General features: G+C 35.3%; 3 protein-coding genes and 1 pseudogene across 8 annotated transcripts; 2 read left to right on the forward strand and 2 right to left on the reverse strand.

The window, feature by feature from the left end:
* Positions 1 to 20,901: 20,901 nt before the first annotated feature.
* On the forward strand, positions 20,902 to 53,840 carry LOC125855457 (uncharacterized). 3 transcript variants are annotated; one of them, XM_049535181.1, is made up of 13 exons: positions 20,902 to 21,018; positions 21,104 to 21,159; positions 21,261 to 21,294; positions 21,747 to 21,845; positions 21,947 to 22,095; positions 23,090 to 23,128; positions 26,326 to 26,418; positions 26,973 to 27,071; positions 34,203 to 34,283; positions 45,255 to 45,338; positions 49,198 to 49,263; positions 49,623 to 49,711; positions 53,460 to 53,840. In XM_049535181.1, the coding sequence occupies exons 1-12, from the start codon at positions 20,952 to 20,954 to the stop codon at positions 49,707 to 49,709; spliced, it is 954 nt and encodes a 317-aa protein (XP_049391138.1). In that variant the 5' UTR covers positions 20,902 to 20,951; the 3' UTR covers positions 49,710 to 49,711; positions 53,460 to 53,840. The 3 variants fall into 3 exon arrangements, with proteins under 3 accessions (XP_049391138.1, XP_049391137.1, XP_049391136.1); XM_049535180.1 differs by lacking the exon at positions 53,460 to 53,840 and adding an exon at positions 50,718 to 50,864; XM_049535179.1 differs by lacking the exon at positions 53,460 to 53,840 and having other exon boundaries at positions 20,904 to 21,018; positions 49,623 to 49,826.
* A 4,487-nt stretch (positions 53,841 to 58,327) lies between these two features.
* On the reverse strand, positions 58,328 to 74,027 carry LOC125856318 (OVARIAN TUMOR DOMAIN-containing deubiquitinating enzyme 9-like). 4 transcript variants are annotated; one of them, XM_049535830.1, is made up of 11 exons: positions 73,910 to 74,027; positions 73,444 to 73,780; positions 73,225 to 73,373; positions 71,239 to 71,312; positions 65,808 to 65,862; positions 64,624 to 64,698; positions 64,260 to 64,333; positions 64,135 to 64,183; positions 59,998 to 60,082; positions 59,080 to 59,136; positions 58,328 to 58,584 (listed from the first exon to the last, which is right to left on the reverse strand). In XM_049535830.1, the coding sequence occupies exons 2-11, from the start codon at positions 73,772 to 73,774 to the stop codon at positions 58,532 to 58,534; spliced, it is 1,002 nt and encodes a 333-aa protein (XP_049391787.1). In that variant the 5' UTR covers positions 73,775 to 73,780; positions 73,910 to 74,027; the 3' UTR covers positions 58,328 to 58,531. The 4 variants fall into 4 exon arrangements, with proteins under 4 accessions (XP_049391787.1, XP_049391788.1, XP_049391786.1 ...); XM_049535831.1 differs by having other exon boundaries at positions 73,225 to 73,370; positions 73,861 to 74,024; XM_049535829.1 differs by having other exon boundaries at positions 73,861 to 74,023.
* Positions 74,028 to 91,301: 17,274 nt separating this feature from the next.
* LOC125855884 (B3 domain-containing protein At2g33720-like) lies at positions 91,302 to 92,100 on the reverse strand (annotated as a pseudogene).
* A 40,454-nt stretch (positions 92,101 to 132,554) lies between these two features.
* On the forward strand, positions 132,555 to 133,894 carry LOC125855885 (uncharacterized). The gene is made up of 4 exons (XM_049535540.1): positions 132,555 to 132,892; positions 132,982 to 133,156; positions 133,367 to 133,541; positions 133,725 to 133,894. The coding sequence occupies exons 1-4, from the start codon at positions 132,555 to 132,557 to the stop codon at positions 133,892 to 133,894; spliced, it is 858 nt and encodes a 285-aa protein (XP_049391497.1).
* The last annotated feature ends 10,285 nt before the right edge of the window (positions 133,895 to 144,179 follow it).

Raw genomic sequence — 144,179 nt, forward strand, 5'->3', positions numbered from 1 at the left:
TGGTTTCATGTGTCTTAGATATTTCCCATGATTCCACATTTATGCATGTTCATGAAAAAAAACACTTGATGTTTGAGGAAATGAGTTGACTTGATAGATTTACTTATGTTTATGTGCATTTGAGTATGATTTGCATATAGACCTTATGAAATGATGTTTTGAACATGCTTTAGCTTGGAGTTGAAGTTTCTTCCTCTGATATGTGCATTTATGTGATTGCATTCATGTTGGGTTGTTAGGTCTAGTTCCTACCCTCTTTTGATGTCTTGAATCTCATTCGTAGACGAATGTTCCCAAGGGGGAGATATTGTAACACCTCGGATTTGAAAAGGGGCTAAAAAGGGTCAAATCGGCTAGTCACGAACCCAAAATGGGCCATAGACCCTTCACGGCACCCTAGACGGGCCGTGTAGGGGTCCGTGGCCCGTTAAAGTCCTCGTGAAAACTATCCAAGACCTTCCCTAGGCAGGGGTTACCTGGACGGTGCCCCAAACGGCTTGTGGTGATTTGGATAGCCCGTCTAGGGGTCTGTACAAGTCACCCAGTCAGTAAGGTCTCACCCCAGGTCACTGTTAAGGACCATAGATGCCTAAACGGTTCGTGAAGCTTCAAACGGACCGTGAAGTCGTCAGTGAATGAGATTTATCAGACTTCGAATTTTGAGTCAACTTCAAACGATCATATCTTTCGGCACAAAATGAATTAGGTGGACCATGACCAATCAAATTAAAGATCTTTGAGTATTCTTTCCAACACCACCAAGTTTGCCTAATTCCAAGTCTGTAATAAAAATTTGTGCATGTGTTTGTGAAGCCCTTTCGGGCAGGACATCTTCACGACCCACTAGACGGGCCATCATACTCTAGACAGCCCGTGAAGCCCCTCTTGAGAGGCACTTCGGCAGTTTTAAGTCATGGTCATCTTGGTCTTTTCCCAATTGTTTTAACTCAATGCTACATCGTTTTACCTTCTACCCAAAGCCATATATAATGATTTTTAACCTCCAAATTACCCAATTCAATTTATTTTCCTAAAATCTCAAAAGTTGATCAAGTTCATCCTCTCAAATATTTCTCTCTCTAAGGAAGAAGAAGAGGAAGTCTAGGGTTTCAAGATCAAGTCTCCAAATTCACCATTAATTGCAAGCTTTTGGCATCAAAGTATGATAGTATTCACCCATGGAGTCCTTTCCTCCATAGAGTTACTAAATTCTCCAATTGCGCAAGTTAGAATCTCCTATAGAAGTTAGGGTTTTTAGTCAATCTAATGGGTTCTTTTCAATTACGATCTAGTTGTTTTATGTCTTTTGTATGCATAAATTGAGATAATTGCATGTTTTTAAGTTGAATTTGCATGAACCCATGCATGATCCATGATTTATAGAATTAATCTTATGATGAATCCTTTGAAAGACGAAAGATGAATTTATGAACATATGCATGTTCTTAATGAAATTTATCAAAATGTTTTAAGGATGCTTTGAGAGTGAAGTATCAATGTTGTTGTGTTGTGAAATAATTTCTCACTTAGTACTCGGACATTAATGTGAAAGGGTTTTCTCACATAAATAATTCACAAGATTGAAAGGTTTTCTCACCTAAGATGAATCAAGATTAAGGAGCTATTCTAATAATAAGACAAGTGGCGATTACCCATGTCTCATAATGATAAAATGAGTTAAGATTAATCACTATTTCGTGGGATTTATGCTTAGTACCGAGATGATATTGAGATGGAAGCTCTTCTATAACTTGAGATCAGGTTCCTAGTAGCAATCTCCTTATTCCATACCTATGTGCCACCATAGGATGTTGTCTTAGATAGACAATAGCTAGTGGATCCACGTAAGCTAAAAGTTCATGGTTCTTACCTTGGTAAGTGAGGACACCCCTTTTCGGTGTGTGGTAGACACTAGATTTCATGTTATAGCTCACATAGACTTTATGTTGGTTAAAGGTAAATCTCCCACAATAATGAACTAAGGTTACTTAGAGAAGTATCAAAACAAGTGTTTTAAAGATGTTTATCTTGTATTGACCATGTTTATGATTTATGTTTTCTAACCCTTTTAGCTCGTGATTTTAGCATGGTCATTGCATACCATGTAAAGTCCCTTTTTAGCATGATTTCGTATATTATATGCATTACTATCATGGTACATTCTTTGTGCTAACACATACTCTTGCCTACATTATTTCACTAATGTAGGGTCCGACGCTCCTATTCTGCATCCCCATGGCTAGTGATCACATTAGTAGCTTTTGAAGATTAGTGAGTCCTCATGTTTCGAGGACCGAACCCTTGATTGGTTATTGTCTTTACTTTTTCAGATTGTATATGATGTATGGATTACGTCTCAATCACCCTTGATGTACTCGATGACTTTGAGACTATGTTAGACTTCTGCTACGTTTTTGACAAACTCTTTATGATTTAAACTGTATTTTAAACTCTTAAACTCTATTATCTTGTATGATGTATGCTGAGTGGCTTGTGTATGACCTTTTGAGGTCCTATGCGCCATGTCACGTCTAGGGGATACTTTCGGTCGTGACAGGGCCATCATGACTCAAAATCAGGTCATGACATTAAGTCATAATAATAAGCAACTTAAAAATTTAAAAGTGTTATAAATAATTGATGGATGTGGATGTCCTATGGCCCACACTCATTTAAGACCTATCTCCACTTGCCAATTAGCCTACTTCTTGGTGACCAAGAAAGCCATGCACTGTAGCTATTTCCTTTTCTCAAGTATGTTCATTTTCCTTGGCTATAAATAGCTATTCAAGTATACAATGCAATACATAGAAAAGAGAAGAAAAGTAAAGAAGACTAAATATTCTTCCTCTCAATTTCTTATATCAAAGAATATAGAAATATCTTCTCTCTTCTTCTTTTGTTATTTTAGTTTAATAGTTTCCTCTTATTTTATAATACGTTATCAGCATGAGTCTCTAACCAATTGAGATAACTTCTAATCTTTTACTAAAAGGATTTGAACTAATTTTCTTTTTCATTGAACATATAAAGAAAGCAAAAGGTATATGTTACTAGTTATCTAGTCTTTGTCCATACATCTCATTTATGGAAAGGTATAAATTTTATTTTCTCAACTTTAAACAATTCTTCACTAATGATTGTTTATTGGCCTTGTCAACTGTCAAGATTCAAGATTATCATGTATGAGATGATTACCTTCTATACTTCACATTAGAAGATGTTATGAAAATAAATGATTTAACTGTGCTAAGTCCAAAAAAAAAAAAAAAATATATATATATATATATATATATATATATGTTTGATTTTTTGCATCAACAATTAAGAATTAAGGAATTCTAAAACTCAAGTTCACCTTACAATATTAATATTACCACGATATGGAAACATCTTTCGATAATTTTGTTACTCATTAGTTGCTTATAGCTTCTTCATCTTAATTATTTTTTTGCCTTAATTTATTGAACTAACCATGGATGTAAGAAGGAAAATATAAATTTAAATTTGCCTTCCTAATTTTGTGCTTGTTAAAATTTGATAGACTATCATATGGAATATGAAATTTTATTACTTATTTTGTCGGAAATTTGGGATTTCTAGAACAAGTTATTTAGATGTAAATGTTTGTTTCTCATTTGAATGGATCATGAACTACTAATTATATTAGTGATGAATCTATTAATTTATCGTGAAGTCATCTTATGATCTTTTGTCTTGTTAATTTAATTGATGATTTTGATGTAAATTAATTTCTAGAACATATAGTATCTATAAGAAGTTGGGTTTATCTACAAAATGTAATTTTGTATATTTCCAGATAGTAAGATAGTATTTTTAAGGAGAAGCACATGTTAGTAGTGATGGAATTTGGAGCAATTTTTACCTACTATAATGTTTAAGTTGAAATATATATTTCTACATCTTAACTTTTTTATTTGTCATCATGATGTGGGTTTAATACCCAATTTCTCATGGATAACAAAAATCATAAATGATTTGGAAGTTTCAATTGCTCATTTTTCTTGAAATTTTTTGATAATGATAACTACATATTTTCTAAGATAAACAACGTTTTTTGTTGTAGATAAATTCAATATTTATGTGTATAATTATAAAGTAGTAACAATGTTAAAGGGTCTAGGGTATTCCAATTGCATTTTGGCTTATTATGTCAATGGTTAAAGGTAAGACGATGAATTCAATTTCATTGCACCAAAAGGGTAAGACATCAATTAAAGTTTTGATGCACTATGATGATAAGATATTGGATTCAAGTCCCACTAAATATGGCCTACAAGCCTTCTTATATTAAAAAAAAATCTTCATTTCAAATTCTAATGCAATATACTGATGAGATAATGACGACTGAGCAAATAGATGCGCTCTTGATGAAAAATTATGAAATACTTAATTTTGCTCCATTGTCTAAAATGAATGTGGTAGCAGTACATGATAAGTCTGAAAGATGACAAAATCAATATTGTGATAATTATAAAAGAAAGAACATTAAGAGTTCTCAAAATGGCATTTTTGAAGAATGAAGGTAATTTTTGTCATGAAAAATGGTATGAAAGGTCATTACAAACATTTTTGTTACGAGACCTAATAATTTGATAAAGTTTATAAATCCTCCATCAAAGAAAAGGATGAAAAAGTGGTGATACACTTGACTTTCAAAAGTGATGTCGAGGTATGTGTATGTCATATGAATATGACAAATTTCAAAGCATGACAATGAACTTCTAATGAAAAAAATAATAATATATAATTATAAAGCATGTATGTATGATTATAGTCAATTCCTTGAAGAGAATGTGATTTGTGATAAGTATCATGAGAAGTGAACTATTCTTGAAAGTGAATGTGTCAAGAGATGATGAATATTATAAATAAAGAGATACTCGTATATGATTTAATAAATACCACAACTCACCCCTATGGGTGGTAAGAGAGAAACAAAGAAATTTTATGTTGGTATAAATGGTCATTGGTCAAGTACTTTTAGTACATCACAAATATTGTGGTATGTTTTATTATGAACTACTGAAAGAGCAAAAGAATTGGTTATATATCTCCTTGTGTCGAAAGTATTTTGCTAGATATTAAACAAAAGGGAGGAGATACAAATGACAAAAGTAAATCAAGAAACAAGTTTTGCTTGTAATGATTTTGACCATGACAATAATGATATAAATTTCTCCTTGAAAAAGATGTTCACCACACAAACAATGTTATGAAATATGTGGTAGTATCCAATGTTAATTGTGAGCTTTGATGATCTAATGTGCTACTACCCAAAGAAATAAAATTGCTCATGATATTGGAATTTTAGTAAGTCTCGTGAGAAACTTTTTAAGTTTCAAAGAAATAGTCAAAGAAAAAAATTATATTGAGACTATAAAATATGGAAAGATTTAAGATCTTCATATTATTATAATCAAAGTGGGTTAAAAATATTTACTTGAAAGATTACCTATGTTTTCATATTGTTTGTGGTAACTAAATATGGACATGATGATGGAATCACATGCAAAATAAACTAGAAGTTTATTGAAATAGATATCAGTTGGCATGACCGGTTAATGACCATCCTGGTTCAAATATAATACGAAAATAAATGAGAATTCATGTGGTTATATATATTGAAGAAATAATAAGTTCTTCAAAAATTCTCTTGTGTTGTTTGTTCTCATGATAAAATTATTGTTGTACCAGCTAAGGTTGAGATTGTATCTCCTGAAATTTTGAAATGTATAAAAAGGTGAATATGGGCCCGTTCACTTGCCATGTGGACCATTTAATATTATGATTTTAATAGATGCATCTATGTTATGGTCACGTGTGCTTTATTATCAAACTGCAATTTGATTTTTGCAAAGGTTCTTTGCTCGAATTGCTAAATCAACAACACATTTCAAATTATAAAATTATAATGATGATGTTGATTTATATCCAAGTGGTTTAAGGAAAAATTATATGTCTCCAATTATAGCTATACCATTGTTATGAGAACAAAACTCCCAAAAGAAATTTGGTATAAGATGTGTTTTTTAAAGTGTAACAACACTTGTACGTATCAAGCCAACAAGGTTCCCCAATCACAATTGATTCAAGGTCAGGAACCAAATAATTCTCAACTAAAAATTTAAATGTGCGGTATATTATTCTATTTCTCCACCATTACTCAATGCACAAAGATGAGTCCCCAAATAAGGTTGAGTGAATGTTAGATTCTCTAACAGTAGGGAGAGGAATGATAAGCAACTAGAAAATAAGTTATACATAATGAATTATATGATCCTCGTTGAAGAGATAATTTAAGTCAATTGTCAGGCGCATTTATTGACCCTATGTTATAATCCAGTTATAAATGCTCTAATGTCCTTGAAGGACATAATTTATGACATGCCTGAAGAGTGATAAATTATTCAATTCGAAAGATAAAACTTCTTGAAGAAGAAAAGAATCAAATGATCAAGATTGTCATAATAATAAGGCAAGTGCTTTAGAAAGAGCACCATGACATAACACTTTATAAGACGATGGTAAAGGTTCAGGTACTTGAAAATGATGAAAAATAAAGTGAGCTTCATAAGTTATATGAAACGATCCCAAAAATGCCCGAAAATGTGCTTCGGAAACACCTATAATTGTAATTTCATATATCTCAAAATCTGTGCATGATTTCAGAAATTCGACTTCATATTCTTATTCATGGGGTCAAATTGAATGGGTAATGGGTCTAACCCGAATTTTAGAGCAACTGTATCAAAATTCGAAAATCGCAAAAAAATGCGATTTGGAGGGTCAACTTTAAAGGGGCATATCTCTTAGCACACAAGGAACTGGAAGGGCCACAACCTATTAAATTAAAGTTCTTTGAGTTAGCTTTCCAACACACTTGGTTTCACCTTATTCTAAGTTAGGATGAGGGAGTTATGACCATTTTCGTAAAATCTGTCTGTGCAGATTTGCAATTTCCAGTGAACTATTTTTTTAGGCGGGTTGGGGACGTTTTTTTTATAAAAGAGGGATATGTCCCATACTTAGTCATTTTTTTTAACTTTAAAAACACTCTCTAAGCCCTCTCCAAAATTCCACCAAGATCCTCAACCAAATTCAAACATCTCAAGCTCTAATTCCGGATTCAAGACTCAATCTCAAGCTTCAATTCTCCATTCCAATCTTCATCAAGGATTCTCCAAAGTTGAGGTATGTGGGTTTGATTGTGGAAACCTTCCTTTCCACAAGTCCAACCATTTATCCTCTATTACTACTTCAAGTTTATGGGTCCTTATGGTTATTTATGAACTCTTGAAGTATGGAATTACTACTACACACCCTATTATGGTCTATTTTGCATATTATCATGAAATGAAATTATTATGTGATGTTTATGGTTTTCATGCTTCCATGATCAAATTATGAAGGTTGATTTATATATATGTATGTTGTTGGTGGGATGATTTATATGGATTTTGGAATTGGTTGGACTTAGTACTCTTGAAATACATGATTTTATTTACATGAACAATAGCCCACCATGTGTTTGATAAAATGCCCACTTATAGAATTCTTAGGAAATGGAAGGTCCAATGTACGTCCTATGAGTCGGATGGTCATATAATCATTGAAATGATGATGAAATGGATACATGTATATGATTTTCTCTATATAAGTGTTGTGAGTCGACCAAGCCTAGCTCGGGGGGTTGTAGGCCCGGGTAACCGTATCGAGGGGTTGGTACCTTGGTTGCCTAGTACGGGGGGTAGTAGGCCCGTATAACCACATCGAGGGGTTTGTACCTTGGTCCCTAGCTCGGGGGGTGGTAGGCCCGGGTAACCACATTGAGGGGTTTGTACCTCTTTCGCCTCTCCAAGGGGGTGGTAGGCCTTGGAAAATACTATATTGATGGTCACTCACCACACATGTACTACGTCCCACTAAATATGATTTTTATGTAAGCGTCATTATATATATCATTTCATTTATGTGCTATCTATCGGGTATGATTATGCATTTTTCCTATGATGTCCATCTATTGTAGCATTGCATTGCATCCCATATACTTAGTACATTCAAACGTACTAATGCATACTCTATGCCTACATGATGTCACCATGTAGGGACCGGAGCACCGCTTGACCATCCTCCTCCGCGTGGCTAATACGATTTCCTATCAAGGTTATTGGTGAGTCCTCCATTCCGGGGACGTTGCTCATGATCTTTTGCTATGTATAAGACTTTTCTTTTTAGTTATGTTTTGACTATGAGGGTGAGCCCGGTAGTTTGTCTTGGCCCCCGCTAAGTACTCATGTTTAGAGGTGGTGTTGGACAAGTTGTGTATTATGCTTGAGCTTGACTCATCTATGGTATTTATGTATCATTTCTTCTTTTTTTTTTCTTGCTCCCTTAGTCCCGATTTCCCCCTTTGATTATGCTTATTGCTTATGGTCATTTTAATTGCTTCCGCGACCAAGGATGTGTAATGATACGCTATGAGGCTTGTTTGGGGTTCCTTCGGGTTCCCCATTCGCCGGTCACGTCTAGGCCCTAGGCTTGGATCGTGACAGTATATCGCATTAGAATCGATATCAAATAATCGTCGACAATATCTTGAATATAATATAGTGCTCAAATTATAAATGGTGATGAGGATCTTGATATTAAATCTATCAACTCTTGACAGATAAATGATTGAGCAAAGAAAATACAATTCAAGTATATTTTTATTCACTTAAAAAAGTGATGTTTTGGACTTATTTTGTCCATATACCAAGATATAATGTCAGTGGGGTACAAATGAATTACTGTGCGATAAGTGAAATCGTAAAATATGAAGTAATACTTGTGCATTGGAAAATAAAGATTTTTCACAAAAGTCCTGACATTATTGTATGGAGATGTATACTCCCAAGGTGGATGCAATGAGGTTTCTTTCAGTCTGACAATATATGAAAAACTTGAATACGCATGGTGAATGATTATCATGTCTAGCTAGACAGTAAATAATATATGAAAATTTCTGAAGGATTTAAAATATTTTAAAGCGCTTCCATTGAATAGTACCCCAATGGTTGTGAGATCGCTTAACATAAAGATCAATTTTGATCTCATTAAAATGGTTAGAAAGTACCATATCATAGTGTAATTGGTGCACGTATGTATCCTACTACTATTATTCATGGTTTAATAATTTTAGTGTGCATGAAAAATATAACATCACTCTTATCGATGGAAATATTAGAGTGAATGAAATATCGTTACAAATTATTTATTCTGATCAATCATGTCAAGGTTTATTAATTATGAAATTGCAGGAAATTATGAAGTTTGATCTCAAGAAAATCTGGGAATACTAGCATATCAAATCATTCCACAAGACAGTCAATTTTATTGTTATACAAGTGGAAGTGTCCGTTAGTACTTGGTTGTTGCTACTAACAAGTCAAACAAACAGTTTGTCTACGCTGACGAGGTCACAAACTAAGTGATTATCAAAAATGTAATTGGATGAACTCAACATATACAACGGACAAGAAAACAATATATCAAAATAAGCTCAAGGATGCAACATCTTCATGAATATAATTTGGTCACAAAGATACAATCAATATCAACATTTGGGAGGCTAAGTATAAGGTTGAGAGATATCCTTTACAAGAATTAAGTGATGTTTTAATCAGGGGAGTAAATACATGTTGCACTTTTTTTTCCCTTAACCAAGGTTTTTTCCCACTGGGTTTTCTTGGTAAGGTCTTTAATGAGGCAGCTTTCAATGCGTATTACTAGATATGTGTACTCTTTTTCCTTCACTAGGTTTTTTCCCACAGGATTTTTCCTAGTAAGATTTTAACGAGGCACATTATCTATTAATAAACTCCAATGAATAGTAAATACATAATATTGTGGATGTCCATTACACAGTTTTCTAAATAAGCTTGAAATCAAGAAGGCAACTTACAAGCAGATCCTTACAAGAAGCTTACAAGCAGTTCTGCAAGCAGGTTCCTATAAGCAACTTACAAGCAGCTCTATGAGTAGGTTCTTTTAAGCAGTTTACAAGTAACCCTATAATTTTAACGATATTTATTGTCTATCAAGACATGGACATCCAAGGGGGAGTGTTATAAATAATTGGTGGATGTGGATGTCCTATGGCCCATACTCATTTAAGGCCTATCTCCACTTGCCAATTAGCCTACTTCTTGGTGGCCAAGAAAGCCATGCACTGTAGCAATTTCCTTTCCTCAAGTATGTTCATTTTCCTTGGCTATAAATAGCTATTCAAGTATACAATGTAATACATAGAAAAGAGAAGCAAAGTACTAAATATTCTTCCTCTCAATTTCTTATATCAAAGAATATACAAATATCTTCTCTCTTCTTCTTTTGTTATTTTATTTTAATAGTTTCCTCTTATTTTATAATAAAAGTTATATAAACAATGTATATGATTCTTAAAATTCTATCTACACCACATAAATTGATTAGAGAGAGTAACATATACGTATTATTCAAAAATTAAATAAAAAGTTATAAAATTATAATAATTGACAATAAAAGATATATAAAAATTGGTTGACTTTTGAAATTCAATTAGTGCCACATAAATTAAGACAAAAGAAGTAACATAAACTATTTGAAAATGCAATAAGAAATATTATAAATCACAATAACTTACAACTTAAAAATTTGAAAGATATATATTAGTTGAAAATTACAATAATTAACAACTTAAAATATAAAAAAAAAAATCTATATTACCTTTTTTTTTTGTTTCCCATCCGGTGTTCGGAGCCACATTGGAGCTCCGACTAAATTCAAATCGCATATACAGGGCCCATTAAGGGGTGGCGCTCCCAATAGGATTTTCTCCATACCCAGGGCTCGAACTCAAGACCTCTGGTTAAGGGTGAAGCACTCCCACCAGTGCACCACAACCCATGTTGGTAAAAATCTATCTATATTACCTTAAAAGCATGAACTCCTAACTTGGATGTCAAATTACTATAATATCCCTAATTTAGGTTGTGACTTTTTCAATGAGTTGTGACTTTTCTGATAAGTTGTGACATTTTTCAAAGGGTTGTGATTTTTCGATGAATTGTGACTTTTCCAAAATAGTTGTGACTTTTCCAAAGGGTTGTGACTTTTTGGAAAGGTCATGACTTTTCAAATAAGATACAAAAAGCAGTCGTTCATACTACCCTTTTAAATTACTATAATATCCCCAACTTAGGTTGTGACTTTTTCGATGAGTTGTGACTTTTCTGATAAGTTGTGACATTTTTAAAAGGGTTGTGATTTTTCGATGAGTTGTGACTTTTCCAAAATAGTTGTGACTTTTTTCATAAGTTGTGACTTTTTCAAAGGGTTGTGACTTCTTGGAAAGGTCATGACTTTTCAAATAAGATACAAAAAACAGTTGTTCATACTACCCTTTGTTGACTATAAAGAGAGAGGCTTCCTCTCATTTTTCAACCACATTTTTTTTTATCTTCTACTCTTCTTCTTCTTCTTGCATTTTAAAAATTTTTGTGTGATTTATTGTCATTGAGTGAGTTCGAAGTTTAGCGGATATGAGGTACCACTATTCTGATGAAGTAAACTGTCCTATCGTAAGAGGGTATAATCCTTAACCTCAGGTACTTGAGGAAAATAATTCTGATGATATAATATATTTTTTTCTTAGTATACACAACAATATGTAATGTTCCAATATATGAAGTTAACATGATGTAGTCTAAATTCATTTGTTTTTGTTAACTATTTCTCTTGTGATGTAGATATATGCTTCTGAATATTTTTTTTTAAAATTATTAAACTTCTCAAGATTTAGAGAATTGCCACTATTTGTTTTTTGATGCTCAAGACAAAAGAATGACTTTATTTATCAATGCTACTTATGTGATTTAGATTGTCAGGTTGTTTGCTTCAAAATAATTATTACTATATAAATATTGCCCTTTTTTTTTATTGATTTACTATTTCTTAATATTTAAATATTTACGATGAATAAAAGTTTATATGACTTGTCATAACGCCAGTTGAAGTTTGTATTAGTTTAATTTTTATTGTAGTCTAAATTCATTTTCTTTTGTTAACAATTTCGCTTGTGATGTAGATATATGCTTCTGAATATCTTTTTCTAAAATTATTCAACTTCTTAAGAGTTAGAAAATTGTCACGATTTATTTTTCTGATGCCCAAGACAAGAGAATGACTTTATTTATCAATGCTACTTATGTGATTTAAATTGTCAGGAAGTTTCCTTCAAAATAATTATTACTCTATAGATATTGCTTTTTTATTTTACTGATTTACTATTTCTTAATATTTCAGTATTTTCAACGAATAAAATTTCATATGACTTATAATAACGTCAGTTGAAGTTTTTATTAGTTTATTTTTTATTGTAGTATAAATTCATATATCCCTAACTTAGGTTGTGACTTTTCGATGAGTTGTGGCTTTTCTGCTAAATTGTGACTTTTTTCAAAGGGTTGTGATTTTTCGATGAGTTGTGACTTTTCCAAATAATTGTGACTTCTTTAATAAGTTGTGACTTTTCCAAAGGATTGTGACTTCTTGGAAAGGTCATGACTTTTTAGATAAGACACAAAAAAAAATGTTTGTTCATACTACCCTTTGTTGACTATAAATAGAGGGGCTTCCTCTCATTTTTCAACAACAATTCTTTTTAATCTTCTACTCTTCTTCTTAGTCTTGCATTTTAAATATTTCGTGTGATTTATTGTCATTGAGTAGGTTCAAAGTTTAGCGGAATATGAGGTACCACTATTCTGATGAAGTAAATTGTCCTATCGCAAGAGGGTATATTCCTTAACCTCGAGTACTTGAGGAAAATAATTCTAATGATATAATAATTATTTTTTTGCTTAGTATATACAGTAGTATGTAATGTTCTAATATATGAAGTTCACATGATGTAGTCTAAATTCTTTTTTTTTTTGTGAACAATTTCTCTTGTGATATAGATATATGCTTATGAATATCTTTTTTAAAAATTATAAAACTTCTCAAGAGTTAGAGAATTGTCACGATTTGCTTTTTGATGCTCAAGACAAAAGAATGACTTTATCTATCAATGCTACTTATGTGATTTAGATTGTCAGGTTGTTTGCTTCAAAATAATTATTATTATATAAACATTGCCCTTTTGTTTTATTGATTTACTACTTCTTAATATTTAATTATTTTCGACGAAGAAAATTTTATATGACTTTAATAACGCCTGTTAAAGTTTGTATTAGTTTAATTTTTATTGTAATCTAAATTTATTTGCTTTTATTAACAATTTCTCTTGTGATGTCGATATATGCTTCTGAATATCTTTTTCCAAAATTATTCAACTTTTCAAGAGTTAGAGAATTGTCACGATTTGTTTTTCTGATGCCTAAGACAAGAGAATGACTTTATTTATCAATGTTACTTATGTGATATAGGAAGTTTGGTTCAAAATAGTTATTACTATATAAACATTGCTCTTTTGTTTTATTGAATTACTATTTCTTAACATTTCACTATTTTCAACGAGTAAAAGTTCATATGACTTGTAATAACACTAGTTGAAGTTTGTATTAGTTTAATTTTTATTGTAGTATAAAGTTATTTGTTTTTATTAACAATTTCTCTTGTGATGTAGATATATGTTTCTGAATATCTTTTTTCAAAATTATTAAACTTCTCAAGAATTAGAGAATTGTCACGATTTATTTTTTTGATGCTCCAAACAAAAATATGACTTTATTTATCAATGCTACTTATGTGATCTAGATTGTCAGGAAATTTGCTTCAAAATAGTTCTTACTATTTAAACATTTCTCTTTTGTTTTACTAATTTACTATTTGTTAATATTTTAGTATTTTCGACGAAGAAAAGTTCACATGACTTCTAATAATGACAGTTGAAGTCTATATTAGTTAAATTTTTATTATTTATTTAATAGATAATTTTTATGAGATATATATTTTCATTAATACAAACATATATATGTGTGTGTGTCACAAATGTATTATCAAGTTAACAAGATTGTGTCACAAATGTATTATCAAGTTAACAAGATCTTCTAGCTTCAAAATATATTATTTTAAAATTTTCTGAGTTCTTTTACTAAAAAAATAAATAAGTCACAACAAATGTGAAAATATGTAAATATATATGAATCATTAAAAAAATAAATTTTATATTCAGTAATATAGAATAAACATTTTCATTTTGTCCCTACACTAAATTAAAATCTAATAACTATAAAAAAAAATAGTAACATATGTTAAAATTCTTATTTATTTATGTAAGTATAAAAGTTATTAAAAATTCATTTATTGCACATTAATTCTTTAGTTGTAACATTATAAAATTTTCTTAGATATTACTAACTAGTAAATGGACCCACGCTTCACGCGGTTAGATTATTTTTCTTTAACTATATTAGAATAGAACTTTTCTTGTATTTTGATGTCATAGCATTTTTATATAAATCTATTTTCAAGAGTATAGAGGTTCTTCAATTGTAGTTGTTCACGAATAAAACATTAAGGATCCTTGAAAAGGGTGAAAGAGAAGTAAGAGATAATGGGAAAAAAGTTCAAAAGAGTACTTTGGTGCGAGAGAATGGCCATTATTGTGTATCATACAATTGTAATTAATTGCTAGTTTTAGTTCTATCATTTGAGTTTCTATTTTTTTTTTTTACTCCTGTTAATATTAACATTATTATGACAACAAGTTGTAAAGAAATGTATTCTGTAAAAAGTTATTTGTGAATCTGCAGTAATTGGATTTACATAGAGTCTGTACTAACAAATACTTATAACAATAACTTTACAGAAACATAAACAACAAAGTTTAAAACATGTACTCAAAAACAACAATTAATATCATAAGCATAAATTAATAAATTAATGACTGTAAAAAAAACATACCAGGAACTGTAACAATAGAATGAAACAGAAAGGAAAAATCGAGCTCATTGAATGCACAGTGTTTCCTTAAAGAAATCATCCCCCTCTAGTACCCGAGGTTTAAAGAAATAGATCCTCTCAGGATGAAACGATTTTATTCACCAGTGTAATGATACAAAAACAATAGTGTCAGTGAGCCACTCAACATGAGCAAAGTACACAAATATTTAATTGTGCAGAAGAAGAAGAAGAAGAAGAAGAAGTTCAGAATCAAATATTTAATTGTGCAGAAGAAGAAGAAGTTCAGAATTTTCGTTGTTTTAAAATGAGAGGGAGCCCCTCTATTTATAGACAACAAAGGGTAGTGTGGACGAATGCTTATTGTGCCTTACCGGAAAGGTCACAACTCTTTGGAGAAGTCACAACTCTTCGGAAAGGTCACAACCTTTCATAAATGTTACAACCTTTCATAAAAGTTGCAACTCTTCATAAAAGTCACAATTTTTCATAAAAGTCATAACTTTTAATAAGAGTCGCAATTCTTCATAAAAGTCACAACTTTTCATAAAGGTCACAACTTTTAATAAAAGTCAACATTTCATAAAAGTCGCAACTCTTAATAAAAGTCACAACTTTTCATAAAAGTCACAACTTTTAATAACATACACATTTTTTCATGAAAGGGAAAACTAATTTTGGAAATAAATAAATTAAAAAGGAATACTTGTTTGTGATGGCGCCACATAGGCGGGCCTAGAGTTCTTTTATATATATATATATATATATATATATATATATATAAGGGTGTACAAAATCAAACAAAAAATCGAACCAAACCGCAAACCTAGTCAAACCAAAAAAATAACCCGACTAGTGGTTTGGTTTGACTTGGTTTGGAATTGGAAAAAAAAACCTGACTATATTTGGGTTGGTTTTGTTTTAACTAAAAAAAATCAACCTTAGACCAAACCAACCCGACATTATATATGTAATTTTAAAATTTTATTTTATACATAAAATATTTACTTTGATATAATTTTAAAATATTTCTTATACTATTTCATAATTTTTATCTTTTAATATATTATTTCAAATTTTAAAACTTAGAATTCGGAATGATCCAATAAAGATTATAGTTCATAGATGTTGATAATTATAATAAAACTTAAATCAAAATCAAATTAATACTAACGCAAAAACAAAATCAATTCAACACTAAGAATGACAATAATATTGAATATTTGTTCTTTAGTTTTACAATGGTTTAGATAATTAAAATACATAATCTAATTTTAATTTTCCGTAAATATTTAGTAATGTAACTAATACTTATTAAACTTATTTTAGCATGATTTAGTACTTTTAAATTATGATCATTTTCATTATGACTTTGCAATATTATTTTATATGATGATTTCATTATTATTTTTTATTGAATATTTTAGTGTCATCAGTACTTGTCACGACTCGAGTCTACATCTTGGACGTGGCCGGCACTCAAGAACCATTGTTGGTCCCCAAGCGAACCCTCATCCTGGCTGACTACAAGCGGAAGACTAACTTAAGCATACAAAAGCTTAAAACTGAATAAAATTCAATAAACTCAACTTTGTACAAAACTTCGACTCAAATGAACAACTTAGAATAAAATAATATATTCAACTCGCCATAAAATAGGTAACTTAAGTCTTTAAACATTTAACAAAATAATGAATAAAACAGACTTCTCAACTATACTGACTATCTATGAAGACTCTAACTGATAACGATGGAAGTTGGGACAAGACCCGCGACATCCTGACTAAACTGAAAAAGTAAATGAAATCCTCCAAAAAATAAAGAGGCTCACCATAGCTAACTCGAACTCTCGGATGTATCAACGAATCTCTTGTTGATGATCCTGAATACCTGTGTCTACATCATGAAAAGATGCAGGCCAAATAGCTCAGTACATGGAATGTATGAGCATGTAAGAGGAATTCTAAAGCATAAAAATAAGCTTGAAAAGAATCTGAAAGGAAACTGAAGAACTTACCTGGCTCAACTCAACTCAACATAACTGAACTCATTTCAATATAAAGTAGTTTTAAAACAAGTGTAATATAAAGAAAAATTGTTTAAAACATGATGCCAACTTTGTATGTATGCAAAGATACAAATAACTCTGAGATGTATGTAAAAATACAAATAAGCTGATGTATATAAAAATACAAATAACTTCTGTGGGAGTTTCTCTAACCAACAACCATCAAATAAGAGCTATTGTGATGATACAACGATCTCCCTCACGCTGCCAGCGCATCCTATACCTTGCCACAAGTATAGGACCTAAACTACTAAGTGGATCCACTAGTCTATGCGAAAAGGATTCATCTAAAAAGTATGACCCTTTTCTACCCATGATGGCTACATGGTTTACGGGGACTGTGAATTGTCTAAACTCTCCCCCATATTGGTTCTCAATACTACTCCCAAAATATACTAGCTCTTTATGTTTTAAAAACATACTTCTTTCTGTGATTTGAGATTAGTGCTCAAAAACTTAGCTCAAATACTATCTTGGAAATCAAAGTTTCCTCTCTTGCTTTATTGTGAAAGCATTTACTCTTTAACTGAAAACTAGCCCAAAGGCTCTTTACTGAAAAACTAGTTCAAAGGCTCTTTTGAAAATCTCAGTTTTCCGTTCTTATTTAAATGTGAAAACATTTTAAAATCTTTTGGAAATACATAGTCCCCATAAGGTCTGCGTACACTCTACCCTCCCCAGACCCCACCTAGTGGGATTTCACTGGGTATGTTGTTGTTGTTGTTGTTGTATAGTCCCCATATACTTTTGAAGAAATGAACTTCAACTTTACTTTTACTCTTTACTCAATTTCAAAGCTTAAGTCTTAAAACAAAGTTTAAACATTTGTAAAAGACTTCTTAAAATATGGTTCATGCCGAATGATGGACATGAATGACTCAATGCAAGGTTTTCAGTAACCATAGATAGAACTCAATACTTGGAACTCAAGAACTTCAATGATACTACTAATTTCAAGAATGCTCAACTCAGAGGGTTCATGCAAAATTATGAGCATAAACTACTTAACTGAAGAACTCAAAGCTACTTCTTATCTCAAGATTGTTCAACTTATAATGTTCATACAGAATTATGGGCATGAACAACTCGACTCGAGGGTTTACATAATAATATGAAACTCATGTATACGACTCTTCTCATTCTCTGACTTACTTCCTCAAAACTTAGTTTCAATCGATAGTTGATCTCAAATGATTCACAATTGAACTCAAAGGCTTTCTTGAACTCTACTCTTAACTCTCTCTTGATTGTGAATTATGAATTCAAGAGTTATGGTTCATGATATGAAAGATCTCGTGATGACAAGGTAGACTCATGAAAACATTCTTCTCACTCTCATACTCACTTGCTCGAGTCTTGAAACAAGTTACTAGAAATTGTAGAAGACTCCTCAAAATATTCAAAGGGACTTTCCCAAAATGTTTGAAAGAACTCCTAAGGCTTGATTCTCAACTCTACGTTGAATGTGATTTATGAATTCAAGGTTGTGATTTGTGATGGGAAAGGTCTCATGATGTTTAGGAATGATTTTAGATAGCTAAACATGAGAAAAAACTAAAAACCAATATTTGAGAGTGGGTCCGCGACGCAGAGAGGCTTTTAAAATTTGATTTTGAAAATGACTTTTGTGGCAGAACACTCCGTGTCAGCTCCGCGTTGCAGAGCTGAATTTTCAAACCTGGGCACTAGGCGCGCAACGCGCGACCACCTTTCTTCTTCGTTTTCTAACCCCAATTTGCCTAACTTCGATTCTTTTTCTCAATCTCTCTTTAGATTTAGATACCCAGCACATGAACACAAGAATCTAACTCTAACAACTCTATAACTTGACACAATAACCTCAAGAACTCCTCAATCTCAGCCCAATTCAAGAACAAAAGCAATTTCACAAATACATAACAAGAACATCAAAGTTTCAACTTTCTAGAATGTGTGTGGGTGAACAAACCCAACACTATGGAAGCTTACATACCTGAAAGAACCATCTTCTTGTAGCACTTGAAGGAAAATCTTGAGAGATGAACCCTAGCCTTAGCGTTTCTTGAATTTCTTGAGCATATAATCTTTAGAGTGGATGAGAGGGTTTTGATTTGTAAAAAACTGATTTTCTACTCGTTTAGGGTAATTTAGATGACCTCCTAAGGGGTTTTAGGAATAAAATACCCTTAAAGAAATAATTAAACGAGCTGGGAGTCGGAATGATTTTTCACCAGGCAGTGAGGTCCGTATTGGCTCCACGTCGCGGAGCTGCTGCAAGATTTGCGCGACGTTAGTAAATCTGTCATAACTTTTTACTTAGAGCTTGGAATTTTGCAAACTCAGTGGCGTTGGAAAGAGGACTCGAAGGGCTTTAATTTTATATCTTGTAGATCACCTAAATCATCCTGTACTAGGAGTTATGGTCGTTTGAAGTTGACCCAAAACTTAAGAAAAACTAGGAATGACTTGAATGCCTTTCTCTTTGGTTCTTTTTGGAACTCAAGGTGCTACATCTAGAGACCTTAATACTCAAGAAATTTTAAATTCCTTGCAAAAATCTCACTCACTACGAAGAACGGTTCAAGTCTTAGCTCAAAAAATGTCTGGGGTGTTCCAGTACTCATTTCATATTTTGTGTTATTTTTTAAGAAACACCTTAGATAATTATATTTTGGTTGGACTAAAGAAATATTTGGAGCACAAGTTAATTATATGTTTGTATGCAAACTTTACCGAAAAAATCTAAAAATTTGAAAAATTCTGACGTTTATTAGTTTGGTTTGATTTATGAATTAAAAATTCTACACAATGGTTTGGTTTGATATTTGAAAAACCCAAACCAACCCGAGGTTGAAAAACCGAAAAAAATCAAATTTTATTAGTTTGATTTGGTTTATAAATTAAAAATTTTACACAAATGGTTTGGTTTGATAATTAAAAAACCCGAACCAACCCGGTCATGTACACCCCTATATATATATATATGATATATGATTATTGCAAATGTTATTCACACTCTTTTACACTCATTAGTTATAATATTATGAATTCTCATAGTTATTACATTAATTATTTCTATCTTTCATCTTTCCTTATATTAACTTTTGACCAATAATTTTTTATATTATTATACCACCCCTATTTATATGATAACACAGTGTTGTTCTTTTTTCCTTGGACGAACCATACTTGGTTGAATACATTGAAAATTGTTTACAAGTATATGAACTATATCTTTGTTGGGTGTAAGATAAACATGTGATTATATATATTATTTCACAGATAAAATATATTCTTTAATTTTAATATTTAGTTTTTTCGTTAAAAAAAAAGAAACCTTTCTCAGTTAACTATGGACAGTCATGATTTATGTACACAGTCAATCGAAAAGTCAAATATGAGAGCCAACCAACAAAAAGAACGTCATCTATTATGTTATAACTTATAAAAAATTAATATACAAAAATAGTTCTAAAAAATAAAATGTGGTTATTCTCCACATGTTCATATGACATCTAAACAAATTAAGTGGAATACACGTGCAAAGCACATCTGGTTAGATGATAAGAAAAATACACAACAAATATCGTCTATAATGTAATATTAGTGAGATACGACTAATTACATGATTGACCTCATCAAATTGAAATAAATATATACATTATTGCATTTAACTAATAAATTTTTCATTGACTAGGTTCGTGTGAATAAGAGATATATATGATGATCCACATTAAACATTCAAAAAATAATCTGCAATATTATTTTGTGCAAAATTTATTATTCAAATCTTTGCTTAAATTTTCTAAATTGATAATTGAAAAACTAGTAAAAATAAAAAATCGTATTAAAAATTTAATTAACCCTCCAAATTATATTTGTTTCACACAAATGGAAAACAAAAAGTATATATACGGCGAACGCTAGAAATTGTGAGATTAAAAGACTGACAAATATGATCTTGTATTTGGTGTTCCTTGTTATCTTCGCGTTCTTGTTCATCAAGTTCCTCACTGCTGATGGTAACTATTTGATATGGATGCATCTTGATTTTGAATCTGAATTCGATATGAACAGATCAGTGAAGTTTCAAAATTTTGTTATCAGGGGATTTCACATTATTATCAAAAGGGAATGTGAAACGCGAAGAAATTGAAGATAAGGTTACCTATTTTTGTGTTTCTGAATTTTGATTATTAAGAAATTCGTAAAAATAGCAAGTGTTTGGAGTACTATTTTTGATGCCCAATTTTAAGCCGTGCAGGTTATTTGGATTACTGGAGCTAGTCGTGGAATAGGTATTTGTTTTTTTCCAGTTATGGTGATTTTTAAAGAAATTTATTTATATGAAACTAGTTCTTTCGAAGTACATAACAGTTGAACTTGTTGTCTTTTATACTATGAATCTATGATCATTTGTCTATTAAGTGTCATAAGTTTGACCATTCATGTTTGATTGAAACTCCTAGCGAAAGCAAAGGGTTTGCCTTCTAGTTTTAGCTTGTCGCACCAGGCTTGCCTAGTGCGGGTGAGCTATTGCATAGGAGAGGGTTTTTTACCCTGTGCACACCCAAATGGTAGTGGCTGCGGGGTTCCTTGTCAAAAAAAAAGAAGAATAACTGTCATAAGTTTGTCGTCTCCCTATTGCTGCTAAAATATTTCGTCTACTGACATAAAGAACTTTTTATCTTTGTTTTTACTTCTTGTTGTCATTTTCATTCGTTGCTATTTTTTGGATATTGGTGAAAAGGGGAAATTCTTGCCAAACAACTTGCAAGTTTAGGAGCAAAACTCATTATATCTGCTCGAAATGAAGCTGAGCTACAGCATGTCAAGCAACAACTTACAGGTAACGCTTTCTAAGTGATGCAGGATAAGCCTCTTTCTTTCTTACTTCTCTGCTTACTATCCTGCTTTATACTTGGGCATTATTGTATCTGTTAAAATCAGGAAAATATGCACCAAGAGATGTCATGGTTTTACCATTGGACTTGACATCTGGGGAGGAAAGTCTGAGATTGGCTGTAGAGAAAGCTGAATCATTTTTTGATGCAGCTGGAGTGGATTATATGATTCACAATGCAGCCTATGAGCGTCCAGTAAGTCCACAATATTTTTGATAAAGAAGCCTATAATTAATTGAACTTCCATTATTGGCCAAATTATTCTCTTGCATCTAACTCAGGTTCTAATCAATTATTTTAGTTTGTTTCTGCTTTCATTTGGATTCATTATCTTCATGGTGTCAGTATCCCTTTTGGGCTAATGATATAAGGGCTTGTTATGAACAAACTCATCTTATGGAGTTTTCTTAACCCGTATATTTCAACATTAAATTAACAGATCATTAGGAACCCTGTTAACATAGAGGATATTCGATTCTTTTGCTAGTCCTATAAAAAGCATAGAACATGAGGGTGTTTTGAAGAATTGGACTCTTCAATATTTTCTGAAGATGGTTTGGCCAACTATGTCCTATTTTTATTTCAATCTAAAGAAACTGGGAACTTCTGTTATGGCGCTTGACGATTGAGTTGTGCAACAAAAAGTCATCCTTCACTTCTTAAAAATATCTTCTGGTGTTCTTGTCAATCTTTATGTTTAACTTTTGTGCCTCCTATTTGGTTGGGCATGAAACAAAATGATACCACGTCAGTTTTTATATAATTTTATCAAAGTAGTGTTGGAAGAAAACAATAAAAGAATTCACACTTAAAAGTTTCTTGAATCAGAGAAAACCTTAATTTTGTGGAATTCTTTGTAGGTTGAGGGTTGACACTTGCTGAGGATGTCAAATTAAAATTTTAAGTAATGTGGCTGGTTTTAATGTAAACTAATAGTTTTTAACCTTTTTCCCCTTGTAAAAACAAATGGTGCTAAATCTTTTATAACTATCACTGGAGTACATGCAGGTGGGTGGGGAGAGGGAGTGAGAGAAATCACTATGAAGGACAATTTAAAATTTGCAACTTTCTCTTTGTAGCTTGCAGAACTTTAACATCTGGCTTTTCACCAAGTTTTTCTTTGATCAATTCAAGATGATTGTTAATGTTATGAAGATGTAGTTAGATAATATAATTCTCTTTATTGCAGAAATCTACAGCACTGGATGTGACAGAAGAAACACTCAAGGTATCATGTCTTCATAAACCACGTTGGACTGATTAGGTCCATATCCATGCCTTGCCTATAAAGTTCCACCCTAGTCAGTTCATGGGTTCTTTGCTTAATCAATTTAATCAGAGCTAGCAGACTCTCAATTCAGTAGTACACACCCACAACCACAAATAGTTCGTTTTACAAAAGATGTTAAAACACAATCCTTCTCAAATATAAACGTTAAAACACAAGGAAGTGTTTGTGAACTGCGACATTATGTCCACATATAGAATACCCTTAGTTATTATTGTTTATTTGTTGGTTTCCAATGATATTTTTGGCTAGGAATATGTTCCTTCCAGATTATATTTCCTTTCAGTGACAATCATAAGCAATTTACATTAGGAAAGAAGACATATTTCCAGAGTAAGTTATATATAATGAGAATGTCTGTATATCCTTAGTGCAGAAGTTGACAGGATGTGGTGTCAGGGGCATAACAAAGCAAAATTTACAGTCAATTCTGCATATAGGATCCAGAATAATCACCCAATCAGTCAAGACTAAGAGTTGTGGCCATGGAAGCACATGTGGGAAGTTAGAATTCCATATAAATGGAATGCTTTATCTGGTTGGTAGTAACAGGCATGCTTAACACATGAAATTTAAAGAGAGACATACAATTATCTTCAAGATGATATCTTTGTGGTAAGGAAGCTGAAACTGTCATCTATGTTACATTGTGGGTTGACTTCTCAAATCTGGAACATCTTTCTATGCATGAGGTATCAAATGGACAGTGCCAAAAAGCTCTTTGGAGTCTTTGGTGGACAATGCCAAAAACATCTTTCTATGTTGTTGAAATGTATTTGGTGGACTGTTTGGAGGGAAAGAAATTCGAGATACATTGGAGGCATGGGTAATCAAATTCCGAAGATCAAGATGAACTCCCTTTTGTTATTTCATTTTTGGTGTAAAGAAGAACCCCTACTAGAAACTGTAGCTATCCTAGAAATTTTAGATTTAGGTTTGGTACATGTCAACGGGAGGAAAAGCTTCCTATAACCAGTAAATTTTGAAACATGGAAATTTTGAAGTCAATACTTGGAGGTGAAGCGGGTGTCCTCCCAATCACATACTTAGGTATGCCTTCGGGGGTAAAATCCTAGTCTGTGGAAATCTGGGATGGGGTGATTGAGAAGTGTGAGAAGAGGTTAACAAGGTGGAAGCCTCAGTACCTTTCACTAGGGGCAAGACTAACTTTGATTAATTTTGTACTTGATGCACTTCTAACATATATGATGTCATTATTTCCTGTCCCGCAAGGAAAGGAGAGGTATCAGTTAGTCAAATGGAAAACTGTGATCACTGAAAAGAGAGTTGGGGGTCTGGGGATCAAGAACATGAAGAACCAGAGCAAAGCTTTGAGGATGAAGTGGCTTTGGAAGTACTCAAATGATAATCAGAATATGTGGGGCTCAGTCATAAAGGAAAACTATGAAGAGAGTGATAGTTGGATGACAAAGGAGGTTACCACCCTTTTAATTGTGTTAGCTTATGAAAATCCATTCGAGAACTTTGGAATGAATTCAAACTAAACACCAAGATCAAAGTGGTAGATGGCATTAAAACTAGATTCTGGAAGGACGATTGGCATGAAGAAGAAAATATGGAGACTCTCTTCCCTAACATTCACAATTTAGTTCTTCAGCAACAAAGTACTATAGCTCACTTATGCACTCCTCAAGGGTGGAATTTTGTATTTAGAAGACACCTCAATGACTGGGAAATCTCAAGAGTAACCGAATTTTTTAGAAGCATTGATCAGTTTAGTTGTTTGGAAACAGGGCGGGACAGATTGCAGTGGTTGGGAAGCAGTAAAGGGATTTTTAAACTAGGTGCATCATACAAGAAATTGAACCATCAAAATCTACAGTTACTCAAGTGGCCTTGGAGACATATATGGAAAGCCAAAATCCCTTGCAAGGTGTCTTGCTTTGTGTGGTTACTGGCTAAAGAAGCAGTATTGACACAGGAGAATTTAATGAAGAGGCGAATTACACTTTGCTCTAGATGTTGAAAAGCCAAAATCCCCTACAAGGTGTCTTGCTTTGTGTGGTTACTGGCTAAAGAAGCAATATTGACACAGGACAATTTAGTGAAGAGGCGAATTACACTTTGCTCTAGATGTTTTTTCTGTGGAAAAACTGCAAAAACAGTCAATCCTTTGTTCATCCAATGTGAAGTCAGTGGCCAGTTGTGGAATTTGTTCCTGAGACTTAAACATGTCCTGGTCCATGCCTGGGAGATTTCAGAGGCTCTATATAGCTGGGAAGAAGAAGGGACACAAGCAAAAAACAGAAGTAACTGGAGAATTGTCCCTGCCACTATTTGGTGGACAATATTGAAAGAGAGGACCCTTTCTCTGTCTCTATCATTGGTGTCTTAGACTCATTATAAGGATAGGTTGGTATTATTAGAGTTCCTTATGTAAATACAGTTTCAGTACAACCTATGTATTGTTCTACAGAAATAGAAACAATTACCATTTTCAAAAAAAAAAAGGATAGCTTTTTCGGTTTTAGCTTCACATTTATACATATGGTTTTGGCACTGTGTTTGTGCACTGATATATAGAAATTGATACCATTCTCAAAAAAAGAAGAAGGGAAGAGGTGAAACTTGGAGACTTAGAGGGAGCTTGATCGCAGAGTGTTACAATTACTGCAAAAACAGGAGGATGGAGGGAAAAAAGAATTCAAGCAACGCAAAGGAAATTATAAATATCACTTGAATTTGATTTAGTCTCAAATGTACATCATATGGGCTATGTACATTTTCTAGGTGTCTAGCAGCTTGTAGAGATGTCAGTTTGTATATAATTAGCTTGGCAGAAAAAAGTTCTTTTAGATGCAGGCCCCTCCTGGTATAATATATTGGAGTAACTTTTATTAAAAGAAGGGAAGCTGCTTTTTATCTTCTTTTTTTCGGTGGACACTTTTGTCATCTAAAGCATGAGCATGTTTTTATGGTTTTGCTATCCATCTCTACAGAGGATTTGTCAGAAAAAGAGTCCTGAGGTTCTAATGACTCTTCATTAGTTTCTTTGAACAGGTCTGTTCTGTGGATGTCCATCTACCCATGGCGACCTGATAATATATGACATCCGATTATGAAATGTTTCTATTGTGCTGCTTCAAATACTTATATCATAGCTGATCTGTTAGTAGGCAATGTTAAATGTGAATGTCGTGGGCCCCATATCGATGACGCGGATGCTTGTGCCTTACATGCTGAAGCGGGGAAGAGGACATCTTGTTGTGGTAAGTAGAATTATCAGAGGTGCGGTTAAGTTTGGTGACTACAGTTATCTTGATGCCATAACCTGATTGCAACACTTGTTCCGGACAAAAATCTACTAAATTATTAACTAAGAAAATACTTAATCATACAAAATGCTGGCTGGTGGTTTACCAAGGTTGTTGCAGTATAGTCTACTAATGTTATCTTAATTTAGTACAATCTTTTAGGATCACATTCCTTTTCTGGTTCTTCTCGTATACAATTCTGATTTTCAGAGTCATTCTTTTCTATGCAAATTTTTTATGCAGGCAGGTGAAACTCAAGTACATCCATACTCTCAAATGAATATAATAACACAATAATTCTCTTGGGAAAACTGTTTTTATCATGTTCTTATGTTAATCAGGTGGTTGCTTTTTAGTATGCCCTCGTGGCAGGACTATGGAAAGTTTCTCCACTTTTGTAATCGTTCTGTTCCATTATTAATATGTGCAAGAAATTTAGTTTTCTGTACTTTATATACCCCTTGATGAGGCGATGGGAAAAAATATTCATTTGATTTATTTATATCTAGATGAGCAGTGCAGCTGGAAAGACTCCTGCACCAGGTCAGGCGGTATACTCGGCGTCTAAATTTGCAGTAAATGGGTATTTCCACTCCTTGCGTTCTGAGGTATGCATATTTTTTTTTGATAAGGTAAACAATTTTATTAACAACTAGTAAATGGGCCCATGCTTCGCGCGGTTAGGTTATTTTTCTTTAAAATTTATTAGAATAGAACTTTTCTTGTATTTTGATGTTATAGCATTTTATATAAATCTATTTTCAAGAGTATAGAGGTTATTCAATTGTAGTTTACCATTTGTTTTATTAAAAGAAAAGGCAAAATTACAAATCATAACACTATTTTCTCCTAGTTTACATAATTTCATTTTACAGATTCATTAATTTGATTTTGAAATTTTACAATGGTTAGTTTAGTTTTATCATCTATATGCATGGTTACATAGTGTCTTTAATTAGAGAGTCAAATAAATATTTTTCTCAATTTTCTTCTTTGCAAATTTTGTTAGTATAACGCTATCAATTACTTTCAAAATTAATTTTTTTTTTTTTTTTAAAAAAAAAAATATATATATAACTAATGTGTTTATCAAGAGCAAAGGTTCCATAATCATATGATATACCAATAAGTAATATGTAGTCATTATATGTTTTAAAATTAAAATGCAATCTTCCAAAATACAAATTTCATACGTAATATAGTTATGATGGTGTTTGGGAATTGAAGTTGTTCACGAATAAAACATTAAGGATCCTTGAAAAGGGTGAAAGAGAAGTAAGAGATAATGGGAAAAAAGTTCAAAAGAGTACTTTGGTGCGAGAGAATGGCCATTATTGTGTATCATACAATTGTAATTAATTGCTAGTTTTAGTTCTATCATTTGAGTTTCTATTTTTTTTTTTTACTCCTGTTAATATTAACATTATTATGACAACAAGTTGTAAAGAAATGTATTCTGTAAAAAGTTATTTGTGAATCTGCAGTAATTGGATTTACATAGAGTCTGTACTAACAAATACTTATAACAATAACTTTACAGAAACATAAACAACAAAGTTTAAAACATGTACTCAAAAACAACAATTAATATCATAAGCATAAATTAATAAATTAATGACTGTAAAAAAAACATACCAGGAACTGTAACAATAGAATGAAACAGAAAGGAAAAATCGAGCTCATTGAATGCACAGTGTTTCCTTAAAGAAATCATCCCCCTCTAGTACCCGAGGTTTAAAGAAATAGATCCTCTCAGGATGAAACGATTTTATTCACCAGTGTAATGATACAAAAACAATAGTGTCAGTGAGCCACTCAACATGAGCAAAGTACACAAATATTTAATTGTGCAGAAGAAGAAGAAGAAGAAGAAGAAGTTCAGAATCAAATATTTAATTGTGCAGAAGAAGAAGAAGTTCAGAATTTTCGTTGTTTTAAAATGAGAGGGAACCCCTCTATTTATAGACAACAAAGGATAGTGTGAACAAATGCTTATTGTGCCTTACCGGAAAGGTCACAACTCTTCGGAGAAGCCACAACTCTTCGGAAATGTCACAACCTTTCATAAAATCGCAACTTAGTCACAACTTTTAATAGAAGTCGCAACTCTTCATAAAAGTCACAACTTTAATAAAAGTCAACCTTTCATAAAAGTCGCAACTCTTAATAAAAATCGCAACTTTTCATAAAAGTCGCAACTTTTAATAATAGTCACAATTTTTCATGAAAGGGGAGGCTAATTTTGGAAATAAATAAATTAAAAAGGAATCCTTGTTTGTGGTGGCGCCACGTAGGTGGGCGTAGGGTTCTCTTTTATATATGATATATGATGATTGGGGAAAACCCCCCATATACAAGCTGCATACCCAAAAAGAGAACCTACATCGAAACATGAATCTCAAAAAAAGAGGCCCAATCTTCTATACAAACTTGGGTCTCGTGGGAACACCAAAAGCAAACTAGAAATAGAAGACTATTTGCAACTTTACAATATCTTGTTCAACCCCTTCAAACACTCTCCGATTTCCCTCTCTCCAAATAACCACAACAGTTCTAGCGGGGAACCTTCCAAGCCCTAGGACTCCTCTTTCCCCTCCTATAACCCAGCTATGCAAAGCCTCCTTCACTGTTCTTGGCATCACCCATCGCACCCAAAACCAATTAAGAATTACTCTCCACAAAGGTTAGCCACTTGACAATGCAACAAGAAATTATCCACATCTTCACTCAAACTTTTGCACAGGAAGCACCAACTAAAATAGTTGATCTTCTTTTTTGTCTGGTTTTCCGCTGTCAATATCACACCCTTGCTGCCAACCACGCAAAGAAACACTCCTTCCTCGGACCCCTGGGTACTTAAATAGCACAATGAGGGAAAATACATTCAACTCTTGTTAATAACCTCTCATAATACGATTTAAAAGTGAATTAGCCATCTCTACTCCGGTGTTATCAAAAGAAAAAATTGCAGAAAAGCTCTAAGTTCCGTTGGGGCTTTAAGCGCAAATAAAACGTGGGCTTTAATGAAAAAAGGCGTAAGGGGAGAAAAAATACAATAATATGTTTAGTCCAAGGCTAATAATTTAAAAGCATGACAAATATATGAACAAAGAAATTGAAAAATAATAACGATAAAATGAAATAGCAATTGTTTAGTGTCATCGCTTTAGAAGAGGTTCATTGACAAAGAAAAGTATGTCTTAGAACTTTGATGACGACACTAAAGCGCACATTAAGTGAGGCGAAGTGCTCAACATGTTTTGAGCCTTGCTTCAGGGCTTAACCGTGCTTTAAGCGCGCCTTTGATAACACTGCTCTACTCTCTCGCCATCTCCATACATCTCATCTATCAATAAGCAGATCCTCCCCATACAGTAACTCAACCAAATTAATAAAATTCTTCCAACTCCCAGTCCTGTAGATTCGTCCTGAACCTCAGATCCCAATGAACGTCCTCCTCGTGAGACCTCGAAACTTGATGGACTGTCATCTCTCTTTGGCAAGACACTCTATATATGTTAGGGAAAACTTCCCACAGCTCATCCTCCCCACACCACTTGTGTGTCCAGAAACTGATACTTCTGCCATCCCCTACTCCGGAAGAAGTATGTCTACCGAAGTCTTCCCATCCCTTCATAATACTCCTCCATAAACCATACCCAAAAGGTGTTGTGATATTTTGTCCTCCACCCACCTTCCAAAATGCCATACTTTTCTGCTACCATCCCCCTCCGAAACACATTCTCCTCTGCCCCAAACCTCTATAACCACTTCCCCTAGCGAGGCTTTGTTGAACCTGAGATCTTTCACACCTAGTCCTCACCATTCCTTTGGAGATGTGACAACTCTCCAATCACTAAGTGAAACTTTTTATATCCCTCCGTTGAGTTACATAGAATTTTCCACTAAAGTCTTTCCATCCTTTCTGTCACTTTACAAGGAGCCTGCAGGAGTGACATTTATGTGGGGATGCTAGATAAAGTACTTCTGATCAATACTTCCTTCCCACCTTTGGGGAAGTATCTCTTTTGCCACCCCTCTGGCTGCTTCTTAACTCTCTCAATCACCGGATTCCACACTGATAGATCTTTGTTCGAAGCACCCAATGGTAGACCCAAGTATGTAGTAGGTAATGTGCCCGCCTTACAATTCAACACCTGCACAATCTCATCCATATTAACCACTTCTCCTACTTGAGTGATTTCATATTTCCTGAATTGATCTTTAGGCCTGACACAACCTCAAACATATAAGTATCTGTCTCAAGTAATCTAGCTATAATTTCGTTGGGAGACCTCTGCATCACAAAACACCAAGGTATCATCCACAAATAAGAGATGTGTGACAGTCATATCACTCTGCTCTCCAATGAAGCATCGAAACCCTTCAAAAAGCCTCCGGTAACTGCCCTATCAATCATTTTGCTCAGTGCTTCCAATACCAAAGTAAATAGCATTGGAGTAAAGGATCCCACCGTCTTAACCCGCTCGAGCTCCCAAAGAAACCACAAGGATTCTTATTTACCAAACTAGAAAATCTGGCAGTAGAGATGCAAACTTTAACCCATTTCCTCCCCTTGTCCCTAAACCTCATCTTTTGCATCATGAAGTCTAGAAACTCCCAATTCACATGATCATAAGCTTTCTCAAGATTCAATTTACATAAAATGTGCGACTCTCCTTTCTTCCTTCTGGAGTCAACCACTTCATTTGCCACTAAATCTGCATCAAGGATCTGTGTTACTTCGACAACAGCATTTTGAGAGGATGAAACTGTCTCATCCAGTACCTTTTTAGTCTGTTAGAAAGCACCTTAGAGATGATCTTATAGATGCTTCCCACCAGACTAATAGGCCTATAATCTTTGATGCTTATCGCGCTCCTTCGTTCTTCGGCACAATGGTAATGAAAGATGCATTAAGACTTTTCCCACTCTCCAGTTTCTTGAAATTCTGCAATAGTCTCCATCAACTCACCTTCAACTATCCTCCAACAGTGTTGGAAAAAAGCTAGAGTGGCCCCTAAGGCCTAGCTCAAGTGGCAAAAGGTGGAGGATTTGTGGCTTAGGTTGCAGGTTCAAGCCCCACACTATGCAAAGCGAAGCCAGTATTTAAGTGGAGAAGGGTAGAGGGGTGGGCCCATTATCCACCGAGTTTAGAAGGTTGTGATTGGTCCAAAGGGCGGGTCACAGACGGATTTCTCGGTTATAATAAAAAAAAAAAAACTATAGTGAAGCATCCAATCTCGGGGCCTTGTCTCCTGTACTAGTCAAAATAGCATCCCTTACCTCTTCTTCTAAAATAGTCATTTCCAACCACTCCCTCATCCCCTCCCCTAATTGACTAAGCACTATTCCCCTAAGCTTCAGTCTTCAGCTAATATCTTCTTTAAGTAACAGTTCATTACCACAACAACCCCCTTAACTTCCTTTCCCTTTCAAATATTACTCCATTCACTTCTAAAGATTCAATGAAGTTCCTCCTATTTTCTACAGCAACCCTATGAAAAAAATGTGTTTGAATCCCCTTCTTTCAACCACAACGCCCTCGATTTTTGTCTCCAACTAACCTCTCGAGCTATTGCTAAAGTGGCTATCTCTCTCTTCGCCTCCTCTTTCTTAATACTCCCCCTCGTCTAACTCTCTCAACCCTTCCACCCGCTCCATTTCTCCCACCACGTTAGTTGAGTCCTTCATTTTAACTTCTATCATTTCCAAACACCTCCTTATATCTTCTTTTAGCAATTTTAATTTGCTGGCAAATTGGAACGAGGGTGTGCCTACAACTTCATATCCATTCGACCTCCCATATACTCTTTCTTTAAAGTCTAACACCTGAAGCCACATGTTCTCAAACTTGAAAGGGGTGTGCATGTTCCTCCTTCTACTCCCATCAAGCATGATAGTCACGAACTGCCTCTTACTTACCTCCATCACCTCTATTTTTCTCTCATCCCTTAAGATTACTATATCCCTTGCATTACCTATGACTGGAACCCAATCATACTTCACCTACTGTTCCCCATACGCTTCTAGCAACCCTGTCTGTCATTACTTCTACTTTCGTCTCCTGAAGACACAAGAGATTCGACCCCCAATCCTCCCTTCTTTGACGTTCTATGTAGTGGTTTTAACTTCCATGGACAAAGTTTTTACCCTCATCGCCCCTCCTCTTCTCCCCCATAGCACCACTCCTTTCCCTACTTCTACATCTCCTCTCATACACTATCATTTTACCTCCCCCCTCCTTCTCGTTCCCCAATCTTCTATCACTCCCCTCCCTACAGTCTTCTCCCATTCCCTATCTTGTTTTGCCTCTAGTTCAATATACCTGAGCAAATCTAACACCTTCCTCTCCTTCCCTTCAAATAACACCCCAAAAAATTTCTCCAAATCTAAGGTATTTTTCCCCCACCCCACCTGTCATATTTCTTTTGTCCTCGACACAAGCTAACGATATCACATCTTCTATCTGTATGTCTTTACACCCGCTGCCAGTGCCAATCATCAGTGGTGAATTAGCTGAAAAATGACAGTCAGCTCCTTCCCCCACTGTGTATAATGACATTTTGATTTATACAGGACCCTCGGCTACTTCCCACTCCCTTTCCACTCATTTCTGGAAGAAAAGGAGCCAACTGAACAATGCCGGCATTAACAGACCCTATTTCCAGCACCGGCAAGGTCGCCGGATGAACTCCAGCCTCAGATCCAGCACAGAAGGCTCACCAGAGGTAGACTTCCCAGAACCCAACACCCATCGTCTGGTCAAAATGACTCCATACCACCCCTGATATGTAACTTCCGAGTTCACTAGAAGCAGATTCCGACACACCTGAAACAGAAGTTGTGACCTTCTGCTGCTCCCCCACGGATGAAACAGAAAACCCAGGTCCTTCACAGCGTTGACAAAGTAACTTGAGGTTGGCATAGCCAATTCCTTCCACTTTTGCTTGATTTTCGGCGCCGGAATAGTAGGTGTTTGGTTCTTCTTCTCTTTCAAAGTGATCTGCCAATTCAAACTTGTATTCCTGGTTATGTTACTTGCAATCTGGCCATTAGACTTTCTTTGAGTAGTGAACCGGTTCAATATGCCCCTCCAAACTGGTTCACTAATCCAAGGGTAATTCTGTCTTTTCACCTTCTTAGAGCTTTTCTTCCTTTCCACAATTCAAAACTTCCGTTGCCTCTTTCTTCTTCTCAATGATTTGCCTCCCTTCCAAGTTCCAAGGCTTTTGGTGAAAGACGACCCCCCCTAACAGCCATCTTACCTCTCCTACCCCCTATTCTTCCTCCCTTCTCAGCATTACTGTCGTTTCCCTCCATCTTTGAAGGCATCCTCATTGGAGTGTATTCAATGTATAACCATATCCTAAAACCCATTCACCAAAACAGAGCAGCTTGTTTGACAGTTGACAGAAGTCAGATCTCATTATATCTGGTAGGCACTATTGATCTACAAGCAGGTTCAATTTTTTAAGGACTCGAGCGGTGTTGTGTCTCATCACCACCGATCAATAAAATTATTCAAGTATGAAAGTTTCATATATACATAACAGAAGATGTCCTCTTAAGCTGGTAGCTGAATTTGGTCCAGTATGGTGTTTGATTCCAACATCCATAATATTATCATTATTATTCTAGCTTCCTCAATACCCCTCATAAATGATCAAGAGCCTTGTTATTATCATCTTCTTTCTTTTATTTATCTTAGCATTCATCTATTTCTTTTCCCTGTGCAGCTCTGTCGTAAAGGAATCAAGGTTACTGTAGTTTGCCCAGGTCCTGTAGAAACTCCCAATCCAAGAACTGGTTCAACCGAGGTGATTATCTTTCTCTTTATTCTGATTAGATGTGTTTTCTGTTGAATGTCTACAATAATAGGCTGATCAGTGCTCGTATTCCATCATTTGGAACTTACCCGACACTTACTGTCTGATGAGGTAACCCTGTGTTTAGCTGACTGATAAATAATCTAACTAAATTGTCTGAATTATCGGGAAGGGACAGCATAATTAACATAACTGAAATATCCAGGGCCAACGTAATTATCATAACTAAGTTGTGTAACAAATTGTTAAAAGGTGATCGTCTGAAGAGAAAGAAATGCCAGATGTTTTGAGAATAGAAGTAGCACAATACAGAAGATCAAGCTCAACTGATTTCTGCTATTTTGGTGTTCAAAGACCTTTTCTCATGATACAGAGACAATCCTAGAAGTTTTTGATTCATGTTAGGGTTGTATTTGCTTCAGTTTTTTATTACTTCCTTACCATTTTTTTTGTATAGGGTCTTTTCAGTACTTACTTAAGTACTGGTTTATACTGGTTTATAATACAAAGTTGTTACCTGTTCAACAAGATAAATAAATGCTAAAGTTGTACTATAAAACAAACTAACACCCAGTAGGATAAGTCATGAGCCTCTTAAGAGTACTGACTACATAATGTTTTTGGGCAATCTCTGGAATACTAATATTTCTAACATAACATAATAAAGTACGACTTCCCTCCTAAGAAGAGGGCGAAGTAAGCTGATCTTGAGTTTGAACATCGCATCTGGAACGTGGTCTGCAGTATCTTCATCTATGAAAGTCGAAGCAGGGGCCACTCGGGCTAAGTATCACCTACAGAATACCCAGTAAGTCTGATAGACTACCTCCTAGAAAAGTGGAGCTAGAATTTCTGGGGTAAGAAATAACAAACAAGGTAAAATGTTAAACAAGCAAACATGAAAAGCATATAAAGAATGAACATTGATGTAAGCTGATAACTGAGTTATTTTTGAAGAAATGGTTTTTCTGAGTTAAATGGATTTTTCACACAATGGCCTTGCTAATGTGGATCTGGCAACACGCCTAATTCCAATAAACATCTAATTGTGGTCATGCGTACATGAGATCTGCCAACATGCACGAGGAGTGAACTTTCTCCTCAGCAAACAATCGCTCTATGAGCGTGGGTAAGCTAAACCCTGACCCTTGTGGCATCACACAAGGGGAGGTCGGCTAGCTCTCCTGTCTGAATGTGATCACATTAATGCGCTGAACTGAGAAGTGTCACATACACATACACGTGAGAAGTATCACATAGGGAATGCTTCACATATATATAGGGTTGAGATGCTTCACATATGCACACAGGTGTAGCTGACACTCATGGCCCATGTTCTGTTTATATGTAATGATTTACAACCTTTCAGGTATCTAGCCATTTGTATGCTATCTTATTGTTAACATGTTTTAGTTGTAACCAACCTTTTTTCGTAATATCCTGGCGTGGAAGCACAAGTCACATAAGACACATAAGGCACATAAGAGGGGCATCTATTACCTCGCCACTTAGTCTTCTAGTTAAGGCCTAAGGTCAATTGAAGACAAGGCACAATATATATCACCTTTCACATAATAGACGACGTTCATGAATTTAAACATGCTTATAAGGTAATGCATCTACATCGCTTTTATTCTATGTCCTTCAAACTATGGACGACCATTAAGCATATATGCTAATCTCTATAATGTATTATACTTGGCTTATTTATGATCGTAAGCGATTCCTTAAGCTCTAGGACTTACTTTGCCAGAACATATAGCATGAAAGGATAGGTCAATGAAGACTATGCTTAAGAAGAGTACATGACACTTAATGACATCACACATGGAGGGTATATCTTTTTCGTACTTTAAGCTCAGTTAAGAATAGGGGTGGTACGACTTACTTCTTGGAGGGACTCCATTTCAACACTTATGACAACAAACGTTTGAACTAAGAGGAACTTTTTTTAACAATATACGAATATATGGAAACTCCTAAGTCCGAACAATAGGAATGCAAACAATTGAAAGAAGTACGTGAACATGAAGCATATAGCATATAAATTCATGTATTTAATCATCTACGACCTTATGGTTGATAAGAGAGTAAATAGGTGACGGGGAGATCATGCCATAGCGGCTAAAAAAAGATTTAGCTTCCAATCCTAGCATCCTATGACTACCAAAACACTCGTTTTCAGTGTCAATCTATAAGAGCGACAAGTAATATAACTATTACAAACGGCCCAACAACATGCCCAGGTCACATAGGCAATATATCGACCATTAGGTGAGTGGCAAGCTCGTAGGACGCGTTATTGAGAAGTTTCTCCATATCTCCATCCTTAACCACATCAACAACCTCACATGACCTTTTAAGAAGGTCTCCTGGCACTTCCCGGGATCCTCAATACATAAAACAATTCATAAACATCCTTACACAACAAGTTACAATTGAACTTTACGACTTACAATCACTGTCTCGTGAGTTCTTGTCAAAACACATGTAAAGTGCTCCTACGAGCTCATAGATTAAGAGGAAAGCGAAGATATCCAGTCTTACTTCACAAACTTTCTCAAAACAACTCCTTCAAGAAACTAAAAAAGAAGAAAAGCTTAATAGTAGCATCATGTGATATGGAGGAAAGATTAATCGTTGGAAATCTTTGGAAACACTTAATTATGGAGAGGTGAGGAGAGGATTTAGGAACCCCTTGGAACTGATTGAGATTTAATAAGTTGGAAAAGGACTGAAAAAGTCTGATTTGCCTTAAAAAGGCCTCCACTGCCTCCCACTTACGGCTGGAGTCATACGTGTACGTACCGTACATTTCACATTTGGTCTGTCTGTTGAGTGGGTGTGGCCATAAGTGAAAATCCTTCCAATAGTTTGTTCTTAAATCGTCCATAACTTTTGATGTAGAAATCGAATTGACGAGTGGTTTGTTTTATTGGGAACTAGACTCGTAGTTCTTTAATTTGATAGGTAGTACAACCTTAAATAGTTCATATATTGGGAGATATGCCGTTTAAAGTCAGACCACGTCTGGGATCACTTGAAATAATCCTCCGCAATTGCAACTTTTTTTTTATGACAAGGAAAACCCACAGCCGCTACTCTTTGGATGCACACAAGGTAAAACCCCCGCTCCTATACAATATCTCTCAAACCACACAGGAGAGGTAACCCGCACTAGGCAAGCTCGGTGTGACGAGCTCGACCCAGAAGGCAAACAAACCCCTTGCTTTCGGTGGCCATGGGTTTCAAACTTGAGACTTCCAACATGGAAGTCCCAAACCCAAACCCAAACCACTGGGCACCCCGAAGGATAACAATTGTTCAGATTTAAGGCCGCATTGCAACCTTCAACCTGAACTTTTGTTTTATGGCTCTCTATAGCCTCTTAACTTTGGTTTGATACTTCAGCACCTTCATATATTGGTTCCTGATATAATTACCCATTTACAACCTTATTCTCCCGAGTTCACACAAATATGTTGATGTTTGACTAGTCGTATGTTGGTGTAGAGGTACAGGGGGTTACATATACAACCAACAAAAGGATTCCACCAGTCCATCCTGACCTCAAAGTTTTTCCAGGCTCAGTCTTCTTGCAGAATTTGCTTAGCTATGTTCCTGTTACGAAACTCAATGAGGAAGCTGTTCCTGGCCATCACGTAAATGTTAACCCCAGAAGCTTTCTTCCACATAGAAGTTGACTACCTTTGAACATTAGAAAGTGTTGGCAATTCATGGTTACCAAAAGTCCCCGTTAAGCATCTTCCAAAAAGACCCTCTAATTGATGGAGGTTGGGTTTGCCATTTACTATCCTTAACCACCTTTGCGTAAGGGTAGTCTTTATTGGGTAGTCTGGCGGTAGGTTTGAAGGACAGTTGAGTAGAACATTTAATGAGCTTTTCAATTTTAAAAGCTGTCTCTCCAGCCTGCATTAATGGCTAGTTCAGAGACTATAATAACTGACTAGCTGATATGAGGCCAAAATATATATATATATATATATATAGATTTATTCAATTACTATTTACCTCACATTTTAGCTCTTCATTATTGTTTTTTAGCATGAATTTTATGAATTATTCTTATATTGGGTATTTAATGTATAAGATTAAAAAGGTGTGAAGATGAAGAACAATAAATTATATATGAAAATCAAGCATGCAACTTAATCCAAAAAAGTTAATATAATATTAATATTTATATCTATCCATATGCTGCACCATTATGCGAAATTAAAAGAGAAGGTTGACTTACATGTTGCCATGTGACTGGCTCTGAAGATGTGGCAGGAAATTACGGAAGCGACAACATTTTTTCCTAGAAACACGTGCAACGCAGAAACCAAATTCAATTGGGTTTTAGGTTTCCCAATTTATGTTGGACTCAGTTATTTTATTTGTGGTTTTCTACATCTATAAATAGTCTAGAAGAATAATTCTTATACTAAAAATTCTCAGTTGGAATGTCAGGGGTCTGAATGACAGTAGGAAGCGGAGTACCATTAAGTCTCTATTAATGAAGTGGAAGGCTGACATAGTTTGTCTTCAAGAAACTAAAATTGAGGATTGGTCACAACAACTAGTCAATTCTCTTTGGGGGAATAGATGGGCCAGCTGGGCAGACTTACAAGCAAACGGTACCAGGGGGAGAATCCTAATTTTGTGGGATAAAAGGTTCTGGAAAAGTGTCAACATTGAACCAGGAACCTACTTGGTCTCTGTAATTTTAGAGAGTGTCCAGGAACAATTCAGATGGTGCTATACAGGAGTGCATGGACCACATACAAACAGCAAAAGGGAGGATCTTTGGTATGAACTAGCCTCGATTAGGGGCACTTGGGATGGTCAATGGGTGTTGGGAGGAGATTTCAATATGTGCAGATTTGACTACGAAAAATTCAACTGTCATAGAAGGAGTAGAGCTATGGAGAACTTCTCAAAAACCATACTAGATTTAGGACTCATGGATTTACCTCTGCGAGGAGCGCAATATACGTGGTCAAGAGGAACTGAGCTTTTGCAGGCATCGAGAATTGATAGATTCTTGATCTCATCAGAGTGGAATGACAGTTTTAAGACAATAAAGCAAGTGGCCCTTCGTAGAGTAATATCTGACCACAAACCTTTGATGCTTGAATGTGGGGAATGGGACTCTAGCTCATCCTACTTCAAGTTTGAAAACATGTGGTTACAGGCTGAGGGGTTCCTTGATTCAGTTAAAAACTGGTTGAGTAGCTTTGAAGTAGAGGGCAGTCCTGATTTCGTTCTAGTACAAAAGTTAAAATATCTAAAAAAGGATATCTCTACATGGAATAAGGAGGTATTTGGGAAGTTGGAAGAACAAAGAAGCCAGGCTTTGAATGACCTCACTAATCTAGAACAATCTTCTGAAGGCAGAATCCTTTCCGAGGCTGAAAATGCTCAAATGATTAACTTGCAGACACATTTAGAACAATTAGCAAAGATTGAGGAGGTTTCATGGAGACAAAAGTCAAGATGTTTATGGCTTAAGGATGGGGACAGGAACACTAAGTACTTTCAGAGCATGGCTAATGCTAATAGAAGGTACAATTGTATTGATAAGCTAAAAATAGCGGAGCATGTAATTGAGGATAAAAGAGAGATCAAGGGGAAATTTTGAGCTACTATCAGCATCTGTATACAGAAAATGAACCATGGAGACCATCAGCTAGATTTGAGAATTTAGCTAGAATCTCTGAAGCAGAAAGTACTTGGCTGGAAAAGGAGTTTGAAGAGGAAGAGATCTTCTCAGTTATTAAAAGTTGTGCTCCTGATAAGGCTCCGGGGCCGGATGGTGTTACCATGGCATTTTTCCAACATGCCTGGGAGATTATCAAGTACGAGATCATCAAAGCTTTGAGACACTACCACCAACACTGCCACATGGTCAAATCTGTAAATGCCACTTTCATATCCTTGATTCCTAAAAAGAAAGGGGCAATTGAGCTCAGAGATTATAGACCAATCTGCCTTATTAGCAGCATTTACAAGATAACATCAAAGCTTCTGGCAAACAGGCTCAAAACAGTGATTGGAAAATTGGTTTCTGGAAGCCAAAATGCATTTGTTCGAGGAAGGCAATTATCAGATGCAGCCCTCATTGCTAATGAAGCTCTAGATTGGAAAATAAAGAGTGGAGAACCAGGGTTGCTAGTGAAGCTAGACATTGAGAAAGTTTTTGACAAAGTAAGCTGGTCATACTTACTTACTATCCCGAGGCAAATGGGGTTTGGTGAAAGATGGATAAGATGGATGAAATTCAGTATCACAACAGTCAAGTATTCTATCTTGGTGAATAGATCACCTGTGGGTTTCTTCCCTCCCCAAAGAGGGATTAGACAGGGTGATCCTATTTCACCATTCTTATTCATCTTGGCAATGGAAGGCCTCAGCAAAATGATTCAGAAAGCAAGTTCTTTGCATTGGATTGAGCCAATTAAGATAGGAAGAGATCCGACATCTCAAGCTAATGTATCGCATCTACTCTATGCAGATGATACATTGATTTTCTGTGGTGCTGAAAGATCACAAGTGATGCAGCTTAATCTAACTTTGTTTATTTTTGAAGCTATTTCAGGTTTACACATGAATATGCAAAAGAGCACTATCTACCCAGTTAATGAAGTTTTAAATCTGGAGGAGCTGGCTGATATCATGGGCTGCAACATTGGCTCATTTCCTTCCACTTATTTGGGTCTTCCTTTGGGTGCTCAGCATAAATCCACTGAAATTTGGACAGGGGTTATTGAAAAGTTTGAGAAGAGGTTGGCAACATGGCAAATGCAATATCTCTCCTTTGGTGGTAGAGTAACACTTATCAATAGTGTTCTAGACAGTTTACCTACTTATTACATGGCCTTGCTCCCAATGCCAAGTGAGGTTATAGAACAGATTGACAAGATAAGAAGGGACTTCCTCTGGAAAGGCAACAGGGAGAAACACAAATTTCATCTCATCGAATGGGAGAAGGTCACACAACCAAAATACCAAGGAGGTCTTGGCATTAAGAACCTTGCAGCCCACAAAAGAAGTATGATGATGAAGGGGCTTTGGAGATACAACTTGGAAGACGCAGGGCTCTGGAAAGAGGTCATCATAGCTAAGCATGGAAGGCGGAATCAATGGTGCTCAAATATTACTACACTTCCTTACAGAGTGGGACTGTGGAAGAGTATTAGGATGTTGTGGGATACATTTGATCAGAACGCTTACTTTGAATTGGGCAATGGTTTACTCCTAAAATTTTGGACAGACAAATGGCTTGGAAATACCACTCTTCAGGAGGATTTCCCAGATTTGTTTAGAATTGCTCAAGATCCCAATTCTGTTATTGCTGCTAATAGAGAAGGGATCAATTGGGATATGAGATTTAGAAGGAATATGCACGATTGGGAAGTGAATGATCTGGTAGACCTTTTTGCTAGACTACAACATTGTCATATTAATCTCCAGGCAGCTGATAAGCTCAAATGGGGACACCAGAAAGGAGTTTATACAGTCAAGGAAGGGTATCAACAGTTGTGCTCTAGAAACCCCGTGATAGCTAACTGGCACTGGAAACTCATCTGGAGGACCAAGCTACCACCTAAGGTAGTTTTTTTTACCTGGATAGCTCTATATGAGGCATGTCTCACCCAAGACAACATAAAGAAAAGAAAAATCCAATTCCCAAACAGATGCTATATGTGCAAAAAAGAGGCTGAAAACCCTATACACCTTCTTCATTGTGAGGTGGCCTCAGAATTATGGAGCATGCCTTTTTGTCTCTCTGGCATCAATTGGACCACACCCCTCACTGTTAAGGATGCATATGAGAGTTGGAGTCTATGGAAAGTTGACAAAGCCATCAAGAAGATCTGGATTATGATACCTGCTTGTATTTTTTTGTGTGTTTGGTTAGAGAGGAACAAGAGATGTTTTGATGGAGAGTCAACTACTTTAGGCATATGAAGACTTGGTGCACTAAAAATTTGTTTAGTTGGACCAACTTGTATCCTGTTGTTAATGCAGAACAACTTCAGGATTTTACTAACTCATTAGCTCTGGCTTAGATAGTTTGTATAGTTAGCGAGAGATTTTTTTGTAAGCTCAAATGCCTTATCTTGTAAATTTAGCATCTTCCTGATGGTGTTATTAATACCACTTATCTTATAAAAAAAAAAAAAATCTTACATAACTTACACACAATATAGAACTTAAAATTTTATAGCTTGCGAACTTTGGAAGAGCCTCCATGGAGGCCGAAAAATTTTGGGTTTATTCTTTTCTTCTCTTTTATTCTTGATTATTGTTCTTGAGTTGTTAAGTCAAGTTTTCGAATTTCAATTATTCTCTCGTAAGTTCACAATTATGATTTCCAATGTAAATCTTGATTTTGTTATAATGAGTAGCTTAACTCACAACTAGGGTTGTGAGAACCATGAAGAAGTAACAAAGTAGATCTAATATCTAGTATTCCTTGAAAAGTGTGCATGCATGTATTGTTTTTCCCATTGTTTTGATTACTTTTTGACGGTTGGAAACGTTAGAACTCGTCTTATTCTTACTTGCTAGACCAAAGGGGTAACAAATGGGAAATGAATTATACAATGAAGATTTGAGGTTATCAACCCTTATTTAATAGCTTGACCTTGTCCGGGAATAGCTAATCTGGGATCAAGGGTAAGGGTTAGTAAAACACACACCCGTAGATAGACCAAGTTATGTGGTGATATTCATCTATTTAGGGGACCAACCACTTAGGTGAACTTAACTTACCGATCTTGCATACTACACACTAGCAGAGGTTACTAATCTACGGTCTTACTGCATTATAACTTCATGGGAATCAGAGAACCCTAGTTTTGTCTCTCACTGATTCAAAAACATGATTACTTGGTACTCTGCTACTTGCTACTTTAAAAGAACATAAAGATTGGTTTTGCTATACAAATTCCCCCTTCCCCATGATCCGGGGATAATACGACTAACAATGCAAATAACCACAATTGACCTAGGTTCAAATCATATTCCCCGTGGGATCGATACTAACCTTTGTTAGGTTCTATATTTGAACAACGACGACTTTATCCTTTTTTTGGAGGTATAATTTGGGCGTATCAAATTTTGGTATTGTTGTCAGGGAATATAGTTTTTGGATTAGATTAATTGTGATTATTTGACTCTTATCCTTTTTTTCCTACTCTTCTTGAGATGACGTCTGGAAAAATGTGGGGTGATAGGTGTGCTTATTCTAATAAACCTTGTACTAGTATGGGTCCTTGTAGGAAAATAATAGATATATTTAGAGGTCCTCATGAGGGAATGAAATATGTATTGATTCACATCCTAGAAAGAAGAATTGAGCTCATTCATGAGGTTGAGATGTTTGGCTTGGGTATTTGCAATTTAAATGATGAGTTGATTGTTAAGGATGATGTGATTGTTGCCCAACGATTTAATGAATTGTGTGAGGAAGAAAAGGTGCTTATAAGCCAATTTGTGAAGCTAAAATTAGAGGGCCAACTACTGAACCAAAGGGTAACGAATGGGAAAAAAGATTTTACAACTGAGATTTGAAGCTATCAACCCTCATCTAATCACTTGACCTTGTTCGGGAATAGCTAATTTGGGATCAAAGATAAGGATTAGTAAAACAAACACCCGTAGATGGACCAAGTTGTGTGGTGATATTCATCTATTTAGGGGACCAACCACTCAGGTGAACTTGACTTACCGATCTTGCATGCTACACACTAGAAGAAGTTACAAATATACGGTCTTACTTCGTTATGACTTCATTATGATCATAACACCCTAGTTTTGTCTTTCACCGATTAAAAAACACAATTACTTGATACTCTACTACTTACTACTTTTGAAGAACATAAAGATTGTTTACTATACAAATTCTACCCCCCCCCCCCCCCCCCCCCCCCCCCCCCCCCCCCCCNCCCCCCCCCAACCCCCAACCTTTCGAAGATAATATGACTAAGAACGCAAATAACCATAATTGACCTAGATCCAAACCCATATTCCTCGTGAGATCAATCCTAACCTTGGTTAGGTTCTATATTAGAACAACGACCACTTTTTACTTCTTTTTGGAGGTATAATTTGGCCTTATCACTAGCCTCCCCCTTGTGTGACAGAATTCTCATGTAGCTTTCGTGTTCGTTGTATTTCCTAGTACCATAAAAGTCACTTGATCCTTTGTCCTCCATCTCCTCACCATATTCTTTTGATCATTCGAAGCTTCCTTGAGGATGAAGCAGATCCATTACATAACCTTCTTGTTGATGGTTATTCTTCTCAGCCTATTTTGCTTCTCTCAACCCAGTCGAACCAAATATCATTGTCTGAAGTTCATCTGATGATGTCAAAAGACTTGAAGCAGCATTAAAATAAATTCTAATCCCCCCCCCCACATGAGAAAAATTAGTACAAATCAAAGGAAAATGGATAGAGAAAGGGTTTTGTCAGTTACCACAGTGGGTGATTACTGATTACTGTTGGAAGGAAGTGAAGGGGCTAATTCCGGTTGCCCTAGCCAGAAAAAGGAGCTTCGATAAACCTAGAAAGTAGGAGAGAGAAAAGTCTTGGTAAACGGGCCTAGGAGAATTTTTTGTTTTGCCTCTTTCCAAATAGAATCTTATAAAACTTAATGTGTGATGATTGTAGTTCTGGCGATATATGGTTATGCTTTCAAAGCTTTTGAGTATTTTTAAAAGAGAGTACGTGGTATTAAAGCTTTCATCGGTCTCCTATGAAACCTCTGCAACAATAAATTGCTACTGTGGTACTCTTTGCTACATAGAGAAGAATTCATCTGATTTGGACTCTATATAAATTTCCTCTCTCAGTAACAAGTCTATTTTTCCTTCTTTCTGATACATTTGGAGCATGTGAATAATTTTTGCAAATTGTCCTGTTAAATCTTTATTTTAAAATTCTATATAGCGGCGTGTTTCATCAGAAAGGTGTGCGGAGCTGATAATTGTTGCTGTCAGCCATGGTATCAAGGAAGCTTGGATATCTTACCAGGTTTGATCAAGACATTTAATTAGCATTCGTTTTTTCAGAATTTCATTAATCATGGAGGATCTGCCATATTTATTATTCCCTCTGTCCCATTGTATATGATGTGATGTAGTTTGACTTGGCATGGAGTTTAAGAAAGAAAGAAAGAAAGACTTTTGAAACTTATGGTCTAAAATAAATGATATGTGTTTGTGTGGCTATAAATCATTTTACTAAGGGTAAAATGGACATTTTAAAATTAATCTGTTACTAAATATAAAAATGTCATTCTTTTTGACATTGACTAAAAAGGAAAGTGAGTCATATAAAATGGGACGAAGGGAGTATAATTTTAAATCTGCAAGGGTGTATATGCTGGACTAGATGCAATAAAATTTGTCATGACGTGTAGCTTATTTTTCTTGTGAAGAGAATGTGCCACTGATATCATTTATATTTATCCTTATCCTGTACTTTCATTCTTCTCCTTTTGGTAGGTGGTGATGGGGATATTTTTAGATAGGGACACTGTCACAACTAAATTTTATGGGTCCATGAGTGGCACCTAGTAGACTAACCCTACCAAGCGAACAGTGTATCTCAAACTAGCAAGACCACAAACATCTATTCCATGGGACATAAAGTACTAACATAAGCTTAACATACACAATACAAATTCTAGGTTTACAACCAAACTACACCCACTAATGAGTACATGGAGCTTTGACTCTAGATTTTAGTATTATTATGCAACTGACAAAGTGAAATAACGACTCCACCACCAACGGAGGAAGAGTGAGGCTCGACACTGGTAGAAGATGGCTGTTAAGCTGTGTTCTCTGGCTGAACTTTGGGACTTAAAACCAAGTAGTTCAATAAGCTTCATAGACCTCTTAAAGGGTGAAAAAAGTAATTAAGAAAGCATGCACTTCAATGTCAAAATCATATTCCGCATATGCATTGAAAAAATCTCAAATAATAATATACATATAGTAAATCGTTTAAAAGTCATTCATTTCCCAATCAAATGTTGCATGTAGGTCATAAACATATCTTACCTTGGGGAGGTTCCATATAGACACTGAGATAATACATCATGTGTTCATCTTGGCGACCAACCCATCTTCCCTGATCTGTTGGGAACTACACCTACTCATAATGCCGTACAAGTAGGATAGACTAGAGTATGCTAGCAAGACCCGAAATGAATTCAAGTACACTACTATCATGTACTGGATAATCCAATACCAGCATGTGTGGTTCTGGCGCGTTGAACCCGTACGTCCAAGTACCCACTCAGTTATCTAAGTGTTTCTCCCAATACATCACCAATACAACCATCAGGCTTACTAGACAAGATAATCATCAACAAAAACAACCCAGTGTAATCCCACAAGTGGGTCTGTAAGAGTAGAGTATACTCAGACCTTACCTCCTACCTTGGGAGGTAGAGAGGTTGTTTCCGATAAACCCTCGACAAAACAAAGAGGAAAAAACATAATCACCATATGTGAAAATTAAATCATTTGCATCTCCTTTCCTTGTTTGTATGTCATAGATCGTAATTGTTAAAAGTAAGAAAATAAGTACAAGCATCCTCTGAATTGAATAGTGGTCATGCAATTTATATATATGGTGACACTCGCACACTCTCATTCCCCATGCACGAGAGCAAAAAATACATTTATGAAATTCTTTTAATGCATTTCAAACTCATATCCGTATTCTTTGAGGGAATGCTCTTCTAAAGGTTAGGTCTCCACGTACTTTGAATCCGAGCGTAAATACTTGTTACTAATTTCAGTATCCCACTATTGTGGTCAATTCACACATATATTACGTATAATTGAGAGCGATTCATTCTTAAAGATGGGGGACTTTCAAGTCGATACTCAACTTGATGGGAAAAGATTTTTTGTATTATGTCAGCTGGAGTAAACATTAGAATCAAATTCCATGTAATATGTTATTTTGTATGATTATGTGATGTAATCAGTCGTTGAATATTCTTCTTCTTTCATCATAAAGAAAACAGTAGAAGTAAAATCCTTGTCACGAGGATATACATCCTTTAAGGGCAAGAAGAACAAAATATGGTGAGAGATTAAAATTCATTCAGCAGATGTATTTAGCATAAGGTTAGCTTGGTATCTATTTTTTTGAACTACCAAAAGATCAAAATGCATTAGTGATGCAGTAAAACACCCAAATCCCCAACAAAGCTTTATAGTACATAGATAAAGGAAATGGTGAAAGAACTTACAGGTTGGAGTTTGGTTGCCGGAGCAATCTCAATTTATGGACTTAATTCCTGCATAAGCTACTATAAATAGGAGACGTTGGCAGTTTAGGTAACTAGGTCAGCTAGATGGGTACGGGTGTTTAGATAATGTCGGCAAGTATGTAATTAAAAGAATCTTATTACTTAGTAACCAAGTCAATTAATATTCTAGGTTTATTTATTTACTTATTAAGTGATTCATGCATGTCTCTACCTAGTAAACATTCCCATGTGAATTCCAAATGGGAGCCAATGGATCCTTAACATGGTAAATAATAAAGAGTCCATATACTTAATGTACAAAAATTTTACTATGGGTGAGGCACAACCAACAAAATTTGTGTGACAAACTATTAAAAAGATTAATGTTTTGCCTCTTTTATCATTCTACTTTATTAGTACTAAGATAATGTAAAATCATAAAAATTTAAATTGATTTTATTTTTCATGATAATTTAAGCATCACAAAAAACTAACGTTGGTTGAAAAGTAAAATTATTTGTTGGACCACAACACCACTTGTCAAACATGGGTGAGCCTCACACACCTTTTGTTGGTTGTACCTCACCCATGTTAAAAATTTTCCTTAATGTATTGGATGAAAACAATAAGGATATTTTGGAGAATCAAGAAGTGGGATATTGCTATCCTACTACCATTATGTCGTAGGTTAGCAAAACCCTATATAGTTTTGTATTTTGCTATTATTAGTGGCGGTTAGTCTTGTAAATTATTTTGGATCATACATAGGCAAAAAATATCCCTTAATATATATAAACAATGTATGCATTATAAGGACCCTTCGGAGTGGCCCAGTGGTTTGGGCTTGAGACTTCCATGTTGGAGGTCTCAAGTTCGAAACTCCATGCCAGCGAAAGCAAGAGGTTTGCCTTCTGGGTCGAGCTCGTTGCACCGGGCTTGCCTAGTGCGGGTTACCTCTCCTATGTGGTTTGCGAGCTATTGCATAGGAACAGAGGTTTTACCCTGTGCGCACCCAAAGGGTAGCGGCTGCGGGTTTCCCTTGTCATAAAATAAAAATAAAAATGTATGCATTATAAGGTTAACCCTTGTACCCTATTACCTTTCACTAATTAATGAGAAAGTAATAAGATGTCCATGATGATATTATATGTTTTGATATGATGGGAATGTTCCTAGTGAGAAACTATTTTTCTCGTGCTACTTAAACTCTTATCTTTAGAGCTCACACGATACTTGTTAATATTTATAGCATGCTCGGGGTAGGGGTATTGCAGATAGCTTCTATTAATTTTCTTTATGTCCTATTGTGTTTTAATATACTTGTGATCATTTTCAAGTGAACGTACTACACCAACATCAGCTCTTTATTTAGTTTAGTCGAAGGTCTGTCCTGTTACAGTGTCCAATGTCTTTTAGCTATATAATATGGAATATGTAAGAACCACAAACTGCTCGAGTGTTGATTGTCCCATCCAATTCACATAAGTAGGACTCCTACTTCCGATACTCTATATTAAAACTTTCATAATCCGTTCTGTATTCTTTTTTCTTTCATAATAATTTCTCTTGCACTCATGCAAATGGCTACCAGTAGCACTAATATTTTGTCTACTGATGCAGCCTGTACTTGCTGTTATGTACTTGATGCAGTATATGCCATCGGTTGGCTATTGGCTTATGGACAAGGTATTGTATAGTTATTCTGCAAAACTTTGGTTCTTTCTAATTCGGAACTGTTTCGAGACTAATGGACTATAAACTTAAAGTTATATGTACTTACAAATTTAAAGATTTACATTGTTCCAGCTGGTGAGGCATTAAGTTTATATGCAATGATACTGAAAGAACTATTGCACTGCCAATGTACTTTGGTCTGCTACAGCAGAGCACTTAATATGCTTCTTATCTAGAGTTGCCTACAATTTCTTATTGCATGATTTGATCTAGTGCATAAAATAACTCACAAGTATTAAATTTTTAGTAGATTATGCCAAGGTGTGGATATATCTAACTCATTAGCCTCTAAACAATATATTCTTATACAGATTGGTGAAAAACGTGTGGAAGTTGGTGCACAGAAAGGCAACACATACTCCATCAATTTGCTCTTTGACAAAAAGAAGGAAAGCTAAAAGTAATGTTTCTCATATGTTCCTCTGAATATTACCATTTACCGCATATGTTCCTCTAATAATGTGCACCATTCTACTTGCTTTCGTTAAGTTCCTCAGCCTCAAGTTATGCAAATGTGCCAACGATAGGAATATCTTATGCTTTATTTGTCAACGTTTGATCATTATGAGAGGTGGTAACTGTTTCACTTGGCCTGATCGTGCATCGGAATTATAACAATTGTGGTCTTGTCCTAACATTTATCTAAACGATTTGGTTCAAAATATTTGTCCCTCTTTTTTTTTTTTGAGAAAGACGTTTAATCATTCTTTTTATGATTTCTCCCTTCTCCAACAAGACATATAATCATTGAATACTCGATTAAGAAAGAGCTGAGAGTAATTTAGTAAATTATCCCGTGTGAATAATGGTGTTGTGTTCAAGAGAATCTTGTATATAGCGACATTTCACGTGCCTAAATAAGTGTGTTCCAGAATATTGTATATCTGCATAACTGAAAAGCGCGATACAAAGGTCCTTTTCCAGTTGAAATAGAAAAAATATGTTACAAATTAATGCGAATCACACTTTCAAAGAGATTTTGTTCAAAATTAAAACACGCTTCTCCATTGAACCAATTGAAATAGAAAAAATATGTTACAAATCAATGCGAATCACACTTTCAAAGAGATTTTGTTCAAAATTAAAACACGCTCTCCATTGAAATCTCCTTTGATTGTTCAAAATACCTACAAATCGCATAGTGAAAAACGCTTAATGGAGATCGAAATTGATGTTTTAAATACAGGGAATTTACTTAATAGAAATATTCCACTGGAATACTTCATTTTCTTTTAGCATATACTGCCTCTATCTGCCATTGATACAAGGGTTTAGAGCAGATAAACCCTTGGTTCGTTGTTGACTTTATCTCTTTGACAATTTCAAATACACACATTGATTGAAGGAGCATTGTATCATTGAAAATAATGTCAAGCATCACTAATTTAATTTACTATTTTGGGAAGTGCACCTGATGCAAGAATGAAGTCAGAAGCTTGGGAAGCTAGTACTGAGTGCTTGAGGGGTTACACCAAGCCATTAAGTTGGTTAGGATTTTATTTGAAAAGAATAGTTTCATATTGTCAGTTTAATCTATAATAGGTTTTAAAAGTCATTTTTTGTTATTGTCAATTTGCTCGAATTTTTTGAGTGATTGGACACTTTAGATCCAATGCTGGGCAATTAAGTTTCATACAATCACCAATGAACTTCTTGGCTATTTAAGTACTGTAATGGTCCTTTTTGCAACTATGCAGCGAATTGTTTAGCTAAATAGAGAAAAACTTGTCCTTCACTCTTTCCTTTTCATTTTTTTTCTTAGTTTTCTTTACTATTTTATTGCTTTCCTTAGCTTAGTTGCATCATTTGGTATCATAGCACTTTCTTGAGCTTTGTGGATACACAAAAAAAGGGAATGAAGTTAGGGACATCAAAGACATGCTTGACAGAATGATAATGCAGTTAGCCAACTTTTCTGTCAGACAGAACCAAATAGAGGAACAGTATGAGAAGTATTTTGCTAAGCTGTAGGAGTCCTTGGATGTTGTAAAGAAAATGAGAAAGGGAAGAACCATGAAGATACAGAGCGAACTGGTGAGATCTACACTCCTTCTAGCCAAGCCATTCTAGCCAACCCATGGCTTGGGTCTCTGCATCTCAGATAGAAGGAGATCCAACTATGGTTACCCCTGGTGGTAATCAACTGGAATGGGGGCTTTGCCTCAGTTCCAGTTACCCCTAAGGGGATCTATGCATCATACTCCTATTATGGGAGGTTGATCTACCGGACGCATGGGATCACTCCCTTTCAGATTCACACTGGAGCCACAACTCAAATGCTATATGGACGGTCCCAAGGCCAACCACTAGTGGGAATCCCTAGATGAAGACCTCCTGTCCATGGGCACTTCTTCAACTCCATGGCAAGGTTGTCCAAAATAGAGTTTCCCAGGTTCAATGGAGTAGATCTTATGTCTTGGATCTACAAGGTAGAATTTTTTTTTCTTAGATGAAATACTTCCAAATCAGATTGTGAAATTGGTTTCTTTACACTTTGATGGTCTAGCCATAAAGAGGAACTTAGCAAATATATATATATATATTATATCGGAGGGGTATTAGTTCCACTATAAATAAGGAAAAAAGTAGTAGGCAACACTTCCTTATCCTACTTGGGATAAATACATGTTGGCCAAAAATTACCCAAAATACCCACGCACCAGATGTTAAGCACTAGGCGTGAGATGGGTCAATAATTGTCCACGCACCAGATGCTAAGCTCTGGGAATGAGGTGGGGTGTTAAAGAAAAAAGTCTCATATTAGTAGTTAATGAGATAAGTAGACTCCTTATAAGGCTTGGACAATTCTCCTCTCTTTGAGCTAGCTTTTGGAGTGTGAGTTAGGATTAAGACCTAATTTAACATGGTATATTAATAAACTTTGTGTCTAAGAGCTTACTTAGTGGAATTGCCTTTGCTTCTACTGCCCTAAGTGTTTGGATTGATCTAAAAGAGAGGTTTGATAGAGTTGACAGATCTAGGACCTTTAGTCTACACAAAGATATTGCTTCTTTGCAACATGGAACTGCTTCTATTTCTGAGTATTATACCAGACTCAAAAGTTTATGAGATGAGTTTGAGGTATTGGTACCTGCTCTTTGTTGCAACTGTGGTATATCCAAGGGGTTTGTAGCTCACATGAATAGAAAAAAGGTATACCAGTTTTTGATGGGATTAAATAAATTCTATCATCAGGCTAGGAGTCAGATCCTTATGATGGATCCATTACCATCAATTAACCATGCTTTATGCTTGATAGTTGGGGATGAAAGCCAAAAGGTTGTTGTTTTTGTACCACTAGCATGATCATGACTACTATTGGATTGGACTCTTCTGTTGCTACGTACTCCAAGGCTGGTAGTAGTTCAGGTTGTAGTAGCTCAGGTGTGAGTCAGAGGTTTAAAAAAAATTCCTTGTTGGTGTTTGATTTTTGCAAATGCAAAGGGAATAACAAAGAGTTTTATTATAAGGTTGTTGGTTATCCTCCTGATTTCAAGTCAAAGAGGAAGGCTCAAAGAGGTCCTGTCACACAAGCTAGCAGTTAGTCTACCCAATATGCACCAGCTCCTCATGCTAATTTTACCTTTGGTCTCAACACCCACATTCCTTCTCCAGGATGGGGAATAATACCTAATCAACAGCACTACGGTGTTAATAGTGGAAGTACAACTGCAGCTCCAAGTGCCAATCCCAAAGTTAGTCAAGCTTAGAAAGAGGTTTAACAACTAATTCAAGGATGCACTTTTACTAAAGATCAGTGTGATCATATTCTGATAATTATACAATAGAAGTCAGATGTCTCTTCTGCCTCTGTGTGTAATACTGCTAATACAAGTAAAACCTCTTTTGTTTCTGAAGCCAATAAGGTGTGGATTATTGATACAGGTGCAACTAATCATATGGTCTCCAATTTAGACATGATGGTTAAGGAGTCAGTGTCACAACTTTTAGAGTCTAAACCTGTTTATCTTCCAAATGGTAGCACTACACAAGTCTTACATGTTGGTTGTTGTGCTTTATCAGCAAGAAGTGTGATCACTAATGCATTGCATCTTCCTAAGTTCAAGTACAATTTGTTGCCAGTCAGTCAAATCACAAAGGAATTAGGATGCTCAGTCACCTTTTTCCCTAATTATTGTGTTTTCCAGGATTTTTGCAGTGGGAAGGTGAAGGAAGTTGGTAAGGAAGAAGGAGGATGTACCTACTAATGCAACACTTAACAAATAAGAATTTACATAGTGAAGGGGAGGCTACATTTGTTGTCAACAACGCAAAAGACATAGACATGGAATTGTGGCATAGAAGGTTGGGGCATGTGTCTTCATCAGTCCTTGCAAGGATGTTTGCTATGAATAAAGGAAGTTTATGTACATTGACTAAATGTCCAGTGTGTCCTCTTGCTAAGCAAACAAGATTAATTTTTCCTGTTTGCAATATTAAGACTATAACTTGTTTTGATATGATACATCTGGATCTGTGGGGTCCTTATAATACCCCTACTATTGATGGTAACAAGTATTTTCTCACTATTTTTTATGACTTCTCCAGGATGACTTGGTTAATTTTGCTTAAACATAAGTCTGATGTGTGTGTTTGTTTCTTTTAAGGAATTTATTTTGTTTGTTAAAACTCAATTTGGTAGATTAGTCAAAATATTGATATTTGATAATGGTACTGATTTTGTGAACTCAGTAGGTGATGCTATGTTCAAGGAGATGGGCATTCTCCAGAAAATATGTCCTTATACCCCTTAGCAATATGGTGTTTCTGAGAGAAACACAGGCATTTACTTGAGGTGACAAGAGCTCTCAGATTTCATGCCAGGCCAGCATACCTTTGAGGTATTAGGGACAATGTGTGTTAGCTGCTACCTAACTTATTATCTCTGGAAGTTGCCCCTACAACCCCTTGACTCATGCGGGCTACGTTCGAACGAAATGAAAGCTTTTGCAAAAAACCCATTTGTCTCATCTAAGGCCAATGGGGAAATAAAGTTATCAAACATAGTATCGGAAGGGGTCGTTATCTTATTAACAGGCTGCCTACTAGTGTGTTGAATTATGCTACACCTTATGAAAGGTTGTATGGTAGTAAATCTCTTTTAACTCATCTCAAAACTCTAGGATGCTTGTGCTTTGCTAAACAATTGACTGATCGTGATAAACTTAGGCCAAGGTCCAGGCCTGCAGTTCACATGGGATATTCAGAGGTTCAGAAAGGTTACATCCTACTTTACCTGGGTAATAGGTCCTTTTTTACTAGTACAGATTAGCCTTCAAAAAAGATTTCTTTCCTTTTGCCAAAGGGATAGATCCTGTTTCAGAAAATGTATTCTTAGATACATTACATGTCTCAAATGTCATACCTCATAGTTTGGATCCTATTTCATTTCCCCAGTCTCATGTAGCTGGTTCAGATGATCATTCTCAGACTGTTGTGGATTAGCAAGATGATCCTGCATTATCCACTGGCGATGGAGTACATGTTCACCCTGTGATACTATCAGACCCTGCTCCTCTAAATTCTGCTCCTATCTCTAGTTGTAGGAGGTCCACTAGACATAAACATACTCCCACTTGGATGAAGGATTTTGTATCTCTTGCCATGAATAGGAACGTTTCGTATCCTATGTGCAACTCCATAAGCTATGATCATTTTTCTCCTGCATACCAATCTTACATTGTTTCCACCTCTATAGTTAAGGAACCTGACTTCTGAAGTTGTTAAAGATATAAGGTGGGTAGATGCTATGAAGGCAAAAATTCATGCTCTAGAGAGTAATAACACTTGGGAGGTCGCTGACTTGCGACAAGGCAAAAGACCTACAAGTTGTAGGTGGATCTACAAGGTGAAGTATAAATCCACAGGTGAAGTGAGAGGTTCAAAGTAAGATTGGTTGCTAAGGGGTATAGTCAGTAAGAGGCAATAGATTACAAAGAGACATTTTCACTTATAGTTAAGATGGTTACAGTCAGGACCATAGTCTCCTTTGCAACATCTAGGCATTGGCATATCCATCAGATGGATATGTGTAATGCTTCTCTGCAGGGTGATCTAGAAGATGAGATATATATGCACCTACCTCAGGGTTTTTTTCAATCAAGGGGAGAAAGTGTGTAAACTGACAAAATTTTTATATGGTCTCAAGCAAGCCCCAATGCAATAGAACCATAAACTGACTGAAGCTCTTATTAGACTCAGGTTTAAGCAAAGCCAACATGACTATTCTTTGTTCATCAACAAAATAAAAGAAGGGGCCATTATAGTTCTTGTGTATGTGGATGAATTACTGATTACTGGTAGCAACCTCAAGTTGATAGAAGAAACAAAAAAGGCACTGCAACAAGCCTTTAAGATGAAGGATCTATGTGAGTTAAAGTACTTCCTAGGCATTGAATTCACTAGATCATCAGCTGGTCTATGCACCACAGAAAGTATGCTCTTGAGCTTATATCTGAAGTTGGCATGACAACAACCAAACCTGCAGGAACTCCTATTGACATCAATATTAAACTGACATCAAATTTATATGATGAACATGTGAATCAATATCAGGAAGAGTCAGAGGATCCACCGATGGATCAAAGAATGTATCGAAAACTGATAGGGAAATCGTTATATCTAAATATGACAAGACCTGATATAACTTTCAGCACACAAACTCTCAGTTAATTCCTACAACAACCTAAGAAGTCCCATCTTGATGCAAGTTAGTTAGATATTTAAAGAGGCAACCTGGACAAGGTTTGTTATTTGTTGGGCTTCTTGCCTGCTAACCGGGAAGTTTGTGACAGGATACATGGTGAAAGTTGGGTAGTCATTAGTATCATGGAAGGCAAGAAACAAACAAAAGTGTCAAAAAGCTCAACTAAAACTGAGTATATGAGTCTTGCTTCCACGGTGTCGGAGTTAGTGTGGTTGCTTGGATTACTAAAAGTAGGAGCTGAAGTTCAATTACTAGTACAAATTCAGAGTGATAGTAAGGTAGCCATACATATTGCTGCAAATCAAGTATATCATGAGAGAAAAAACACATTGAGATTGATTGTAAAACAAGGACTAATCAAGGTGAATTATCTTCCTACAACAGAACAACCAACTGATGTATTACAAAAGGATTATCTAGGCAACAATATGAACACCTACTATCCAGGTTTGGAGTGCTAGACATTTTTGCACCACCTAGCTTGAAGGGGAGTGTTGTGATATAGAGAAGGTGATAAAGGTTGTTGATGTTAGTTAGACATAGTAAGGGCATATTAGTCATTTAAAGAAGAAGTTAATTGTAACTATCTGTGCCAGCTTGTAGTTAGGAAGAGTGAGTTAGTAGTCTGGTAAAAGTATGAAGGAGTAGTACTATAAATAGCTACTCATCTTGTAACTACATTACTTCTCCAATCAATAAAAAAAGACAAGTTGTTCATATCTCTCAACTCTCCTCTCTGCTCTGATTGAGTTTCTATAATTTACGATCTGTTTAAGTAAAAAGTCTCACATTGGTGGTTAATGAGATGGGTGGACTCCTTATAAGGCTTGGGGAATCCACCTCCCTTTGAGCTAACTTTTGGTTTTGGGGTGTGAGTTAGGCCTAAGACATAATTTCACATGGTATCAGAGTAGGGCCATCTCACCCAATGTTGGGGTCCAAAAAAAATTGCCCACACACCAGATGCTAAGCACTGGGTGTGAGGTGGGTGTTAAAGCAAAAAGTCCCACATTGGTGGTTAATGAGATGGGTGGATTCCTCATAAGGCTTGGACAATCCTCCTCCCTTAGAACTTAGGTTTTGGGGTGTGAGTTAGGCCTACAACCTAATTTAACAAGGCATTTTCTTGCTATTGCCGTGGCTGGAATTTTGGAGAACGATCTATATAATTATGATTATTGTTGATATTTAGTTGGAAGAGAAGCATAACTTTAGTGAAGTGTTGAATTATTAGTTAACAACTGCGCTTGTCACTCGATAAATTGTGTACAAGTTGTCCTTTAGCTTAACGTGAGCTATATCATTATTTATTGTAGATTAAGGTGTTGTAACGGATTAGGTTTTTCATGTCTCCAAGTTAACTGACATAAAGATATGTAATGGCCATGTAAATTTTCATTCGGCGTGAATCTTTTTTCTTAACGATATGTACCGAGAGAGAGCTTAAGAGGTGTGTTATTGCATATACTCTATTCTTGAGAATCCATGAGTTAGATTATATCTTTATTCTAAACATCTTATTTAAATGGCTATGTACAGATCTTTAAAGTTAAATTATGAGTTAATTTCACTAAAATTGGTGTTGAGAGCTAAAAAAATAGAAAAAGTTCTTATAAGAGAAGAATAGAATTTCTATTTACATTTAATTCTCAAAGACACAATTAATGGAGTAGTATCGAGTTCTTACTCGCAGTTGATTCTTAACAGTACTTAAAAGAGTTATTGAACCAAAGATTTAGTCTAATTTGGAATAAGATCTAACATAAGCTAAAAAGGTTACACGAAATCTAATATCTAATCGAGTCTTCATTGTGCTTGAGTCTAAGTGACAAGTGTCTCGAGTTGTTTCTTTACAAAATATGTAGATAAGTTACTTTGATCAATAAAAAGATAAACGTTATGATAGGCGGGACCTTGATGATAACCATTTGAGGTAGTATGTACGAGCCATTGATGATGCTCTCTTATTGCATTATAATTGCGGTCCCTTGATATGCACATTTGTTGCATTATATAAGGCCCTTGATGATGCCTCATTTATTACATTGAATTCTTCGAGCCCTTAACGATGATCGTAGATAGAAAAATATGTATGCCATAAATTTGCACTAGTTGTGTGTATGATGTTTAAATATTGATTTTTTCCATTACTTCGGTCTATTTGGTTCTTTTTTCGCGTTACTTAGGTTCCAACCCTCCTAAACTTTTTCCTTGAGGCAGGATGAAGACAACCTTGGACAACATCAAATTTAATTTACTTTGAAATGGAAAGGAAAATAAACTAAACACAAAAACAGCATTGTGTATAAATAAATTAATAATGGAAGAGCTAACTAAATGAAATGATATATACACAAAGAATGAAAGCCGTAAAATTGGCAAAACTGTAGTCTACCTCAGAGAAAGCGAATAAAATATATACAATCCGGAGTTAGAAATGTTGTCACAGAGACCCTAATTCTCGTGATAATTAGGTGTGCGCTGGTTCCTAAAGAAGCTGGCTGTGCAGGTGTCTCAACCTAGCTGCCACCATTTTTTTCTTGTTCTTATTTCTCCATCAGGATACTCTGTAATAAATTGGCAATGAGTAACCAGTACTGCAATTTATTTCCCTACCGCTACTGCAACAGCTAGTCAACTAAATAACCTGGGAGTATACCAGTTCAGCCTCAATGGTTACTGAATTTTGAGCTAGTTGTCTTTATGGACTTCCATGAGATGAAGTATCAGGTTAGAATACATTCATGACCATTGATTAGCAAACAAAAGATAAACCAACACCTTGACGAATGTGGAATAGCAGTACTACTTTTTCTATTTCAAAACCTTGGCAAATGTGGAAGAGATTTGAAGGGGGAGTTCAAGATTAAGGGAGCTTTCAGGAAGTTGGAAATTTCCATCAGACACTAATTAGAAGAAACTTCTCTAGTAGGCAAAAGATATGTTGAAACAAAAATAAATGTAATACCAATATCTGTTCAATAAAATAGCATGGCTTTTACAGGGGCATAACTATTCTCTACCACAACTAGAAAAAAGAAGAAGAAAAAATGGTCATTTACCTCCTTGTGGATAGATTGAATTGTAGTGCACTTCAGCCCAAAAGCTCAAAGTAATGACTGCATAAATTAAGGCGGCAAATCATTCAGTCTTTCATACAGAGGATGAAAAGAAAGAGAAGGAGGTGCTACTAATAATGTAATAAATTAGTAACACTGATGATATTGATTCGTCCCTCCCACGAAAAAAGAAAGGAGATGGACAAAACATCCATGACATATGATCCATTTCATATATTAAATCGACCTGGTAAGTCATTCAGTATGATTATGTTGTATTATTAACAATTTACTATACTTAAAAGGATCTAAGATAAATTACCCACTCATTTTCGCTTGAATTTTGGCAGCCTCAATGGATAATCAAAAGGTTAAGCTTATGTGTAGCTATGGAGAAAAAAATCAGCTTTGTCCTCACGACCATCAACTCTCCTATGTCTGCAGAGACACCAAACTCCTCCCCGTTGATCGGAACGTCAAGTTTTCTGACGTGGCTGCAAAGGTGAGTTTTCTCTGCAATTGCAACGCACAGATTTGTATATCGTACCAGTTGCTAGGTGAGGCTCTCGATGCACTTGTTTCCTTTATCGATGATGATGCGGGCCTATGGTATCACCCTGGGTTGGGTTAGGAAAATGAGTAGAGTGTCGGTGGGTTATTTTTTTAATGATTCTGATTTGGTGACGTGGACGTCTAACAAGAGGCCACATGGCAAAGCTTGTTTTACAAAATCACTATTAAAACTAATGGCATAAATGAGCATGTTTTGTAACGGCAATGGCATAAATAAATGAGCCAATTTTTTTACGGATGATGAGTCATTTCTAATAGTTCGATGGAATATTTGAGCCTTTTCCCTTGGTGTAAAAAAAATGTACAACAGAGAAAATACTCATTGATGAAAATAAAATGAAAACTTACTTCTGTTTGACTTCAGACTTTGTGGAAGAATCTCAATGTAGCAGGTGTCTTTAAATGATGTAATGACAAACATCTTAACACCATACTGTAATAACATCGAAATAAACGTCAGTCACCATTTGAAAATTTAAAATACACACTTGAATTGAGAAAATAGTAGATCATCATTGTATTCATATGATAATAGACAATAAAAGAGAGAAATTAGGATCTTCCGGGTTAGGAAAAGAAAAGGAGAAACGACTGAAAGGAATCAACCAAAGGTCTCTTCCTTTTTTTAGGATACCAACTGGGGAACTCCAAACCATTCACCAAGGACTGAGATTCCTCAGGAAGAAAATTCAGAATCAATCTATGCGGATCAAATCCTAAAAAGCGGCGACAGCCCTAATCAACTGCTTCAAGCAAAAAATTGGGGTTTGGAGAGCATAACAGAACACATCCATGTCATGCATCGTTCTCCAGAACAAAGCGAACAATGAGTCCCTATAAATTATAATAGCAAACATTTGTTTTCTAACTTTTGTATGGTTCTATTAGAGTCATAGTGCGTTTCTTCATTAAGTATTTATTTTAAGTAAAATAGAAATGATAACCGTTACTTTCAAGATGCAAATGAATTTAAAAGAATTGCTTGTGAATCAAAAAATCTGGAAGAAAGATAACATAGAGAATATAATTAAGTAAATAAAAGTGTGCTTTCCAACCGCTTAAGCTTTTAGATAAGGTCACATGGTATCAAAACAGACTGAGATGATTGGTTAGAGCCTCACCACTAGCATTATAAAATGAAGGCTTAATACATAGATTGCTCCCTGAGGTAGTCCCCAAATCCCTGTTGCATAATTGTTGACCACGAGAATCATCTTCGACACCTAAACATTTTTTTTTTGATGATAAAGGGAAACTCGCCGCTGCTACCCTTTGGGTTTCCACACCCAAACATTTCAAACGAGTATCTATTACACACCTTACCACCTATGTGTCACACTTGTGTTGACACACAGAACTGACAAGTGAATGCTAAAAAAAGATTACTTTTTTTGCATTGATATTCGTTTTTTTAAAGGAAAAATTGATAGTTTTTTCACCTTCTTTCTACACCAGCGCCACCACCTCTTAACCATTTCCATTACTACCAGCCAAAAATCACAAGTTTCCACCTTAAAATTATCTCCATCAGTGTTTTCACACCAGAAAGCTACCATAATATATCACCATAATTCTGATGCATATTTCATCTCCTATTTGCCAATTCTAAAAAGGACTCAAGAGTGTGAAGAAACAGGAGGCAGAAATGGTCAATGGAGAAAATTTTGGCCAAGATCCAGAGAATGGCTCTTCTATCTCATATGAGGGATTTGATATCACCATTTTTACCCATATGCAGTAAATAGCTAGTAGGAAGGAAGTTCCCAACATATGCAAATTTAAATTTCTATGCAGGTCTCTCTTTCTCTCTGCTGGAAAAATTCTGGGTTTGTAATGCAGTTGCAAGTGAGGAGGATGATGGAATTTGAGAGTTCTAGTCCTGCCTTTTTTGGATTAAAGTTAAATCTGGAATTGGGACTAAAATTGATTTAAGTTCCTATGTTTTGGTTTGAATAGGAAGGTGATGGTTCTGGGTTTTCTGGTGGTTTGCGGCAGTGGAGTTGCATTACCAAAGAAAAAGAGATGAAGGGAGAATGGCTAAGGGGTATGATTGTAATTGTAAGTGTTTTATTTTTATAAATTTAATGACACGCATCACACCATTGTTAGTGCATGAAAATACACCCTGTTTTCTGAAGTGGTTAAACACAAAAGTGGTGTAAAAGCTACACTTTAAACGAATTTGGGCGTCTAGGGTAATTCACGTGGTCAAGGGGTGTGTAACAGAAATATGGGGACAACCTCAGGAGAATGTATGTATTAAGCCTAAAAAGAATTTCCACAAGCTTGATCATGAAAAAGGATGGCCTGCACGGGAGGGAGCATGTTGAGAGTATAATTAAGTGAATAAAAGTGTACTATCACTAACAACTTAACCTTTTAGATGAATATAACTAAGTAAATAAAAGTGTGCTCCCTATAACAGCTATGAGATAGTCACACACTTAATCAGGTAAGTATATCCTTTACACAAAAGAGGCTAGAAGCACCAAAATTTGGAAATAAGGTATAAGATGATTTACATTTTAGAATCATTACAGAACAACATATTGATTCTAAAGTAAGCAAGTCTTTAGCCTTTTGAAACCCTGTATTAAAATCTACAGATAAAGAGTTCCTGCTTTAGAGGGTTGTTCTTCTTGCAACTGATTTCTGGTTTGGTAAAATAACTTGTTTTTTTTTTTGATAACCGAGAATCTGTCTGTGACCCGCCCTTTGGACCAATCACAGCCTTCTAAACTTGGTGGATAATGGGCCTGCCCCTCTACCCTTCTCCACTTAAATACCGGGCTTCGCTTTGCATGGTGTGGGGATTGAACCTGTGACCTAAGCCACAAATCCTCCACCTTTTGCCACTCGAGCTAGGCTTTGGGGGAAAAATAACATGTTATCACCATCAGTTTCGGCATTTGTTGCATGGGTGACGACTGAAGGGCCACAATGTGAATAACTAAATTTCATCCAGCAATCATTAGGAAGCGGCCTTAATTATATTCTCCTTGCACTTGTTTGCAGAAAAAAAAAAATCGACCCAAATTTCTTCTGGTTGATGAAAGTCAGCAAAGAATGTTTCGTGATACAGAACACAGGCTTATGTTTTTTTTTTTTTTTGATGACAAGGGAAACCCGCAGCCGCTACCCTTTGGGTACGCACAGGGTAAAACCCCCGCTCCTATGCAATAGCTCGCAAACCACATAGGAGAGGTAGCCCGCACTAGGCAAGCCCGGTGCGACGAGCTAGACCCAGAAGGCAAACCCCTTGCTTTCGCTGGCAAGGGGTTTCGAACTTGAAACCTCCAACATGGAAGTCCCAAGCCCAAACACAGGCATATGTTTGTCTTCTATAAATGGTAGTAGGTATTATGCTCCACTCAGAAATGAACCAAAAGCGACAAAGCAAAGGAATGATAAGTCATAAGCAAATCTATTTTCAGATTCCTCAACATGCTTCCCCTGAAATTCCTAATAACAGATCTTATCAGGATACATTTCTCATTTCTTTTGAATTTATAATGATTTGTTTGCCTATGATATATCGAATTTCAGATCTTTATGAGTTTTATTTTTCCTAGCTAGAGCCTAGAATAACAAGGTCACAAAAACAGAATTCAGAAATTCTTAGTCAAGAAACTACAGTTCATACACAGAAGAGGTCAGAGATAGAATTTACATCAAGAAGACCTAAATCCATCTACAAGAATTGGGACAATGACTTGGAACCCAAAGTAACTCAAGCCCAAGGCAATCTCTCTCTCTGAAAAATCAAGAAGCCATTGGCAATTGTGTAAAATCAAAGGGTTTTACTTGAGAAATCCGAAGAGCTCACATTTTTGTCAACCCATAAGCTCTTCCTGTTATAATATTTTGAGAGAGGCTTTATGCCAAAATTTCATAAAGTCTCATTCAGAGACATATATAAGCCATCAAAGCTACTGGGATCAAGAGCAAATACTGGCAGAGTCGACTTATTAAGTATAAAGTCACTTCACTTGATCTAATAAACAGATTGTCTAAAAATGATAAAAACTTTTAATGCCTACTGCTCATTGTTCATTGTTTTGAAGAGAACTGTCATATTGTACAACTTACAATAGCACTGAAGACCTCACCAAGAATGGAATCTATCCAAATATGTCATTAAGAGCTTCCTTCTCTTAAGAAGATCCATCCTCTAACAAAAACTGAAGCCGGCTTATCCAAACAGGGGTTACCTGACTAAGCATGCACCAGACCCCTGTTTAATCTAGAATAGCACTGAAGGCTAGCTTGTAAATAGTTCACTTCTAATGCCCCATCATATAACCAATCAATTTCAACAGACCTGAAAACTACCACCGTAGCCCAAATTTGATGTTCCACTCAATCTACTTACAAGTAACTATCAGTTTCATCCATATAAGCTAGAATAATTTCCAAATAAATCAATTCAACAAATTATTGTGGAAACACAAAAACCAGAACACAGGATAGGGAAGAGAACAATACTGAATCTGCAGCAGCCTGCAAAGTTACATGATCACCCCATTCGCCAGCCCTGTTAGAAGGACCAGTCCTATAAGAGCATAATCATAAAATAAGAAAGACAAACTGAAAGGAGCTTCAGGCATTACTTGCTCATTTTCTTCAAGTATTCATCATAGACCATTGGAACATAACCCTCATACAACTCCCTATGGGACTTGAGCTGATAAAAACAATAATTAGAAGTAACCAATAGCTACAAAGAAGTAAATTGAATGACATGATCACAATGCACAACCATGATTTAATTTAACTTTGCATTAGAATAGGTATGCATATGTAAATTTTGGCTTGATTGGCACCTCTTTGTTACACTTCCCCAGTTCTGTTTTTTTGGAAGCTGGATGCAACCCTTGTGCTGAGATGCAACTATTGTTTTTTTCTTTTTTACGGCTCACATGCAACCATAGTATTGAAATGATGTTGCAACTAACAAAAGTGTTTGAGAAATACCTGTTTAACAACTTGTTCCCTCACAAATTTGTGATGCTCAGTACTGCGATATATTTGGTCCGACAGTGAGCGGAACTGCAAATATTTCATAAAGCATTACATAAGTTAACAAATATTACCTCATATATCATGTGTAATAGTGTAAAAGATAAGATTTGAGAAAACGCCAGTTGTGAATGGCCTATCTCTGATACAGCTGAAATGGAAGTAGAAAAGTTTTACCTCCTCCATCCTCTGCAATATCCTCTCAGGGCTGACACTCCAAAAGATAGATCTCTCAACATTTTCTTCCTAACCAAAAGTGAAAATCTAAGCTCACCCCCACCCCCCTACCCCCAAAAAAAATTAACAGACACAAAACCATCTGGTAATTTACTAAATAAAAATTATCATATAGATTGGAACATGTGATTCGCAGCATCAAAAGAGATAGGAATAAGGGCAGAAAACGGAAGGGGATAGATCGAGAGCAAAGGGCAGAGAAAAGGACACTCTTGAAGTATCATACATGAAAGCAACCGGTCAAATTTCCTTGGATTCCATTGGATGCGGAACTCAGCAGAATAATACATAATGGACGTTAATATTTTCAGCCCACGACAGAGAGCCATGGAAAAAGTTGAAGAAAAGAAAAGAGAAAGAGATGCATTTTACAGAGATTTGAAAAAAAGCTATTTTATTCTCTAAGGGTTCGTTTGGTTCACATTCACACGGGATAAAGAGAAATAATCATGGGATAGAATGTGGGAGTATTTAATTTAGTGTTTGGTTGGATCTTTGTATCCAGTATACGCAAATTTGGGATAAAATCCCAAGATAGCTAATCCCGAAATAAAACAACCAAATGAAAAAAGTACCCTTCTCCAAAAAATTTCTCCGTAAGTCCTTCCAGAAAGTCAAAGTTAAAACTAATAATAAAAGTTTATCCATCTTTATCTACAAAACCAAACCATGTTTATATGTCATATATCCCATTTTTAACCTATGAACCAAACATCTTCCAAAAAGAAAGTATATCCACTAAATAATCCCGTGTTATAATCCCGGTGTAACTTCTTTACAAACCAAACGACCCCTAAACAATTAACGTATAGTGATTTTAGTCCCAAAAAAAGGAGTAAATCTATTGCAATATTCCTATTAATCAGCAAGAAGTTATTAGAAAAAAATGAAAATAAACTGACCTGACAATTGCCATCTCCAGAAACTTTTAACTCAATTAGATCATATACTTCCAACCTAGAGAAAAAGTGCTTCTCTTAAACATCCATCCATCATTATGCAGAAGGTACAAATAAGAAGAAATTATTTCTATAATCCCTCCAGATATTATTTGGTTACAATTGTGTTCAGCAGCGTAGACAAAAGTACAACACATGGTTTTCCACATTTAATAAAATCCACTGAATGAAATAATTTTCATACGGAATAACATGGCTATTTTTGCAACGTTTATGAAAAAATGCTTCGAAATGAAGTTCTGGAGGAAATATTAAGCAAGGAAACAGTTGACATAAAAAATGTAAGGTCCCATAAAATCAAACATTTAATGCAGGCAATTTAATGGTATGGAGTGTTTTGAGCGACCTCGAGGTGTGCCCACACCCACACGAGGGTTGTGGAATCCTCGGTACACATCGACATATTTATGGTACAAGGTGGAAGTGATCGAAAGAGACAAGTTAAGGAAAGAAGTGGGAAAAATGGGAAGAAGGACCAAAACTTAGTCACAGACACCCTCAGGTTGTTGCACACGTAGCGAGCGGGGTGCCTGGCATGGGGGTTGGCTAAATTGGGGAGGGACTGTAATCCCCTCCATAGTGTGGAGGAGGGAAAGGAGCTTCCATCGTGAGCCTTAACACAAGTGGAGCAGAACAGAGGAAAATAGAGAGAACATGCCGAATGCAACGTTAACGCTATTTATGGCAAGAATGATGGTTGGAAAATATCTCTTATTCAAAGGAATGTAACGGGAGAGTCTCAAAGGGCGTATATGGTTTGTGGGAAGAATTTATTCAATACACTGATCAGGCGGTGGGAAATGGAGAATTAATCAGATTCTGGACAGATATATGGGTCGGGGAAGAGTGCCTGAAGACTAAACTTCCTAATCTATTTAACTGCTCAATTAATAAGGTGGGGTTTTGCATTCAGTTTCAGACTGCAAACTTGAATTTAGAAGAAACTTGATTTATTGGAAGGTAGAGGAGTTTTTCCATTTACTTCAGCAACTATAATCAGTTAACATTGATCAAAGTAAGAGGGATTCTCTGATCTGGATAGCTAGCAAAGATAAAAGATACTCACTGAGTAATATGCTACGATCTGTTGATTTGGAACACAAAAGCTCATTTTAGAGTAGCATGCCTTGGATGGATTGCAACCAGGGAAGCTTGTGAACTCGAAATAATTTACAGAAAAGAGGTTATGATTTACGTAACAGATGCTACTTGTGTGAAGAAGATCAGGAAACAATTGGTCACCCGCTTCTTCATTCTAGATATTCAAGAAAGTGTTGGGATTTATTTCTGAACATTTGTGGTGTTTCACAGGTCATGCCTAAGAATGTTAAGGTTTAATGCATGGCGGGCAATATCAGATGATACCTAAAAAGATAAAACAGATATAGAAAACTATTCCACACTGCATCTTTTGGACTATTTGACTGGAGAAAACAGGGCATGCTTTTAGGGGGTGTTAGACTGGATAAAAGTCCCACATTGGTTGGGGAATGGATGGGGTGGTCTGCTTATATGGACTTGGGCAATCCTCCCCTCATAAGCTAGCTTTTGGAGTTGAGTTAGACCAGGTTCCATATCTTTACATGGAATCAGAGCCAGGTCTATCCTGTTTGCACTCCCGGTTCACGCTCCAGTTGGGCCTGGGCATGAGGGGGGAGGGTGTTCTAGGGTAAAAATCCCACATTGGTTGGGGAATGGACTGGTGGTCTGCTTATATAGACTTGGGCATCCTCCCCTCATGACCTAGCTTTTAGGGTTGAATTAGGCCCAGGTGCCATATCCTTTCAGGGAAAAGGAGCAAAGTAGCATATCTCTAGAACAGAAATAGATGTCTACATAATTTACATAATTGGTGTGTAAAAGCAGTCTGCTAGTGAATCTGAAACAGTATATGAATTTTCTGGATTTATTAGGAAGAAGAATATAGCAGTTTGTTTATTTGGTTTCTGTCCGAGTGTTATACTCTATTGCACCTTTTTGGTACTTTATCAATAAAATCTTACCTTATCAAAAATGATTCTTACCTTATGAATGATGTCTTAAATGCTCCATAGGCTAATTATGTCAAACTCCAAATGTTCAATCTATATCTATCTATCTATCTATCTTCTATACTACTTTAAAAGCATGAACTCCCAAACTTGAATGTTGAATTACTATAATACCCCCAATTAAAAATACTTAATTTATTAATTTATTATATTGAAAGTAGATACCTTTTCAGATTGTGACTTTTTCAATGAGTTGTGACTTTTCCAAAGGGTTGTGACTTTTTGACGGGTTGTGACTTTTTCAATGAGTTGTGACTTTTCCGAAGGGTTGTGATTTTTTCTAAGGGTTGTGACTTTTCTAAAGGGTTGTGCCTTTTCTGATGAGTTGTGCCTTTTTTAAAGGGTTGTGACTTTTCCGATAAGCAGTGACTTTTTCGAAAGGTTGTGACTTTTCCGATAAGGCACAATTAACACATATTCATACTACTATTTGGTAGTCATAAATAGAGGGGTTTCCTTACACTTTTAAACTACAATTTCTTTAAGTTCTCTACTCTTCTTCTTTTTCTTAAAAAATCTCAATTATTATTTGCAAAAATTGATTAAGTTCGAAATTCAACAAAATTCGAGGTACCTCATAAGAAAGAGCTGGTGAAAAAATTGTAGCAAATCATTTATCAATTCACACTCGTATTTTTTCTTACCATTTTCATGAGTTAACAGTAACGAAAAGTTGTGGGAGAGACAATAATATTAAACAGATATGAAAAAAGGCATATGATTTGGGTAAGATATTTCTTCTTTGTTTTTTAATTTTTTGTTCTTTTCCCTCAAACGAAGGAATTTCTTCCTAATTTTGCTAAAACAATGGGTATCAAGAGTTTTAAATCAAATGGAACACTAGAGTGAATTTAGCATGAACATATATTTTCGTCTTCTTTCATCATTGGCTATGTATTGTTCCATATAATTTTTCTTTATATCATCTTACTAGCTATATAAAAATAGATAAGAAAATAGTGATTGATCATAAAATGATCTTAAATGAAATTAATGATTCTATAAATAATACTTCAAATTTTATTCATCTATTAATTTTTATTATTGAAAAATTTAAATATTTTATATCATGATACAACTTCTATAAGATACTAGATACTTTCATTAGACAATAACTATATGATATGTATGTGGCAGAAAAAAGGAGAAGACTATAATTTCACAAAGATAAGGTAGAAGCTTAATGAAATGAAATATTTTTCACCATAGGTGATGTTATTCATATATTAAAATTAAACTATTCTACTGAAGTATATATAACCATCATTCATGATAACAACCAAGTACACTTTTTTGGTAAAATTACCTCTCTATGATAGTCTTACTCAAATATTAATTGAGTAATAATATTTTGTAAAAGATATGTTGCACATAAAGATAAAATATTGAAATACTTATGGTAATCCTTATTAGTGTCATGCACATACTAAATTTCAAGTATGAATATTTAAGACAAAATTTCTACTTAAATGGTGTACATCATTTATGGTCATAACCTCAAGCGGAAAGGCTATTGGTGATATTTTTTTTCTATTTTGTTGGTTAGATTTGTTTACAAAATTGAGTGAAGTAAAGAAATAATATTATTAAAGAAATGTCACTTTCTCCCATATTTAAACTTTGAATGTGTTTTGAAATGTTTTAAGGACATTTGATCATTTTGGACTCAAAATACAACTCTATGACAATATGTATTAATAATTTAAAAACACTTGTCCTTTGTATGTTCAATTATAATTATTTACTAAAAAGCTTTAATTTAGTAATATTAATTCTGTTTTACAACATCATATACTACATATACGATACACACGTGCAACGCATGTGTCGTAAAACTAGTAGACCTAAAAATAGTCAAATGATTATATTAAATGTTTTTTGGAGAATCTTAGAAGCTGAGCGGGTATTCGTTTCAAAAGGCCAAAACGTTTATCTAGAAGCTGAATGTCAGTTTAGGATAGTAGTTAGAACCACTTTGGCAACTACTCATGCCATCCTACTAAAAAGGAGGCTTTGGTGATAGCTCATTGAGTGTTGATCCATATGACATATATGGTGATACCACCTTGTCGACTAAGTGTTGGTCATCCGTCATGACATACAATGGCGCATTAATATTGATGTCAGGGGTCTATAGGAATTCCCAATTAAAGAAATACTACGTTCAATGATGTCAAATGTTTCTAAGTACATTTTTCATGTTTTATGCTTCTAATGCCTATTGTCTTCCTTACGTGGATTTTTGAAACGCTTTAAAACAATTTGCTAGTGTTGCATGTAACCCATGTTTCAAAGACCTAAGTTACTCGGACTGGGGTGTGGGTGTCCGATACGGGTGCGGATCTGAGCTTGGATCCTTCATGATCTCAATTTAAAGATTCCCAAAATTTCTCCATCAATTTTGGTCAAAGTACCCAAAATCGGGTACGGATCCCACACTCACACACATGTCGTGTCGACACAAGTGCGGCAGCTATAGTGAAGAGTCTGATGAACTTGGTCAGAGACTTCACTCAAACCTTATAGGGTAGAGTCAATGATACTTACCGGTACAACTTCTAGGAAATTGTTCATAAACCCTTCATGGTGAAACTTATTGTATTCCAAATACTACTGCAACTGGAGATAATGACACGAGTTAGAATCTTCTCTTCTCGTTGATCCACTTTTGGTGAGCTCCATGTCTTTTACAGGTGGGTGCAGGTTTAGACATTTATTCTGAATGAGCCAGCACTCGTCTTGTGCCATCATCCTCATGTACGTTTTTAAGGGTTCCAGTGACACAGTAAGAGGTGTAGTTATGTACATGCAATTTATATTTCTTATCTCGTGTTATGATGATGTTATTAGTTTATTCCACACTCATGTTTTTCGATATGAACCCAACTTATGTTTTTAGTATTGCTGAGGTTATTATAAGCCAAACGTTTTATGATTAAAGCTTCAGATGTTCAAGTGATGATATATGTGAATGAAGGTTAATGAAATGGGCAGACAGGTTTATGTGGTTCGTTTGGGGCGAGTTACGGCTTCAGGTAGCATGCGACACAAAACACTGGCTTGAGGAGAGTTAAATGCATTTCTATTATGAAGTCCATATGCATTTGAAACTTCGAATTATGATGGCTTTAATTTTTCTGATACTTCTCAGTTAGGCAAAACTTGTTAACATGCAATGTCGACCGTCTCATATGCAAGTCCATCGCTAGCTTGGAGAAGACAAAGATAAAGAATACCAGACAGGAAAAGTAACATAACTTATCTGACGAGTTTAAAGTTCTTTTGCTAGCAAAAAGCTACCAGTGGAGAGAAGTTAAAGTTACCTATCCATCAGCCTTTGATGATCTGATTTGGCTTCATCTACTGAGGGTATATCTCCATTAATTTTGGGAACATGCTGTAGAATGTAGAAACCAGGGAACTGAGTTACAAGTAATTCCAGTTGTTCTAAATGATGGCATAAAAACAAAAACAGGAATGGGGGAAAATGGTAGTTCAAGAATCATACAACACAAACAGCAGAAAAGAATGAAGATGGATGCCATAATATCACAAACTATTGAAAGGGCCAAACATCAACGCCTAGTAGCTGCATGAACCATTCATTTGCATTTGGCTGCTGTAAATTTATGCGGTAAAATTTAAATAAAGAAAAGTGGAAAAAAAGACCACAATAGCTCATAATCAGGTGACCAGATAGGGGAGAATCTTTTAAGCATTTCTCAAGCACACGGGTAACTAAAAGGATTCTACGCATAAGGAGTTGAAGTGATAAGATTTCTAGTATTCCATTTGAAAAGATTAGTTACCCAAAGGTAAGTCAAGATTGGCCCAATCACATCTGACCTGTTAATATTTCTAATATAGTCTACCATTTCTCTTTTGCATAAAGTAAAACAGCTTCATATAGGCAAAGTACATAGATGGCCCCTTTAAGTTGTGCACACTGCACAACGACCAAATTGACTCTTAAACTTCATCAAAGTCCAGATAGACACCTCTACTTGGCACAGGTGTGTCTCGTGAAGGCACGAGTTCACTAGACCTCACACATGTATTAGAATTACGGTTAGCATGTCATACAGACAAATTAACACATGTATCCTTCATGAGGTGTTCTTGAGACGCATCTGTGCCATGTAGAGGTGTCTATTTAGCCTTTTGTAGAGTTAAAATGTTTATCTAGTTGTTGTGGACAACTTAAAGGGGCATCTAGGTTTGTTGTGTTTTGAATAAAAGAAATTGGAAAATCAAAGTACGGAAAAAAAACCTTCCTCTACTGCGCAAGAAACAAGCGCCCAATTCTCATAGATCTCAAGAGGCAAGAATGGAACAAAGAAGCTAAAAGAGTCGATTTTATCCTACGGAAATCATAAAAGCCAAAGTCATGTCCTTCCTTCCAAAATAAAATGTCAAATACAACATTGAAAGGCATATTTTATTTTTATTTTGAAATAGGTAACTTTGTATTATATCACAAAGCAGTACCTATGTACTGAAACCATATATACAGATGTCTCCTTTTCCACTGTTTAGAAAGGCATATTTTTCTTCTTTAGACAACAAGGAATACTTTCAACTAATTAGCAATTTCTTCGGTCAAAACAAGATGTGATGGCAATCTCCCTTTCCATCTCTTGGCTTCTTAAATTTCCACCCCTTAGCTTCAAATTAAGTGAACAAGGAACTGCCATTAATGCTTATCTGATATTTTATTTCCTAGCTGTGGATGTGAGTGAAATCATGAGCATTACGCTACTCTTAAGGTGAGTTGACGTTTAACTGTCTCTCTCCCCATATGCCTGTACACTAAATTGTTTCTGCCTTCCTCATTGCCAACAACATACCCCAATAAAAAGGTTATAAAGCCGAAATCTCACCTTCCACTAATCCACCAACAGACGCTACTCAAAGTCTCCCCATAAGCCTGTTCACTAAATTGTTTCTGCCTTCTTTTTTGCCACCAACATACGCTACTAAATAAGTAAGAAAGCTAAAACCCTCCCTTCCTCTTTTCTACCAACAGATACTACTAAAAAGCAAGAAGGAAGGACCCTAATTTACTTTGCCAGAGGCTATCAAAAGATAGTGGCTCACTATGAGTAGTCGTGATTGCAACACCAGAAGCACACCACACTCAACACAAACGCAAAAAGCAAGCAGTAACCTCAATTTCTAAACATGAGTAACATGCCCCTTTTGATTTATGTCGAACATCATTGGCATCAGAAAATAATTCAAGCAATGTAATAATTCAGACTATAATTACAAAGAAGTCTCTCCATAATCAGTAAACAAGTAAAACTTACAGGGATGGCATCCAACTGATTCAAACGCTTCCCAACTTCACCATCAAGAAGAGATTCATCCTCTATCTCTGGTGACTCCCAATTGGATGATGTAACTGTAAGAGGGCAAAATCCAGTACTATCTGTGTCTTCCTGAATGCCATCAACTGCTGCACATTCCAAAACAATATCAGTATATGTATGCAAACCAGAAACACAAAACTTCTGCCTCTTCCTTACCGAGATTGGAAAACCTCGTTGAGGGTGCAGCCCAATCCTGAGCAAGAACTGATGCTTTTCGATGTTCTTCTTCATCAGTGTGTGAAGATCCTATGGATTCGTCCAGTGAAAGCCGTGATAGTTCCTCCTGAAGAGCATGGGCAATTACCTCATCATTCTCCACGTTAATATGCATAGGCTCAGCATAACCTTCTATTGCATACCCAAGCTGAGAAAAATCTGTGTCATATTGAGTAACAGTTCCGAGAGAACCACCATTGTTTATACCACAAACATCAATAAGGTGAAGATTCCACCTCACTACGTCAGGATCTAGCTCATAAAGAGTCATAAATTCCTGCAAATCAACAAACAATTGAGTCAACAAATCTCTTACCAAAAGATTTCATTATCAACTACATAACTGAACAAACGAACCTTTGAATTTGAATTTGAATTGGAGATGGATATAAAAACAAAATCAAACTTGCGAGAGAAAACGAAAACAATCGAAGCGTGAAATCAGAAAGATTGAATCAGAAATATTCTTTGAATGGAAAAGGTAAGGGAAAAAAGGGCCGAATTTCCGCACCACCTAATCTTCTGTCTTTCCTCTGAAACTGATTTTTTGGCAGAAAAAAAAACGAAGTTGCGCCGCCAATCGACACGTGGATAAAAGAAATGGTGCGGACGCTTTTTTAGTTTTGTATCGTCACGTTTGAAGTTTCAAAAATCACAAAATAATTTATTTGTATTGAATTATCCGATATATAATTGGTGAATGAATTAATATTTTATAATTAATGACTTATTAATATGGCGTGAATTTACTCAATTTTTTTTATTAAATAAATATTAACTTGTTAAGAGTTATTCTACTTTGTTTAACTAAAATATATAAACGAATATATAATATATTAATTAATTAGAAACCCTAAAGGCTAAAACCTTATTTAATATTATGCCATATTTTTGCTTAATACTATTCTAATTATACTAACCCTAAGTAAAGACTAGAGAGTAACTTGTAGAGAGTAAAGCTAAACAACGGCAAAACAAAGGGCGCCTTATTTTTCTGACTTCTTAATCCTTCTTGGCTGTCTGAGGCAACAAGTGTTAAGACTTAAGTGGGGTGTTTATGTGTCGGTTTAGGTTGATTAGTGGTTAAAATTAAAATTAAATCAATTAAATCGGTTTTTAAATTATCAAAATCAAATCAAACTAAATATAATATATATTTGTCGGTTTGGTTGTTGTCGGTTTTGGTTCGGTTTGATTCGGTTATTCGGTTATTAACCATACAAAATATTTTTTTATAAAAAAGATTCATTCAAAAGAGGGAAAAAAGACAACAATTCATTCAAAACGAAAAATATTTAGAACGACTAACATTACAGAACTTTTGATCACTTTATTTACTGTGAATAATGATTCAAAATTCACCATTTTGGCTAGGGGTGTGCTTCGATCGGTCCGGTTCAGTTTTATATATTATCGGTTTGATTTTTTATTTTTAAATATGCCAAAATAACCAAATCAATGAGATATTTTTATCGGATTATTGATTTTGGTCCTTAATGATTCGATTTTTTATTTAACCAATAAGAAAAATGCTTGTAAAACAAATATATGACTTCTCTAATAAATTTAATGCGACACGACAAGAATGTAACTTTACAAATGCTCATAAAATAGAAACAATAATAACTAACATGAAAAGAACTATACAAGTTTAATACAAAGAGAAATAAGACGAATAAGGTTCTTATTTTAAGCTTTGACGTTTTGAATAATGTAAAGTTGTGAACTCAAAGTCACCGTGAGGTGTGAATTGAAGGATAAAGGGAAAAAACAATAACTAGTAAGGTATTGAAATTAATATTTATGTACAGATAAAAGTAGTAAATTACTACCGTCTTAATGGATTGTCAATTTACCCAATATTAAAACCCAATATAGAACCAACAATCCAATATTTTTTTAACAAATCCATAAAAACAATTAACCCAATAGTAATAACCCAATAACACTTTTTCGGTTCAATTTATCGGTCAGTTCAAATTTTACACACCCCTAATTCTGGCCTAGAAGGAAGAGACAATGACATTCCTAGTCCCACTAAGAATTCTCATAGACAGTCATATACATGAAACCAATAAGATAAATATTCTAATCTTGAATGTTTTTGCTTCCAAAAATAAATTATAAATGTTGATGAAAACATATATAAGGTATTTAAAATTATTTATAAAAATAATATAATATGCATGTATAATAATAATAAAATATATGCATATAATTTATCAGTTCGGTTCGATTATTTCTTCATTTTTTAACAAAATCAAATCCAAACCCAGATAAAATTGATTTATTTAATCGGTTTGGCTTGACTTTTTAATTTGGATTGGTTTTTCATCCAAACCGTGAACACCCCTAGACTTAAGTGTATTTAGTTGTCACAATCTAAAGTACACCCTAGATGTAACATGTCGTATAAGACCCTGAGAGGCTCTACACAATCCACTTGGCATACATATATACAACATAATAGAGAAAAGCAAGAAATCTCATAAGAAATAAAGAGTTTGACATATAACCGGAAGTACAATAAAGTCTTGACAAGCCAGTATGAAAACTGAAAACATAAGAAAAGCAATAAATGTGACAAAGTCCTCGAAGTATGGGAACTCACCAAGTCATCAATCTCTATGATGATCAACTAGCCACGAACGGTAGGAGAGGAGTCGTCACGCTCTACATTAGTGGACAATGTAAGCACAAGTATGCATTAGTACATAAAATGTATTAAGTATGAGGAGAATGCAATAAAACATGAGACATGATCATAAGGAGACATAATCGAAAACATGATATGCATAACCAAGCTAGCATAGTAAAAACCTTCAAATAGGATCATAATCATAAATATGGTAAATGCATCTTGAAATCATAAGGAAAGCTTCATAAAACATTTTGAAGGTAACTTAGTTCATTTTGTGGGATATTAGCTTTAACCGATAATAAATCATGCGAGCTATACACGGAATCCGATGTTACTCCCACATCAAGAAGGGAGAGTCTACTTGCCAAGGTAGAACTATGTATCATGTCATATACTATATGTGGATCCACTAGCTAGGTCATTTAAGGCAAACCTACGGGGGCTCATAGTTTGGAATTAGAGGTTGCTATTAGAGACTATCCTATTTTAGCCTCCACCTCAAAGTTCTCTTGGTTCTAAGTAAAATACCAACTGAATAGTCATTTTCATTAAGTCATCATCATACATGGAAAAATTTATTCAATTAGTAATCCAAGCTTAAACATTGTAGAGTAGTTCATTAACTCTTGAATCAAGTCTAAGTGAGAAAACCTTTCACCAAGAAATGATTCCTTAATGTGAGAAAACCTTTCACAATTTCATTGATGCCAATCTTATAGAAACCTAGATCGTAAAACCTTTCTTTTCATATATCATGCATAAGTTCATGAAAACATCATTCATTGACTTAGCTTCTCTTCAAATTCATGCAAATTAGGGGTCATGGTCAAAATTATAGATCATGCATGATTTCACATGGAATTAATTAAAAAGTATGTAATTGAGTCCAAATCATCAAAATAATATCATAATTAATCAATTGAATCCATACAAATAGAACCCATGATGAATTGAATGAAAATCTAATCAATTCTGAGAAATTGAATTGGAGAACTGAAGAAACTTTAGGGACTCAATGGGTGAATGGAGCCCATTGATGAACTCCCTACATACCTTGATTGAAGCCTTAAGCAATGATGAATAAAGAAGACTTGATCTTGAAGAACCCTAGCTTCTTCTTCCTTGATCTACACAGAGGATTTTTGAAGAAAACTTTGGAGAGGGTTTTGGAAATTTGAGGGAATGAAAGAGTTGGGGAAATTTATAAGGGTGGATGGTAGTTATATGGCTAAGAATTATGGTCAAAACTACATATAATAGGTATTAGATGCATAGTAAGAGACTAAAATAACTTTAACTTAAAAGTGAATGAACCCCATAACGAAAGCCTTCACGGACCGTTCATCCTTCCACGAATCATTCAAGCATCCGTGAAGGATCAGAATTTCCTGAGTACCTGTGGTTTTGTTCACAAGTGGGTCAATGGGTTGTGGACCGATTCACGGTCCATGAACTCACGCTTAAACTAGCCATAAAAATTCCTACACTAGGTTTAACTCCACGGCTTGATCTACGACTCGTGCACCCCTCGAAGAACCGTACATAAGTCTGTGACCACTGCACCACGAACTTTTCAGTAACATCTTTTCCCAACCAAACTTAATAAATTCTAAGGTGTTACCATGATGTCTATCGCATATATAGCAATCGTCTCCCTTTGTAGTTTGTGCCATCCTCTTTGTATAGTTTTGGTGCCCGAACCACTTGCCATCCGACTTGTAGCAGTCGTATATCTTAGGATGTGGTTGTTACTCCTTGCCTCGGCCACGATCTCCCCAACCTTTGGCATGACTAGTCCTCATGTCCTTTCCTTTCCCATTGTCGTGCTTGTTATGCTTGGAGTCGATTAAGGTCGACTTGTGCGATGGCCTCATCGATGGTCTTGACTTGGTGTCATTCCAACTCCGTCTTGGTCCAATTCTGCAATCTCTCTATGAAGTGGAACAACATGTCTTCATATGTGATGTTGGGAATCTAAAGCGTGAGAGTGGTGAACTCCTTCACGTACGCCTGAATACTGCATGTCTGCTTCAGCTCCATGAACTTACGCCTGGCCTCATAGATGACGTTGTTAGGGCAGAAAGCCTTCTTGAACTCTTCTCAGAATTTCTCCGAAGTGTTGATGGTGCAAAGACCTTTGCCTAACTTGGATTCTTTGCGCCTCCACCATAGCATGACCATCTCTAAAAGATACAACACGAGAATGTTGATCTTGTTTCGTCGCTCTTCACTCAGCTACACTTGAAGTAATTCTCCAAGTGCCATAGGAAATTTTCCACCTTTTGTGTGTCACGAGTGCCTTTGAACATAGGTGACTTGGGAGCCTCGACCTTGACCTCTTTATCTCGGTTGAACGATGATGGTCCTCGAACTTCCACGCCCTCCTGGAGTGCTTTCATCTCAACCCTCATGATTTCAATTGTGTTTAGTGCATCCATGAGCTGACACTCCAAGGATGTGATGGCCTCCTTCATCTCAAACTCGGCACGCTGGCGACCCTCTAACTCCTTGCGGATGCTGTCATTCTCCTCAAGGGTAAAGTCCTTAAGTGTCTTGAACTTTCCATCGACCTCACTCAAGTGCTTTCCTAAGTTCTTCACGGCCTGCCTCACCATGTCAACCCTTGAGACCCACTCTACTCCGAGTGTGACGTCAATGTCCTCCACACCACATTCATAATCACTTTCTTCAGTGGTCGAAGATGAGTGAGATGTTAACGCTTCGCTTGGTGTAGGGTCGAGCAACATCTCATCTCTACTCTTAAGGTCCTTCCTTCCCTTGTAGTGCTTCTTTCCACCATCCAGCTTGACGTTGGTGGTTCTAGCAGCATTAAAGTCTACTTTGTTGGTCATTCTCTTAGTATCAAACCTAGCTCTGATACCACATTGTCACAAACTTAGACTTCTACAATAGCTCCGTACGACACTTGACAACTTACTCACAAATCTTTCACGATCTTGTAAGCTCAAATAAGCCCTTTGAAACTTAGATTGCTAAGATAACGAAGAAAGACAAAGATTTTAAGAAGGTTTTTGTATTGCTTGTGGAATATTGCTTACAACTTGCTTGGATGAGTTGCAAATGAGAGCCATCTATTTATGCTACTTCCTAAGGGCGAAAGTGTAAATAAAAATTACTACACAAGTCTCTTCATATAGTCCATATTCTAGAATTCTCTACAAGTCTAGATATTCTAAAGCCTTTCAAGAAAATAGCTAGGGAGTTCTAGAGTGTTCCGCAAACCTCTACACAACTCTAGTTTCTCCCCATTTCTATTTATGCCTTATTTGAATGGCAAAGTGGCGGGTCATGACACTAGGCTAAATATATAGTAATATGGGTTTCTACGGATTCGTTTACTTATGAATTAAGCATACTTGATAGATTAGAAACCTTTTGAGGCATTGAAAAATGGAAAAACATTGGAGAATTAGCTTGCTTGACTTTTGTTCTTCGGTTAAGGTAGGTTATGGTTTGTTCTATGTGATAGAGAGACTCTTACTAGTGATTAATAGTCATTAATGTAATATTGTGAAATTTTCTATGTACTCAATTATTGTGGTTTTGATGATATATAAATTATTGTGATTGAGTTGTAATCCCAAGACCGCGAAATCCATAATCTTGAACTTCCTTTATCAAAGTGATGCCTTGAATAAAAAAGGCTTGATGAAATATTATTAATGAAATGGAAAGTGATGATAAATGATGAATTAACTATATTATTGTATCAAGTGCCACGAGCTGACACGATATATTTGTATCGGGTGCCACGAGCCGGCATGATATTATTGGATCAGGTGTCACGTTTCGACATGATAACATTTAAAAAAACATATTAAAATAAATTAATGTACTCAATCTCAAAGAAGTCATTTCCCAAAAGAGCGTGGTGTGGAGGCATGAGTCCTCATGTATGTTCTTGATATTGTAATTAATTACGTACTTGCTTTATTGTTGTTGTCACTTGTTCGTGTTGCTTGCTGCTTGCTGCTTGCCACCTTCTAAGTGCTATACAGTTTATTTCATGCTATTACTATATGCATATTGGTTTCTATTTGATTCGGTTGATGATATATACTCAGTACATGTTATCGTGTACTACCCTTACTTGTGTTTTTCTTTGTTTCTTAGTTTGTGGAGTGCAGCGAGTGTACCAACGACTTTGACTCGCCTGAACTCTAGACAGTCTCCACCACATCAGATTTCAGGGTGAGATATTGTTTCTAGCTTGTGTTGGATTCTCTCGGTCATGGCATGATGTCCTTTGTTTTTGGACATAAACTATTCTATTTATTTATTCGGGTGTCTTTAATACTCTTAGACTTGGTATTTTGAGAGGAGATGTCCTTGATGTGATGACTTTCAGGTTTTGAGAAACGATATGTAATAGGCTTTAGTGTTTTTTTTGTTTCTTACATTGATGAGATTTGAGCTTCTATATTATTGTCGTATTTCATAAGTTGAATAACTAATATAAGTTCTGGTTGCATTAGTTGGTTCGCCCACCTAGAAGGTTAAGTGTGGTGCCACTTGTGAACACCTAATTTTTTACCAAACCCAAAGTGCTATACCTTTAATATTTAAATATTTACTTTGAATCAAAATTAGCCATTTTTCATTTTATCTTATTTTAATACGTTCATTTTTTTAAAATGAAATAATTAAGTTAGTGTTTTTTTAATTATATTTTTGTATTAGCTATTTCGCTTTTCCTATAATTTATTAGTTCAAATAATTAGTTCATATTTTTATTATTATAATTTTTATATACATTTAATTTATATATAAAAAATAAACCTAAAAACTACCCACTCCCTAAAACCTTTATCCCACTACTCCTCGTGAACAACACAACTACACCACTCTCACCCTCACCCTCACATATCGATCCTATATACATCAGAATACACACACAATCATAGAGAGGACAACAACAAAAAACCCACACGGAAAAAGAGAAAAAAAAAAAAGAAATAAAGAAAACAATCTGCAAAAAACAAAAGGGGAAAAGAAAAAAAAAGCAATACCAAACCCATCTCACATACAAAACTCATTCATCTATACTACAACAGACAATACATTCGCGAAAAGATGAAAACAATACGGGTTGAGTTCGAGGTTTGCTTTCGTGATTCCTGTTGTGGTCTTTTCTTTGTGAATTAATTTTCACAAAAGGTAACACTTGATCTTCATTATATTATTTGATTTCACAAATATATAAGACATGACTCCAATGTTATAAAGTTGTTCAAATTTTTTGTGTTTAAACTTTAGTGTTATAATATGAAATATGTTGAGATTTTTATATGTCAAAATTTAGATTAAATTTGATATAGCAAATGCTTATTTCTTGCACACTCAAAAGTCTAATTTTAGTTTCTTTCATTGATTGATTCTCAGATTTCTCTCTTGTTGATGTTTAAATATAATTTGTTTGGGTTCATGTTTGCCTTTAGCATCACTTATTTACTGTTTGAGAATAGTTATATTTACAAGAATTAATAACTTTTTTCATTTTCATGCTTATTTATTTGATGGCTAGTCAAGTGTGCTAAATGAGCCAATATTAGTTTAAGTTTATGTAAAGTTTGATATTCTAGTGATAAAATAGTGGCCAAGGTTTAAAATTTTGGAAGATTAACGTGGAAGTCTTAAAAAGTATATTTGATAAAAAAAAAAGAATTTAGTTGGTCTTTATTGATTAATCATTAAATGATCTTTTATATTTTAATAACAGAAAAGGTTTATAAGTTTATTTAAGAATCATATATAATTTATATATATATATATATATATTATAAAATAAATTTGAATATGAAAATGGTGATGTGGTGCTCTCTAAGGGCTTCATTCTTATTTATCTTTTTTTTGTGATTTTATTGGCATTTTTCTCTTATTTCTTTCAATTATTTTATTTTCTTACCTCTTCAATTACATAATTTTTACTTCTAATAAATATTAATAAATTTCATAACTCCTAACCTTTCATATTCATAACCCTCAAATAATTTAATATACAAATTTATGACATCTCAAAATCACACTTATAAAAATCTATTTTGAGACATATGTGATGATTATATTTTTTACATTTTTTCTTATTCTTCATCTTTTATCGCTTTTATTGGTTAATTTTTTGTCTTCTTTGATCTAATTTTGTAGGATGAAGATTGTTAGATATTTCTGTGCAATTCGATTTTACAAGGTAAACTATTTGATATGCCTAATATGGTTATCACTTTTTCTCTGTTGCAATTATACATTCAATATTATTATTTTTGAATTCATGATATTATGAATCACAAATTTTTTTTAGAAAAAACTGCTTGATTTTTTCTCTTTGCTTCTCTTTGTAGTTTATAGAGATTTTTTTTTCTTCTTTTTGTAGGTTTTGGAGCATTATGTAATGTTGATAACAAGATCCTTCCTTTATCTTTAACTCATAATTAAATATTCTTTAAAGTTTTTATTTGATTAGTTAACTTTATTTTTATATTTTTGTCGTTATTGTTGTTGTATGATTAACTTATTTTGTTTTCATGTCAGGATATTTTTGAAAATAGAACCTGAAAAGAAAGTCAACACACATGTATGCTACTCAATAAAGCATGTATATATAATTTTGTAGTCATGTAAATCAACTTTTAATAACTATAATGATAGAACATGAGAATGTAAAGTTAATTCATAATTTTTATAATATTGTATAATTTATAAGAAAAAAATATTTATTGATATGGAACTTTGTAGTCTTCATATTTTTAGTTTTTTTTTATTATTAATATTAGAAGTTCTCAAGTTTTTGAGATTTTCAAAGATCATTATTACAATTTGTTTGGTCAGAAATTAAAATACAAAAGTATTTGTTTAGGATAAAAATGATTTAGTAAAATTGTTTATCAGTTACTGCTCCTCCATTGGTTCATAATTTTTAATATAAAAATTCAAGTATCTTTATGTTCCGTACTTTAATGACTTTTGATGATCATAACTCCTAAATTATATTAATAATCATATTCATAATATCATTTGATATTTCATATTGTTGTCCTATAAATAGGGGCATTATAAAAATATTTATAAAAAAATGATCAAATTTATATGTATAGTAAAATTAAAATTATATATATATATATATATATAACTAAAAAAAATAATTTCCTTAACTCTTTTTTTTTTCGAGAAAAACTTTAAATTCCATAATTTAATTTTCTCAATAACAAAATTATGTTTTAAAAGTGTTAAAAAAATATCATATATATAAATTAATTTTCTTCTTAACAACATAAATGGAGTGTAAATAAGGATAATAAGAGTAATATTTTTTTCTCTTTTCTTTTTACCATAATAAATGTGAATATATGATTAATGTGTATTAAATTTATTATTATTGAAAGCAAATAAAAGTTTCTTTTATTTTTTCTACATTAAAGAAGGTGTCATCCTTTGTACAGTTATTACTCCAATTTATTTATAATAATTACCACGATAATATTATAATAATAGATTGAGAGAGAACAACTTTTTAACTTTTCATATCAACGTTTATATTTTCAACTTTTTTATCAATATGAAAATTTATTTTTAGCATTTTTTTTGAATAAGTAATATCGAAGTCGTATTTTAATTTGTGTTTCTCTCTTTTATTATATTATTTATTAAAACATTTATCAAATAGTGAAATTAATTATTTTAAAATATATTTAAGTTTTTCTTATAACCGCGCAAAGTGCGGACAAGTACACTAGTATATATATAAAGCTAGATAAAAAAAGAAGTGATGTGGCACCTCTCAATGGCCAAGATCTTATTTATTTATTTTTGTGGTTTTTTTATATTTTCTCTATTTTTCTTCAATTATTTTATTTTATAAAATCATCTCCTTAATTCATACCTCTTCAATTACATAAATTCAAATCTTAATTAATTTAGTAATATATATAACTCCTAACCTTTCATATTCATAACCATCAAATTATTTAATATACAAATTTACAACTCCTGAATATTACACTTATAAAAACCTACTTTGAGACATGTATGATGATTATTTTATTTTAATTTTTCTTATTCTTCATCTTTTGTCACTTTGATTGGTTAGTTTTTTTTGTCTTCCTTGATCTGATTTTACGGGAGAGAGATGTATAATGAAGAATGTTAGATGTTTTTGCATAGTTTGATTTTACGAGGTAAAATGATTTGACATGTCTAATAGTTATAATTATCACTTTTTTGTATTGTAATTATACATTTAATATTATATTTTTAGATTATTGATGATACAAATCATGAATTTTTTATAGAAAAATAATTTTTTTTTGCTTCTCTTTGTAGTTTCTTGAGATTTTTTCTTTGCTTATTCTTATAGTTTCTAAAGACTCTGATTGTTTTTACTCTCTTCGTCTCTTTGTAGATTTTGGAGAATTGAAATATGTTATGTTGAGAACATGATCCTTCTTTCCTCTTCAAATCATAACTAAATTCTTTAATATTTTTGCTTGATTAGTTAACTATATTTTTATGTTTTTTTTTTTGTTATTGTTATTGTAAGGATTGCTTATAGTTTTCCAGCCAAATCTCCAATGCAACAAGAGCTCTGAAATTTAATTTCATCTAATAATCTCTTCATGCTCACTAGCTATAAAATTGTTATACAAATATATAACAAAGATAAGTAACAAAAAAAAGTAATATTTCAAATCTCAATATAAAGTGTAATAAAATACTAAATATTGCACACAAACATGTTATATATATATATATATATAAGGGGTCTGAAAAATACCCCAACTTTGGTCGGATTTGCTGTTGCGATACTAAACTTTCAGAAGGACCTATTACCTCCCTAGACTATTTAATACTGTATTTTTTACCCTCTGAACTATTTAATAGTGTATTTTAAAGGTATATATGTGCCCACGTGGACACATTACTATTTATAATTTTGCATTATTTTTTATGTCCACGTGGGCAAATATATATGTTTAAAATACGGTATTAAATAGTCTAGGGAGGTAATAGGTTCTCATGAAAGTTTAGTATCGCAACAACAAATTTGACCAAAGTTGAAGTAATTTTCAGACCTTTATCCCTATATATATATATGAAAAGAAATATATAGAGTATGAAAAGAATCCTCAATTGAAATATGAAAAAAAAATCATATAACTCAATTAAAAAACTAATTCATTAACAATATGAGCCATTAAGAATCAACACAATATTATATATTAATTTTTGAAAAAAATATCATTAAACTAATTATTTTTCTTATATAGCTAAGAATCAAATAAACCGATTCCTCTTACAATTTCATATGTCACAATCACATAACAATGATATGGTGAAAATACATAATTATAACCCTACATTCTTAATTATATTATTTAGATATAGAAATTATTTATAAGTCAAAAAGTTGTTTCACAATTTAGAGAATTCAATTAACAAAAATCAACTATTTTTACAATTTTATTTTATAACATCCGCATCATTACTTTTTTTGACAAATTTAAATTTTTTCTATTCCTTTTGATTAACTTTTCGATTCTCTGCCCCCTTTTAATTTGTTTTTAATTAATTTTTCCCTTAATAAATTTCTCTCCTATAATATAAAAAAATTCTCTCCTATATGTGTGTATGTATGTATGTATATTAGGCAATGCAAAATATGTTGTTCAAAATAATAGTAATTAGTAAAAGTAATGTTTATTAGTAGAAGCATATTTAGAGACTTTTAATTAATTTAAAATTCTAAAATAAGATAAACAGAAAATATGTCATATAATAAAATTAAACCATAAATGGTGGAGGATTTTACTCAAACATACTTTCGTTTATTAAAAAATATGATTTTTTTTACTTTTTCTCTTATTTTAATCTATTTATTTATTTTTATTCTAAACTCACACCTCTTCATCTTTCATAACCTCTATACTTAATTAGTACTTATTAGTAATATCTGTAACTTCCAACTTTATACCTTCATAACCCCCAATTACTTAATGTGCAAGCTTGTGACATCTTAAAAACACATCAAAATAATATTTCTATCCAAATATATTTGTTTTGAGCTTAATTGTCCTCTACTTTAATTTTGTAGTGCAAAAGCTATCGACAAAGACTACTTTGAGTAATTATTTTTATTTCTAAATAGGGAGGGTACAAAATAAAATAATATATTAAGAGAAAAATTGATTTGGATTTTGTTTTATGAAATTATAAGAGCAAGATCATTAATAAAAGTTAGCATAAAAACCAATTCTCAAAAAACATTAAAATGTGTTTGTGGATACACTTAGCGGTGGGGGATAATCAAAATTATTATGAAGTTATTTTTAAATTTTCAATTAAATATGAATCATGAAAAATATAAGAAAATTAATTAAGAGAATTTATTTTTGACATTTTGCATAAATTAGTAAAAACTAAAGACAAGCTATCTTGATTATGTTAAGATATTATGCTAATGGTTACTGTTTTTTAAAAATATAAATTAGTTAAAAAGTTAAAGACTAGCTAAATTGATTCTTTTAAGATACGATGCTAATTGTTACTTTTTTCTTAGTTGAATTAAATTAGCAAAGATGAAAAAAATGAAAAAGAAAATAAGAAAAAGGGGAGAATCGAAAAATAGTGTTGAAATAAATTCAAAGAAATGTAGAATTATAGGAGAGAATTTATTAAGGGAAACATAATAGAGATAATTATTCCAAATATACTTATTACTTAACCATTCATCCTCCATTAAAATTATTCTAAATATTTACTTAACTTTTTCTCTTACACTTTAATTAAATGAAAATATTATTTATCGTTAATAATTATAAATATTCCTATTATTTGTGAACAATCATTTTTATATTTACCTTATTTTAAAAAAACCCAAGAGTCTAATTATAAGCTTTTATTAGATGTTATAAGAATTATTTTTTAAAACTTTATAACATAAAACCTTTTATCATTCTTTTATAATTGGTCATTTATTACTTATTTTATCATGTATTTTAACCACAATATATAACAATAATATATTTTTATTTTTGTTAATCCTATATCACCAAAAATTATTTTGCAAAACTAAAATCATGTATCGTCCATTTCCTTTCCAATGAATCAACATATAGTAAAAAAACTTCAAATTTTAATATACAATTGAAGTACTCTTTTAGGCCTTCAAATTATAGGTAGCTTATCTATTACAAATAATTTTTCATATTTCTAAGAGCGTGTTTCGATGTGTTACTATTTTAATTCTTTTGACATTTTAAAAAAATTTAAAAGACTAAACGTTCCACTTCAAAATTTTTACAAAATATCAAAGGTGACCATATTTAATTTTAAGAACTCATTCAAATGGATAATAAAGTCATAAATTTTTAATTATTATATTATAACTAACATAAAAGAATAGGTACTATTCAACCAAATTTATTTTTTTAGGTATTAAACAGTGCTAATTTAAGGATTTTTTTGTTGATAAAATCAATTAATGAATCAAGTTAAAATTACAAATCTAAATGTTAAATTTTTTTATCTAATCTATTTGAATTTAAAAATTAAAAAAAACAACTTTAAAACTTTTATACACCGCGCGTGGCGCGACTAAGTTCACTAGTTAAAGATATAGCCAAAATGTGGCATATGAAAAGTTTTAAAGTTAAAATTATTTTTAGTATTTTTGCATGACCAATAATAATAATAATAACATAGAAATATTAGGATCTAAAACATTTAAAACTAATTTTAGTTTTTGAAATATAAATAAATAAATAAATAATTTATGACAAAATTGGAAAGCGCTGCTACCAATACACCACACACTAAAAAAAATAAGACAGTTTTAAGCAGTTTAAAATAAATCAAAGAAGGCGGGATATAAGTAAATTTCTTAAGCTAATAAGTATAATATATCCAAAATTAAGTCGTCATAGACAAGTTGATAAATCGATCATGCTAGAACCACGGGACTTGAGGGGTGCCTGACACCTTCTCCTCAGTCAACAAAATTCCTTACTTAGACTTCTAGTTCGCAGACCAATAAAAAATGAGTCAACTTCCTTTTGATTAGGGATCTAAATAAGGTGACTTGGAACACTAAAACTCAAATTCAAGTGACGACTCCATAAATTAATTATCCCTTTTCGAAATGTCACTTTAATTGAAAAAACTCTATATTCAAAATAATTTTGGGAAAGATAGGGGTGTCACAGATGGTGATTCCGCTGGGGATAACCATAATTCGAGCTAATACATATTGACTTGTATATAACTTTATTATTTAGTTTTCTTTTTTTAATTTTTTTGGATATTTTATTTGTTGGCCTAATGTGTTGTTTGCTCGCTTATTTACTGTTTTGATATTTTGTGAAATGTAATATAAATTGTCTTCTCTCGCGCACCAATATGTGTCTTCTAAAATACTTTATTCGGTGATGTGATTACGTTCCCGAGCCATGAGCTATCAAAGATGCGGCAATTCTCCTGGGAAAGATTCTATAGTAGCACATGTTTTAGGATGGGAAAGCCTAATAATGAGGCCGAAAAATCCTGCTACCGATAAATTATCTCTTCTTGACTCGAGTTTTCTACTCGTTTTACCGCCAATCTAGACACCTATTCCATTAGGTTGTTAAACTTAGTAAAACATTCTTCATTCATTTATTATCTCTAATAGAATCCGTTGAATTTGCATTATATGCATTTTTAACCTAATGTGACTCAACACAGGTAGGGGCGTTCGTGTTTCGATTTGGATCGGTTATTGATTAAAATCAAAATCTACCAATCTAGTCGATTTTTTAAATTTCTAAAATCAAACCAAACCAAACGAAAAGAATAACCGTCGATTTGGTAATTATCGGTTTGGTTCAATTTGATTCAATTTTTCTAGTTTGTTCAGGTTAAAAGTAATAATTTTTTTGAGGACGTATGTATACTGATTGACGCAAACACCAAGTACATGAACAATCCACAAAAAAACTAATGTCGGTTTAATTAAGCAATACTAGAGTTATCATTACACGAATAAAGTGATTCGATTAAGAGAAATGTGACTGTTTTATGTGAAGTACGGTAGGTAAAAACTAAAATGGATTTTGATGGACTTGGACTTAAGATTGTAATAGTTGGGCTAAAGTGTTGGCTTGAGAAAATTGCAAAGCTAAATACTTAAGTTAATTAAAATTTAACAAATATTTTTAATTTATTTATGAATAATATATGAATAATTATAAATTTATATATATCTAATTTATCGATCTGGTTTGGTTATTTTTGCGGTTATTTTTTTAGTAAAATCAAAACCAAATCAAATAGTATCGATTTTTAATATTTAAAAATAAAACTTAATCAAACCAAATCAAATATCAGTTTTTAAATCGGTTTGGTTCGAATTGCAGTTCGATTTGGCTTTTTAACCATAACCATAAACAATCCTAGTGCTTTGCAGATTCACAGATAATGAGCAATATACGTGAAGAACTTGCACTTCAACTAATGTAAAGAAGAGGAAATATTTGAGAGTTTTATATTTTCATTATTTGACACGTTTTATAATGTTTGAACGTCAGAATTTAATCAATTATTAAGTTATCTTATTTGTCCAACTGAGTCAGAACAAGATTTGATTGGTTGAATGATTCTTATTAAGAAAAGATGTTATATGTTGAATTCTTAAAAATATTCATGTTACAATAATTTTATTTGCATATCATATAATTTAATTTTTTTCATCAAATATAAATATTTAAAATATTATTTTTAATAAAAAAATATTACTTTTTTACTGAAATGAATTTTTAAATAATATTTTATAAGTATAATGTTTAATATCATATGCATATTCAAATATTAAAAATAAACAATCTTAATCATTAAGTGTTCAGATCTAGAAACCACATCTTAATATTCAGATCGATACGTCTGAATCTTAATGAAAACTATGAGGCATCATATTTTACCCCAATTAAGTTATTTATTATCCATTTCATATTACTAGATACCTATCGACTTAAGACACTGTTTAAGCAAATTTTAATTAGGGATGTATTTTATTAAATTAATCTCATTAATGATGGTTGATGCTCTAAATTTTTCTACTACTACTTTCTTTGTTATTTAATACTAAATGTGGAAAGAGAAAAATATACTAAAGTTCTCTTGATTTCATAAATTGGACAAGTAAATTAAAAAAACTATTTTTAATATGAGGCCAAAGTAATGTGAAATGAAATGAGTATAAGGTTATTACATAGAAAATAAATCAATAAAAATTAATTTATGGAAAAGTGAAAATTATTTTGATGTTCTAACTATGCTTTAAAGAATAAAAAATTCTACTTTGTCATACCTTGAAAAAGAAAAGGTAACTTATTATGAAGTTATCTATTTCTGCACTAACAATAGTACTGAGATTTAGGCTTTCTCTATATGTATTGTGCTGAATTTCAACAACATGATTCCTGAGATAGATTCTCTGCGCACCAGAAAACCTTCATTAGATGTATAACACTCGTAACAAAGATACACTTAGTTTGGCGTCGAAGACTGTTTAAGTAGGCTACCAAAGCACACATAAAAATATTCTCAAGTTAACTTATAACTCATATTAGAAAACCAATCTTTAACATCAACCCAAACGCCACTGCTACAACCTAAAATTAAGTATACCACTAATTAAGTTGCCCTGACTAAAGTAGAGACTTGATAATCAATAGTCAGGTTCAAATTTGGTTTTATTTTCTTACTATGAGATAAGATTATCATGGAACAAGCAAATTCCTCTACTAATCACAAAGTTAGCACAATCAGGAGACTAACATTACAATTTACACAGATTAGTAGATTTCTAGTTTTGATCACAGAAATCATCGGTTTACTGTTGTCAGTGAACAAACTAAGTTTTCACATTGTTGATGTTTGACATTATGTAAGCATAGAAAACAATACAATACAACATGATGCATTATGGAATAACAAGTAACAACCATCAAACAAGATGTAAAGATCAATTCAGAATGAAGAATGATTGTATAAATGAAGCAACACTAAAACACTTTGTTTCCATTCTTGCTAATTTGATCACCAAGCTAAAGCTCAATATAACTAACTAAAAAGTAAATCATACGAATAAATAGATAAATAAATAAACATCTCAAAGATCTAGTTGATTCCTCGTGGCAACTCGAAAGCAAAATCTATAATTATTTTCTCCCAACGTATCGAGATTACATCATTTTCTTTTAGATTCCTCCTTTTGAAAAAAATCCTTTGTCCATGCTTTGACAAGGTGAAAGCTATTAGTTGACCATTTTTTTAGAGTCAAACTATGGCTTGTTTGTGTATCCATATCAAATACGGTATTATCAACTCCACACAATTATTGGTAAATTATGCTATGTTTTTCCTCGTTCATAAAGGGTAATATGTAATTATTCACGTCTTGTTGAGATAGTAATAGCCTCGAAGCTCCATTCACATCGCTTCTAGTTAGCCTTTTTGTTATCCAATGACCTTTCTCTCCAGTTGATTAGTTTCTCAGTTTGATTTTCTTAAGGGGAACAAATTTCTCTTCCCCCAATTCCTGTAACAATCGTCTTTTAGGAGCACAGTTACCCGATGCATTTAACTCTTGACTTGATGAAGCAAAACACAAGATTGGGGTTTGAAGTGTTTTCAGAAACTTGTGTAAAGAGAGTCAAAAAAGGTGAATTAGGATCGTCCTTGCCGCCATCTATGGAAGAGAAATCAACAATAGTACAACTTGACGTTGTGGATGATGGATGAGAAACTTGGTGAAACATACAGAAAGGGAAATCAACAGTAGTACTAGAAGACGATTGATGAGAAAGACAATAGCTAATTGGATCTACATCAATAACAATGTCTTCTAAAAATGGCGGAAACAGAGATAACATTAGAAAACCGTCGAAAAATTGATCACTATTTTCCATTGCGCAAGAGAAATTAAGGAATGTGAATAATAAATTTTTGGAATGAAGAAGAAAGGCTGGGTAATGACCCTTTTATAGATTTGTGTAACTCTCCCATTTATGATCAAAATGGGAGCTTGCTTTATTTTTTTTCCACGTCAAAATTTTTCGTATTCGAAAAGGTAAGGAAAGACAATTTCTAAATTATGTTTTTGGTATAATTATTTGAGTTAAAAGTTTGTTCACGTGTAAATGTTACCATTTAAGTACTTCCCTTTTGACAAATCAAGAAAGGACAATTTGTTTTACCTATCATATCCTCAATTAATTACTTTGAAAAATATAGAACTTCTTGAAAATCGTAAGTTTTTAATTCATCTACTTCATAATTAATAGAGGTAAAATGATAAACTCACTATGTCAATAATTATTTTCTTAATAGGTGTGTAAATTCAAAAATGGCCAAGTAATTAGGGATAGATGGAGTAATTTCTTATCACTTTCATATTATTATCCGTTCCATTATTTTAGCTTTTTTGATAATCTCTTCTCCCATATAGGATCAAAACGGGATTCAAATGTTGAGCTTTCTCTATTTTTATTTCGTACCAGAAAAGGAAAGGAAAGACAATTTCTACTTCTATTTTTGGTACAATTATTTGAGCTTATGAGTTTAATTTACATTAGATATAATATTGAAGTGTTTTACTAAAATTTTTGTTTTAGGCCACTAATTTTATGGAGACGTTTTAATCATAAAATATGTTTGTTGATGATTTCGAGATTTGAACTCATTTAGGCTTTGTTTTGATAGCATAAATATCCTCAAATGCCTAAATTATGCTCTAAATTGATTTTAAAATGTTGATTTGTAGCAATATAGGCTAAGGAGCAAGGCAAAGATACTACCGGATAAAGAGGAACTAACAAGTTGAATAAGTGAAGGAAAAGCGATCTTGGGATTGCCAAGACCACTCGGCGAACCGCCAAGTGGCTCTTCAACCCGCCTAAAGTTCCAGCGTGCCAGCCCTGGGAAAGAACCAAGTTGGCGACAAAAATGGGCAATCGGCGGACCGCTGATCGGTTCCGCGATAACAATTTGGATCGCCCAAAGTTACAGGACCTGAGATGCTGATGATGAATTCCAAATGGAGATGGAGTAGAACAAATGGCAGATCGCTAGATCTTTAGGCGAGGCACGACTTACTCTGCCGAAATGACTTTCAGGCTAAAACGCAGGCAACTATAAATTGAAATTTAAAAGGATTTTTCAAAGTTCTGATTCCTAAGTTTAGAGTTAAACTTTTCTTTGAAGTTTGTATTGTAATTTTGAGGATTTCTAAGCTAAATTGTGAGAATTCGGAATTGGGTTTCAAAATTTGACAATTTTAGAACATTGTAAAAGCTTGAAGACTATAACCCAACTGATGGCCAATCGAGTTTGTAATGGTTTTTGCCTTTTTATGATGTCTAGCTAAAACTTCAATTCTTGGGGTGTGATCATGTGATTCTGGGTTGAATTAGAGTATGGATATCGTTATTTACTGATTTAAGTGCTTAATTAAAGTGGGTATAATTGATAGTTGTGTTTTTATCTAAGAATTGTAGTTGCAAATGCAATTCGAACTTAAAATTCTAGGCTTGCTTGAGAAAGAAGTTTTAGAATCAAAGCTTTCAGTTAATGATTGTAGCTATTGGGTTGATATGGGTTTAGCTCGAAATATTAAATTCTAAATTTGATTCTACCCATTCAGCTCGAAAGAGTAAAAGAATTAAGGTTTTGGGTTGTTACTATTGTTAAGCTTGTTGATGTTCAAAAGAAATCACTTGATTCGTGGTAGTTGTTCGAGAGAAAACTACTGCACTCATAGCCTATATTACCCACTGATATTTAGCAATCCATTAGTAATTACAATTAGCCATACAATTAAATCAACCTATAATCGACCACATCCCGATAATCTCTCTTTATATTATTATTTCCTCTATTTTACTTGTGTTGTAGCTGATAGTTGATCATCCAAATCCTTTCATCTGACATTCGTTGTCACACCCTTAGATTTATTTACTCGTTTCCAATAATGTATATTCCTATAATCGAATAGATCACGTTTACAACTTCATAACAGAATTTAAACATGTACCGCCCCTTGTGGGTTCGACTCCAACTCTTCTTGTGTTTTATACTAGTTAACAATTGTTTACACATAAAATCGTATGAGGTGTACTTGAAACGTTAATAAAAAATGTTGCCGTTACTAGGGAGTGATGTTGTTTAAAATTCTATTATCGAAGTTTGAATTGTATTCTTTTTGTTTTATAGTTGAATAGACTCATTGTGTTGGTTGTGTTGTTTTTTACAGAGGACGAAAAGAGCGTAAACAGAAGCAATGGTTGCCAAGTCAGTCACCAAGACGACATTGGAAACTTGAATAATGTTAATGATCCTATCAAATTGGTTGGTATCAGAGCCATACTTTTACCACCAGCTGAAGGAAATGCCATTTTTCATGTCACTAGCACAATGCTTCAGCTGTTACAAATAAAAGGGTTGTTTGTAGGATTGGCTCATGAGGACCCCCATGAGCATGCTCATAATTTTGTTGATGTTTGTGGACCATTCTCGTTCAAGAACATATCTCAAGAATCGGTCCGTCTTTGATTATTTCCATTATCCTTGATGGGAGAAGCTACAAAATGGTTGGTTGATCTTCCGAGAAACTCTTTTACTACTTGGGATGAGTTGACCACAACTTTTTATGCAAGGTATTTTCCCCCATCAAAGATGATGACGTTAAGAGATAACATTCAAGGGTACAAATGCTTGGAAGGCAAACCAATCTACGAGACGTGACTGAGGTTTCAAAAGATCTTACTTCAGTGCCTAACTCATGGGCTGCCACACGATGTCTTATTGCAATACTTTTACAGGAGCCTTGACTCGGTGAACAAATGAGTTGTTGATCAACTTGTTCCCGGTGGTATAATGCAACAACCTTGGGATGTCGCATCTTAACTCCTTGATTGCATGACCAAGATCAATAGAGCATGGTACACTCGTGAGGACCAAGTGTCCCCTCTCACCTTTAGAATGACAAATGAGCAGATCGAGAAGGATCAAGGGAGGGACCAAAACATGGCAAAGATGATGACCCAGGTGGACATATTGTCGAAAAATGTGATGGGTAGTGGGATGAAGAGTGTGAATGATGTGGGTGTTGGAGGTTCAAACCATGATGAGGCACATTTCGAAGAGTTGTACAATGAAGAGGTGGACTTCCATGCAAATCAATGAGAAGGTTTTTTTCAAAACTACCAAAGACACGGTGGTAACCCGGGTTGGAGCAAAGATGATGGATGGAGAGATCGTGAGTCATGACAAAAAATGGCGTGATCATAACGCCATGTGGAAAGAAAGAGAGGGTGACAATGATAGGTACATCCCACCTCACGAGCATCAAAATCCTAAGGAGCAAAGGCCTGAGTCGGATGTCCGTACGGAAGAAATGTTTTCACGCATTTTTAGTAAGGTAGAGGGATCAGACAAGGTCTTGAAATAAATAAAAGAAGACGTCTCTACACTTAACCAAACAGTTACCTCTCATTTAGTGTCAATCAAGCAATTGGAAATGCAAATGGGTCAAATCTCATCTCAGTTGAACAAAAAGCCAAAAGGGAGCCTGCCAAGTGATACCTTGGCCAACCCGAAGAATGATCATTAAAAGCATATCCACGTCGTGCCACGACGTTAAATGAGGCGCTTCTTGGGAGGCAACCTAAGTTTTTGATGCTTTAATTTTGTTTTTGAATAATGCGTGTTGAATGTGCAGGTTGGAAAGTTGAAGTTTTGGGAAAATAGCCTTTAGGCGAGCCGAAGGTCTAGTCGGCAACTCGCCGAACAGGTCGGCGCGCCCGACTTGGACCACCGTTGGAACCACCAAAATGACTGGGAATCTTGTAATAATCGGCGGGCAAAAACACCACTCGGTGAATCGCCAAGTGGGTCGGTGACACGATTTACTTCGTCGACTGGCGCGTGAAATGAACAGTTTAAAGGCCAAACAGTTTAAATTTTCAAAAATCCTTTCACTTTCCTACTTTTCAACTTCCGCACTTCCATACCCAATACTAGATTATCGTATTGTTGTTTTTAATTTCTTGTTAGTTGGGATCTTTGCTCGGATTACTTTGGATTAGTTTGTCGTCTAGCATTTCAAACTCATTTTTGGCATAAAGGTTGGTTTTCCGAACCCTGCACTCTATTTTTGGTTGAACTCGAATGAAATCGATAAATTGTTGTTGATAATTGTTGGGTAGTATGATTTTATCAATGTTTAACTGTTGGATTGCCCGGAACGAATTGAACTTTTGCCAAATTTCTCATAAATCATGATTCCCGTGTTTTTGCTTGTTGAAAACGAGTAAAAATTTGTTGGGTTGCACTTAATTTGTGTTGGGTCTAGTGGGTGAAGTCTGAGTAACCCCAAATTGTTCTAAATGTCGTAGTTTGCCTGATGATAGAGCGGTTGACATCATTCTTAAGGGCATAAGACGTCAAATGGACAATTTTGGCCAAATTGGGGAAGTCTGAGTATCTCGAGGGCATGGGTAGTATAGGTCTTACTGTAATTTCATAGTGCAAATGTCTCATTTTGATTTTGTGGGTTGCGGGTTTGATTTTTAAGATTGGGGTTGAAAACTGGCACGAAGGGCCATTTGGCGAGTTGGGTCAAGCTCGCCGATTGGTTCGACGGTTCACCTAAGTCCCCATGGATCGCCCTTAAATTCTATAAATGTTGAGTTTTTGTTCTGTAACTTTCGGTGATAAGCATGTGCTTGCCAAGTTCACTCGGCGACTCACTAAAAGTCCTCTTTGATCCCCCTTCTGCACCCCTAATTCCTTAAAATGCACTGTAATTTTTGGTGAGCCACTTTTAGCTCGCCGATTGAAGTTGGCAATCCTCCGAAAGGCACTTCTCATTGGTGACAAGTTTTGAATCCCTGAGATTTTCATGCTGTAACTTTCGGCGAGCCCGACTTGGCCCGCCAAAGTAGTTCGGTGACTCATCGAGTCTTTTGGCGACTTCATTTCTGAAATTTTTTAGGAACTTTTTCTAACGTTTTTCTATGTTGTTTGCAGGAATGGTTAGACCCAAGGTGTCTGGTAGAGACATACCACCCCAAATGCGGGCACGTGAAGTAGTAATTGATAAGGAGGCAACTGCCTCCAAGGCCAAGAAGCTACCTCCAAAGGGAGGCAAGGGTAAGGGAAAGGAGCCTGTAGTTGTTCCTCCGAAGGAGGCAAGCTCAGACAGTAAGGGGGTCTACGACTCAAGTTACCACATCAGATATGGAGGGGGACTCACAAGATTCTCAACCTTCTATCTCTAAGCCTAAGGACGATCAACTGCTACAGTCCTGGCAAGCCGAGCTCCGCTCCAAAGCTCATCATGATCTGTCTAGGATTCTGGAGCCTACCCCTCCAGCTTCAGCTCCAATGCCTACTCCGGCACAGACAGTGGCTCCAGTTCCACTAGTTCATGGTCCTCTTCTCTAGTCACTCAACTAGTAAAGGCCGAGGGATTGAGGACCATCTTAGAAGAGAAGAGACTGTTCACAGATGGTGTGGTGGACATATATCCAGCAGTGTGGGACACTCTCAGGTTCCAAAGGTTCGATATCTTCACCAGACTCTGAGGCCCAGACATTCCTAATTGGGTCCGGGAGTTTTATTCAGCATACAGTGATCTAGTTCCCCAAGGGAAGAAGAAGGCCAGTGCCTTCAAGTTGGTGGACTTCGTGGTGGTCCAAGGGAAGAAAGTAAAATGCAGAAGTGATGATATAAATGCAGTGTTTGACCGAGCCTCCGATTTTATGCATGACTACCAGAGTATGATGAAGACAAAAACTCTGGAAGACCTTAAAGGTTGGTTGACCCCTCTACTTTCTAACACCACCCCGAGATGGATTGGGGCCGGAGCGCAGATAGAGAAGAAGGACCTGAACGTAGCTGCTCGCTATTAGTTTGGATTCATCAATAACACGATTATGCCGTCCTAGAATGAGTCGATCCTCCACCACCCAAAGGCGGCATGTCATGGGTCTATCATGACCAGGAAACGGCTAACATTGGGGTTGATTATTGAGCAAGAGATGGCCATGAGGGCCAAGTAGAGGCAAACCTCACTTCTATTCCCGGTGTTGATAACTGAGTTGTGCAGACGGGCCCTTGTTTCCAAAGATGAAAAGACGGATGTAGAGGTGACACGTACCTCCTCTACTGACATCCGATGTATTGAAGACGAGTTCTAGAGGGATGGGGCTGATAGGAGGAGAGCAACCCAGTGGACACATCCCCGGAGGTTGATATTGACATTCTACCTGCAAAGGCAGTCTTGCCTACTCAGGCCACCAAGCCTTCAGGTACTTCTATCTCTATTCCTTCTGCGACCCCGAGTACTTCTACTGCTCCCTTCCATAGTTTTCCTGCTACTGCTCCTAGGCCCCCGATCACCTATGGGATGATGTTCAAGATAGGGAATCTGACCCAATCTGCTGATACGCGTGCCTCCCGGCTAGAGGATGCGATTCCTAGGATGACCGAGAGAGCTATTGCTGCTGCGTTGACACCTCTTCGAGTTTCGATCGATCCCCTTACTGCGAGAGTTAAGGTGTGTGAGAGAGGACGGGGAGCTGATGATGAGGTGACAACCTTAGAGGCCGATCTTGTGGGACTTCGTAAATATGTGGACGAGCTGAAGTCCACTGACTTCTCCATGCTCTTTGGTACAATGGACATACAAGATGTCCCAAGCTCAGATATTCTAGCCTGTTCAGATGTGCCTCAGGCTACCACCAGAGATGCGGTTAGACATGATGATGTTGATGCTATTTTCGAGGCTAAGACGGATGAGGAGCAACTTGGTGATCGAGAGGATGGTATTTATGAGGACCTGGTTGACTCTGAGGGTGCCATGTACGAGACTGCTAGACTGACATCACTTCAAGATGTTTCCATGGTAGGCTCCAGTGGAGCCAAGGATGATGTGACACTCGACACTGATGCCTAGACAGATGGAACGATGGATATGTACACTTCACCCCAGACATAGCCTGACATGATGATTCCCTTCCCTCCTTCTTTGTCATTTTTAGACTTTTTGTTGTTTTTGATTGCATTTGAGGACAACTACGCTTTAGTTAGTGGGGTAAGGTATACCTACCTCTTTTGTGGGTTGTTTTTGTGAATATTGATTTGTATTGTGTTTTGTGGATATTGAGCTTATTGAGCTATATATATATATATAGATATATATATTTCGGTTGTGGAATTGCAGTTGTTGATAAATTATTCCCATTGTTTTGATAGAAATTGGTTTTGATCCAAATTTTTAAAATTTTCCACCTCTTTTGTGCGTGATTGTGTCTGTTCTTGTACAAATTTGAGGTGTTGGTTGTGATCAATACCGATGTCTTGAATAGTGCACTTAATTGAACAAAATGAATGTGCGGCTACAATGAGGTAAACGAAGTTACATAGGAAATATGTGAACTTTGAGCATCTTATTGTGACTAGCCGATTGTCGATGAAGTCTCTTGTGATGAACATTGCATGCTAGCTAGAAAGTGTTGAGTCTTGTTTGATAATGGTATCAATGCCTTGTGTGGTGAGGTTGTTTTGAGCATTGTGTGTTATGACACCTAGAATTTACCCCGTTGGTCCGATCGATTAAGTGAAGTAAACAATTGAAATGTTTTTAGGCATTTTTTTTGAAGAATGAGCCTATTTGTCAACATACATCTTTCTGGCCAACCTTGTGAGAAGTGTGAACTCTGCTTGTCACCTTTTGAGCCTACCATTTTCTTGGAAGAAACTTGAACAACTTAGACCTCTTTGTCCCACCACCTATAACCTTCATGAAGTTTTGGTTTGTGTGAATAGCTAACTTAGGCCAAAAGCCTAAGTTGGGGGTGTGGTGAAAAAGAAGGGAAGTCAAGAAGTGAAAAAAAATTCCCCCTCCTTATGGACTGTGTTAAAGGAAGATGGAACCCCTCCATGTAAAAAAAACAAAAGAAGAAAAGAGAAGAAAGATAATGAAAAAGAACAAAAGTTGTGAAATAAAGTTGTGCAAATGACAAAAGAAATGGGGTATCCGGTGAATCATGTCTAGTTGAATAATGGGGTGGATTATGATCATGTTGAATGAATAAGAGAAGGAGAAAATGATTTTCAGGTCAAAATTCATGAAGGTAGAAGCCACTAAACCCTAAATGACCATACCTTTACACTCAACCCCATTATAAGCCTTGAAAAGAACTTTGTGATCTTGAGTGAGCTGAAACGAATGTTGATTGAAAAATTAGGGCAAACCTATGGGTGAAGTCATTCATGTGTTCATCTTTGTGAGTGTGAGAGTTGTATGTGATTCCGGAATCTTAACTTGATGAGAAATTTTGTGTGAATGTAGAATCATCTTTATTGTGAGGGTATTTGAATACCTTTGATGCGCTTGAACTTGCATTTGAGGCAAACATTGTGAGCTTCAGTACAATTGATGATGGTGAGTCACAATTTTAAACTTTGAGTGCAAAATTGATCATTGTATGAGTAGTTTGAACCTTGTTGTGTGCATTTATGTTGAGTTTTACTTGAGGACAAGCAAAAGTTTAAGTTGAGGGTGTTGATGAGTCCGAGATTTCGACTCCTTTGGGATTTTTTTTGATAGCATAAGTGTCCTCAAATGCCTAAATTATGCTCTAAACTGATTTTAAAATGTTGATTTGCAGCATTATAGGCTAAGGAGCAAGGTAAGGACACTACCGGATAAAGAAGAACTAACAAGCTGAAGAAGTGAAGGAAAAGCGATCCTGGGGATCGCCAAGACCACTGGATGAACTGCCAAGTGGCTCTTCAGCCCGCCTAAAGTTCTAGCGTGCCAGCCGTAGGGAAGAACCAAGTTGGCGACTTAAATGGGCAATCGGTGGATCGCCGATTGATTCTAGGATAACAATTTGGATCACCCAAAGTTACAGGACCTGAGATGCTAAGGATGAATGCCAAATGGCGATGGAGTAGAGCAAAGGGCGGATCGCCGAATCTTTAGGTGAGGCGCGACTTACTCCGCCGAAATGACTTTCAGGCTAAAACGCAGGCAACTTTATAATTGGAATTTAAAAGGAATTTTCAGAGTTCTGATTCCCAAGTTTAGAGTTAGACTTTTCTTTGTAGCTTTTCTTGTAATTTTGAGGATTTCTAAGATAGATTGTGAGAATTCGGAAATGGGTTTTTGAATTTGACGATTTTAGAACATTGTAAAAGCTTGAAGACTATACCCAGCTAATGACCAATCGAGTTGGTAATGGTTTTTGCCTTTTTCTGTTGTCTAGCTAAAACCCCCATTCTTGGGGTGTGATCATGTGATTATGGGTTGAATTAGAGTATGAGTGTCTTTACTTATTGATTTTTATGCTTAATTGAAGTGGGCTTAATTGATAGCTGTGTTTTTATCTAAGAATTGTAGTTGCAAATGCAATTCGAATTTAGAATTCTAGGCTTGCTTGAGAAAGAAGTTTTAGAATCAAAGCTTTCAGTTAATGATTGTAGCTATTGGGTTGATATGGGCTTAGCTCGAAAGAGTAAATCCTAAATTCGATTCTACCCATCTAAGAGTAGATGAATTAAGGTTTTGGGTTGTTACAATTGTTAAGCTTATTGATGTTCGAAAGAAATCACTTGATTCGTTGTAGTTGTTCGAGAGAAAACTATTGCATTCATAGCTAGCTTACCCACTGATATTTAGCAATCCATTAGTAATTATAATTACCCATACAATTAAATCAGCCTATAATCGATCACATCCCAAGAATCTCTCTTTATATTGTTATTTCCTCTGTTATTCTTGTGTTGTAGCTGATAGTTGATCATCCAAATCCCCCTATCTGACATTCGTTTTCACACCCTTAGATCTATTTACTCGTTTCCGATAATGTATATTCCAATAACCGAAAAGATCTCGTTTACAAATTCATAACTGAATTTAAACACATATCGCTTCCTGTGGGTTCGACTCCAATTCTTCGTTGGATTTCATACTAGTTAACGATTGTTTACACCTAAAATCAGAAGATGAGGTGTACTTGAAACGTTAATCACTTGTATGACCAAACATGTTGTGAGATTACACTAGATATATTATTATTGTTGTGTTGTGTATGTACTTGAGCTCTTTTATTAAAATTTTGTTTTAGGTCACTAATTTTATTGAGACTTTTTGATCATCAAACGTGGTTTATTCAACTATGTATATATCTGAGGTCTCTTATTAAAATTTTGCTTTAGGCCACTAACTTTATTAAGACTCTTTGATCATCAAACTTGCTTATATGATCAATCTCACTTATGAGATTACACTAGATATATTATTGTAATTGTTATTGTATTTAATCTCCTAATACATGTGAATCAGAAAGTCAGGGGAAAAAGAGATCATAAGATATTTTTCTTCATTTTTTATATTTTAAATTATCTTGATTATCTTTGGTTAGTTATTTTTTGTTGTATCTGTTCATATGTTATATTTATTATATTTTATATTTCAGTTATGAAACAATCTAGTGAAAATTCAAGAGTGGTTTGTAAGAATTTGGAGGTAGATAAGATTTTTTTAGAAAATATATTTAAGAAATATCCCTAAATGGGAGACCTGGAAGTAGTTTGAAGTCGGACTCTTGTTAGTATATTTTGTGAAAGTGACATCTACAAACACTCGAGAATTTATAGCACCATATCGTAACGTTTGATATTAATTAGGAAATTATCATTGTAGGCAAACTATTAATAAGGAGGAAAAAATTAATCATGGTCAGGCACAACTCAGGAATTAATGTTATATAAGAACGTTCTTATGGAGTTTCGAAAGTAAGATTCCCTATATTAGGCAAGATGCCTCCATATTCTATAGATGTTCATAGATATATTATTGTTTTATGTTTTGCAGTTCATAATTTTATTAGGAAGGAACGTATAAATGATGACCTTTTTAATTAATACGAGTCACCTCAATTAATATTTGATGAGGAAAGAGAGTATTGGATGAAACAAATGGACTTGGTTAGATAGTTGCAGATATGGGTGTTCGTGGTTCAGTTTGGATCGGTTATTGATTAAAACCAAAACCAAACCAATCTAGTCGATTTTTTAAATTTCTAAAATCAAACCAAACCAACCAAAAAGAATAACCATAGGTTTGGTTATTACCAGTTTGGTTTAGTTTGATTCAATTTTTCTGGTTTATTCGATTTGAAAGTAATAATTTTTTTGAGGACGTATGTATCCCGATAGACACAAACACCAAGTACATGAACAATCCACAAAAAAGCTAATGTCGGTTAAATTAAGCAATACTCGAGTTATCATTATATGAACAAAGTGATTCGATTAAAAGAAAGTGTGACTATTTTATGTGAAGTACGGTAGGTAAAGACTAAAATAGATTTTGATGGACTTGGACTTAGGATTGTTATAGTTGGGCTAAAGTGTTGGGTTTAAGAAAATGGTAAAGTTAAAGATTTAAGTTAATTAAAATTTAACAAATATTTTTAATTTATTTATGAATAATTATAAAATTTATATATCTAATTTATCAGTCTTGTTTGGTTATTTTTGCGGTTGTTTTTTTAGTAAAACCAAAACCAAACCATATTGTATCGATTTTCAAAATTTAAAACCAAACCTAACCAAATATTAATTTTTTTAACCGATTTGGTTCGGATTGCGGTTCGGTTTGATTTTTTAACCATAACCATGAACAACCCTAAACACAGAGTTCAAATGTATGTGCTATTTGTTACATAAATACTATTTGAATATTGACTGACTTTAGGATAAATTAGTAAACTGAAAAAAAAAAAAATTCTCAATTTTTCAATAAATAAAGCAACTTTTTTGTAAAATCTCAAATAGTTTGATTTTTGCATTTTTACTATAAAATGACCGAAAAAAATAATTTTCAAAAGAAGAATATATTTACAAAAAAATTCGCGAACTACGCACACCTGATTCTCACATTGTTGAGATACATAGGCAACCCTCCTTGGATTCAGTGGTCCATTTCAATAAAATGCAAAAAAAAGAGAGAGAAGATTATTTTTAAAAAAAGTTAATTCTTATTTCCTTGTTCGAAAATAAAAGATAAAATAAAGTTTGTATTCATATCAACAACAAAACAAAAGTATTTTAAGAAAAAAAAAAGTCGCGAACTACGCACATTTGATTCTCACATCGTTGAGATACGTAGACAACCCTCGTAGGGTTCAACGGTTCTTATTAAATATAAGAATAAATATAATTTTTTTTTTAAAAAATATTATTTCCCTATTCCATAAAAAAAGATAAAAAAAAGTTTGCATTCATATTCAACAACAAAATAAAAGTTTGTTAAGAAATTCGCGAACTACGCGCACCTGATTCTTACATTGTTGAGATACATAGGCAAACCTCCTAGGGTTCTGTGGTCCTTATTCAAGAAAATGAAAAAAAAAGAGAAGATTATTTCTTTTAAAAAAACAAATTCTTATTTCCTTGTTCGAAAAAAAGATAAAAAAGAAGAAGTTTGCTTTCATATTCAATAACAAAACAAAAGTTTATTAAAAAAAATTACGAACTACGCACACATGATTCTCAACTCAATAAGATACATAGGCAACCCTCCTCGGGTTCGGCGATCCTTATTCAAAAAATATATAATCAATTAAATGAGTAAATGTTTTGGTCTTTATTCAAAAGCTTGAATAACAAAAGTTTTTTTTCCTTATCTCAAAATCTAAAAAAAAGAAGAGTTTGTTTAGTTTATTTCATTACTTCTAAACTATGTTTGATCTGATTCTTGTTTTGACAAGATATGTAGAAAGCCTTATTTTGAGGTTCGGTCCAACTAACAAAAATCTAGAAAGTCTTCATCACAAAAAACTAGGGCAAAAAAAAGATTTTTTTTATAATTCAAAATTCGAATAAAATTGTTTCTCTTCCTTCTTTTAAAATCTAAAAAAAAAAGATAAAAACAAATTGTTTCTTTAAAAGTTTTTTTTTTTAAAAAGAAAAAATGAATTCTTGACTTGGTTGGTACCAGTATACTTAGGAGTTTGCATGAGAATAACAAAGGAGTTAAACTATTTTTCAAGATAGACCAACTTTGTTGTGATCCATAGATTATTTAGGTACCACTTGTTATATTTATGTAATACTTGAAAATTATCGTGCTTAAAGTTAAGACTAAAACAAATTCACCTCATTATTTCATGGGCATTGTGTGGTGAGCTTTAGATATAAAATTCAATGACATGACTTTGTTGATCTAGAACTTGTCCCAAATGTTTGTTGAAGTGAAATTTTGAGCAGCATATAACTTGGGAAAGATTTTAGCCTTTCTTGTGATCCGCTTGTGCCTTTAAAGCCTACCAAATGACATGTTATCCATTAAAGTCCCATTTCGAGCCTGAACCCCATTTATTTGAATAACCATATTTTAACATATATCCTTTTGAGTGCATAAATGCACTATCCCTTGGTCTCACCGCCTTAAGCGCACTATCAATTAACTACACAACGCAAAAAAATTGAGTTGGGTAACAAAGTGAAAAGGTCAAATATGTGAAAGTCCAAAAAAAAAAAAAACAGACAAAGAAAAGCTAGAAAGAAAAAATGAAAAAAAGCCTCCAACGAAAAGGAGGGAAAATGAGATAAAAAAAGAAGAAAATAAATGAGGAGAAGCTTCCAAGAAAACAAAGGTCAAATGCAAAAAAATGAAAAATATTTGAGAGCATAATGCAACTTTTAGGAGGAAATAGTGACTTTATGTAACACCCCGCTACTAGAAAGACTTAGAATTAGAAAGAAACCATTTTTGGAGATAATCAAATTTGAAAAGTTTGATGAAGATAAGTTAAGTATGAGTTTTGGGTCAACTTCAAACGACCATAACTCATAGACCATGATGAGTTAGGTGTTCTACAAGGTACTGTAGGAAAGGTCTTTGAATTATCTTTCCAATGCCACCAAGTTTGCTCGAATTCCAGTTCGTATGAGAGAGATATGCCCATTTGAAGTTGGGCTGTCTAAATAAGAAAAGTCAAAACCGGATTTTAGAATGGTATTATGGTCTTTTCACTACCCAATTAATCAAATTCGTTTTTGGTAATTAAGTTGGGGTCTCAACTGATTGGATTCAGTTTACGTTTTATAAAAATAAGTTAGGGTATTGAGAGAAGAGAAAAGAAGAGGAGGAAAAAGGATAAGAAGCTTGGAATCGTCTAGTTCTTAAGGAATTGCTTGAGGATTTCGCCAAGGGTTGATCCCTACGAGATATGTGAGATCACATAGCGTTGGTTTAGTTCACCCACACGCCAAGCATGATTCTAATTAGCGAATTATATTCTTGAAAGTATAGAAATTGAGTTCTTGATGGATTTGTTTGAAGTTTCTATTGAGTTCTTGATTGTTTGAACTGTTGAGAAGTTTCTTGATTTAAATTCATGAAATTAGATGTTGTTTTGAGAAGATTCTTGCATATTTTGGTTATGTAGTCGAATCTAAGTGTTTAGGGAAAGAACCAATTGAATCTAGAGGGTTTAGAGTTGAAAAACGTCTAAGAAAAATTGGGGATTTTCTAGGTAGGGTATGGGGCGCCACGCCAGCCGAAGCGCCCCACTTCGGGTTCTGAAGTTTGGCATCTGGGGCGCTGCACCAGCCAGTGCGCCCCAAGCCAGTGTCTGATGTTTTGGGTCTCTTTCTTTTTGTGGAGATTAATGAAACACAAACTTCCTATTAGGGAAGTGTTGATCAGAATAAAGGTGGTGGAGGAGGCCCTTTGTTACTATTGTACTAGGCCACAAACACAAACTATTGATCATGTTTTTTTGACCTCTTCTTTTGCTAAAAGAGTGTGGCAGAACTTTATTGCAGCAACTGGGGTACAAGTTTCAGGTTTCCAATTGAAGGTATTTCTCCACAACTGGTGGAAATTGGATGCCCCTCCTAAACTTAAGCCTATCTTGATGGCACTGCCTGCTTTCATTATTTGGCAACTTTGGAAAAGAAGAAATGCTCTTAAGCATGGGAGAGGATGTCTTTTTATAAGACTATGGAAGAAATTAATAGGCAAATTTGATTCTTGGCAAGGTGTAGATATTCCTAGTTGTCTTCTATTCCTTATCACTGGCCCATGCTTTTTAAATTTTTGGAGGAATATACTCCTTCTATTGTTACAAAAGTAGTTATCTGGAGAAAACCTGAGATAGGAAATTAGAAATGTAATACAGATAGAGCTTCTAAAGGTAATCTTGGACCTAGTTCGAGTGGTTTTTGTGTGAGAGATTCGTTTGGAAATTTTATATATGCAGAATCGTCTAGATTGTTGGATGGTAATAATCTTATAGCTGAAGCTAAGGCTTTAGTAGCAGGGCTAGAATTTTGCATTCGTGCACATTATACTTTAGTGGTGATGGAGACTGATTCATTAACCATGTAAAATGTGCTTGAAGGTATGTGGGAGGTCCCTTGGGAGATAAGTTTGGAAGTGAAGTGATTTAAGCAACTTAGGAACAATGGTGTAATAAGGGTGGAATATGTATTCAGAGAAGGAAATCAACTAGCTGATTACTTTGCTAACATGGGTGCTCATTTTGTAGGTACTAAAAAATATAACAATATCCAGGAGGTTCCCTTACAAGGTAGAAGAATTATCAACATGGAGAAAGATGAAGTTCCAAGTCTCAGGATTCATAAATGTCAAAATAAAGGATATGGATGCACATAATCACACACACAATCAGATGGCACAAATAATACAACAACAATTATAATTGCAGATACAACAGCTACACCAACAGTTACAAACAACCAAAACGGTTACTTTACCAACATTTTAGTCCGAGATCATGGTTAACCATTTTCCTAATGCCTCTAAAGCATACAAGCTTGTAACATAAGTTTTCATTATTCTTACTTGCTGGTGATTAACGTTAGTTGTTGATATTTGAAAATCAATCAGATCATCTTTGTCAAAACAGTGGTATTATCTTCTCTTGAAGCTCAATCTGTAGAGAAAGTGAAATGGTTGGTAAATCAAAATTCAACGAGATGACAAATCGAGTGGCAAAATTGTGAGTTAGTTACCTCGTGTAGATTAGTGTGGGAATTTAACATAGAGCCGAAGAAGTCTTCTTTGGAACTGATTTCATGGCATCTGTGAGACTTGTAGGTGTCTTGAGTGAAATCAATATAAGCTCTTTGAGCTATTTTCATGGAAGATCTGGACTAAGGTTGTCGGTGATCATAATATCATCACTCGATTGTAACGTTTTTGAAGTGGGCTCAATTTTTTAGCTCAACTCTCGATGATTCTGGCGATGGGTACCTAAGCTCTTTGAGCTTTCCGTTTTGAGGGTTATGTGAATTTCCCATGTAGTCTTGTTTAGATGTTATTTCCTTTTCATTTTATTTTGTTTTCGGCTAGTTTTGAGCCTTTGGGCTAGTAGACACTTTTGGTCTACTATGTCAAATTGTAAATGTCGTGTTTTATATAATTGATGGCTTTGCCATCCTTAAAACAAAAAAAAAAGTTTTGGGTCTGGCGCCCTACAACACTCAGAGCGCCAGGGACGCCAGGTCTTCTACTCTTTCCCACTTCTTTCCGTACGAGTTTCCTTGAAACGTACCTATGTTTTCTAGTTGATTCCTACACTCTAAGGTACGTCTAAACAACATGAAATCATCCATAACATGAGATCATGAACCTTGAATCCATAATTCAATTTAAGGAAATTTAATAGTCAAGTCAAGAGAAGTTCATAGATTTTCCCAAGGTCTTTTACAAACGTTTTAACTTTGTTTTAAGACTTGGGTTTTGAGTTGAGAGAAAAGAGTAAAGATTGAAGTACATTTCTTCAAAAGAGTATATTGGGACTATGCATTCCCAAAGAGTAAATGGTTTCACAATTAAGCAAGAGAGGAAACTTTGATTTCCAAGAGAGCGTTTGAGCTAAGTTATGTTTTTAAGTATAAGAGCTAGTATTATATTTTGGGAGTAGTATTGAGCACCGATATGGGGGAGAGTTCAAACAACTCCCAGCCCCCATAAACCATGTAGCCATCATGGGTAGAAAAGAGACATACTTTTTAGATGATTCCGTAGTGCTTTTTAGCATAGACTAGTGGATCCACTTAGTAGTCAGGTTCTATACACTCGACAAGGTATAGGACGACCTTGGCAGCGTGAGGCAAAACGCTGTATCATCACAATATCTCTTAAGTGATAGTTGTCGGTTAGAGAAACTCCCCCATCAGTATTTTGTATTCTTATCTACATAGAAGTAAATTGTATTTTTATATGCATTCTAGAGTTTATATTGTATCTTTGCATACCTAGAAAGTTACTATTGTATTTCTAAATACACAGAGTTGTTATCCATGTTTTAAAAGATTTTCTTTATATTGCATTTATATTATTGCTTTATATTGAAATGAGTACAGTTCAGTTCAGTTCAGTAGAGTTCAGACCAAGTTTGTTCTTTCAGTTCCCTTTTTAAGCTTTTGTTTTGTTTTAGAAGTCTTCTCGTATGCTCGTACATTCAATGTAATGATGCCATTTGGCCTGCATCGTTGTTATAATGCAGATACAGGTAACCAAGATTAACATCCAGTGCATCATTGATTCTAGTTGAGCTTCAGAGTGTGTTGGTGAGCCTCTTTGCTTCAAGAGGATCCCCTTTTATTTCTTTTTCAGTATTTTAGTTCATTAGGATGTCGTGGATCTTGTCCCGACATCCATCCCAGTTATTAGAGGCTTCATAGACAGTTAGTTAGTTCATTTGTCACTATCTTGTTGTTGGCTTATGTTGAATCTTGAGTTGCCACTTTGGCAAAGTTGAATGTTATTTAATACATTCTAAGTTATCTATTGAGCAGTTCAGTTTACTTTTTAAGTATTTCTATCATGAGAAAGTCTTCCGCTAAGAGTTAAGTCAGGCCAAGGGTTCGCTTGGGGCCAACAACGGTTCTCAAAGTGCCAGTTCCACCCATGGTGTAGGCTCGGGGCGTGACAAACTTGGTATCGGAGCACAAAGTTCAAGAGGCCTAGAAAGTCTATGAAGCTGTGTCTGTAGAGTTCTAGTTATCAGTGTGAAGTGCGCCACATCTATAAATAGGAGGCTGTGACACATAGGAACTATCTTACTTCTTTCATACTCATTTCGTGCGATAGAGTGTATCTCTATAAAAGTTTCTTTCTAACTCGTGCTTGCGTGTGTCTTTCAGATCATGCCTCCACGAAGAGCTGTCAGAGGTCGTCCGGCTAGAAGAAATGTTGAACCACAGGAACAAGGGGTACCTAATGCACTAGAAGTGCAACCCCAAGGTGAGGTCACCAATGCTGAGTTCCGTAAGGCCATATGGATGTTGAGCCAAGTTGTGACCAACCAAGCTGGGCAACAAAGAGAGAATCAACAGGAAGTGGCTGATACGTCAAGGATCCGTGAGTTCTTAAGGATGAATCCACTAAGCTTCACAGGTTCAAGTGTTACTGAGGATCTAGAAAACTTTGTTGAGGAGCTTCAGAAGGTTTTTGAGATCATGCATATTGCTGATGCTGAGAGGGTGGAACTAGCTGCATACCAAATGAAGGGTGTCGTTAGGATCTGGTTTGATCAATGGAAGAAGAAATGAGCTGAGGGTGCACCACCTGTGAGTTGGGCTTATTTTGAGGAGGCCTTCCTAGGGAGTTTCTTCCCCCAAGAACTGAGAGAGTCAAAGGTACAAAAGTTCCTCACTCTTAAGCAGGATTCTTTGAGCGTTTATGAGTACAGTCTGAAGTTAACATAACTTTACCGCTATGCTTTTGAGATGGTTGCTGACATGATAAGCATGATAAGTTTATTCGTTGCTGGGTTGTCTCGCATGTTAAGAAAGAAAGTCAAGGCAGCTATGCTGATAGGGGATATGGACATAGCAAGACTAATGATCCACATGCAATAAGTTGAGGAGGACAAGCTGAGGGATAGAGAAGAGATTAAGAATAAGAGGGCTAACACATCAGGTAATGAGTTCGGGAAGCAGAAGAATAATGCCAACCGGTCATCTTTCCAATAGAAACAAAAAGGACCTGCTCCATCATCTACTAGTGCACCTACACCAAAGAACAAAGGTGAGTACAATAGTCATAATTTCAGAGTTAAACTTGCCTATTCTCAAGGTAGTATGGCACAAGAGGGTAGTAAGCCTCCTGCATGTGCTAAGTGTGGCAGGAGCCACTCACGGATGTGTCGTGATGGATCCACTAGTTGTTTCAAGTGTGGCAAGAACGGTCATTTTATGAGAGAGTGTCGAAAGAACAGGCATGGTAATGGTAATGGGGAAATAAAGCCCAGTCTTCTTCAGTTTCTCCACTAGATAGAGATACATCTAGAGGATCAACTTCAGAGCCAGGCAGAGGAGGAAATCGTTTCTATTCTATTACTAGTTGCCAAGAGCAAGAGGATTCACCAGATGTTGTGACTAGTATGATCCAAGTCTTTGAATTTAATGTTTATGCTTTGCTAGATCCAGGAGCGAGTCTATCATTTGTGACTCCTTATGTTGCGATGAATTTTGATGTTCTTCTTGAGAATCTTCTTGAGCCCTTCAGTATTTCCACACCTGTTGGTGAGTCTATTCTAGCAGAGAGAGTCTATCATGATTGTACCATTTCCGTCAATCACAAGAGCACCATGGCTAATTTAGTTGAGTTAGACATTGTATATTTTGATGTCATTCTAGGTATAGACTGGCTTCATCCTTGTTATGCCTCAATTGATTGTAGAACTCGAGTTGTTAAGTTCCAGTTTCCTAATGAGCCAATTATAGATTGGAAGAGTAGTTCAGTAGTGCCTAAGGGTCGTTTTATTTCGTACCTTAAGGCGAGAAAGTTAGTTTCCAAGGGGCGTGTCTATCACTTAGTCCGAGTTAATGACTCTAGTGTTGAGATACTTCATATTCAGTCAGTTTCAATAGTAAAAGAGTTCCCAAAAGTCTTTCTAGATGATCTTCTCAGAGTCCCTCCTAAGAGAGAAATATACTTCGATATAGATATTCTTCCCAATACTCATCCTCTATCTATTCCTCCATATAGGATGACACCAACATATTTGAAAGAGTTGAAAGAGAAGTTGAAAGATCTCATAGAGAAAGGTTTATTCGACCAAGTGTCTCACCTTGGGGAGCTCCGGTCTTATTTGTGAGAAAGAGAGATGGTTCTCTTAGAATGTGTATAGATTACCGTTAGTTGAACAAGGTTACTATCAAGAAAAAGTATCCTCTTCCGAGAATTGATGATCTCTTTGATCAACTTCAGGGTGCCACTTGTTTATCTAAGATAGACCTCATATCTGGCTACCATCAGTTAAGAGTAAGGGAATGTGATATTCCAAAGACAGCTTTCAGGATCCGTTATGGTCATTATGAGTTTTTGGTCATGTCGTTCGGTTTAACTAATGCACCTGCAGCGTTCATGAACCTTATGAATAGAGTATTCAAACCTTATTTAGATATGTTTGTTATCGTGTTCATTGATGACATTCTAATCTATTCGAGGAATGAGGAAAATCATGCTAGTCATCTCAGAATAGTTCTCCAAACTCTAAAGGATAGAGAGTTGTATGCCAGGTTCTCTAAGTGTGAGTTTTGGCTTGAGTATGTGGCATTCTTAGGCCACATTATTTCCGGTGATGGAATTAAAGTTGACACCTAGAAGATAGAGACAGTGCATAATTGGCCTAACCCATATCTCCAACTGATATTAGGAGTTTCTTGGGGTTGGCTGGGTATTATAGAAGGTTCTTAGAGAGGTTCTCATCTATTTGTCCCCTTTGACCAAGTTGACTAAAAAAATAGTCAAGTTTCAATAGTCTGACGCTTGTGAGAAAAGCTTTCAAGAATTAAAAAAGTGGTTGACTACTGCCTCAGTATTGACCTTACCAGAAGGTACTCAAGGTTTTGTGGTATATTGTGATGCGTCCAGAGTTGGTTTGGGTTGTGTGTTAATGCAGAATGACAAAGTTATAGCTTATACCTCCCAACAGTTGAAAGGTCACGAGAAGAAATACCCAACCCATGACTTAGATTGGCTGCCGTAGTATTTCTTTTGTAAGCATGGTGTCATTACCTGTATGGTGTTCATGTAGATGTATTCACTGATCACAAGAGTCTTCAGTACGTGTTTAGTCAGAAAGAGATTAATCACAAAAATGTGGTTAGAGTTACTCAAAGATTATGACATGAGTATTCTTTATCACCCAGGTAAGGCTAATGTTGTTGTTGATGCCTTGAGTAGATTATCTATGGGTAGTACCGCCCATTTTGAGGAGGATAAGAAAGAGTTAGCAAAAGATGTGCATAGACTTGCACGATTAGGATTTTGACTAATGGATTCCACAAAAAGAGGAGTAGTAGTGATGAATGGGGCTGAATCATCATTAATGTCAGAAGTGAAAGAAAAGCAAAACCAAGATCCTATTTTGCTTGAATTGAAGACAAATGTTCATAAGCAAAAAGTAATGGCTTTTGAACAAAGGGGAAAAGGTGTATTGAGGTATCAAGGTAAATTGTGTGTATCAAAGGTGGATGAACTCCAAGAGAGGATCATGGAGGAAGCTCATAGCTCCCGATATTCTATCCATCCGAGTTCTACAAAGCTGTATCGTGATTTGAGAGAGGTATATTGGCGGAGTAGTATGAAGAAAGGTATTGCTGAGTTCGTTGCTAAATGCCCGAATTGTCAACAAGTAAAAGTAGAGCACCAAAGGCCCGGTGGTATGACTCAGAATATAGAACTTCTGGAATGGAAGTGGGAGATGATCAATATGGATTTTATCTATTTTGGTGATTTTTGATAGAATGACAAAATCAGCCCACTTTTTGTCGGTAAAGACCACCCATTCGGCAGAGGACTATGCCAAGTTGTATCTTCAAGAGGTAGTTAGACTTCATGGGGTGCCAATTTCGATTATATCAAATAGAGGTGCACATTTTACTGCATAGTTCTGGAAATATTTTCAGAAAGGCTTGGGTTCAAAGGTGAACTTGAGTTCTGCTTTACATCCTTAGACAAATGGTCAAGCAGAGCGCACTATTCAGACTTTAGAAGATATGTTGAGGGCCTGTGTGATTGATTTCAAGGGTAATTGGGATGATCACCTACCTCTCATTGAGTTTTCTTATAACAATCTTAGTTCATCAAGCCATGGGGAAGCTGAAAGTTATTCAATAAAAATTGAAAACAACGCAGAGTCATTAGAAATCCTACACTGATGTTAGGAGAAGGGAGTTAGAGTTTGAAGTAGATGATTGGGTTTACTTGAAAGTTTCACCCATGAAGGGTGTTATGAGATTTGGAAAGAAAGGGAAGCTTAGTCCCCGATATATTGGTCCTTACAGAATATCCAAGAGGGTTGGCAATGTAGCTTATGAGTTGGAGCTACCACGGGAGTTAGCAACGGTTTATCTTGTATTTCACATCTCCATGTTGAAGAAGTTAATGGGCGATCCTTCACTTATCATACCTACTGAAGATATTGGTATTAAGGATAGCTTATCATATGAGGAGATTCCTGTTCAGATTCTAGATCGCCAAGTTCGCAAGTTGAGAACTAAGGAAGTATCATCGGTCAAAGTTCTGTCGAGAAATAAGTTTGTTGAGGAAGCTACTTGGGAAGTTGAGGAGGATATGAATAAGAGATACCCACATCTCTTCGACTTCGGAGAAGTTCCAAATTAAGGTACTAATCCTTTTCTTGACCTTTATTTTAAGTTGGCATGTTGTATTTACATTTTGCTTGTGGGGTGTTTGAGCTAGGTGTTAGATGTTACACCTTAGCCTACTAAGAGTAATATCATTTGAGGACGAATGTTCCCAAGGGGGAGATATTGTAACATTCCGCTACTATAAAGACTTAGAATTAGAAAGAAACTGTTTTTGGAAATAATCAAATTTGGAAAGTTTGACGAAGTTAAGCTAAGTATGAGTTTTTGGTCAACTTCAAACGACCATAACTCCTAGCTCAGGATGATTTAGGTGTGCTACAAGGTACCATAGGAAATATCTATGAATTATATTTCCAATGCCGCCGAGTTTTCTCAAATTTGAGTTCGTATGAGGGAGATATGCCCATTTGAAGTTGGACTGTCTAAATAAGGAAAGTCAAAACCGGATTTTAGAAGGGTTATTATGGTCTTTTCACTACCCAACTAATAAAATTCATTTTTGGTAATTAAGTTGGGGTTTCAACTGATTGGATTCAGTTAACGCTTCATAAAAATAAGTTAGGGTTTTGAGATAAGAGAAAAGAAGAGGAGGAAAAAGGATAAGAAGCTTGGAATCGTCGAGTTCTTGAGGAATTGCTTGAGGATTTCGCCAAGGGTTGATCCCTACGAGGTATGTGAGATTACATAGTGTTGGTTTAGTTCACCCACGCGCCAAGCATGATTTATTCAGCGAAATTATATTCTTGAAAGTATAGAAATTGAGTTCTTGATGGATTTGTTTGAAGTTTCTATTGAGTTCTTGATTGTTTGAACTATTGAGAAGTTTCTTGATTTAAATTCAGGAAATTAGATGTCGTTTTGAGTAGATTCTTGCATACTTTGGTTATGTAGTCAAATATAAATGTTTGGGGAAAGAACCAATTGAATCTAGAGGGCTTAGAGTTGAAAAATGACCAAGAAAAATTGGAGATTTTCTGGGCAGGGGTCTGGGGAGCCGCGCCAGCCAGAGCGCCCCACTTTGGGTTCTGAAGTTTGGCCTCTGGGACGTCGTGCCAGCCAGTGCATCCCAAGCCATTGTCTGAAGTTATGGGTCTGGCGCCTCGCGCCACTTAGAGCGCCAGGGATGTCAGGTCTTCTACCCTTTCCCACTTCTTTCCGTACGAGTTCCCTTAAAACGTAACTATGTTTTCTAGTTGATTTTTACATTTTAAGGTACGTCTAAACAACATAAACTCATTCATAACATGAGATCATGAGCCTTGAATCCATAATTCAATTCAAGAAAAGTTAAAAGTCAAGTCAAGAGAAATTCATAGAGTTTTCCCAAGGTCTTTTACAAACATTTTAACTTTGTTTTAAGACTTGAGTTTTGAGTTGAGTAAAGAGTAAATAGTAAAGATTGAAGTAAATTTCTTCAAAAGAGTATATTGGGACTATGTATTCCCAAAGAGTAAATGGTTTCACAATTAAGCAAAAGAGGAAACTTTGATTTCCAAGAGAGCCTTTGAACTTAGTTTTGAGCAATTATCTTAAACCACATAAAGAAGTTATATTTTTAAACATAAGAGCTAGTATTATATTTTGGGAGTACTATTGAGCACCGATATAGGGGAGAGTTCAGACAACTCCCAGCCCCCATAAACCATGTAGCCATCATAGGTAGAAAAGGGTCATATTTTTAAGATGATTCTTTAGTGATTTTTAGCATAGACTAGTGGATCCACTTAGTAGTCAGGTTCTATACCCTCGGCAAGGTATAGGACGGCCCTGGCAGCGTGAGGCAAAACATTGTATCATCACAATAGCTCTTAAGTGATGATTGTCGGTTAGAGAAATTCCCATAATAGTATTTTGTATTCTTATATACAAAGATGTAAATTGTATTTTTATATACATTCCAGAGTTTATATTGTATCTTTGCATACATACAGAGTTACTATTGTATTTCTAAATAGACATAGTTGTTATCCATGTTTTAAAAGCTTTTCTTTATATTGTATTAATATTATTGCTTTATATTGAAATGAGTTTAGTTCAGTTTCGTTGAGTTAAGACCATGTTTGTTCTTTCAGTTCCCTTTTCAAGCTTATGTCTTGTTTTTGATTCCCCTCGCATGCTCGTACATTTAATGTACTGATGCCATTTAACCTACATCGGTTTATGATGCAAATATAGGTAATCAGGATCAGCATCCAACGTATCGTTGATTCTAGTTGAGCTTCAGAGTTTGTTGGTGAGCCTCCTTGCTTCCGGATGATCCCTTTTTATTCCTTTACAGTATTTTAGTTCATTAGAATGTCGTGGGTCTTGTCCCGACATCCATGTCATTTATTAGAGGCTTCACAGATAGTTAGTTAGTTCATTTATCACTATCTTGTTATTGGCTTATTTTGAATCTTGAGTTGCCACTTTGGCTAAGTTGAATGTTATTTAATACATTCTAAGTTAACTATTGAGCAGTTTAGTTTACTTTTTAAAGTATTTCTATCATAAGAAAGTCTTCCGCTAAGATTTAAGTCAGGCCAAGGGTTCGCTTGGGGCCATCAATGGTTCTTGAGTGCCAGTCCCGCCCAGGGTGTAGGCTTGGGGTGTGACACTTTATCCCAAATGAATATCCTATCTTTCCTAATCCTACATTACAAGACAATGACAAGTCCTATTTGATCCCATTTTTGATGTTCTCATATAAGTGGATACTTACACGAGGGCCAAGCATATGGTATCTCAATCCCATGCATTGAACATCTTTCTGAGTGTGAGTGAAATCTAAAACGTCCTAAGATTAGAATACTTCTATTATTTAGAGTAGGACTGCATATTTTGCGAAGGCACTTGAAACATGAGGATATGAATAATTTAACCCCTTAGTTTATGCAAGATGAACTGATCTTGTAAATGCCTAAGTATGTTTGAGGTACCATTTGAAATTATAAGATTACTCGAAGTTGACCTCAAATTTATCTGAAAGTGATTTAAGCTGATTCATATGTATAATACTAATAGTGGGTACTAACTAAAGTCAAGACATTGTTGATCATGAATTAATTCTTTTTTGAAGAGGTCTTTTTTCAAAGTAAAAAAAAACAATTTTAAGTTTAAAACTATGTTATAACAGATTTTTGCTATGGCAAGATACGTACAGTCCTACAATGGGGCTCGGTCTAACGAAATAAATTTTTCATAGCTATGAATGATCAAAATTGTCATTTTTTTTATATAGAAAAAAATCCTTTTTCATATTTTCACAGGGAAAAATAACCCCTGGTTGCATATAGGGAACGATAACCCCTATTTTGTTTTCATGTCTTCACATGGCATAATAACCCCTGATTGCATGTAGGGCACGATAACCCCTACTTTATTTTCATGTTTTTATAGGGTAAAACAATCCTTGGTTGCATGTAGGGCATGGTAACCCCTACTTTATTTTCATGTCTTCACTAGGTACAACAACCCTTGGTTGCATATAGGGCACGATAACCCCTATTCTATTTTCATGTCTTCACAAGACACAGTAACCCATGGTTGGATATAGGGCATGATAACCCTTATTTTATTTTCATGTCTTCACAGGGCAAAATAACCCTTGGTTGCATGTAGGGCGCGATAACCCCTACTTTATTTTCATGTCTTCATAGGGTACAACAACCCCTATTTGCATACAGGACACAATAACCCCTATTTCATTTTCACGTCTTCACATGGTACAACAACCCCTGGTTGCATATAGGGCACGATAACCCTATTTTATTTCATGTCTTCATGGGGACAATAATCCTTGGTTGCATGTAGGGCAAAATAACCCCTATTTTATTTTTTATTTTCTTCATGTATTCACATGTCACAACAACCCCTAGTTGCATTTAGGGCACAATAACCTCTATTTTATTTTTCATGCCTTCACAGGGCACACCAACCCCTGGTTGCATATAGGGCACGATAATCCCTATTTTATTTTTCATGTCTTCATAGGACACAACAATTCCTGGTTGCATATAGGGCATGATAACCTCTATTCTATTTTTATGTCTTCACAGGGTACAACAACCTTTGGTTAGGGCACAATAACCCTTATTTCTCTTTTCTCCATTTCTTCATAGGATACATTATCCTCATTGCCTTTCAGGGCATACATCTTCCTTTTATTTTTATATTACGTCTTTATTGGGCACAAAAATATTATTCTTAAGCCCCATATAGAATTTTATAAATTTTATTAATAACTCACAAAAATTTTCCTAGTGCAAATTGGGGCAGAAAAATTTGTTTCGTTTGGTTTGTTTTGTTTTCACGACATACAAGTTTCTATAAAGTACATGAATATGAAGTTCAAAAATAAGGTGCTCTTTTTAATTAGAGAAACAAAGAATGTTAGTTATCAATGAAATCTAGAGTCTCTTTCGAACCATGTAACAACTCAGCATATTAGGAATCATCTTCTCATCATTCTAATCAAGAGAACAAAATTCAACAATATTCTACAAACTGTCATTTGGGGGAGTGTCAACAACTTGATCCAAGATCAAATTTTGAGATTAAGGTACCCGCCAAAAGAAGGCGATGTGATAACTGAAAATCCAAAGGAAGACTTGAAGAAAGAGATTCAAGACAAGCAGAGTAGATATGATTTTGTATTCTTCCTTTTAGTCTTATCATTTTCGATGTAATAACAGGAACCACGAACTGGAATCTCGACGGGACATCACTCAACTCTCCAAGACATTTTTCATCTTTGTACCCACTTGAACTACACGTGACCTGATTCTCTTATAACCCGAGATATATAGGCTGCCCAAAGCTAGGGCTCAGTCACACTCATTTCCTTGATCTATTTTCTATTTTTTAATAAATGGTAGGCCAAAAATCAGGCACACTGTTTATTTCTTTGCTAGAAAACTCTTCATATTCCCAAGCAAAAAGGGGCATCCCGTGAACACCTACTTTTTGACCAAACCCAAAGTGATATACCTTTAGTATTTAAATATTTACTTTGGATCTAAATTATCCATTTTTCATTTTATCTTATTTTAATATGTTCATTTTTTTAAAAAAATAAATTGAAAAACAACAAAAAAGTTGAATCAAATTTTAGGCTAAGTTTATTTTCTATTCATTCAAAAGATTATTTTTTTTAACAAAAATATATGTTTTTATTTTTATTTAAATAAATGAGTTAGTTTTTTTTAATTATATTTTTGTACTAGCTATTTCGCTTTTCCTATACTTTATTAGTTCAAAATAATAAGTTCATATTTTTATTATTATAATTTTTATATACATTTAATTTATATATAAAAAAATAAACCTAAAAACTACCAACTCCCTAAAACCTTTATCCCACTACTCCCCATGAATAACACAACTACACCACTCTCACCCTCACATATCGTTCCTATATATACATCAGAATACACACACAATCAAAGAGATGACAACAACAAAAAAAACCCACACGGAAAAAAGAAATAAATAAAACAATCTGCAAAAAAAAAGAGGAAAAAAATTAAAAAGAAGCAATATCAAACCCATCCCACATACAAAACTCATTCATCTATACTACAACAGACGATACATTCGCGAAAAGATGAAAACAACACGGTAAATATTGAGTTCGAGGTTTGCTTTCATAATTCATGTTGTGGTATTTTCTTTGTGAATTATTTTTCACAAAAGGTAATACTTGATCTTCATTATATTATTTGATTTCACAATTATATAAGACATGACTCCAATGTTATAAAGTTGTTCAAATTTTGTGTGTTTTACTTTTATGTTATAATATGAAATATGTTGAGATTTTTATATGTCAAAATTTAGATTAAATTTGATATAGAAAATGCTTATTTCTTGCACACTCAAAAGTCCAATTTTAATTTCTTTCATTGATTGATTCGCATATTTCTCTCTTGTTGATGTTTAAATATTATTTGTTTGGGTTCATATTTGGCTTTAGCATCACCGATTTACTGTTTGATAATAGTTATACTAACAAGAATTAATAACTTTTTTTCATTTTCATGCTTGTTTATTTGATGGCTAGTCAAGTGTGCTAAATGAGCCAATATTAGTTTACGTTTACGTAAAGTTTAATATTCTAGTGATAAAATAGTGGCCAAGATGTAAAATCTTTGAAAATTAACGTAGAAGTCTTGAAAAAAATATTTGATAAAAAAAAGAGTTTATAAGTTTCTTTAAGAATTAAAGATATAGCCAAAATGTGGCATATGAAAAGTTTTAAAGTTGAAACTATTTTTAGTATTTTTGCATGACCAATAATAATAATAATAACATGCAAATATTAGGATCTAAATCATTTTAAACTAATATTAGTTTTTTAAATATAAATAAATAAATAATTTATGTAAAGATTGGAAAGCGTTGCTACCAATACACTACACACTAATAAAGATAAGACAGTTTTAAACAATTTAAAATAAATCAAAGAAGGCAGGATATAAGTAAATTTCTTAAGATTATAAGTATAATATATCCAAAATTAAGTCAAGTCATATACAAGTTGATAAAACAACTGTGCTAGAACCACGAGACTCGAGGGGTGCCTGATGCCTTCCCCTCGGTCAACAAAATTCCTTACTTAGACTTCTAGTTCGCAGACCAATAAAAAAGGAGTCAACTTCCTTTTGATTAAGGATCTAAATAAGGTGACTTGGAACACCAAAACTCAATTCCAAGTGGCGACTCTATAAAATAAATTACCCCTTTTTGAAATGTCACTTTAATTGGAAAAACTCTATTTTCAAAATAATTTTGGAAAGAATAGGGGTGTGACACCAGTCATGACTCATTTTGAATCGTGACAAACTTGGTTCATAGCTTTATGTTCGGTGATATCCTCACACAAGAACAAGTCTAGTAGACTCTTGTGGAACGGTACAGGGACACCAATACTTTTCTTCGAGAGGCTATAAGACTTTAGGAAAACTCATTTCCTTCTTTCTTTCGTGCTATTACTTGAATCCAATTAGTATCTAGGTGATACAAATTGGTATCTGACCTCTTCACTATAATTCACATATGGTAAGATCTAGAGCAACAACTGTGGTAACATTAATACCAACAAGAAAGGATGATTACTTGGAAATAGGCATGTTTCCCCAATTGACTACATGGCCTATAATGATTAGTAAAAAGTATGAATCTCTTTATTAAGTTCTTAAGTTTAAACCTTCAGTCTTCAAGGGTACTGAATGTGAAGATGCTTATTATTTCCTTGTTGATTGTCATGAACTTCTTCATAAGATGGATATAGTGGAGCGATTTGGTGTTAAGTTTGTGACATACGAGTTCAGGGAGATGCCAAAATGTGGTGGTGGCCTCATGTTGAGTACCAACAAAAAATGGCACCACATGTGACTTTGGACAACATTTTCTAGCTTCTTCATGGAGAAGTATATCCCTCAGACTTTGAGGGATATAAGGAGAGATGTGTTCCTGAAAATAGAGTAAGGAAAGATGTCTGTTACAACCTATGAGGCAATATTTCGTGCCTTATCCAGGTATGCTACTCAGCTTAGCTTCAATCCAGAAGAGCGGATTCACTTCTTTGTGAAGGGATTGAGGTTAGATTTGCAGATTCTAACTTTATAGGAGGTTGCTTCAGTAAAATCTTTTCAGAAAGTGGTTGATTTTGTGGTTGAGGTAGAAGGGGTAAAGCCAGATGACTTTGCCAAGGTGACAACATTCAAGAAGTTTAGGCAAGTTTAGTGTTTCTACTCTTATTGGTCATTCTGTGCTAGTTGAGAAGGTGTATAGGTTTTGCCTTGTGACTTTTGTGGAGAGAGAAAACTTATGTAGATTTGATTATTCTAGAGATGGTTGAATTTGATGTAATTTTGGATATGACTTGGCTTTCTCCAAATTTTTCTATCTTAGATTGCACTGCTAAGACTGTGACCTTGGCCAAGCCTGGGATATATCCGCTGGTGTGGGAGGGTGAATATATTATTGCCCCAGTTCAGATTATCTCTTTTCTTCCTGCCAAGAGATTGGTGAGTAAGGGTTGTTCAGCTTTCTTGACACATCTCAAAGATGATACTTCCAAAGTACCTTCGATTGAGTTTGTTTCGATAGTGCGTGAATTTGTGGATGTTTTCCCTGCAGACCTGCCTGTATGCCACGAGACAAGGATATTTATTTTTGTATTGACTTGGAGTTGGGGACTCGCTCCGTTTCCATTCAACCTTATATAATGGCCTTGATTGAGTTTAGGGAGTTGAAGGACCAACTTTAGGAGTTGTTATATCCAAGTTTTGTTAGACTGAGTGTCTCTCCTTGGAGATAGTTTTCGGATGTGCATAGAGTACAAGCAGCTGAACAAAGAGATTATTAAGAACAAGTACCTCATTCCTCGCATTGATGACTTGTTCGATCAATTAGAGGGTGATTGTGTCTTCTATAAAATTGATTTGAGGTATGGGTATCATCAACTGAAAATACGGGCAACGGACGTGCCAAATACTGCTTTTGAAATAAGGTATAGGCATTATGAGTTTCTAGTAATGTATTTTGGTCTTACGAATGCCCATGCTGCTTTCATGAGCTTGATTAACAGAATTTTTAAATCATAACTGCATCTCTTTGTTATTGTATTTATTGATGATATACTGATCTATTCAAAGAGCGGGAAAGAACATGAAGAGCATCTGAGAATTGTATTGGGATTGTCAAGGGAGAAAAGGCTTATACCAAATTCTCCAAGTGCGAGTTCTGACTCGATTCAGCTTCCTTGCGGCACGTGGTTTCTAAGGATGAAGTGATGGTGGATCCCCATAATATTGAAGTAGTGAAGAGTTGGGCAAGGCCCACTAATGTTTCAGAGGTTAGGAGTTTTGTTGGTTTAGCTAGTTACTATCGTTGGTTTGTCAAGGATTTTCTTCCATTGCTTCCCAGCTGATCAATTTGACCAAGCAAAATGTTCCATTTGTAAGTCGAATGAGTGTGAAAAGGATTTTTAGAAACTTAATACCTTGTTGACTATTGTTGCGCCCAATCGTACATGCAAGTGTATGTGGTCATTCAAGTATTGAAGTAGCTCTTATTAAGAGCCAGGTATCGTACCCACAAAGACTCATGATTACAATGATTTGATTTTTCCAATACTTTCAATTAAACACAAGTGTTATCAAGGTTACAAGATTTATTGATTTTATAATCTAAAATTTAAGTAAAAGCTAAACAAAAGTGATTCAATTTCTAAGGGTTTAAACAATGATTGGGTGAAGTCCAGGGTTGTAGCTCACATCAAGAATCATGCACATTATCTTGTAAAGTGGATATTACAGGGTTAAATGTATGATTTGTCTCCCGACCTCTAATCGCCTACAATTAAAGGCAACCTAACTACATCGTTGAGCAGGGATATGTTGAACCTATTACCGAGCATTACGATTTCTTCCTGTATAATGACCAAGCAAGGTCTCTAGGTATATCCCTATCCTAGATACAAATTAACTCTAATTCTTAAAAGAAAATCATGCTCCTCATGCCCCACATTCTATAATTTTATTCCTCTCCTGAGTTCAATTTAGACAAGATGTTTATTTAAATGGTGATTAGGCATGAAATACGAAAAGCAAGAACACAAGAGTGATTCATATGATAGTTAATGTCAATCCATAAAACTTCAATTATGTACAATCATCTTGTAGCCACAGCCCAAGAATTGGGGAAATTAGCTACTCATAATAGGAATTTCGATCAAGCAAAGTATAAATATCATAAATAGATCGAAAGTAGAAGAGTTTAGGAATGAACCCTAAAAACAGATGAAATAGCTCTCCAAATCGTCGTTCTTGAAAACCCAGAAAAAGAATAATTAATAAAAAACAACTGAGTCTATTTATAATTAAGTCGAAATGGCCAAAATTGGTAAGTAAGGGGGCGACGCAGAGCTGCTGTTCAGATTCGTTTTATGGCAATCAACTCATCTCCGTGACACGGCTACTCCACAGACCACTCTGTCTCAAATACTACTTCACGACCAAAATTAAAAATCCCTCTCCGCATACGGACCCTTATGTTTCCATTTCAAATACTCGATTGATAGTAAAATCCCTCTCCGCGACGCGTAGAGGATATGAATCCTTCTTGATCTATATTTCTTCATTATTTTCAGCTTGGATCTGTTCATATTTCCCAACGCCTGTTTTAGTGCTTGTTCCTTCATTTAACTCACCTACACAACTAATCAAGTTGGACTTGACACGACTATAAATTAACTTAAAACGATTCCAAACTTGGTTTGAATGCAGGTATTATTTGGTTCCTAGGCATATAAATATGCCTAAGAACACTACCCCACACTTAGAGTTTTGTTCGTCCTCGAACAACTTTCTAACTAATCCTAGACCTAGACTCCCTACTCTGGTATTTGTGCATCTGCCACTTCCTTTTTATGGATCTTTAATCAGTTCAAACAAGCATGTTCTCACTCAGAATAGGCCTTGCCCACTTTTCATACATCATACAACTCAAGTACTGACTCGACAACTTTTTGCAACCAACACATTCAATTTCATGTGCACCATTACTTATCACCTATATTTCATACAATAAGTGTCCCTCACTTAAAAGAATAGTCCGCACACTCAACTCATCAAATAGAATATAGTTTAAGGACATTACAAACATAACACGCTCTCACTCAACAAATACATCATACATGCTTGCATTGAGAACCATAAGCTTGCCCATAATGTACATCTCCACTAATTAAGCATGCTTTGTCCAGAATCAAATGGGACTTTACAGGTTGTAATGTAAGCTTGAGACTTTTTCTTTCCTTTGGTCCCCCTTTCTGCATATTTTCCCACTAGTACTTCCAACCTCTCCCTTATTTTCTACACATCCCCTTATATATATATATATTGACACTTAACAATAGCCACCCTCAACTTATAGATTTCTCTCGAGTTGAGGAGCACATTGTCCTCGTAAGGACCAGGGCCATTATTAAGGTACGCTTCGAGACATCCACCTTCAACTTAGGCTTTCAACCTTAGTCGAAGTGCACAATGTCCAAAGGACCAGGGCCAATCACAAATTTAGGAACTTATGGGGAATCATTTTTCTACCTCTTTCCTTTCTTCCCCACAAAACCAAGCATTTCCACCCTATTTACTCTTACCTCTGTTTTTCACTTTTTCATCTTAACATAGTATATTAGGGATTAATTTAGGATCAAAACTGACGGTATCAATAAAAGGGATTCGGCTCAATTAAGTAGGTTAGAACAAAATCAAGGCTAAAAGGCTTAACGGGATTATACTAGGGATATTTTATCTAAGAAGGCTAACATTTACCATACAAATCAAAGAAAGTCGATTATCATCTGCTAAACAAAACAACACCCTTTATTTCGCTTCAATAACATGTCAGGCAAGTTCTATACTAAAATGCATTACATGGATACAACAATAACTCACCGCTCATGGCACACGTTCTAATCAAGATGGATTAGTCACATGCAACATAATCAGTTGATGTCAAAGGTTCTATTTAAGCATAAGTTGTAATTATTAAAGTCAAATACAAGAGTTCAAATGCATTCATATATCAATTTCCCAACATGCTTTCATACAATATCCTTACGAAATTTCAAGCTTCAACACATACCAAACCTAAGACTCAATAATGAAATTTTCCCTTAAGACGGTCGACATCCATCTATCATAGGGCAATGCGACTCAACTACGACGACTGACTCGATCCTTAAAAGACAATTTTTTTTTGTATTTTGTATGGTTCAAAGAGATTCTCCTTGGACAAAGAACAAAAAACAACCTCCAAGGAACCCAAATAAAAACATAAAATAAAAGACAGACATATGACACTACTAGTGTTCACTAATATATACAAACCAGAGATAAATTCACCCCCACCCTACACTTAAACATTAGCATTGTCCCCAGTGTGTCACAAAATCACAAAAATTAGTATAGAGGTAAGGTGAATCACTCCCTGATCAGTCCTGCATAACATCTCCCCCGTCAGCCTCATCACCGGCCTGAGCAGGGTCAACCCGATTATCAGAATCGGAGTCCACGTCCGAGCCAGCGCAAAACCTATCCTCATCGGTCGGTATTTCATAGTCCATCGACTCATGAAAAGCAGGACCAATAACAAATAGGGCCTTAACATGTGCATTCAGGGGGTATCTTCTTTCTACTTCGCTTAATTGCATGTCAGTCGATGGCCGGTAGCCATTTTGGTGGCGCAACATATCAAGCTTATACATCCGGGCCATAATCTGCACATCACGTCTATGACGATCCATGGTAGTGAGTGTTGGGCCGAACTCATTGTCGGGCCCCTTAGTCTTCGTGATAACTATCGGCGTTGGGAACAGTGGTGCCATATAATCTAAGCTCTCCTCCGGGACACCTGCAGCATGACAAATGCTAGTGATGATACCACCAAATGCGTACATGCTCCCTTTATGCACTCGGGCCTTTATCATGGACGATTTCAACACAGCCCCGATATTCAACTCTGTGGGCGTCATCAAAACGTAGACCAAACATACTCTATCCCGGGTGATGTTCGTGTAATGCAGCCTCGGTATCAAATAATACATCATAATTTTAAGCCAGACTCGAGGCTCCCTGAGCATGTGCGCATAATGAAGAGATTGGTGACATCTATTCGCGCTGTACTTAGTTCATTGCACCATGGACTGGGGGCCACAAAATGTGTGTAGAATGGCCCGGTAAGGTGGGCAAATGTTCATCCCTATGAGCACCAGTGGATCGGCCTCCGGTGACATACCAACTATGTCATTCAGAACCGCTGGAGTGAGAGTCACACCCATTCCCCGCACTTTTACAAAATGGGATCTCAATTTTGTCGCCAATTAGTGTAGAACTGTCGAACCATGTGAAAGTTGCACTCACTTGTCTCCGCAAAAATTCACTCTATTGCAAGCTCTTTGATACGCCTCAGGATTCTGGGAAACTCTCGTGCCAAGCTATCAGTGTCAATACACACATCAGAGAAATATCTAGCCTCGATGTGCTTCTTCCACCACAGTTTCCCTTCCTTGACCACGATTCGCAACCCGAACCGCCTAGTTTGACCCTTGGGTACTGCAGGTGTGGGAGGTACATTCCCCCAGTGCAAACACACTTCCTCTGGATCGAGGTTGCAACTTTTTTTCCTGGTCGTTGGGTGCCTGACATGATTGCCTGCAAACAAAATACAATTCAACCTAAGCAAATTACAGGACAGTGATAAACATGGGTGGTGTGCAAACACCACCCCACACTTATTTCAGAGCATTATCTAGCCTAGGTACTTAGACTTCCCAAAGGAGGACACACACAAACCAACAACAGAACAACATACTACCCCTTCAAATGTCTCATGGAAGCACCAAATTAGTAATCAAGTGCAACAACTTCCATTCAAGGTTCCAGATGGCACAACTCACAACTTCATAATATGAGATACTATTAGTGCTACTCAAGAATTCACACAACCAAACTAGATCCATGATTCATGTAATAGCAACAAAGGTAATTTCTACTCAAGAATTCAAAATACTACATAAAATCCATGAAACAAACAATTTGATTTAGTCCACTAAATCGAATCCAGCACATACTTTGTTCATCTAAGCAAACTTTACCCAAAAAAACCCGCATAAAATCAACAATAGGCGATTTCTACTCAAGAATTCGAAAGCCCCATTCCAAAGAAACCCACACCACTTCCTTCCGCTACAACTCACACCTTCTACCTCCCATTAACAAATGTCAACCAATTAATTGCATCAACCCATGTCATCAATCATCAATTAAGCAAAAGGAGAACATAAAACGTACCTATGAGATTGAAGAAGATGAGTTGGGTGATGAATAGGCGAAATCCAGTCCGATTTTCCAATAGAATCCAAAAATATCGCAAGGGAGAAGGGGATGGGGAAACTTGTGCGCAATAGGAGAAAGGAATTTTGGGAGAAATAGGGGTTTGGGGACGGACATTTGGGGTTTAAAAGAGACTTGGGTCAGGTCTTTGGTAAAGGAAATGGGTAAAACTCATTTGTTTTAATGAAAATCGAATATTACTCATCTGGTCCACGACGCGGCTGTGCTACGGACACTTCTGCCACGCAAAATTAATTAAGTCCCAATGGAATAAAAATTTGTCGCCAAGCTCCACGACGCGGACGCGTCACGGAGTCTTCTGCCTCTCGAAAATACTTAAATTCCCCACAAAGTCAAATTTTGAGTTCCCCTCCGTGATGCGGCTCCCTTACGAAGCTTTCTTATTTTTGATGAAAAAATTACGTCTCGTCGAACCAAAAATCCAGGCAGTGTTCGCGACACATGCACGTTACGGAGGGTTCTGCCTCGCCCTGGAAAATTAATTCCTATCGAGGTGAAAATTACCCCAGCTCTGCGACGCGCACAGGGTGTCAATTCTTATTTCTTGCACATTTGAAGCACAACACCCATTAGTGAAAACACGATGGGTTGCCTCCCATCCAGTGCCTAGATTTATAATTCTGATGACTTCCTCCATGTTGTGCATTTCCTACAAAATTTACAAAATCCATATTCGCACCACATACCTCTCCATTATGATCTCCTCCGCAAATTTCACACCAAGTGGGTGGTTATTAGACTGGATTCACCTGAGATGGTTGTTGTCCCAGCGAGAGGTTGTTGAAGTGAGTGTTCATCATGTTTTACATTGCAGCAATTTGTGCAGTTAATGAAGTCACTGCATCTACCTCCAAGATTCCAGCAATTTTCTGTATCACAAGTTTAGCTCATCCTCCATTCCACTCGGGGTTCCCTTGTGAAATCCTATTAAGCAAGGTAAACAACTCAACATAAGTCTTTTCCAAAGCCTTTCCACCTGCAGCTGAATCAAGTAAAATCTTGGTGTTAGGCTCCAATCCTTCAATGAAGGTATGGACCAATACCTCGTTAGCTTGATGATGGTGCGGGCAGCTCAATAACATCGATTTGAACCTGTCCCAATCCTGGTACAAGTTCTCTCCTCCTTTCTGTCGGAAACTCAATATGTCACTCCTTAACTTAGCTGTTTTCCCAGATGGGAAAAATATAATAAGGAATTTTTGTGCAAGATAGCCCTATGAGGTAATGGAATTAGCAGGCTCAGAATTCAACCATTGTTTTCTTCCCCTAGCAGAGATAAGGGAAATAGCGTGAGACTCACATAATCTATGTTCACTCCAGCTGGAGTGTAAGTATCACTGATCTCAAGGAAATTCTGGATATGAACTTGTGGATCCTTGCGTGATAAATCAGTGAACTGTCCGTTAGTGTGCAAAAGTTGCACCATACTCTGCTTCAGTTCAAATCTTCCACCAGCTTCAAGTTTCTAAATGCATGAAGTCACATTGGTGGTAGATGGGATTGCCACGTCTCTTACTTTCATCTCAACCATTAGTACATGTTTTTCTTGCTCCACTCTTGCTACATGAGTTGTTGGTTCACTAGCAACAAGAGGGACTGGGTAAGTGAGTCGTCTTTGCCTTCTCCGGTAATGACCGAATGTTTTCGGTTCAGCTAAAGGCTCTACCAAGTCTTGATCATCTTCCAGTTTGAGAATTCAACACAACCTACCAAATGTTTTGCTACGATCAAGTTATCAACACGTGTTTTTTAACTTCAGAAATTAGACAAATCAAATGCTTTCTAATTCTAAAGTCCCTTGCAGCGGGGCACAAAACTTATTGCGCCAATCGCACATGCAAGTGTACGTGGTCGTTCAAGTATTAAAGTAGTTCTTATTAAGAGTCAGGTATCGTACCCACAGAGACTCACGATTAGAATGATTTGATTTTTCCAATACTTTCAGTTAAACACCAGTGTTATCAAGGTTACAAGATTTGTTGATTTTATAATCTAAAATTTAAGTAAAATCTAAACAAAAGTGATTCAATTTCTAAGGGTTTAAACAATGATTGGGTGAAGTCTAGGGTTGTAGCTCACATAATGAATCATGCACATTATCTTATAAAATGGATATTCATCAACTATCGAATAAATGATTACAGGATTAAATGTATGATTATGGTCTCCCGACCTCTAATTGCTACAATAAATGGCAACCTAACTACATCGTTGAGCAGGGATAGTTGGACCAATTACCGAGCATTATGATTTCTTCCTATATAATGACCAAGCAAAGTCTCTAGGTATATCCCTATCCTACATACAAATTAACTCTAATTCTTAAGAGAAAATCATGCTCCTCATGCCCCACGTTCTATCCTCTTATTTCTCTCTTGAGTTCAATTCAGACAAGATGTTTATTTCAATGGTGATCAGGCACAAAATACAAAAAATAAGTACACAAGAGTGATTCATATGATAGTTAATGTCAATCCATAAAACTTCAATTATGTACAATCATTTTGTAGCCATAGCCCTAGAATTAGAGATATTAGCTACTCATAATAGGAATTTCTATCAAGCAAAGTTTAAATATCATAAATAGATCAAAAGTAGAAGAGTTTAGGACTAAACCCTAAAAACAGATGAAATAGCTCTCCAAATAATCATTCTTGAAAACCCAAAAAAAGAATAGTTTATAAATAAAAATTGAGTCTATTTATACTTAAGTTGAAACATCTAAAACTGGCAAGTAGGAGCGCAACGCGGAGTTGCTATTTGATTTTTTTTATGGCAGTCAACTCTTCTCCGCAACTCAGCCACTCCACAGACCACTCTATCTCAAATACTACTTCACGACCAAAATGAAAAATCCCTCTCCGCGATGCAGAGAGGCTACAGACCTTTCTGTTTCCATTTCAAATACTTGATTGATAATAAAATCCCTCTCCGCGACGACGAAGAGGATACAAATCCTTCTTGATCTTCATTTCTTCATTCTTTTCAACTTGGATTTGTTCATGTTTCCCAACGCCTGTTTTAGCGCTCGTTCCTTCATTTAACTCACCTACACAGCTAATCATTTTGGTTAGTATAAATGCATTCAAAAGACCTGACACTACTATAAATTAACATAAAACGATTCCAAACTTGGCTTGAATGCGGACATTATTTGGTTCCTAGGCATATAAAATATGCCTAAGATCAACGACTACATTGATCTTTGCCCTGCCTATGGAAGGTAAGAATTTTACTATTTATTGTGATGCATCTTATTCTGCATTAGGTGCAGTGCTAATGCAGGAGCGAACTAATTGCCTATGCTTTAAAGCAATTGAAAGTACATGGATATAACTACCCCACTCATGATTTAGAGTTGGTTGCATTTGTAATTGCATTGAAGCAGTGGAGGCATTATCTATATGGGGTCAAGTGTGAAGTGTATACAGATCATCACAGTATACAATATGTTTTTTACTTAGAAAGACTTGAATTTGAGGAAGAGGAGGTGGATGGAGTTGCTAAAAAACTATGATGTTACTATTCTTTATCATCCTGGAAAAACATATGTTTTGGTTGATGCCTTGCGTAGAAAAATAGGGAGCATAAGTAGTTTAGCCCATTTACGGGTTTCTAGATGCCCATTGGCTAGAGAGGTTCAAACTTTGGCTAATGACGTTATGAGGCTGGAAGTAACTGAGGAAAGAGGATTCTTGGCTTGTGTGGAGGCAAGATCTTCTTTTCTTGAAAGGATTAAAGAAAAACAATTTTATGATGAGAAGCTGAGCTAGATTCGTGATATGGTTTTGCAAGGAGAGACCAAGGAGGTTGTAATTGATGAGGAAGATGTGTTTTGGATTAAGGGGAGGGTGTGTGTGCCTCGTATTGATGATTTGACTATAACTAATCTTGTAGAGGCTTACAATTTGAGCTACTATAAACATCTTCCTGCAACCAAGATGTATTGTGATCTTAGACAATATTACTGCAGGAATAGAATGAAGCATGACATGGTTGACTTTGTTGCCCAATGTATGAATTGTCAACATGTAAATTACAAGAATAGAGGCCTAGAAGAATACTTCAGAGAATACCTATTTCTGAATGAAAATGGGAAAGACCTGCAATGGACTTTGTGGTTGGTCTTCCAAAGACATTGGATAAGTTTGATTCGATATGGGTGATTTTTTACTGGTTGACTAAATTTGTGGGCTTCATTCTGGTCAGGGTGACTTATAATGTTGAGAAGTTAGTCAAACTCTATATCTACAAGTTTGTTCAATTACATGGAGTTTCGATTTACATATCAGATAGAGTTACACAGTTTACTTCTAACTTTTGGAGGACCTTGCAGGCTGAATTAGGTACTAAATTGGATCTTAGTACCACATTTCTCCCTCAGGCATGAGAAAACAATTCAAGTGCGGAAGGATATGCTTCATGTGTGCTTGATAGATTTTGGTGGTCATTGGGATTAGTCTTACCCCTGACAAACTCTTTGTACAACAATATCTATCACTCAAATATTGATATGGCCCCATTTAAGGCATTATATGGGAAGATATGTAGGTTTGCTATTAGTTAGTTTGTTGCATTTGAGGTGAGACCTTAGGGTACTGGTCTATTGAGAAAATTGTTAGAGAAGGTGAAATTCATTCAAGAGAAGCTTCTAGCATCTCAGAGCAGACAAAAGAAGTATGCAGATAGAAAGGTCAAGGACTTGGAGTTTATGGAGATAAAGCAAGTGTTGTTGAAGGTTTCACCCATGAAGGGTGTGATGAGGTTTGGTAAGTGAGGTAAGCTTAGTACTCTGAAGTATATTTTGTCGTTTGAAGTTCTTAAGCAAGTTGGAGAAATGACCTATGAATTGGCTTTTCCTCTAAGGTAGTCAGGAGTGCACCATATGTTTCATGTGTCTATGTTAAAGAAATATCATGGTGATGGAAATTACATTATTCGTTGAAATTCAGTCTTGGTTGATGAGAATTTGTCTTATGAGGAGGAGCCTGTAGCTATTATAGATAGGGAGGTCCACAAGTTGAGATCAAAAGAGATTGCAGTTGTAAAGGTCCAATGGAAGAAGCCACTTGGGAGAATGAGGATGATATGCACGAAAGATATCCACACCTTTTTTTATTGATTCAGGTACCCTTTCTTACCCTCGCCTTCTTTGATCGTTCGAGGATGAACGATGAGTAAATTGGTATATGATGTAACGACCCGTTAGACCTATTTGATCACTAGAATTGTTTTGACTCTTTCCGTAAATTTTAAATCAGAATCTTGAACTATTCGCTTAAATACGGTTATTTAGCTGGAAGGTATTTATTAAATAATTATTTTCTTATTAGTTGGTAGTTAATGGGCCAAGTCCATAATTTATTTAATACCCTTACCACATGGCCCATGTGTAGGGAAAAAATAGTGGAATTTAATAGTTATTTATTTGGTAGTTCACAATTATTGCCCTAAATAATTAAAAACAAATTGAGAAGATGACTTACCTGTAGAAAACGAGAGCAACCGCAAGTCTTGCTCAAGTAAAACTACTGTTGGAGTTTAATGTTGGGTTTGGTATGCTAATTTGTAAGAGAGAGGACAACCTGTAGAAAACGAGAGCAGCCGCAAGTCTTGCTCAAGTAAAACGTAATTTTAGTTTGAATCTATGGAGGAAAGGGTGAGTCCTATTGGTTACTTTTGATAAGGTTTAGTCCCTCCCTATTTACTAATGATTGAAAGATGAGAGTGGTGGGTTGAAAATAAATTGAAATTGGAAAGATGCACATTGTTAGTTATGGTGCAGTTATTAAGAGTTTAACATAATTGTCGCCACTGGTTCGTAACTAATTTGCTTCTATTTTTAATTAGTATAATTTTGTTATTATATTATAAACTAAGTTTGATATATTGAGATATATAATTAAATATTAGGTGTATTGTATTATATGAATACCATTGAATTTATGGAAATTTGAGGATTTGAGACGTAATCGTAAGTTTGAAAATTAGGAGCATATGAGACTTTATATAGTAGCTGGTATCAAAATTTTGGAATTTGATTATAGATTTGGGTATGTTTTTGAGTCTAGGCTAGATATATAGTAATATGGATATCTACAGACATTGGACAAAAGGAAAAGCATTGGGGAATTAGCTTACTTGACTTTTATTTTTCGGTTGAGGTAGGTTATAGTCTGTTCTATGTGACAGAGAAAATCCTAATAGTTATTAAAAGTAATTGACGTGATATTGTGAAATTTTCTATGTACTTAATTGTTATGGTTAACACTTAGGAGAAGATTTCCCCCTTTCCATTCTAAGATAGGTTCATTCCGTACCTTGAATGTGACCAATCGAGTCTTACAATCTATGGAAGCACAACGCGAATGAAGAAAATCCATCCAAAGAATAACATCAAATCTAACATGTCAAGATCAACATTAGTGTCTCTATGAGAAATAAAAATAGGGTTCTTGATAAACTCGTTTAGCAACAATAGAATCACAACAGGTCTAGAGACAGTAAAGGGATTAGAAAAGATTTTAGGACCAACATCAATCCCATGGCCACATAAGGAGTAACAAATTACAATGTAGAAACCGAATCAAGCAAAGAATATAAACCAAGATAAAGACTTACCCATCACAGCATCCAGAGAACCCTCATGTTCCTGTTGAGTCTGAAGACCATAAAACCTATTCAGACAAGGAGAACCCAAACTAAAACCACTAGGATGAGCATCTCTACCATCTCTTCCCTTATTAGCAAGCAATGGGCAATCTCTCATCTTATGGCCACTCTTCCCACGACCAAAGCAAACATCCTTAATGACTAAATATTTTCCTAAGTGACTCTTGCCACAGTTTTGATGAGCTGGAATAGAATATCGATTCCCACCACCTCCTTGAGTCTTAGGGTTAGAGTGTGTTAGACATTCTACCCTTGTTGAACTTTGAAACTGAAACATTAGAAGAACCTTGACTGGAGAAATTTTATCGGAACTGAGGATGACTAAGTCCACCAGACCTAGACTAAGAAAAGTCACCATCACTAGTCCTTGTCCTCTTTGACTCCCTAGATTTTTCTTTTAGCTTTTCTTCTTTAATTTGTTGGGCATGTATCATCAAACGAGAGATATCGATCTCTTAATCAACATGGTCGTACGACACTCTCTTGACTACCATTTCTAACTCACCCGACACAAACTTACTCATCCTTATCCTAGAGCTGGCAACCTAGTCGGGGCATACTTAGCTAATTAAGTAAACTTCAAAACATAGTTTTTCACACTCATGTTCCCTTGATGAAGATTAATGAACTCAAGTAACTTTGCCTTTCTCATCTCAATGGGAAAAATGATCAAGAAAATCCCATTTGAATTTCTCCGAATCAAGAGGACCTGCATCAATAACCCTTTTTTCCTTCCATTGGTTGAACCAAACTTGAACAACGCCCTTGAGTTGATAAACAGCCAATTTTGTCTTCTCTTCCATTGAAACTCCCATAATTTCAACTATCTTATAAATCTCATCAATGAACTCTTGAGGATCCTCAACTTTCGACCCATGAAACTCTGGGGGATTCATTATAGTGAAGTCTCATACCCTTATTATCATCGTACCAACAATTGAGTTCACATGAGAAATGACCTCTCTATTAGCTTGGGTCATAATAGCTTGAGCCAATACATGAAAAACCACTCAAAATTCAGCATGAGTCACTTGCTCGGCCAAAAGATCGATCGATACTTGAGGAACATCGGGCTCTTCATTTCTTATTATGTTAGCTTTTTGAAGAGGCATATCCTGAAAAGCATCGGACAAAAGTTAGGAGAAAGACCTATATATAGATAAACTCCATGGAACGAACTTTAGAGTAGTGAAAAAAGTGAAGTTTCCTAAACATCTTGTAGCCTTCTATTCATAAATGTGACGAGCCTCACATTTATGAACAAGACTCTACTAGATGCGGCTTGTCAGACATCCCCCTAGATGTGACATGTTGAATAGGATCCTGAGATACCCTAAACAAGCTACTTGACATAAGCATGACTTAATAATAATACAACTCAAGAGATATAACACATATAAGTCTCAAATCATAAGATGACATAAAAGATACCAACATAGTACTTAAGAAATATGTGGAATACTGCTAAGTCTGACACAAGCCTTTTTACAACATAAGAGTGGTTGGGATTTAATTCATACACCACATAGAAGACTGAAACTGAAAATACAATGAAAGCAATAAAAGTGTCCATGTCTTTTCCCTCAAAGCATGAGGAATCACCTACTCAATGATCAAGATGAGAAATCTTGATCTTAGCATGTCCATGAAGGAGAAGTGTCAGACCCTATATTATAAGATAATAGAGGTGCAAGTATGCATTAGTACATTGAATGTACTAAGTATGGAAAATGCATAAAAACATAGGCATGTCAGTGGGGGAACCTAAAACATAATATGTATGACCAAGTAAAACATAGTAAAAGCCTTTAAAGAATACTTGAGTCATAATCAAGGTAAATTCTTACTTAAAATCAATTGAGAAACCTTCATAAAAACCTTTTGAAGAAACATAATTCATTTGTGGGATATTTACCGTTAACCAACAATAAGACCATGTGAGTTATACCATGGAATTCGACATGAATCTCATACCGAAAAGAGGAATCTACTTGCCAAGGTAGACTCTGTCCCATTCATTCATAATTGTTATTATGGATCTACTAGCTAGGTCATTTAAGACAATTCTACGGGGACACGTAGTTTGAGAAAAGTAAATTGCTTCTAGAGACCCGACCTCTACTAACGAGAGAGTCTTCATCTCAAAGTCCTCTTGGTGCTAAGTAAATCCCAATGGAAAAGACATAATCATATTCATATCAAAATATTTGTAAAGAAACAATTAGACTACCAATCCAATCATAATTCATCGTAGAATAGCTCCTTTCAAACCATGATTCCATAAGCTTCTTCATAATAAACACTTACTTGTCTAAGTATCTAAATCATGCTTTCATTCATATGTAAGAAAACCTTTCACAAATCATACATATCTAGAAAATATCCATAGTTCATAAATCATCATTTTTATAAACATGCATAGCTTTCATAATCATAATCCATAGGTTCATAAGCATAATGCATAGTTCATATTCATAGGCACGAGTCCATATGAAATCAATTAAAAATTATGTGACTGAATCAAATCATACATAATAAGATTTGAAAATAAATAGGACCCATGGAGATTTACAAGAAACCCTAAGAGAATTGGGTGAAATTGAATTGGATATTGAGATTCTTTTGGGACCCAACGGATGAAAGAAATTCATTGGTGAATTCCCGCATACCTTGATAATCAAAACCCTAAGAATGCAAAGAGAATGTGACCTTGAAGCTTGAAACCCTAGTTCTTCACCTTGAAGCTTGAGAGAGAATTTTGGAGAAGAAGACTTGAGAGTTTTAGGAGATTTTGAGTTAATGAGAGAAATTAGGCTTAGTTTAATGAGTAAAAACGGTTATAGGGTATTTATAGGGAAACAAATGACGTAGTTTAGGGGTTAATTGGGTAGGAAAAGATCAAAGCACCCTTAATTAAAATTGTCGAGCAGGTCAATGATTTGGACCTACAATTCGTAGGTCTTTCTACGGACTGTTCTGGTAAACCATAGAACATGTTACTATGGCTTAAAAATTCATTTAACTTCCACAACCATTCTACGGGTCGTCTTCCATTCTACGATTTGTAGACCTCTTCTGTAGAATCCACCTTTATGTCTAAAATTTTACTAAGTTTGGATCACTTGTACGGAACCCTCCTACGGCTCCTAAAACACCCTATGGCTCGTCCTGCTCACTTGTAGGTCAAACATCAGAGACTTCACATTTCTTAAAACTCAACCCAATCAAACGAGTGCCTTCATAAGGCCCATTTCTACAATCTGTAGGACATCCTATGGTCCGTAGATGGCTTTCGTAGGACATTGCCTCAGTGCCAAAAATGCAACCTTTCCTTTCAATTCGTCTTTCCAATTTCCGAGTTGTTACACTTAAGGAAGCATAGTGAGTACATCAATAAATGTCTCTTCCCTCCCCAATCCCTCAATATTTGAAATCAAGAACACCTCTATCAGTCTCTCACTTAACTGAGCAATGTCAGCCTTAGATTGGCAAGATCAATTACAAACCTTGCCAAATCAGACATTGTCAAATCTCACAATCAATCATTAACTTGGGACTCCATATGTAGCACCCCGTATGCTAGAAAGACCAGATTGCAGAAAATCAAAAGTTGCAGGTGCTACCAACGGGGACCACCCATGGACCGTAGGTGGGGTTTGTGGTTGACCACCTGCAGCCCCTACCCAGAAACCCATAAAATCTAAGCTAAGGGTCGACCCACGTCAGGACCTACGGACCGTAGGTTAGACCACGGTCCATGGTCCAGGCCGTGGTTCAGACCCCCAGATCCCAGTCTCTGAAGCCAATCGATGACAGACTAGAACGTACCGTAGGTCAGTCGACGATCCGTTGGTCAGGCCCATCGTTGGCCCCGATAGCTTTTAAGTAGGGGGGTTGTTTGCTCTTTTCCCTATGTGTTGGACACCTAAACTACGTCGTTTAAACCATAAACTATGTTGTTTTGGTCAGTTTGAGCCTAGTAACTTAATCAGAACTTACCTTAACCAATTCATTCTCAAAGAAATTAATCAAACCAAGCAAAAGAAGAGAGAAAGCATCAACCAAGCCCTCTCCCAGAACGCAACAAGTTTCCCTCAGTTTCAGCCCCCAAATTGGAAGATTTCTCTGTGGAATTCGTCACCAGGTATGTGGGATTTCACTAGATTCTTGATTCCCATCATTATGTTTACACTTAGGGTTTCTAGAACCTCAGATTATTGCAGTGATTTAACTGTTAGATTAATCCTAATAAGAATATTTCATTTTCATTACTACGTTACTTAATTCTCGCATGAAATTCAGAACCCTAGTTATGTAGAGTCGTTTAGTGCATGAATTAAACTTGCTATGTCAGTTTATGCAGATATATATGCATCATTTTTCAAATGCTTCATTATCAGTACTTAATGTTGCATTTTCAGTTAGCATGTCAAGCTTTCGAGCTATCCAGTTTATGTCAATAATGTTATATTTCATACATTTTATTAGGAGTAGGCTTAAGACCGAGTTGGACTAGGTTTTGTAGCCCTCATAGTCCCAGAACTACGTGCCCCCATAGGCTAAGTCCTCTATGTGGGCATCAGATTTAGTAATAACACCAGTAATGCCTTTATACCCTTGGCAAGGTATATTGGGTCCTCTCGATGGGGCGTATACATCAGACTCCACGTATAGCTCATGTGATTTTATGTCGGTTATTAATAGCTCCCACAGTCAGATTCTAGTGCATTGACCAGGTTATCACTTACAATTCAGTATTCAGTTTCAATATGCTATGAACTTGGTCATTGCATTCATTTTAGTTCATATTCAGCATAGTTAGTATATTCTTCATGTTCATCTTATATCATTGATCAGTATGCTTTATTTCAGCTATGTATATGTTGTTAAGCTTTATCCTATCTTGCATGCTCAGTACCCCTCAAGTACTGACGCATACTCTACGCTACATCTTCTCGTGATATAGTTTCAGGTCCTTAGCGTTCAGATCACACATAGATTGGTTCTCGATCTCCAGTTCAGCAGTATGAATGTTGAGTCCTCATTCTTCAAGGACGATTGATATGTTTTCTATTCAGTCTTTCCTTTTTAGTTTCGGTGTTGCTATAGTTAGCTGGAGGCATGTCCCACATCTCTAGTCAACTAGAGGCTTTTATTCAAACATAGTTAGAATTAGTTCTAGTATTTTGAGTTATAACCTAGTATTATAAACTCTTATTCAGTATGTTATTCAAACAGTATTGTGCATTCCCCACTTCAGTCATATTATAGTTTTTAGCTTCCGCATAGTATTTCTCATGTCATTTTATCTTAGTATGCTATGATATGCCAACTTAGGGTTAGCTTGGAGTCACTCGTGATTCTAGGTCTCGTGTTTACGTCCAGGGGGTTGCCTCGGGGTGTGACACTATATCATCCGTCCGGGCATGTAAGTCTTTATGCGACCCCAATGCCTCTGTGATGGCTCTATCAACAAACAGACCTAGTTATTCAACAAGTAACTTCCTCTGTTTCTTATATTGATCCTCCCTCTTTACCAATCTTATGAAATTTATCAATGTAAGAGCATATGGTGAGAGCTGTGATAATGATAAAGTAGTCTCAATAAACTCAGTAGACTCTACACCATGTGCTCCCATTGCCTCTAATGTAGAGGATGTAAAAGTCGGTATATTAGTGCTAATGGATGTCATAGGACGCTTTCCAACACTGGCTACTACATATGCACCTATACCAAATACCTGTGGAACTAGTTTGTGAAACTCACATCTCAAGTCTCGACTCATCCCTCATCTTCTCAATGTCGAACCTCTTAGTTACTACCGTTTTGACAGTCCATCGGTCAGGCCCGTCGTTGGCTTCAGCAACTTTTAAGTCGGGGGTCGTTTGGTCTTTTCCCTATGTATTGGACACCTAAACTACATTGTTTAACCCCCTAAACTATGTCGTTTTGGTCAATTTGAGCCTAGTTACTTAATGAGAACTTACTGTAACCATTCATTCTCAAAGAAATCAATCAAACCAAGCAAAAGAAGAGATAAATCACCAACCAAGCCTTTTCCAAGAAAGCAACATGTTTTCCTCAGTTCCAGCCCTGAAATTGAAAGATTTCTCTGTGGAATTCGTCACCAGGTATGTGGGATTTCACTAGTGGATTCCTTTCGCCCATTAGGTCCCTAGAGTTCAGTCAGATTCTTGATTCCCTTCATTATGTTTACACTTAGGGTTTCTAGAACTTCATATTATTGCTGATATTTAACTGTTAGTTTAATCCTGATCAGAATATTTCATTTTCGTACCTACGTTACTTAGTTCTCGCATGAAATTTAGAACCCTAGTTGCGTAGATTCGTTTAGTTCATGAATTACACTTCCTAGGTTAGTTTATACATATATACATGCATTAGTTTTCAAATGTTTCATTATCAATACTTAATGTTGCATTTTAAGTTAGCATGTTAAACTTTCGAGCTATCCAGTTTATTTCAGTTGTGTTGTATTTCATATATTCTATTGGAGTAGGCTTAATATCGAGTTGGACTAGGGTCAGTCACCCTCATAGTCCCAGAACTACGTGCCCTCGTAGGTTAAGTCCCCTCTATGGGCATCAGATTTAGTGATCACGCCAGTCATGCCTTTATACCCCTGGCAAGGTATATTGGGTCCTCTCGATGGGGTGTATACATCGGACTCCACATTTAGCTCACGTGGTTTTATGTCGATTATTAATAGCTCCCATAGCTAGATTCTAGTGCCTTTACCAAGTTATCAATTATAGTTGAGTATTCAGTTTCAGTATGTTATGAACTTGGTCATTGCATTCAGTTTAGTTCATATTCAACATGGTTAGTATATTCTTCATATTCATCTTATATCATTGATCAGTATGCTTTATTTCAGTTATGTATATGTTGTTCATCTTTATCCTATCATGCATACTCAATACCCTTCAAGTACTGACGCATACTCTGTGCTACATCTTCTCGTGATGTAGGTTCAGCTCCTCAGTGTTCAGATCACGCATAGATCGGTTCCCGATCTCCATTTCAGCAGTACTAGTGGTGAGTCCTCATTCTTCTAGGATGATTGACATGTTTCCTATTCAGTCTTTCCTTTTTTAGTTTTAGTGTAGCTAGAGTTAGTTGGGGGCATGTCCCAGTATCTCTAGTCAGTTAGAAGATTTTAGTCAGACATAGTTAGAATAAGTTCTACTATTTTGTGTTATAACCTAGTATTGTAAACTTTTATTAAGTATGTTATTCAGATAGTATTGGGTATTCCCCACTTCAGTCATATTATGGTTTTTAGCTTCCGCATAGTATTTCTCATGTCATTTTATCTTAGTATGTTATGATATGCCAACTCAGTGTTAGCTTGGGGTCACTCGTGATCCTAGGTCTTGTGTTTACATCCAGGGGGTAGCCCCGAGGCGTGACGAACTTTGTATCAGAGCACTAGGTTTAAGAGTCCTAGAATATCTAAAAAGTTGCGCTAAGTAGAGTCCCTTTCATGAGTGTGAAGCGTGCCACACCAAATCATGAGTTTTCGATTGTAGAATTTCAGAATGCTATTCAGCTTTTGGTCCAGAGTGTAGCCAACCAGAACAATCAGCAGGTTCCAGTTCCTGTAAATGCTCATGGTAGATCAGTGGCAGCTAGGGTCCATGATTTTGTTAGGATGAATCCACCTAAGTTTCTACGGTCGGAAGTTAGTGAGGATCCCAGAATTTTATTGATAAGGTCAAAAAGATCTTTGGAGTGATGCAAGCAACTAGAAATGATAGAGTGGAGTTGGCGTCCTACCAGCTCAAGGATGTAGCTCACATTTAGTTCACTCAATGGAAGGAAAACAGGGGTGAGAATGCAGCTCCTGTGACTTGGGAGTGTTTTACTGGAGCTTTTCTGGACAGGTTCTTTCCAAGAGAGTTGAGAGAGGCAAAAGCTCAGGATTCATGAATTTGAGGCAAGGTTCTATAGCAGTCCAAGAGTACGGACTCAAGTGCACCCAGCTCTCCATGTATTCTCCACATGTGGTTGCCGATCCCAGGGCATAGATAAGTAAGTTCCTTTTTAGAGTATCTGACTTGGTGAAGACAAAGTGACGAAACACAATGTTGTTGGAGGACATAAACATCTCTAGTCTCATGGCTCATGCTCAGCAGGTTGAGGAAGACAAGCTTAGAGAACTAGCTAAGGACAACAAGAAGGATAGGACAGGAAACAAAGACAACTCTCAGCAGAAATCGTGTGGAAATCACTCGCAGTATCAACATAATTCTTCAGCCCCAGCACCTTCATCATCTAGTGCTCTATCCCCCAGCTTTTGACAGGATTAGAAAGGTAGGTCATCAGTCTCTAAGTCTCAAGGGAGTGTTTCAGGTACTAGAACCTACCCAACTTGTCCAAAGTGTTGTAAGAACCATCCGGTCGAGTGTTTTGCAGGGAAGGATGGGTGTTTTGGGTGTGGTCAGACTGTTCACAGGTTGAAGGATTGCCTTTCTTCTAAACAGGGACAATAAGGTTGGTAGAGGGTCTACAGCTTCAGCTGCACCAGCAGGTCGCCCGACTCAGTAGGCTACTACATCTGGTACAGGTGCCAGTAAGCGCAACCATACTTAAGCTGCCTGATTTTGAGTTACCATTTGAGGTACATACTGATGCGTTTGATAAAGCTATTGGAGGCGAGTTAGTGCAGGAAGGTCACCCCGTGGCCTTTGAAAGTCGAAAATTGAATGAT

Source organism: Solanum stenotomum, chromosome 2 (genome assembly GCF_019186545.1).
Source record: "Solanum stenotomum isolate F172 chromosome 2, ASM1918654v1, whole genome shotgun sequence".
NCBI classification, from domain to species: domain Eukaryota; kingdom Viridiplantae; phylum Streptophyta; class Magnoliopsida; order Solanales; family Solanaceae; genus Solanum; species Solanum stenotomum.

What these genes read in the sequence shown, in the direction of transcription:
- LOC125855457 (XM_049535181.1), top strand. Translation starts at nt 20,952, where the DNA reads ATGATCTTGTATTTGGTGTTCCTTGTTATCTTCGCGTTCTTGTTCATC. An exon ending in TGACAGAAGAAACACTCAAG is followed by an intron (nt 23,129 to 26,325) that starts GTATCATGTCTT and finishes ATCTGTTAGTAG; the next exon opens with GCAATGTTAAATGTGAATGT. An exon ending in TCCACTCCTTGCGTTCTGAG is followed by an intron (nt 27,072 to 34,202) that starts GTATGCATATTT and finishes TTCCCTGTGCAG; the next exon opens with CTCTGTCGTAAAGGAATCAA.
- LOC125856318 (XM_049535830.1), bottom strand. Translation starts at nt 73,774, where the DNA reads ATGACTCTTTATGAGCTAGATCCTGACGTAGTGAGGTGGAATCTTCAC. An exon ending in ATCAGTTGGATGCCATCCCT is followed by an intron (nt 71,313 to 73,224) that starts GTAAGTTTTACT and finishes TACATTCTACAG; the next exon opens with CATGTTCCCAAAATTAATGG. An exon ending in CATCAAAGGCTGATGGATAG is followed by an intron (nt 65,863 to 71,238) that starts GTAACTTTAACT and finishes CTTTTTCTCTAG; the next exon opens with GTTGGAAGTATATGATCTAA.
- LOC125855885 (XM_049535540.1), top strand. Translation starts at nt 132,555, where the DNA reads ATGGTTTTGCAAGGAGAGACCAAGGAGGTTGTAATTGATGAGGAAGAT. An exon ending in GACCTGCAATGGACTTTGTG is followed by an intron (nt 132,893 to 132,981) that starts GTTGGTCTTCCA and finishes CATTCTGGTCAG; the next exon opens with GGTGACTTATAATGTTGAGA. An exon ending in GTACCACATTTCTCCCTCAG is followed by an intron (nt 133,157 to 133,366) that starts GCATGAGAAAAC and finishes GTGAGACCTTAG; the next exon opens with GGTACTGGTCTATTGAGAAA.